This window comes from Drosophila albomicans, chromosome 2L, assembly GCF_009650485.2.
Source record: "Drosophila albomicans strain 15112-1751.03 chromosome 2L, ASM965048v2, whole genome shotgun sequence".
In the NCBI taxonomy this organism is placed as follows: Eukaryota; Metazoa; Arthropoda; class Insecta; order Diptera; family Drosophilidae; genus Drosophila; species Drosophila albomicans.
In genome coordinates, this window is record NC_047628.2 from 716,015 (window position 1) to 860,193 (window position 144,179).

A 144,179-nucleotide genomic window follows, 5' to 3' on the forward strand; every position below is an offset into this window, starting at 1 on the left:
GCGCTTGACGCTGTGTCCTTTCCATGATGGATAGGTACGTCCTTTTTTCCGTGGCCTGCCACCACACTATAACACCATAGGTGAGGATAGGGCGAACAACTGAGAATTATATCCACCGCATTAGATTAGGAGAGAGGCCCCAAGTGCAACTAAGCATCTTTTTCGCCATGTATAAGGCTCCGGTGGCTTTCTTCACCCTTTCTAACACGTTAAGCTTCCATGACAGTTTGCTGTCCAGGACCACACCTAGGTATTTTACTGCTAGGCTCGGCTTTAGTATGGTGCAGCCTATTTTTGGGGGGGACCACGCAGGTACCTTGTACCTCTTCGTGAAGAGGATAAGGTCCGTTTTGTCCGTGTTAATGCTGAGCCCGGCTGATTCGGCCCATGCTTTAACTTCCCGCAAAGTAAGTTCCATTACGGAACTAAGGGTGGTTGGGCATTTTCCAGTTATCAAAATGCTTATGTCGTCAGCATAGGCAATTAACTTGGGGGCCCGTCTAGTAAATTTTAGAAGTAGGCTATTTACGACCAAATTCCAAAGGAGAGGCGAGAGAACCCCACCCTTGGGTGTGCCACCTCGCACTACCTTTGTAATGGCCGCATCGCCCCACGTAGCCACCACCCGCCTGTCGCAAAGAAGGCGGTTGACCCACCTGTTGATCGCTGGTGCCGTGTTAACTGAGGTAAGGCCCTTCATAATAGCGTCAGTGGTGACGTTATTGAAGGCGCCAGACATGTCAAGAAATGCACCCAAGGCATATTCTTTATAATGGTCTGCTTTTTCAATGGAGGCTACTAGAGCATGGAGAGCTGTCTCAATGGACTTGCCCTCTGTGTACGCATGCTGATTTGGGGACAACAGATGCATTGAGTTGCTTCTGATGTGCAAATCAAGTAGCTTTTCCAATGTTTTTAGCAGGAAAGAGGTTAGGCTGATAGGCCGGAAGTCATTTGGGACCACATGACTGCATTTGCCCGCCTTGGGCAGGAAAATGACTTTCGAGGTCCTCCAAAGAGTGGGGATATGACCCCATTGACCGGGCGACCTGACCTTCGCAAAGGAGTCGATAGCCCAAATTATTTTATTAACTGTAATTAGACCGGCAGGTGGTCTCATAACTTGGAGACTAGGAAGGAGCTGCCAGTCACAGTTCTCCATACCAATACATCCCGGGATGTGTTGAGAGCAGTGCTTCAAGAGTTTCAGCACTGCTCTCCGTCCACACTCCATCTCCCGACTTGAGCAGACTAGGACTGGAAGCCTGCTTGGACAGCAGCTTCCTCAGTCCGGAGGTGTCTTTGATGTTGTCCAGATCAGAGCAAAAGGTTCTCCATGAAGACCTTTTGGATGATCGAATCATCCTCTTGTAAGACTTTAGGAGAGACCTGTACTCGTCCCAGACATATTCGTTGTCCGCCTTCTTAGCAAGTTGAAACATGCTAGTAAGCTCCCCACGAAGCGAAGAGAGATCTGAGTTCCACCAGGGTGGCTTCGATCTTCTCGTCGGTCTTGAGAGCCTACATGATTGGCGAAATGCGGAAAGTAGTCCTGCTGAGAGGACATTGACATTTGTTTCTAGGTCCTGTACCGAGTTGATGTTACCCGACGGACCCAGAGACTTGGAAACAAGGCTAGAGAATTTCGCCCTGTTGGTATTGCGGGGATTTCTGAACGCCTGAGCCGCAGGTACCCTGTTAAATGGAATGGTAAATTGAATGTACTTATGATCCGAGAAGGAGGGTCTATCCAGGACCCTCCACTCTTCTACATTGGTACACTCAGTCGCAATAGTTAAGTCCAGCACATTACAAGAGGTGGGACCTACATAGGTAGATACCTCACCTCTGTTGGCTAGTCTAAGCTTATAGTTAAGGATAAAATCAAGAACTGACTCACCCCTGTCGTTAATGTCGGGACTTCCCCAAACGCTATGGTGGGCGTTGGCGTCCGTTCCGATGATAAGATGTTTTTTGGAGGAGCAGACCATGTCCACCAGCCTCCGTAGCTCGTCAGGTGGAGCCGGCATGTCGTGGGCCATGTAGCAGGATGCCAGCAGCAAACATCCATCACGGCTCTCCAGCACCTCTCCAATTAGGTACTAGATGAGCTTTTAGCCCCTTTTTTACAAGGATGGCAGTTCTCGATCTACTTACCAATGTCGGGACGTACAGATCAAATTTTTTAGCGACTTTAGCCCAGCAACCGTGTTGCCTGACGCTATCCACGGTTCTTGGACCAAAGCCGCGTAGGCGGACACTTCCTCCATGGCAAGGAGTAGCTCCGACGAAGCCGTTTTAGACTTATGGAGGTTGAGTTGCAGCACACTCATTAGAGGTTAGCAAACTCGCGGGGGGCCCGTCTTCATGGACAGTTCCTCCCCCACCTCCTCCGTCTCATCAGTCAAGCTGAGGTGTTGGGTGGCGTCGGTCACGCTCTCAAGACCGAGATCTGCCTCAACCTCCCCTGACCTCAGCGTGTGTGTGTCCTTGTCGTTCGGATGACGTTTCTTGAGGCGAAGGTACACGCTCCCTAAGCCCCACGCCTTCTTCCCATTGCGTTTGTATAGCAGATCCTCGGCCTCCTTATTGATCTGAATGATCACGTGCTGCCCATCACTGGGTAAAGGTTCATCAACCTTCAGCACGGACCAATCACTCGTCGGTATGGCCGGGTTCTGCTTTTTGAGCAGCTGAAGCGCCCGCTCGCCCTGCACCACTATGGGGAAAAGGACTTTCGCCTTCGGCATGGACGGAATGTTATTCCTGTCCACCACGTCCAGCTTGGCCCCCTCCCACAGTCCGTCCAGTTTGGGTACGGTCGCTTGCTGCCACTGCAATGTTGGGTCGTCCTTGCATGTCAGGATCTTGACACCATTCAAGAGGAAGACGTCCAGCCAGTGCCTTCGAATGTAGGCATTGGACTGTCTGGGACATTCTCCATCCTGACAAACAGTGCGTCGACCAGCTTACTTTATTTACATTACTGAGACATAAGTGGCTAATTTTATTCTTGGGAGCCCCCATAGCGTTTTCAGTCTGTCCGCCAGACACCTCGTACCATGGATTCTGCTACTTATCTCCAGACAGATGCCCGAAAGATAAGGAACAGAGTCCTCAGCTAGGATCTGCAGTACCTGAAACATCGACGTATATTAGAGATCTGCTACCCGTTGACAATGAGGTAATATAGATCCTACCCAGCCAGCACCCTCGGGGAGGGTTCAGCAGAGGATTTTTGCCAGCCAAAAAGGAATATATACATAAAATAAAAAGAAAAAAAAATTCACGCTTTAAGTTGGAACTTTGATTTACTAGAGCAAATTACGGTATGGAGATTGTTCTAATTCCCACACAGAATAGGGAAGGGATTATGGCAAGCATAGTTAGTAGTTCTATGTGGAATGAAAAGAGGAAGAAAATTCATAGTGAAGAATCTATTCCTCCATTAATTAGTCTGCGAGTAAAACCAATATGGTAAAAGCAATAAACAAAAGCTATGGAAAATGACGGTATATCCCATGGTACACTTATACTTGAACCCCAACGGAAAAGCAAATTTACACCAGCTTATGCCGTCTGCTCTTACTTTTCTAATTAAAATAATGATAAAATTCTGTCCTACAAAACTATTAAAGATTATTTGCAACTCTCGATTTAAGATGTAATCAGCTGCTTACGACTATTCATCTGCAGGGCCAAATCTATTAGGTTAGTTACAAGCGATGTACATAGGCATGTTTTTTGATGAAGTTGAGGAATCATCATTTCATTTACATGTTTGTGTAAGTAGAAAATGTCAATCTATTATAAATAAAATAAATATTTCTTTACTTATTTTTTTTTTTAAATTTTAATTGCCTTCAATAAATTTATTTTAAAACACATGTGATCCGAATTAGGATACAAAAAGCAGCATCACTGTATAACTAAATCAACGTCAAAACACTAAAGGGGTTTGCCGTCTCACTAATGATTTAACTAGTGATTACAAAATGCTAATTTAATAATATACTCCACAAAATATATTATTTTTTGGACACAGTTTAATCACAAATTGATCACTTATATAAATCAATGACATTTTTTTTATAAAAGTGAATTTTCACTGCTGCTTTTAGCATAAGCAAAATAGTCAGAGTTTTTGAAAACACCGTAAAAATTGGTCTGTAGCACCTCTGTATATAAATATTTTTGTAATTTATGTATTTGTTAATTGATGTTGTTTGTTTTATAAAGCAAATACAAAAAATAATTTGGTTAATCGATTATTACACTCGCTTCCCATAGTGTAGAAGGGTATTATAACTTTGGGCTGGTAGGAAATGCATGTAACAGGAGAAGGATGCATCTCCGACCCTGTAAAGTATATATATTCTATATAACAACAGTCGAGACGACCTAGCCATGTCCGTATGAAACACTGGATCTCAGAGACTATATATAGAGCAATAATTTTTTTTCGAAAGCATATGTTATGTTTGCACGCAGTCAAGTATGTTTCAAATTTTTGCCACGCCCACTTCCGCCCCCGCATATCAACAAAATCGAATAACAAGCATAATTTTAAAGCCAGAGCTGCGAGTTTTGGTAAATACAATAATAACAATAACAATAGAAGTTATGATTCCTGAAAATTTGGTTGCGATCAGATAAAAATTGCGGAAGTTATTAAAGAAATACTTTTGTATGGGCAAAAACACCTACTACCTAAGAAAGCTACAGACGAGTGTGCTCGATTGTGAGATACATCCTACCCATTTTGAATAAAACCAAAATATTGCGCCAATATTCTCAAAATATATAAAAATAATTTGTTTGATAAGGACCCTCCAAAAGAGGAAGCATGTTAAAGCAAACTGTCTTATACTATAAATGCCACCAAATCCATTTAAAATTTAATATGAATAGAAACATATGATCTTACTTTATAACATTTTTAAGTTTCTATAAAGTTTAACCTGTTACTTAATTATATGAAGCAACTTTTTTAATTTCATACCAACTTTTAATTTTGAAAATACGAATGTTAGGCATTTATTTAAGGCATATGCATAATAACTTTTGGTTAATTTTGAACAAATGTATGAAATTTTAATAAAAACAGACCAAATTTGAACATTAAAAAAAATTTGTTGCTGCTAATTTTAAATTTTGAGAACGTAACCCCTTATTTTGTACTGAATCCATCCACGAGGATTTCTAGGAACGTAACCCCCGTGTTAAGAACGTAACCCCCGAGGGCCAAGTGTACTTTGATATGGTGCTACATACATACAACATATACTATAGAGTGTCAAATATACCAAATTGTCAGCCAAAGGATATAAGACCCCAAGTAAGAACGCTTCTTGGCCCTTACAAAAGTATTTCTTTTATAACTTCGAAAATTTTTATCTGATCGAAAACAAATTATCAGGAATGACAATTACTCTAATTATTATTGTATATACCAAAATTTGCAGATCTAGCACTAAAATTACGCTTGTTATTAGATTTTTGTTGATTTTCAGGGGCAGCAGTGGTCGTGACAAAAATTTGAAACAAACTTGATATAAAATTATACCTCTATCGCTTATAGTCTCTGAGATCTATGTATTCATACGGACCGACAGACAGACGTACATGGCTACATCGTCTCGGCTGTTAACGTTGATCAATAATGTCAATATATAATAGGGTCGGAGATGTCACCTCTACCTGTAACATGCATTTCCTGCCGGCACAAAGTTATAATACTCTTTTACTTTATGGGTAGCAGGTATAAACATCTCCTATGTATGCTGAATTTATTTTGCAATCACATTCATCATATATTGGATACAGATAGGCTGTCTGGATCAAAAGATGGATCGTTTTTCGTTGGCATTAGTCTAGCGTCTGTCTTACAATCAATCGGTCGGGTCATCAATTGGGTTTACTAACAGGCGCATAGTATAGATTTTGTTAAAATTTATGGCCAGTGTTTGGAAACTAATAATTGGATGGTTTCGAGTGCGATGGTCTGAATCTATTTTGCACGTGCTTTTATTTACGAAGTAGTAGATGTGTCACTTACCGAGATCAAGGAATTCAAAACTCTTTGCTCTTTTACAGACTACAGTCGAGGCATACATCGCAGTTCAGTCCGCGCAATATTTATCTATGGTTGAGTATAAAGGATAACTCATACACTACTTTATAAAACCAGTGTAGCACAAATATCTGATCTTGAGTTTTCAAAACTCCCTTATCGGCAAAATGCGAAAGGCAAGGTAGTATGGGTGGTTGCCTGTTCTTTAAAAAGTGCAAAAACCCTTTCACCATTTTTTTATGACTACCGAACTTAGTTTTGTATCCAAAGAGCTACCTAATTAAATTAAGAGTATATTGCACCTTATCTTTTTCCTCACCACGATTTAAATTTAAGGATATTTATTTTTTTTTTTGATTCACTTATGATTCAAGATTCATAAAAAAATTTTGTTACTCACACATTCGTTAGAATTATTACTGATTACTAATTACCAATTTATTTTTAAATTGTAAAATCTCTTTTATTTTTATGTTTACCTAATTTTAAAAAAAATTGGTATATTAAAAGTAACTACAAAAGCTACATTCAAATGTGCTGTGAGATACCAGTTACCGAATTAATTTGCCGAAATATACTAAAATATACTGATGGCGACGCTTTCGCGTGGCAAAAATCTAAAACAAATTTAATCTACCTGCAAATATAACAAATGCTATCGAAAAAAATTATATAATTTTCTCTTATAGACTCCGAAATCTAGGTGTTCATACGGACAGATGGACACGGCTTGGCTGTTGACGCTGATAAAGAATATACATATATACTTTATATAAACGGAAAATTTAAATCTATTTTAAATAAAATAAATTTTTCTTAGCTCATTTTTAATAAATTTCGAACTTTACTTTACTTTACTTTATAAGGTTGAGATGTCTCCTTCTGTCTGTTACATTTCCTGGAGGCACAATGTTATATTATAACTTTACCCTTCAACTCTGTGGGTTGAGGGTATACAAATTTAAATGATTCAGCAATAAGTTACTTTAGGCACTTTTTGACTACCGCCATTCTTATCATAAGTGCGGACTGTCTCTATCCATGCGTAGATCAGTTTTCCACAAGCGCTTTAGTTATGTGAATGGAAAATGTATAGTTAAAGTTGAAAGATTAAATAGCCATTCATTCAAAAGGTTGAAATAATATCTGAAAAACAAAATAGGAAATACAGTGAGACATATTCAAATGTTTGACAATTCACAGATTTTTTTCAAAAGAAGTTCCGTAATAAAATTCAAAATCCAAATTAAGTCAATTAGTGAATTACTCACATTCATTTAAAATTAATCTTCTTTCTTCTTCAGTTTGTTTACTTTTCCACATCTCAACTGTTATTCAAATGATTAAAATTTGCAAAGTAAGCTTCGGCCTTGGCGATTGTAAATCAATGGTTGTAAAAGTAACTTGGCTTCTCAAATATTTTCTCCGTCTGTTAGCAAAAAAGTTTTTTGTTTTAGTTCGCTCGCGGTCTATTATAAAATCAAAAGGGCTTATAGCCGGCCTCTGAGCTGGGTCAAATATGATGTTTATAAAGGTTTAGAACGGTTCCTCGTCATTAGGTATCAGGTATCATTGCCACGCGTATAGATTCGCGGTGATACAGTTTAATAATCGTGATGGCAGTGACCTATCTCGATTTATCAGAACAGAGCCTCCAACAACAACTATGCGTAAACAATTTCCGATGCAGTGGAACTCACAGCTTAAGTTGAAGGATTCCACAGACGGCAAGGGCTCCACGAAGGCAACGACAATATACTTTGCAGATGTGAAGATAGGGCAAGCTGGTCTATTGTGCCACTTGAACAAAGCGGCCTTATCTAACTCCAATCAAATATCAAGCAGCTCAAATATCTCGAATCTAATTTCGGAAGATCAAAAAATTCGGCATTTTATCCCAGCGAAACATAAAAGGAAAATGGTTACACCAGAAGAGTGGATGAATCAGTTGGTGTCTTCCTATCTTATCCCCTCTGAGTTGTTAGCACACTTGGACAAACCAGTGCTTTGGACAGGCTCAAGAGACGTCCTAAGCTAGATACGTTAGGGTGCTCGAAATTTTCAGCAATTCGTGAAACTCTGAATTGGCTAGATCATAGTAAGCAGTTGGAGATGGTCCCATGCAAAGTGTGACCGATGACGGTACAAAATGAACACGAATGCTTGATCAGTGGGATATAAATGACTGGCAGATGCGCACCATGGTAATATGCAGCACTTTGAAAAGCATGCAAAATGCTTATTCCATATAAACTGAAGGTTCCCAGTCTCCAAAAGATTCAGCGAAGTTTAGAGCTTAAGGAATAGTAAACTACTAAAGCGAGATGGGCTACTAAAAATAGGTAATAGATAATCAAGGTAATCGTAATAGTAGCAGTTGAAATGAATTGAAAGCGTCCGACAATTTTTCAAAGAGCTACTTGTTATTTTCGCTAATCTGGACGGTATTTTCAATACACGCCCACTCACGTATATATGTACCTACCATTAAGGTCAGAACTCTCGGACACCCTCACACCAAACCATTTTATGTTGAGCCCCTCTAGTGAAATATGGGATGTAGACTACGAAATATGAAGGCGTACCAGGCCTGTCTGTTGTGGTGGCGCAGATAGTTCCAAATTTCCCTTTCCCGAAATTGACTAAAAACAATCGCATTTATATGTATATTTGAACTTTCGGGTTATTACAAAGAAACGCACAGAGTTGGGGTTGTTGGGGGTGACCGCTTGTGAACAAAGGTAAATCTACACTGGACGACGACATTTTGCAGAGAGAAGTTGAGCGCACTGGATCTTGAATGCTTTCTCACGCGTGAGCGCATTGCGGGTGAGCGAAAAGCATCGAGTGCTTTTTGATCGGCGGAACGGAGAGTATGCCACTCACCTACAATGCGCTCGCACCAACACTGTCAAAGAATTCTGCAATAAATAGCTGGGAGATTATTTACCATCGTATGATACCATACTATATCAATCTAACCATCATCTGATTTGATTGCCGTGAATGACATTATATCTATTGAAGATTAGAGCAGCAAACAAATCAGTTCGGCCAACGAAATCGAGGATAAGGTTCTCCGATCAAGCGATTCCAAGCACCGCTCATCGCTCTGTTGCAGTTACAACAAATTTATTTTCAATTTTTATGTTAACTCAACTCGAGGCAATTAATTTTTGGAAAACTAATACGGATTTGCAGATTTTACATTCGTAAATTAAAACAAGTAAGAACGCTAAAGTCATTTAAATGTACAAAAGAATAGAAATATGTATATATATATAATACTTATGGCATCACGTTATGATCGAACGACAAAATATAAACAAGAAAGCTACAGTCGAGCGTGCTCGAGTGGGAGATACCCGTAACTTTAAAAAAAATTCATCAGATCGCCACCAAATTTTCAATAATCATCATTTTTCGATTGGCGGAGCGGAAGTAAGCGGGAAAAAATTGAAAACAAACGTGATCTACGTGCCAAAGCAACAAGTACTGTTGGAAAATATATATTTCTAACTCTTATAGTCAACCGGACAAACAAACAGACGATTATCGCTATTGGCGCTAATTAAGTATACACACATGTAAAGCTCGGGTAACAGAAGCTGTTACCAACATAACTGTTACAGTGCCACATGAGCCCTGCAGTGAGTGCTACGGTATCATTTATCGTTTTATCGATATCATACGCTATGTGGCCACACACTCTAAAAAAGGAGCCAAGAAGGGAAAGCATGCGAAAGCAAGATCTATTTTAACAAGTGTACCTTAATTATAATTTCATCGTATTTCAATATTAAAATAAATATCCATACCAAAATACAAGCCTACACAAAGCCATCCCTTCACAGTTCAGAAGTGGGATCTGATAAGTTGTATGGATTTGAAAGCGTGAAAATTGAGGATGATGAAATAGGAAAGACAAAATTGAGACAGAGAAAACCAGCAAGAATAGTCGGCGTTGAAAGTTTGCAGTGAAATGTGTTCTCAAGGTCTGTGTGACAAAGAAAACTGCAAAAAACGGATTAGTTCCATTTCTTCGTGGCAGACGGATTCAAAGTCCTGGTTACACCAAGAGACGGTGGAGTCTTAAAGAACATACTAGAAGTACATGCGTGTGTGTATGTGCGAAATACAAGACATTGTGAAATACATAGCAGCAGTGTGCGTGTGTGTATGTGCGAAATACAAGACATCGTGAAATACATAGCAGCAGTGTGCGTGTGTGTATTTGCGAAATACAAGACATTGTGAAATACGTAGCAGCAGTGTACGTGTGTGAGTGTGTGCAGAATTATTAAAACGCAATAAGAGAACTAAACAGAAAAGACAAAATATGCAAAAAATAACTTATCTTAAGGTGGATTAGTTGAAATTCCTTCTTCGCGGTGTGGATTTGCCAACATCAGGAACGCGTGCTGAATTAATCCAGAGACTGATCGAGCATGAGGGTTCGACAAAGATTGAGATGCCGCAAGCAGCTAGTCTTGCCAGTCAACAAGAAGATGCAATTGCGTCACAGGCAACAGCTATTTCGAAACTAAAAGGCGAAATGAGACAGCTAATGGAGATGATTTCCCAGTTTATGAGCGTTCAAAGACAAAATACATCGACAGTTCCCAGCCAGCAACCGCTAGCAATTAATATTCAAATTCAAACATTGTATGCAGTCAAGGTCAGCAAGTAATTAACACAGCGAGGCAAGCGTCAGTGAAAGAAATAGCGAATACCTTGCCAGAGTTCGACCCCAGTGACAAAAACGCCACTGCCAAACAATTCATTGATCGGGTAAACAAAGTAGTTGATGCCTACAATTGGGATCAGAAATTTTTGCTGCTCGCCATCTACACTCGCCTCAAGGGTCCTGCCAAGATGTGGCTCGACTCATCACCAGTGGTGCATACCCGATGGAGTAACTTTGCCGAAGCTTTAAACGACGAGTTTGGTATCGAACCAGACGAAGCAGAGATCCACTTCACTATGGCCAATGCAACGAGAAAGTCGAACGAAACTGTTAAAGAATATTGTTTTCGTATGTCAGTCCTTGGTGTTCGGTATAAGCTTAGTGAAGCAGCTGTCATCAGGTACGTCAGAGCCGGTCTACAGCATCGAGAGTTGCAAAATAGCATAGCAGCGATTCAGTTTTATAGTATGAAGCAGCTACGGGATGCAACTGAAAACTTCTCATGAACCGAAGCCGTTTTAGCGAGAATAAGAGGAATATGCCACCAAAAGATTACAGCGACAATAAAAAAGGCGAGGTCAATGCTAAGTCAGCAAAGCAGAAGGAAGCTTTGAAATGCTATAATTGCGGAGAGTCGGGACACTTTGCCAATTCTTGTCCAAAGCCACCAACAAAAACAAGATGTTCCAAGTGCAATAAGTTTCATGCACGGAATGAGAATTGTCAGTCTGCAACTGTAATGCGCGTGGGCACCTTGCAACTAAACATGCCCTTCCTAAAGAATATTGTTGTCAGCTCGCACTGTTACGTCGCGTTCATTGATTCCGGAAGTGAGGCTAGTATTGTGCGCAGGTCAGTAGTCAAAGAAATTAAAGGCGTTCACAGCAAGTGTGCTATGCAAATCAGAGGCATTTGTGGAGGTACATGTATGTTAACCGAAGCTATGCAGCTGAAAATAGTCATCGATGGAAAAAGTGTTTCCGCCAAAGTTTACATTGTCGAAGATGAGATATCCCAAAAGATTTTCTGTTGGGCCAAGACGTCATCGTAAGTGCTAACCTGTCATTCGATTTTGAGAAGATCCAGTCTAGTGTCAACCGAGCAGTACCATGCGATAATTTTCCAGACTTCTTGGTAATTTCGAGAAACAAGAAGAGAAGGACAAAATGCATGCGTTGTTGGAAAAATATTCTACAGTTTTCTCAGTTGGATTGCATGGTATTGGCAAAACAAATGTCGTGCAGGCAGACATCATCGAAAGTGGCAAAATAGTTTCGCAAGCCCCATACAGAGTGCCAGAACCGAAAAAAGAAATAGTAAGTCAAATGGATCACGTAGATGCACTGAGCCGTACTCCGTTTGAAGAGGCGCATGATATGGACACAGCCAGCCTAAAGATAGCAAAGACTCTTTTGGACGAGACCGATTGGCTATTTGTCACACAACTACAAGACGATAAAATAAAAAGCATTGTCACCGAGATGAAAAACGACAAGAAATCTGAGAACGACGACTATGTGATCGAACAAGACAGGCTGTTTCGCAAGCAACGTTATAAAGGACCGTTTATAGTCACCAAAGTGCTGCCCAAGGATAGATATCTAGTGGAAGATCCCCCATGCACAGCGAAAGCAGAGACACTTCAAATCGGTCTACTCTTCAGACAAAATGAAACATTGGTGTCAGCTGCCTCCGGATGAATCAGACGAAGAAGAAGACAATGGCGAGATCACAGCAATCGACTCTTGCGAGGACGCTGCGATTTGTCAGGAGAGGCCGACTGTAAAGCTCGGGTAACAGAAGCTGTTACCAACATAACTGTTACAGTGCCACATGAGCCCTGCAGTGAGTGCTACTGTATCATTTATTGTTTTATCGATATCATACGCTATGTGGCCACACACTCTAAAAAAGGAGCGAAGAAGGGAAAGCACGCGAAAGTAAGATCTATTTTAACAAGTGTACCTTAATTATAATTTCATCGTATTTCAATATTAAAATAAATATCCATACCAAAATACAAGCCTACACAAAGCCATCCCTTCACACACATATATACAATATGGGGAGATGACTCCTTCTGCCTGTTACTTACATTGGTTGAATGCGCACAGTTAACATATAATATTATTAAAATATACTTAGAATTATTTCAATAGTATATACATATTTCTTTGTAATTTTAAAATCGAATCGAACATTAATACTATTCCTATCTTTCTACTAACTAACTACGTAGCATATTTGATAAGTTGTGACATATATTTTATATTTACCACAGTTCTCATTATTTATATATATTTTATAACTCAAGAGTATTATCTCATTGAACGACAAACATGATCATATTAACAGGATTTCGTAGATTATAAGAGATGCATTGATCAAATCATCGATAATCGTCTACATTTTCTTATTTATCATCATCTGTATTTTTGCTACTCACTCGATTTCCTAACAAAGTTACCATCAACTTAAAGAAAATAATCTCAAACTTGTATGAAGCATATCCAACTCAAACATGTCGCAAGCGATGTTGTACGGCAATGAGTAGTATTTTATTCATCGTTGCCAACTAGCAACATTGTTGACGCAACATCAATGGATACCTCTGTCGTTGTTGACTCGTGCAGCGATGTCGCACGGAACGAACAGTTTTCAAGTGATTTTCAATGCGCGCGTGTGGTTTATGCGGTCGGTAAAAATGAGAATGTAGGTTTGTTTTGTGAGTGTCTGGGCATCAGTATATGACGTGCATAGATACATATGTTTGAAGCTGCAATGTGATATTTAATAATAGGCAAATAAAACTTTAAAGAACTATTTTTCAAGTTAGGGCACATTTTTAAGGTGAGCGCGTTGTTAGTGAAACAATGAAATGAAATAAAAGGTCATTATTATCTTCAGAAGGAGTCAGTTAAAATATATGAGTAAATTAAATAGTTTTTTAGTTTTTAATAAACAGGAAGATAAATATTTTATTAAGTGAAAAAAGTTGTTTTGAATATTTTCATAAAACTAGAATTTTATTTAAATTTTATACAAACTACGACTAAGCTACCCAATCTCAATATTATATCAAAGAACTGCTTATCCTTATTTCAAATACTTTATATCATATCAGTTTAACTCAAATGTATTGAAACACTTTAAGCATATATGTATTGTCGATGTTGATATAAAAACTAAAGTAGAATACCATATAAGTGCAAAGATGTCTATTGGAATAATCTTAGCAAAATAGAATACTAAGACAAATAGCATATTTAATAATAATAATAATAATAATAGTCGCCTATCACTTCGATCAGGCTTTCCAATGATCGCGACATTTTAAACTTTGGCGACAATGAGCTGTTTTTTTTTTTACTTTTTCTATGAGAAAATAATCCTTACGGAAACGATTAAGCAAGTTTTATTAAGAAGGGAGCCACGATACAAGAGCAGAACAAAATTTAACGCTTTAAAAGTTTTGTGCGGTTTGCTTATTTCTTACGACTTTCACGGCAAAAAAAAAATTCGGGCGAAATTTGTACAACGTGTGGAAATGCGGCAATAGCACAGCATAGCGACTACAACAAAAACAATAATGCAAGTTTACGAGTAATTCGATTTTAGTGTTTAACAATCAGTGCGAGAATCGCTAAGATGCAACAAAAACAACGAAAATAATCAGAAACAACACAAAGCCCAAAAAGTTGCAGAATCGTGTTCTTTCCGCAAAAAGTACATATATGTATGTACATATGCTTATGTACATATATACATCTACACGTACTATATACGCGTACTTCCGCCGACGGCGGCACACTCGGCAGAGTTAGTGTTGTTTTTGTTGATACGCCGTCTGTGACTTCTACTGAGATTTGAGAGTGGGACAGACTTTTGGACTAAATACAGAGCGCTTAGCGTGTTTCTGTTTCAACTCGTTACCGTTGTGAGTTTGTCGTCCTTTGAAAATTTTAACATACACAGAGACACATTAAATAACCGGCTCATCTGATTAAATTATAATTACTTTTAAATTAAGAAACCAATACCGCGTAAAGATCCTTTCAATTGCATTAATTACATAATTGCTTAAGTCAAATAAAATTATGCACACCCATCTTTCAAAAAAATAAATAATAGAATAATTTGCAATGTGCCGGAAGTGGGCGTGGCAAAAATTTAAAACAAAGTTAATCTGCGTGCAAAAATAACAAAAGTTGCAAATAAAATTATATCTATCTCTGATATCTAAGTGTTGATACGGATAGACAGACATGGCTATACCATATCACCTCAGTTGTTTACGCAGGTCAAGAATATGTTTACTTCATTGGAGATGCCTCCTTCTGCCTGTTACATACTTTTCCCTATGGTCAGTATAAGAAGTTAGTGGCACAAATTATTTGGGAGTACTTTTATGCACCAGGCAGAAGAAATCTCCGTACCCATTTGATAAAAAATTGTATTTAATAGCTTTCAATGTTAACAAATTTAGTTTTAGCCTAAGTAATTCTGGTATTTTTGGAAAAACTATTCTTTGCAAATGAAAAGTAAGAGAAACCCATTTTGAATAACAGTGCGGTATTATTCTTAAAATATACTAAAATAATATACCACAAAAATACTACAAGAATGTGTAAAATTGTATATTTGTATATTGAATGAAGTACAAGTTATACTATATAGTGCCATATATGTATACCAGATTGTCAGCCAAATCATATAAAACCCTTGGTAAGTAGGCGTTTTTGCCCATACAAAAGTTTTTCTTTAATAACTTCGAACATTATCTGATCGCAACCAAATTTTCAGGAATCACATTACTTTTATTCAAAGTGGGTAGCCGGTATATCACAGGCGAACACACTCGACTGTAACTTTCTTAATTGTTTAATAAGTATCAAAAATTGACCCAAACATTAAAATTAAGCTTGCTATTAATTCTTTTTGTTTTGTGACGACGGAAGTAGAAAGTAACACGTGCTGTCCAAAAAAAAATTATAATCCTGTCTCAATAGTCGAATGACAAAGCAATCGCATAGACGTATTAGAGTAGTTCATCTGCAATTGCAAACGCAAAAGCAAATCGCAACTAAACTATGTGTGTTTTGCGAGAGCAAACGAGTGCGCGATAGTTGAGTTAGCAAACCATCACTAATTCTGACTATCACATAGACGCACTCACATATAGTGCTGTCACTTTAGCAATAAGGTTATTTCAAGCAACTTTTTAAATAAATTTATACCTTTTTATATGCTATCATAATTTTTTAATTTATTATTATTATTTTTTTTTTTTTTGTTTTATTGGCAGTTTTGGAATTTTATTTTAGTTTTATTTAGCATACTCATATTAGTAAAACATTTTTGCTTTTGAGCTAATTCCGATTAATAATAGATGATTAAAATATCGGTATAGATATTTAACTCCGTTATGGAAATTTTCTTTAAATTTATTATGATATGAGTCTGTCAATTTCCTATCGTTATATTGACTTTGGCCTAGTTTAAGAATGGCATAAAGACCAAAGTTGCACCACCTCATTATGATAGCATTATTTCGAAAAGAAAATAAAAGAATTAAATTCCAACTCCGCGAAAGGTAATATAGTGATTTTGATCATGATACATACAATCTAAAGATTGCATTGATTAAACTCTTTTTACAATCTCCACATAATGTTTAGCAACTTTTTATTTTAAATCTTGCTGTTTTTGCTTAGCAGAATCTGGTAGCACTGCTCACATATTAAAGTAAATGCCGAAGCGACAAGAAATGGGAGTGAGTCCGAGACATCTGTTTGTACATACATTCATTTATACACATTATATAGGTATAGTTTTATCTAATGAAGATAATAATTCGGGAAACTTCAGGCCTTTGATTGATTGTCCATTAAGTTATCCAACTACTACAACGAGACTGTTGTTTGTTTCAAATTTTTCCACACGCCCACTTCCGCCCCCGTAAAAATCGAATAGCAAGCGTAATTTTAAATCTACAGTCGGATTTTGATATATACAATAATTGTGATTCCTGAAAATTTGGATGCGATCAGATAAAAATTGTCAAAGTTATTAAAGAAATACTTTTGTGTGGGCAAAAACGCCTACTTGGGGTCTTATATACTTTGGCTGATAATCTGGTAAATTTGGCACTCTGTAAAATATCTTGAATGAAGTATCATATCAATATACCAAATATACTATTTTGCATATTTCTTAAAATTATTTTTGTGGTATATTATTTTGGTATATTTTGAGAATAATATCGCAATATTTTGCTTTTACTCAAAATGGGAAACGGGTATCTCACAGTTGAGCACACTCAACTTTAGCTTTCTTACTTATTTTTAAATTTTTTGGCATTTTTTAACTGATTTATCGAGAGTATTTGCGCAACCATTTGTCTGTACTCGTGAAGATCGCGATAAGAACTGCTTCTGGTGTTTTGTGGAATTTGCATTCTTCATAGAAAATGAACATCTAATCATCTTACATACATATGTATGTATAATAAAACCATGACATTCAATTTAAGTTCGGAAGACGTTGATGTGCTTGATATTTAATCTGACTTGTCGTTAACTCAGATTTTGATAGTTTCCGTTTCTATCTCAGTGGATCCGACATTGTGTCTAGATAATTATTTCAATACGTTTTGAGAATTAGATTGAGCATAATAATATGTAATGTAAGTAAAGTACATATGGGCAATTCTCTAGAAAGTGCAACCGGCGCCAAAAAATTCAAACTCTATAAAAGCATGTTTTCTTCACATTTGTTTATAGGGAAAATATTACATTTAACTAATATAAACGATTTTTCCATTTACTCATAACACATTTTGAAAAATTTCAATACAAAGTCGAAGATGAGCAAAAGTTCTGTTTTGAACATTTCTACTGCAAGTTTTGTTTTGATTCATTTCCTTAAAGGGAGTCAGTATGCATTGATACCCTTAATTTAATATCTTGTTTAATATCCAAGGAATATACAAAATATATAAAAGAAATAATGCAGTAGCTAATAACGGTAAATTTCTTTTCAGCTAATCAGCTTCTATTTTTGTCGCGTGCGACAGTGAAAACAGCATTTGTTATGAGTGCATCTAAAGTTTTTGTCCATTGAGCATGCAAAACTGTGTCCAAACACATATTTTGCTACCAAATATAATAAAATAAAATTTGGATGAATATAAGCACAACTTCATTTTTAAGAATTTTTGAAAGTTTGTCGCGTGCGACATGGCAAAAAAAATTTTTTTTTTTTTTCGTTAAATTATTTTTTTTTTTAGTGTAGATGATGCATACTCTTTTTATGTGCAAAAAATAATATAAATTTCATGTCATAAGCGCCAATTGAGACTTTGTCATTAAAAACAATGATAGAATGAATGTGCACATTTGGTTTATACCCGGTAAACCAAATGAATTTGTTTTGCTGAAATGGCCAACAAACGAAATCTACTAGAACAGCATATTCATAAAAAAAAATTTTTTGACATTAATGATGTAATTTAAGATAGTTAATTATGTTTCTTATGTACATGTTATGAATATATTTCGTTTTGTTTACCTTTATTAAAGTTATTTTTTAAAGTATGAAATTTCAGTTGAAAATAAAAATATATATTGAATATATTAAAAAACTATGAAAATGCTTCATATGCTCTTTAAATGAACTTAAAAAGTACAAAAAACAGCATAAAAAGTATGATGGAAAAAATGTCGCGTGCGACATGTCGCGTGCGACAGTGATTAAAATTTAATTTAAAAAAAGACAACTTAATATTTTTAAGTCAAACCAAATACACTATTTAGATAAATATATGCATAATACATTAAAATTAATTGCATTAAAATCTTTCATCACGTTTCGCTGAAATAAGTGCTTGAACTGGTTTTTGAAAAAGTAACTTCTGTTTTTGTCGCGTGCGAATACGCAACATTTTTGCAATTTTCTTGAAAACGAACAATTGCCCAAAATCCATCTTAGCACCAATTATAGTGCTAACCCAGAGCTATAAGTTTCAATTTTTACAAAATTAAAATAATGTCTTGGCACATGTTTTTTTTCAGTTTGAATGCGTACAAATGTCGCATTCGACATCAGAGAATTGCCCATATGTGGCTTAGACATAAGGCATATTTGAGTGTTTAACAATCAATACATAAATTTGATGTGAAGTTAGTGACAGCCGTAGCAAATCCACCCCCAGTTTTCCTTTTCATGACTATGACATAGGGTAGTTTTACCCTTCCCGTTTATTACGTATGCAAACATTTTTGATTAACATGCAGCATCATCTGCGCTGTGCTGAAAGATACCCTCAAACATTTTAATTGTTCATAATTTATGAACTTGAAGATAATAACGGCGCATCATAAAAATCCCCGCAACATAAACAAAAAAAATGTTTCATTATGCTTCCGCTCGCCATCTACAAAAGCAAGCAATCTGCGCATGGGCTTGTGCTCTCCTCTGCTAATGTAACTGTCGTAACCCTGCTCGGTTCATTTAGAAGAGTGCAGACCTTCCATTGCTTATTAAACAGACACACACATATGAAGTAGCCTAAAAATTATGTAGATGTGCATTGGGGAGAGTCTAGTGTGCCACCCTCTTACTAATTAAATTCAATTGTAACAAAGCATCAACAGGAAAATAATAATTACAAATAAAAAAATAATAATTAAATATACATAAATGGTCCATAACGGTAAAATAAATAATACTATGATAACAACAAATATAATATTCAGAACAAATATAATCTAGAATGCTTGAAAATTTCAAAATAAAAAGATCTACTAAATAAATAATAAATTATCTTGTTTACACTCGCCACTTGAATAGATCCCTTATTTTTCTCACAATAATATAATTATAATTATGCCAAAACTTAAAGCCTTTCTTATTATAAGTGTGTTCGCTCATTACCAAAAAATAAGGTAATTCCTTGCTTTCTCTTGATTTTACGATTATTTCAGCAATAGATAGACCAGAAACCTGTTAAGCCTATTTCTGCTTCAAATAATGTCGTTTCACGACGTTTTAATTTCATGTTTAACATAAATAAAATAATAAAAAAATAGTAATACATTTAAAATATACCATAGAGTGAAAATTATACCTGACTGAATTCTACTCTAGCTTTAAAATTAAGCTTGTTATTTGAGTTTTGTCAATTCGCTGGGGCGGAAGTGGGCGTGGTAATAAATTAAAAAACTTGATCTGCGTGCAAACATAACAAGTGCTATGTAAAAGTATAGCTCTTATAGTCTCTGAGATCTAAGTGTTCATACAGATGAACGGACAGATGGACATGGCTAGATCGTCTCGGCTGTCGACACTAATTAAGAATATATATACTTTATAGGGTCGGAGATAACTCTTTCTGCCTGTTACTTACATTTACTGCCGGCACAATGTTATAATATAGGATGGTAGCGGGTATAAAAAATCGCACGCGCAGACTTTAATAAAAACAAAATACAATAAACACATATGATATCAATCAAACAAATTGCATGTTGCAAATAATAGTTCCGTATCAAATCTTTGACTACATCACAGTGAGTGAATACTTGCATAAAAACAATGTGCATTCCGTTTTAGAATTATGATTATGATTTGCAATCCATTTACATTTTGGGACCATTATTTTTATTTTATCGCCAGAGCGCTTTATGATCGCAATGTTATTAATGTGTTTAATGTTGTTGCGGCTGCATCACAGAAATTTCCGTTAAGGTTCAATCCTCCGCATCATTTCATAAACGACTGTGTGTAGGAGATGGACTTCTAATGGAGCCATTGATCATGCGATGGAAATCAGCTGATTATTCCAATTGCTAATTTTGGCGCCTTTAAATATTTTTAAATTGCTGAGCAATTCTTAAAAAAAACCCCAAAGTTGAAAAATGAAAGGAAGGAGACAGAGGCATAAAAAAAGCTTAAAGAAAATCACCAAGACGATGAATTTGACCACTTTGTATACGAATATGATCGCTGTAGAGCGAGTTGCTTATTATGGTGTAAAAGGGAGTTTCGTTACTTTAAAATCTTAAAACAGTTCACGTGATGAAGTTTTGGTGTAAACACTTGCACCATTGAAGCAAATGCAATTGGTCTAAATAGAGTATTAGCAGTGAATTAATATTAACATACACAATGTGCCAATCGTGTAAGCACTTGCGAGTAAACAGTAAATTCAAATCAACATGTGTTATTTATACCTACTTCTACCAAGAGCTTTCCTGATAGAGAATGCTTCAAATATTATTGGTCCAGGCACGACTTGGAATGCGAATTGAGCAAGTTAGGGACACAAATCCAATAATTAAAGTCATTCGCGAGAAATTATGAAGAGCAAATAGCAAAATAAGTGCGATGCACTTAGAAGAAGTGCATAGAAGTAATGCAAAAAAGAAAAATACGAAAAAAAGCAGTTATGCTTGTTAAAAGCATTGGAAACTGGTGCTATAGTAGCGGCGCTACAACCCACATGTGCTCATGATCAACAGATATTTACGAAGTTGGAAGAACACAGTGCACTGATTGAATTCGGCGACACAATTCCAAACCTGATAAATAATTTTATATCTGTAAGCCTAGCACTCGCCAACAATTCCATCGTAAATTTCGGACCAAAAATCCAAAAGTTGTGCATTCTTGTGAGGCCTGTATATGATGGAGTGCGAGCTTACCAGATGTTACGCTGCACTTGGTACAAGTGAAAATCGAGCACTGAATTTGTGAATGTATAGTAATTAATCAGATACAAATTGTCGAAGTTATTAGAGAAATACTTTTGTATGGATGGGCAAAAACGCAAATATACCATTTGATATATTTTTTTAGTATTTTTGTGATTTTTTTTAGTATGTTTTGAGAATATTACTGCAATATTTTGGTTTTATTGAAAATGAGTAGCGGGTATCTCACAGTCGAGCACACTCGACTGTAGCTTTCTTACTTGTTTTATATTGCACCGTCAAGTCAATGGAGGCCTTCAAATATAAAAATATGAATATAGCAATCAGGAGAGCACTAAATCAAATGCAAATGAAAACAAGAATGCGATTGAACCAAAGATTCTGTGGACCGACAAGTCTGAAGCAATGGTTACAGACGCGTTAACTTTTTCTACATAGTACTCTATCAGTGGTATACATGCTGCGCATTGATGTGATGCTATAGAGAAGGAGCGCAAGTCTTGTAAGCTTGCAAAATTGCCTTCAGCCATACAGAAGGTCGCTATTCGTTGACAATTGATGTTCGCAGCAACATCGTGTTAACTATGATGAGACGTTTTGATCAATATACAGACCTTAGAGTATAGTTTTGAATCTGTTTTTGCATCAAATGGCAAATGGCTGTACAGCGTATCCATCAGATAGTTTAGTTGAAATGGACAAGACATTTAGACAAGAATGAAAGAAATCACGTTGTCTCATATACAGTACATTAAGGATCTGTTATAGAAGTACGATATGAAAAACAGTAGTAGGGTTGTTGATAATATATCAAAATATCAATATATCGATGTTTTTTTATAAAAATAAATATTTATATCATGATATTTTTTCCCCTGATATATCGAATATCGCGATTTTTTTTTTTATATATTTTTGATATTTCCTAATTGGTCGCGGCAAAAAGTTTTTTTTCGGAAGTTAAAAATCATTCTGCAACCTGCAACATTTGCAGGAAAATTGTCAAAACGAACGGCAACTCGTCGAACTTGCTGTCTCACCTTAAAAACAGGCATCGGGACGCATATCTAAAGTGTACAAAGGTAATTAAATCATAAAAAGTGACATGTGTGTATTTCGCTGAAATTGTGCCAAGGGTTCACAATGTTCTAATGTTTTTCTGGGGAATTCCGTGTAAGAGATTTAATAGGCGAAATAAAATAATGATTATATATGTTTTTATGCAGATGAATATGTAGATATACACAAAAAAAATAATTATGTATTTATTATACATATATATAATTTGGAGTTAAATTTTGGTTAATGAAAAAAAAAAATATATATATAAAAATTAAATATCAAAAATACTTGATATATCGATATTTTTGGGTGATAAATATTTTTATCAATTTGATATATTTTTGAAAAACGATATATCACTGATACGATATTTTTAAAATATCATGCAACCCTAAACAGTAGAGGCTGCGACGCAGTTATATGCAAGTCATCTGGTGGCATGTAATTGTGACCAATATCAGCACTTCAATTTAAAAGCATATCAATATACAATTGGAGATCTTATGTGTCTATCTCTTACAATCAGCCCGGATATTTTACCTTACTGATGCTGCTGCAACTAACCTTCCTCTCACACACTCAGTTCAGTCGCAGATTGAATACGGAACGATGAGCAGGCGCAAGCGCATGGCGTTGCATTTATGTATGTATCTACCATACATGCTCGCCTATATTGGCATGTGAAGTCTTGCAACATGCAGTTGCCTCGCAGTCAAGCAGCTAGCGCACGTCAATTTGTTTTGCCGAGACGAAAGTCTCGAAAATAATGACGACAACAATTGCTCGTGTCTTAGATGTTTGCAGTTAAATTGTGGCTGTATAAGGACTGCGTTAGTTCTGCTAATAGTTTGCAATAGTTTGTGTTCGATACCCGTTCGAGAATACATATGTCCGTATTTTTTTTTAATGCGATTTACATTTTTTCATTCCCCTTCTATCTTACTGACAGAAGTAATAACTAATTGCGCATTAATTTTTATCTTTTACATTTAAATATTAAAATGAAGTCGTGATTCTTTTTTGCAAATAAATACTATTTAAAAACTCTTTTTAAATAAAGTTTGAACTTTAAAATTTTTTTTTACATTTTTCAGATAACAATAAAATTGTATAAATTTAATTTTTATTTTGTCTAATTTTATAAAATGCTATTGTTATCTGAAAAATGTAAAAAAAAAACTGTTAAAAAAACAAAGGTAGCGGGTATAATAATATTTTACTGTCAGTAATTGCAAATATATTAGTATTATTTTATTATATTGAAGTTAACAGGGAAATCGGCATATTGTTGCCATGACCTTGTGGGAAAAGCAAATGCAATAATTATGTTTTCACGTAACGCGAAGGTTAAAAAAAAATTAAACGATTTTATTTTTAAATAACTTGTAGACGAACTTTATTGGTATTGCAAGTTTAGCAGGCTACGCGTCTTGTCTGAGGAAAGTGTCTTTAAAAACTGACTTTACAATATGTTGAGTTTGAACAAAAAATTTCTTATTGCGAGCTAACATACATATGTATGTGTAATGTGTTTTAATCCTGAGTCGTCAAATTGCACCAGAAAATTTTAAGTGGCGTGAAGTGGATCTTTTTGTTTGACGTTAGTCGCCGCCGCGATGATTTTATGTTTAGAATATGATCTTTATTTGAATGCAACAGAACCTTTTTGTTTGTTACGATTGGTCGCTGTCGTGCCAAGTTGATGTTTTGAATATAATATAATCTTTATGTGAATGCAATAGGATAATTTGGAAATAGGGGAATAATTACGATTAATTATATATGTGAAAGTCATAATTCATTCATTTACGCACAACGAACTGAGGGAGTTGAGGCACACTTCTACATAACATACATTGTATGTCATACGCCATGATAATTTCAAGAGTCAAACGCAGAATCTCAAGGCATCACCGATTTCCTTATGGATACGAAAATGATCAGACACATAAACTGTGGTGGTGGTGCTTACCTTACTGATATTGTGCTGGTGGAGGTAAAATTACGTTTTAGTATTTATACCCGCTACCCATAGGGTAGAAGGGTCTTATAACTTTGTGCCGGCAGGAAATGTATTTAACAGATAGAACGAGGCATCCCGACCCTATAAAGTGTATATATTCTTGAACAGCATCAACAGCCGATCTAACCATGTCCGTCTGTCCGTATGAAACACTGGATATCAGAGACTATAAGAGATAGAGCTATAATTTTTGTTGTATAACATTTGTTATATTTGTACGCAGATCAAGATTGTTTCAAATATTTACCACGCCCACTTCCGCCCCCTTAAATCAAAAAAATCTAATAACAAGCGTAATTTTAAAGCTAGAGTTGCGAATAGTATATAGTAGTAGTTATGATTCCTGAAAATTTGGTTGCGATCAGATAAAAATTGTCGAAGTTATTGAAGAAATACTTTTGTATGGGCAAAAACGCCTTACTAGGGCTCTTAGTTGCTTTGACCGACAATCCGGTACATTGTGCCGTCTATGGTATATTTTGAATGGTGTACTATATCGATATACCAAACATTCCATTTGGTATATTTTTAGTTTTTTTTTTTAGTATTTTCGGGATATTTTGAAAATAATACCGCAATATTTTGCCTTTATTAAAAATGGGTAGCGGGTATCTCACAGTCGAGCACACTCGACTGTAACTTTCTTACTTGTTTTATCTTCTTTTCGTATATTCCTCCAGCTTTGTTTTCTATAATTAAAAGTAAGAATTTTGATCGTGATCTGCTAACCGTGGTTATTTTAATATTGGATTGCGTCCCTCGCTAATTAATGTTTTTATATGTGTTTCGTGTGTATCATTGTCCCAGATTAATGATACACCAAATTGTCTGGGAAGACCACCTGATCTGTTTTTTGCTATTGACCCATCGAGAACGTCTCCATTTTCCTCTTCTGAAGATACCCATCTAAGGTTTCGGAGTCTAATAATTGTTGTTTTTGGTTTTACTTTAGTGTTGAAATATGTATAGTATATATCAGATGAAGATTTGTATTTTGCCTTAAACTCCCATGCAGTTCTTGTTCCACTTAGATTTGCTAAACCTTAATGGTTTACTAAGGAATTATTAAATTTTACAAAATCTTTAGTCAACGATGTACAAAAATTTGAATGTATATGGCTCACCTATTGGTTTTTTCACTTTTTTTGCCCAATTGGTCTTACTCAAAGAGTAGATCTGCAATATCTCCGAATACAGTATATATACATATTAACACTTGATCAATGTGAAGAGCACAGATGATAAACCCATCTCCGTTTGACTGACAGCCTGTTCGTATAAAAAGTATGAGACTATTAAAAATACAGCTATAAATTAATTTTCGACAGCACTTGTTTTTTTATACCCACTATCCATAGAATAGAAGGGTATTATAACTTTGTGCCGGCAGGAAATATATGTAACAGGTAGAAGAAGGCATCTCTGACCCTATATTCTTGATAAGCGTCAACAGCCGAGACACTCTAGCCATGTCCGTTTGTCCGTATGAAAGACTGGATCTCAGAGACTATAAGGGATAGAGCTATAATTTTTTCGACAGCATTCGTTATGTTTGCACGCAGATTAAGATTGTTTCAAATTTTGGCAAGCCCACTCCCGCCCCTGCAAATCAAAATAAATCGAATAACAAGCCATTTTGAAGGTAGAGCAGAATTTTGGTATATACACTAACAACTATAGTAATTGTCATTCGTGAAAATTTGGTTGCGATCAGATAAAAATTGTGGAAGTTTTTAAAAACGCCTGCTAGCTATGCTTTCGTTTGTATGTATTCGTCGATGTATCTGCATGTATCTACAACCAACAGTCCAAGCAGTTAACGAAATAAATAATTAATAGGAGCCCCAAGTAACGTTTATTTTGATTTTTTATACTCTAAGTCCCTTGGTCCTTACGAAGAAATCCTGCAGTACACCACCTTTGGAACTCAGTGAACCCAGTAACCAATTTAGTAATGACAAGGTAGTGACATTTTCGGTGATTCATTTTGAAGAAGATAGTGAGCTTCGCTCTAATAGACCAATCAATGAATTTGGTTTCCATAAAAATATGTACTGAAATATTAATTTCATCATTTCCTTTTGAAATAATCATTTCACAATTTTCAAACACAACTTTATACTTTTAACATTGTCTCACTTATTTTTAAGAATTGTAATACTTGTCAATATCTATCACTAATTTAAGTCGCTAAGCACTCGCAGCAGCATTCGGAAAAAATACCAAAAATGCTTATTGTATAAGGGGAATTACTCATAAAAATAATTCTAAAATACTTTTGTTTAAATTTTAAAAATACTACAGTATTCTAACAGTTTCTTAAACTGTATTTGTGGTAGGCGGTCCTAGTAATTGTCGCTGGATGGGACGGTCGTTACGACGAAGGCGGGAACGGCTGCATACTAATGTTAGTGCTCTAGCGAGGTGATTTGGATGGTTCGACAGCTTGATGTAGTAGTTTTCCATGTGTTGTGCTATTTCATCTCGGACGGGAAGTATATTCAAGTCTCGCTGAATGTTTTCACTCCGAACGTACCACGGTGCCCCGGTGATAGTTCTCAGGATCTTTGCTTGGGCTCTCTGCACGATTTCTACGTTGCTGTTGCTGGCGCTCCCCCACAACTGAGAGCCATAAGTCCAGATTGGTTTCAAAACGGAGTTGTAGCGTAGGACCTGGTAATCCAGACTAAGGGGTGAGCGGGAGTTTATAAGCCAATGCAGACTGTTTGCCTTCAGCCTTAGGTGAGTTCGTTTAGCTTCAATGTGCGTGCGCCAGGTTAGCCGTCTGTCGAGATGTACGCCAAGATACGTTACTTCATCTGATCGAGGAAGCACGGTGGAAGTGTAAGGTTGGGGCAATTTCGTCTATTTAAGGTAAAAGTTACGTGTTTACATTTTAGCTCATTTACTTTTATACGCCAGTCTGAGAGCCATTTCTCTACAGCGTCCAGATGGGTCGCAAGTTGCGCTGAAGCTTGTTGTGGAGATTTAGATCGGCTAAGAATCGCGGTGTCGTCGGCAAACGTAGACATAGTCAGTTGTCTACTCGTAGGGATATCAGAAGTGTAGAGTAGGTATAAAGTCGGCCCGAGAACGCTGCCTTGAGGAACACCAGCTTCGATATAATGTTCAGCTGACATGTCGGTATTGCATCTCACTACAAATATCCTGTTGTAAAGATATGACTTCAAGAGTTTATGTGTGCTATTAGGGAGCATTATTTTGATTTTGTGCATTAGGCCGTCAAACCACACTCTGTCGAATGCTTGAGAGACGTCCAAAAATACCGCAATGCAGTACTCCCTATTCTCGAATGCTGTTCGAATTTCTGATGTTATGCGGTTTACCTGTTCGATAGTTCCATGTTTTTCGCGAAAACCGAATTGATGTGCTGGGATAATATTGTGTCTTCTTAAGTATTGTATGATACGAGTTAGAAGGCATTTCTCAAAGTTTTTGATAGACACGAAAGTAGGCTTATTGGTCTGTATGAGGAGGTGATCGTGTGGTCTTTTCCTGGCTTTGGTATCATTATGATGATTGACTTTTTCCACCTATTCGGGAAGCAGCCGATTCTTGTCATCGCGTTGAAGAGTTGGCATATAGTACCAACAGCACAGTGGGAGTTCAATAAGCATTTTTGGAGTTATTAGATCGCAGCCCGGAGATTTTCGTGGTTGTAGCTGCTCTTTTATAATTTTTATGACTTCACATACTCGGAATACAATTGGTTCGGCAATAGGAAAGCCCACTTTTGTTTGCAAACGTATATTAGGCAGGTTTGTTACTGGACTGACGATAGATCCGGGAGAGAAAAGGCGCTAATCAGATTACGTGGGATGTTTTTTGTAACTGCGAAGTCAATCAAGTCTGGCAATTTTCTTGGATCACTAGGCCTGTGAGTAGGTGAACCAGGGGAAACGCAGTCAAGTTTGTTGCTAGGTTTTACAATTGCTTGATAGAGCTGTCTTCCTTTCGGGGACACGAGGCGAGATCCCCGATGCGTGTGCTTGGCGTTATAGTCTCCTGCTGCTATAAAGTAGTTGCCCAGCGAGTTGAAATAGTCAATAAATTGGGCTTCGGATATCGTAAAGCGAGGAGGACAGTATACCGCGGCTAGTGTTATATTGTGACAATCCAACTGTAGAATGATAGATGTGGCTTGCAGATAGCTAGTTGCAAACGCATTGTGGAAATGGTGTTTAATGCGGTTTTTAATCAGTATTCCAGTGCCTCCATAGGCCTTTCCATCAGGATGATTTGTACTGTAGAACAAATACCCTCGGATTTGCAATTGTATTTGTTGGTAAGGTGGGTTTCTGCACGTAGCATTACGTCGATTTCATTGTCATTCATGAGTTGTGCTAACTCAATTTTGTGCCGTGGAACGCCGTTGGCATTCCACAGTGCAATGCGTAGGGGAGCCATTGATTATTTTGATAGTGTGTTTTGGAGCATCTGAATCAAAATATTTTGATTTGTCATCAGACTTTGCATGGTTGTTCGCATAAAAGCAATGAATTCTCCATGCTTTGTTGCAGTCTGAGTATCATCGTTTCCATTTTATATTCTTTGTGCTCTACGGGTTGGTAAGGGACTGTAGGTGGTGATTGGTCATTGCAAGCAGGGCTCGCCTGATTCGATTTTATAACGCTTGCAAAGCTTACGTTTTTAGTTACGTTGGAACTACCGAGTGAAGACCAGGCTGTTGACGAAAAGAAAACTTCAGGCGTGAGTTTGAAGGGTACTAATGGTGATCGCGTTGTTAAGACTTTATGGTTGATCTGACTTTTTAACTCCTTGTATACTGGACAGCCTCTGTAGTTTGCGGTGTGGTTACCTCCGCAGTTACTACATTTTTTAGTGGTTGGGTCCTTTTGTGCTTTACATTCAGCAGATGTATGCAGTCCTCCGCAAGCTACGCATACAGAGCGGAGTGTGCAGTAAGATTTAGTGTATCCGTATTCTTGGCAATTTGCGCACTGGACCGGGCCATTACGTTTGTGCGGCTTTTCGACTGTAATTCTGCGGTGCAGTAGGAACTGGAGTTTATAGATGGGATGCACTTCGTTTTTCTTGAGGGCCTTGGAGTCAGGGACGAGTTCCACTTTCTATTGCGGATATTTATAACGGTTTTTACGTTGAAACCTTTGTCTTTTAGTGCCTGTTCTACTTCAGTATTGTTAACATCTGGTTCGATGCCTTTTATGATCACTTGTAGTCCTTTTCTACTTTTCAGCTGATAAGTATAGTAGCTCTTTTTCTTGGCGTTTATGAACTCCGTCAATTTTCTGAAGTTTTCTTCGCTTTTTACTTGGACCTTTGTTTCATGAATGTCTCCTTTAGTCAAGGGGATTGCGTGGAAGCTATCTTTACCAACAAGATCGATTATTGTGTTCACAAGGTTGTTAGAATTTTTCTCTCGGATATATAGCGGAGGCGGCTTCGTTTTCCTCTTGTCCACATCCGTGACTGTAGAAGGCATTTCGTTGGAGATGTCAGCTAAAATTTCAAATCTATCTGATGTATTAGGGCTCTGCGCAGTTCCTTGATTGGAGGAAGCCCGATTGATTTTTGTGGCGTTACCCATTTTCGAACCCTAAGGACTTTGTTTTCGTTTAATGTTTACGTAGCGATCCATGCCAGTCTGTATGGTCGAACCTTGCTTTTTACTTGGTGCGTTTGCCAGCGCACTGGCTACAGTTGCTAACTCAGCTGACACAGCAGGTAGAACGATCGACAGTATCGGGCATACAGACGAAACTGATGTTGATGTTGTTGTTGTTGTCATTGCATTTACAGTTGCTACTGACGTCACTGTGCTAGTAACCGTGGCGAGACATGTGTACAGTTGGGGCGAGGCAGAGCAATCACATTCATCGCTTACCTCGCATTGCGCTGTCGGTAACGTAGACGGAGAGAGAGAGCGCGCCCTTTCGTTGAGAGTAGGCTCGAGTTCGTTTTTCGGTGTTGGGTTTAACGCTCGCGGTTGATCGGCAGAAGCTTTTGCTTTTGTTGCTTCGCCTGTATCTGTCGAAACGAAAGTGAAGTATGCATTGCTAATAGAGCGCCGACGCTCGTCTAGCTGATGTTGGCGCTGCGACCGAAGTTCGCTTTGGTTCATCACCTTATTTTTTTTATGTTGATTTTTTTTGTGTTATTATTAGTTACAAAAGTGCACTAGTTTTAAACACAAAATAAAAGTAAGTTGCGACTTTTCATCGCACTAAGCGTCTTTTCGCCGATTGATTTGATTGATATGGGGGTTTTTTGTTTTTTTTTTATTTTTCTTTTTACTTGGTTGTCTTCCGGAGCACAAAGTGAATTAAATACACGTCTGCACTCGTTGACGTTCAACACCTATAAGAGTCATGGCATGAAAGAATTAAAAGTGTGCATAGAGTTGTTATATAATATGTTTTTCATAACTTGTAAGATTTTTATCTGGTTGCAACCAAAGTTGCCACCTACTACTCAAATCTGTAAATATGTTCAATAACTGTAGATAATAAATAATGTACATATATGTGTATATAAATTTTTTAAGTACATACATACTCCTAAATAATGTTATTGGCTAACTTAAGTAATAATGCTCAATGCCTTGTTAGGTTACCATTACATTTAACTGTCCATCTTTCCATTACTATTTATAAGGTGTTAGCCATAATGTGAAAGTTGATTAACCCAACAATATTCATTTCTTTTATTACAGCAGCCAGAAATGATTACTAGAAAATTCAGATAAAAATGATAAGGCAAATTTATTGGACGGCTACAAAAAGTCGGGCAACTTTGCTCGTGGTAAGTTCCATGATTAATAATTTTATACCCGCTACCCATATGGTAGAAGGGTGTTAAAACTTTGTGCCTACTGGAAATGTATGTAAGATGCAGAAGGAGACTGATCCGACTCCATAAAATGTATATGTTTTTTATCTACGTCATCAGCCAAGAAGATATAATTAAGTAAGATAGAGCTATAATTTTTTTCGAAAGCATCTGATATGTTTGCAAGCATATCAAGTTTGTTTCAAATTTTTGTCACGCCCACTTCACCCCGCAAATCAACAAAAATCGAATAACAAGCGTAATAATAAAGCGCGAATTTTGGGATATACATTAAGAACTATAGTCTTTGTGACTCCTGAAAATTTGGTTGCGACCAGATAAAAATTGTCGAAGTTATTAAAGAAATAATGTTGTATGGCGACAAACGGCTGCTGCAGCGTGCCTCATTTGGTTGACCAACTAAACCAATTAAATAGTCTTATCAGTTCTTGGAAATTTGGTTGTGAAAAGATTCTTATAAGATATTCGAAAAGCAATTTTAATAAATGGTATTAATTATTAGCCGCTTTAATGCAACAATAACGCGTTTTTGCACACATAGATACATGTGTATGTATTTACATATGTATGCATGTGAATGCACGTGTACGTACATATATACATATATTTGCATTTGTCCGTAATGTTAAAAAATATATTAACTATTTTTTGAGGTATAAGTCAAAACGAAAATAACGCAATGTTCAGTGCAAATATTTAATTTTAAAGATATTTCGATTTTGGGCATTGCGAGGGGATATTAAGATAAGTACGTGTCTACGTGTGAACATAATGACATTTCAACTTTGTGTTGGTGCAGAGTATTAGCTTTTTATTCTGTAATGCTGCTGAAAGCATCGAAAGATCGTGCAACGATAAATCGATTCTGTAGGTATATTTATACCCGCTACCCATAGGGTAGAAGGGTATTATAACTTTTTGCCGGCAGGAAACGTATGTAACAGGTAGAAGAAGGCATCTCTGACCCTATATTCTTGATAAGCGTCAACAGCCGAGACGATCTTGCCATGTCCGTCTGTCCGTATGAAAAACTGGATCTCAGAGACTATAAGAGATAGAGCCATCATTTTTTCGACCGCAAATCAAAAAAATCGAATAACAAGCGTAATTTTAAAGCTAGAACGGTGGTGTATACACGAAATTTGGTGTATAAAATAATAACTGTAGTATTTATGATTTCTGAAAATTTGATTGCGATTAGATAAAAATTAATAAAAATTAAATAAAGGAAGCGATCATATAAAAATTGTGGAAGTTATTAAAGAAATACTTTTGTATGGGCAAAAACGACTACTTACTAGGGGTCTGAGTTGCTTTGGCCGACAATCTGGTATATTGTGCCGTTTATGGTATATTTTTAATGTGGTACTATATTGATATAACAAATATATAGTATTTTCGGTATATTTTGAACATAATACCGGAATATTTTACTTTTATTCAAAGAGGGTAGCGAGTATCTCACACTCGAGCACACTCGACTGTAGCTTTCTTACTTTTTATAATTTCTTTTTAATTCTTGAATTTTTAAGAATTTGTCGATGACGAATTGAAAAAGCTATGTGAAATTTAAAATGAATTTGGCATTTCAATAACACTGAAATCCCTCTAAACCCTGAGCCAAAGACTTTAATTACCCCTTGAGCAAAAACAGGAATTTTTAGTTCGACTCTAAATGACTCTAGTTGTCAACCTAGAAAAAAGTGAAGCATCAAATTTTTACAAATGTTATATCATATAAAATCAAATTACCAATAATTTTGCTGGGGCAAGCCAAAGAAACATCAGACAAGACCAAAAAAGTTGGGTTGAATCCTTATTAGCCTCATGCTGCTGTTTATTTGTTGCCTTTAGTTTAGCTTTTGAAAAAGATTTTGGCTGAAAGATTTCTGACGGGTTGCCTTCTAGTGGCAGCACGTGCTGCTTTGTGATAGCGGATATTCCCTTCAACTCTTATTTTTAGAGCCAATGAAGCATTGCAATCCAAGGACCAGTTATAATTCGGAACCAAGTTGTCAGTGTTAAGTTTGGCTTTAGTAAATGAAAGCTGGAATGCAAAAAGGTTTAGGTAATGTGGCCTATGATCTTTTTACCTCACATTTACAGAGGCTGTTTGTTAGTTCCTGGTGAGTATGATTTATCTGGATGAATTCTAGCTTCTCAGTTGTATGTAATGCAACAGGCAGAAAGAGCAATCCCCATGATCAGCGTCAACAGACGAGACAATATGAGACGATTGAGAATTTGATTGTTATCGGATGTAAATTGTAAAAGTTATTTAAGAAATATTTTACCGAAATATAATACCGCACTTTTGCCTTTATTCAAAATGGATAGCGGATATCTGTTTTTTTGTAATAGTTTTTGCGAACGTCATTTCAATGCGGATAAATAAATGTTATCGATTAGCAGATATCTAAACAATACCTAACAGGCATATTAGCTCAGAATCTGCTATCATTTAAATTAAGTAATAATATAATATAATATATATAATCGCGTCATCCGTCAGAGAATTACCCATATGTATATTAGTGTAGTTTGGACACTTTATTGCCAATACCTAAATATAAATGTTAGTTTTTTTTTGTCTCGTGCTGTGTTGCGGTGTTTGAAGACATTATATAAATATGAGTTTGCTATTCAAAAACAATAAACAGAAGCATTATTATTTATAGTTTGCAAGTTATGCAAGTAGCCGCGGGCACACCAGAATATATCCACAGACACAGTCGGCACTCTCATGGAGAGTTCTGTATAAGATTGTGCCAGTCTAATAATAATAATGTATATCAATGCAAATGTTGAATAATATTTGGATAAATTATAGAAATTTCTTTGTTTTTTTTTTTAAGAAATTCCAAATTATAGTCTAAAAAGAAAATATTTAAAAATCTGCATATAATATTTAAGTAGATGTGTAGTACGCACTCCCACACATTAGGATAAAGCTCAACTGTTGACAGAAAATTGCACGTCTGTTTCTCGCCGAACTGCCGAACATACTAGTAGCTCGTGAGAGTTAGTCTAATAGTTAGCCGCATACTGAGCGTGATAACCTAATTCATAACTTTTTTCTCCGAAGTGTATTAAAGTATCTTATGGTTGCATTATATACCTAATTGATTACGCGTTTATAACTTTTAAAAATTTATCAGAAACCGTATTATCATTTAGTGGGAGCAATTAGTTTGGCATTTTTATACCCGCTATAACTTTGTGACGACAGGAAATGTATGTAACAGGTAGAAGGAAGCATCTCCGATCCTATAAAGAATATATATATTCTTCATCAGCATCAACAGCCGAGACGATCTAGCCATGTCCGTCTGTCTGTCTGTCTGTGTGTCTGTCCGTCCGTGCGAATGAAACACTGGATCTCAGAGACTATAAGATATATACATAGCTCTACTTCTTTTTTGACAGCATTTGTTATGTTTCCACGCGGATCAAGTTTGTTTCAAATTTTTTCCACGCCCACTTCCGACCCCTCAAATAAAAAAAATCGAGTAACAAGCGTAATTTTAAAGCTAGATAAAATTTGTGTAAGTTATTAAAGATATACTTTCGTATGGGCAAAAATGCCTACTTACTAGGGGTCCTAGTTGCTTTGGCATATGTGGTATATGTGTGGTACTATATCGATATAACAAATATACATTTTGGTATATTTTTAGTATTTTTGTTATAATTTGAAAATAATACCGCAATATTTTGCTTTTATTCAAAATGGGTAGCGGGTATCTCACAATTTGGATGCACTTATGTATGTCATTGATATACCAGTTACTAGAGTTAGTCCGGGAACAACCGTATGTATGTACTATATATAATATATACTCGTAACAGCCTGGAATTCACATTAATATAAGTAGACAAATTCATGGATATGTAAGCTATATATAAAAGTATATAGAGGTAATCGAAACTTGGTTGGCAAAGAAACGCCCTTAATTACTCTTGTCCATTTGTGGTAATTAATTTTAATGTTGAGCAACGACAACGACAGCAACTCCATTAACCACGGAGAACGATGTCAATGTACATTTCGTTTCACTTGAGGTGAAGTGGGGGAATGGTTAACAAAAAACCCAAAAATGGCAGTCACAGCGACAAATTGATTTTAAAAAGGACGGCCAGCCGAATATTCAATGTTCTAACAGCTTAATTCGGTAACTATTCCTGCTTTGATTAATTTCGTAGGTAAGTCAAAGTACCTGACCGACTTATATTTTCGTAATTAAGGTAACTTTCAATTTCATCCTTAGTTTTTTTATTTTTTTTTTTGGTAAATAACAAATTTTCTATTCGCAAATGTAACATTGTTTTTGTGAGTTATAGTTATAAGAGATACGTAAATCGTATATTAATATATTTTCTTCTGTTGTCAATTTGCCGAAGTGTGCAGTGCTCTTCATATAGTAAATTGTTGACTTGCGTGTTCAAGAGTTTGTTGGGAGTGACATGAAAGCCTTTTGTACAAAATGAGGCAGTATCGAAGGAAAAATTGTTTTATTTAGTTCCGAGCCCACTCTTTCCACTTGAAATTTCCCAAATGCCTTTGTGAATACTTCACTTGTGTTGGATGCCGGTTTGCTTCGCCCACTTTTCGAGTGGATTTATTGTAATGCATAGTAAATATGTTTTGCTATTAGTACTGTTGTCGAATTGTTTGTAGTCAGTCTCAGGCAGGCCTCCGCCCTTCTATTCCCATCTAACTTTGCAACCATATTTTTACGTGTGCCTCTATTTTTCCTGCTTTCTAGAATATAGTCAGTTTGGCCCTCAGATTGAGTGACTGTCTCCCTTTTTGTCAGTTTGTATGTATGCTGCAGATATTTGTTTGCTTGCTTGGCTACGTTCTAGGTTGCTTGGTTGTTGAGGGCGTGTTAATGACTAAGGCGTACGAGTGGACGTCAAGTATTGCGGTGAGTACTCTGCTATCAACTGAAATGGATAAAATTAAGAATCACTAAATATAGTGCTGTTTATCGATATGATTAATACGCAGAGAAAATTGGTTCAGTACAATTAGTCTACTAAGCTAACCTAATATGAAGTGGTAATCAAATATTAGGAACCCAATTTAGAACTGCGAAGATACAAAATCAGAAATTGTTTCTGCCCAGACTCAATCCGGACTTGATAAACCCTATATGGCGGATTCCAGAAAAAAGGTTCATGCTCAAGTATAGGACAAACTGTGCGATACTACTAAACTAATTGAAATCTATCCGAAAGATATCATAAAAACAAGTAAAAAAGCTACATTCGACTGTACTCGAGTGTGAGATACCCGCTACCCATTTTAAATAAAAGCAAAATATTGCGGTAATAATCTCAAAATATTATATTAAAAAGAAATATGCATATATTCTCGATCGGGATTTGAACTCGAGCACCACCGACAGGGTGGTTAAAAAAAAAAAAGTTTGTTTTCCGAGCGGGCTCGAACCCGAGCACCACAACATGCTCGGCTTGCACTATACCACCAGAGCTATCGCATTGCTTATGAACCTTTTATGCATACAGATACTAATATAGACGAGCATGTATATATGTACGTATACGCATACATACAATACATACATAGAAGGTGTTTTTGCCCATACAAAACTATTTCTTTAATAACTTAAACAATTGCTTTTGTCTAAAATTCTATCTCTATTTCTTATAGTCTCTGAAATATAGATGCTTATACCGACTGGGTGGACAGACAGAAAGACGGACATGATTATACCGTCTCGGCTGTTAGCTCTGATCAATAATATATACTTCACGCTGGAGTCACAAAGTTAACATGCCCTTCTACCCTACGAGTAGCGAGTATAAAAACTTAAATAAACCTGGTTGAAAGAAAATGAAGAAAATGTAAATGCAAAAAGTTGACGGGTTAGATTGAATGTGAAGCCATAAGAGTTAGACAAGTGATAAGAGTGAATACGAGCTGCAAACCGAAAACAGTTTACTACAGCTAAGCCCTTGGCCACTTACAGCAGTTAAATGGCATTAGACTGCGACTGGGTGTTAAAAAAATGTGGAAAATAGTAGAGTTAGCCAAGTAAGGGGAAAACATAAACTCATAGACGGAGAAAAAGAGGCACAATGGAAGACTGAGTGAGAAGAAAAAAAGAGTAGTCTAAATTCTATTTATGTAGCGCTACTTACGTCATTATATCCCACTTTCATTTTTAGATAGTAGACAAGGGATGCTGGGTACGTCGGACATTTGAGCTATGAATGTATGGTGCACGTGTGTTAAGTGCGACCAACGAAAATTAATGACAAAGTAATGTCAGTCAAATGGATAGACAGGACCAGACAGTTAGAAAGACAGCTAGGTAAACAAGGTATACGAGTAGATGTATGGACAAAAGCGAATCATCAATTCATGTCCCGACCACCCCAAAACTCAAGCTGAAACCTAAACCCAAGCCCCAACTTCTATTCAAGTTAAACAAGCAACATCCATCCATCCCTTGTCAAGTTAGAACCGGCTCTGAATCGTTGCTTGTCTAATGTTCGTACTTATGCATGTTGTTGCCATAGCGACTTCTTGTCAAAGTTTAGCGCAGCTTTCAATTGTTATTGTTTTACCTTTGTTTCCGTGTGCCGTTGTCCCTCAAAACCATCATATTCCCTCTTTCCCATTGGCAGCAAGTTGGTCGACCATTGCGCATACGGAAAATTTTGCTCATTGATGTTTTATGCCTCCTGTCGCTTTGAATAAATAACTGACGTAACGCAACTGACACATTATCCGACTGCACTCAGACTCGCACTTCAGCCGACATTCTACACATTCAGATATATTGTACATATGTACATACATACATACTCATAAAATCGCATAGGCAGGAGTCCTGACCTACAAGAAGTATGTACATATGGTGATACAGTTAAAATACCAATAAACCGTGAACGAACTTCGCTTACCTTTCGGTTCCCCCGACACGAAACACAGCATCGTTGCAACTCCAGAGGGGCATTTTTGCACAAATTGTCTCAACCTAACAAGCGCTTGCCGCCTATACTAAATAAACTTTGAATGTGTGTGTTTTTCGGTAACAGTATAGTCAAACGAGATATTAATGGCTCAAATTAAGAATAACGTAAATATTCTAATTTCAAAAGAAAGTATGGTGCCACTTTGAAATTACATATGTGAAAAATAAATTAGTTGAACATACTTATTTGTTTTAAATACAGGAAATAAATTTTAAAAAATTTCAACTATTAAAGTACTATTTACCTTCCCAGCCGAGTTTATGGACCATTTATGTTTTCGCTCGGCTGTTCACATTAACGAACTACCTACTGTGACTTCTTGACATTACGACATCCACAATGATGAAGTCAGGAAAACATATATGTATGTACATATGTATGAACATATATAAGCGCAGACTCACTTAATACCTACTGCGACTTCGTGGCAAGACAACGATGAGGACGTCAACAATAATGGAGTCTGGAATACTCAAAGCATACAAATACACACAAGCACACAAGCACATAAAACTCCCCTCAACTCGTATGTATTTATGTACATACATACATACATACATACATATGTATGCATAAGAATGCTTGAATTGCCATGCTTAGGCTTGTGGCTGGGGTAGAAATGAGTTATTGAAACTGCTTGAACTCATAACTAAATAATTACCAGATTCACATAACTATGTTTGTAAAAAGTCTTCTATAAGGTTTTTCCTTTCAACCTTTCACCCACTAATACCAAAAGCAGTTTCGTTAATAAATACAGATACATGTATATATTTATATAAAAAAAAAGTCGTGTTAGATACTCTATAACTCAAGAACGGCTTTATCGATATGGCTGAAAACTGGTGAGGAGGTAGCTTAGAGCCAGGAATACGACATAGGATACCTACCAAAATCGTCTTACGTAGATATATTATTAAAACAGGGCTGCTCAAAATCGTCTTAGAGAGCAACAAATTTATCAAGTGCTGATTTGAATCAAGCAATGATTACAGCTTGTATCCTAGCGTTTGCATTGGGCAAATTAACCTTTTTGCAAGTATTGTGGTGCATTCAAGTTTTCCGGAGAAACGCCAGGATTTTGCTGCCTTAAGTTTTAGTTTTTAATTTTTTCATTTATTTGTGAAATTTTAACTCATAATTTTAAATCATAATGCCATCTCTTTTCAACGCCCCTACGAACAGACCTTACTCAGCAGCAGAGTATGTCTCTTTCCCTAAGCCGCTGTGCGTTAAAAGAACCGTTAGCGACATCGTGTCGCCACTCAAAAATGTACATGCATGCACAATGGACAAACATTTTACGACATACATATGTATATATATATATATATATATATATTCTTGATCAGCGTCAATAACCGGTGCGATTTACCCATGACTATCCGTCGGTCTGTCTATCTGATAGATAGAGCTATCCATTTCCGCCCCAAAAATCGATCAGCTAAAAAAAACCAGCGTAAATTTAAAGCTAGATTTCTGGTACTTGTAATCACGGTTGCCACTTTTGGTACAAATGTACCAAAACTGGTACATTTTTTATGCGTTGATACATTGGATCACTTTTTTTCATTTTGGTACATTTTCAATATGCCTGGTCTAGAATTTAAATTTTTCACAAAATTTTATGTTCACACATATTATTTTAACAAATGGCTCTGTTCCACCAGACACAAATTTTGTATCAGTTAGAAATTGAACCATTGATTGATTTGCGACATATTGTGTCAATTGAGAAAATATGTATGCGCCAATCTAAGGTCTATCACTACGTAAACAGTTTTATAATACTATATTGTGAATCACAATATGTGAAATACAAAAAATCTTTCGTGAAAAAATTTGTGGTACATTTTTGCTAAATTTGGTAAATTTTTTCAAAATTTTGGTACAACAAATTTTTTTTCGGAATGGCAACCGTGCTTGTAATAATAACTATAATTATGATGCCTGAAAATTTAGTTGTGATTAGATAAAAAGTGTATGCGTTGTTTCCGTAGATGTTTCTATAAACAATAAATAAATGAAATACAAGAAAGCTACAGTCGAGTGTACTCGACTGTGAGATACCCGCTACCCATTTTGAATAAAAGCAATATATTTTGCGGTATTATTATCAAAATATACCAAATATACTACAAAATACTTAAAAATATACCAAGTGGTATGTGTGGTATATCGATATAGTACCGCATTCAAAATATACCATAGACGGCTCAATATACCAGATTGTCAGCCAAAGCAACTAGACCCCTAGTAAGTAGGCGTTTTTGCCCATACAAAAGTATTTCTTTAATAACTTCGACAATTTTTATTTGATCAGGAATCATAACTACTATAGTTATTATTATATATACCAAAATTCGCAACTCTAGCTTTAAAATTACGCTTGTTATTCGATTTTTTTTATTTGCGGGGGCGGAAGTGGGCGTTGCAAAAATTTGAAATAAACTTGATCTGCGTGCAAACATAACAAATGCTGTCGAAAAAAAATTATAGCTCTATCTCTTATAGTCTCTGAGATCTAGGTGTTCATACGGACAGACACACAGACGGACATGGCTAGATCGTGTCGGCTGATGACGCTGATCAAGAATATATATACTTTATAGGGTCGGAGATGCCTCCTTCTACCTGTTACATACATTTCCTGTCGGCACAAAGTTACTATAAACAAGTAAGAAAGTTACAGTCGAGTGTGCTCGACTGTGAGATACCCGCTACCCATTTTTAAAAAGGGGAAAATATTGCGGTATTATTTTCAAAATATACCGAAAATACTAAAAAAAATACTACAAATATACCAAATGGTATGTTTGGTATATCGATACACCACACCATTCAAAATATACCATAGATGGCACAATGTACCAGATTGTCGGCCAAAGCAACTAAGAGCCCTAGTAAGTAGGCGTTTTTGCCCATACAAAAGAATTTCTTTAATAACTTCCATAACTTTTATCTGATCGCAACCAAATTCTCAGGAATCATAACTACTATACTAATTATAGTATATACCAAAATTCGCAAATCTAGCTTTAAATTTACGCGTGTTATTCGATTTTTTTGATTTGCGGGGGCGGAAGTGGGCGTGGCAAAAATTTGAAACAAACTTGATCTGCGTGCAAACATAACAAATGCTGTCGAAAAAAAATTATAGCTCTATCTCTTATAGTCTCTGAGATCTAGGTGTTCATACGGACGGACGGACAGACACACAGACGGACAGACACACAGACGGACAGACGGACATGGCTATATCGTCTCGGCTGTTGACGCTGATCAAGAATATATATACTTTATAGGGTCGAAGATGCCTCCTTCTACCTGTTACATACATTTCCTGCCGGCACAAAGTTATAATACCCTTCTACCCTATGGGTAGCGGGTATAAATACCCTTCTACCCTATGGGTAGCGGGTATAAAAATTAGCGTGCCGTAAAAATTGTAGTACCAACTATAAAATATTTAAATTGAATTCTCTCCAAAAGGTTGATTCAATTTTATAATAATAAGTCATTAATTTTTCTTTTTGCATTGGTCAGCTTAAAATAGGTATGACAAGTTATTATTAAAGGTTTTAATAATGCTTCTGGAGTACAATATTATTCCAATAAAGATTTAGTTATGTAATATTCAATGCATCATTGGTAAATTTCTTGCTTACACTTCTGATTGTATTTCTATTTGCAGATAAGTATTTGTGTGCTGATTGCACGTAACACGTCTGGAAAGAATCTGAATGCAAGTCAAGCTTTTGACGACACATGGAACACGGCATCCGATTTAGAAAATGAACTAGAAGTAAAAGATTAAATTTGGTGTAAGTTTTTATAAAAAAACTCAAGCGCAATATGCTCTCAATTTTAGCAACAAAAACGAGCTAACGGCAACAACGCGCCTGTATTGAGTTCAGGGTTAGCGTCCAGTGGAGGATATGGCCAATGGTCATCCTGGTCAGATTGGTCGACATGCTCTCGCACCTGTGATGGTGGTATTATGCAGCAAATACGTCGGTGCAGCACCACAGGTAACTGTCGCGGCGAGAGTGCTCGATATCGCATCTGTAATATGCAACCATGTCCGGAGCAGCAGGACTTCCGGGCAAATCAGTGTGCCGCTTACAATGATGTACCCTATGACGGAACCCTCTACAAGTGGACCCCACACTATGATTATGTTGAGCCCTGCGCCCTTACGTGCAGGTGAGCTTCCTTATCCAACGATTTTTTTAGTTCAATTCAACAATGAAAAGCTACCCATAGTGAAGAAGGGTTTTATATCTTTGTACCTACAGGAATTTTATTCAACAGACAAACGGAAGCATATCTATTCCATATCGTAAAATGTTCTTGATCAGCACCAACAGCCAAAACGATATAGCCATCTCCTTCTGCTCTGTCCGTAAGAGTATCTCAGATACTATAACCGAGTTAACAATTATTTAGCGGTACTTGTTATCGTTGTAGGCAGTTCAAGTTTTTTTTTTAGATTTAATAGTCGAACATGTAATTATTTAAATAGACGTATTAAAAAAATCAAAATCCAACGAAGCTGTTTGTTGGATTGACTCACTTGCTCAAATCTAAACTGAACAAAAAAGAAAACTATAGTCGAGTGTGCTTAACTAACCATTTTTAATAAAACCATTTTCTAACAAGTAAGAAAGTCTAGCACACTCGACTGTGAGATACCCGCTACCAATTTTTAATAAAAGTAAAATATTCCGGAATTATTTTCAAAATATACCGAAAATACTACAAAAATACTAAATATTTACCAAACGATATATTTGTTATATCGATATAGTACCACATTCAAAATATATCATAGACGGCACAATATATCAGATTGTCGGCCAAAGTAACTCAGACCCCTAGTAACTAAGCGTTTTTGCCCATACAAAAGTATTTCTTTAATAACTTCCACATTTTTTTATCGGATCGCAATCAAAATTCTTTTATTATTGTATACACCCGCAACTGTAGCTTTAAAATTACGCTTGTTATTCGATTTTTTTTGATTTGCGGGGTCGGAATTGGGCGTGGCAAAAATTTGAAACAAACTTGATCTGCGTGCAAACAACAAATGCTGTCGAAAAAAATTACAGCTCTATCTTTTATAGTCTCTGAGATCTAGGTGCTCATACGGACAGACGGACAAACAGACAGACGGACATGGCTAGATCGTCTCGACTATTGATGCTAATCAAGAATATATATACTTTATAGGGTCGGAGGTGCCTCCTTTTACCTGTTACATACATTTCCTGCCGGCAAAAAGTTATAATAATAATACATTAAAAATCTACCATAGAGTACAGAGTATATCAAATTGTCAGCCAAATCAACTAATACACGATTAAAGTAGTCATTTTCATTTTTAAATACCATCGATCATTTTTATCCGATCGCAGAAATTTCAGAAATTATTAATACTGTAGTTATTATTGTGTGTTCAAAAAATTGGCTCTAGCTCTAAAATTGCGCTTGCTATTTGATTATGTTTACTCAAAATAATCAATAGCAAGAAGCATGACATATTCAAAACTCCCAATTGGAATTGCCTTGGATTCTTCATTTTTATCCGACTCCCGCTTAAAATAGTGTTGGGTTGCTCATGAGTGAGTGAACAAAAAAGAGTTGTTCACTCAACTGAGCGAGCGAACATGTTCCTTTTTGTTATTTTTTGTTCACTTGCTCATTTGTGTTCACTTGCTCATTTTTGATCACTTGCTCATTTTTGTTCACTTGTTCACTTGCTCCCTTGCTCATTTGTGCTTAGTTACTCTTCTTCGCGCATTTTGTTCCCATTCAGTAAGTATAGAATAAGTACAGAAGGATTTCATTTAACTATTTTTAAATGCCCAATGAAGGAAGCAAAAGTAATGCGACAAATTAAAATGCAGAGATATCGGTTAGTTTGAAAATTAAATATGTAATATAATCTATTTTTGAAAAGTCGTTGAGATTCAGTGCTTATTGGCTTGGTAATGCACTGAACAACCAGTGAGCAACTGAACATCTGAGCAATGAGCAACTGAGCAAGTGAGCAATATGAGTGAGTTGGCTCTTTTGAAAAAAAAGAACAAGTGAACATGTTCACCTAAAAGAGCAGTATTTACACACCACTAGCTTAAAATCTATATCCCTTCCTGGGAACCTCTATTAGAAGTGATGATGAATTCGCCAGCAACGATGACAACGCCAGACAAATCAGTTTTTACTAAGCTCTTTCAGCTCATTGCTAATTATTGATGTACTAACGGCAGAACCACCAAGTCATCCAGTGGTACCAAGAACGAGCTTGCTGACACGCGGGCGCACAGAATTAATTTTTAAAACAGCATGCATTAATTGAATCCGACAAATAATTAATTAGACGATGGACAACCAATAAAATAAACTAATACCTCTTATTTTATATTAGGGCTCCAATTAAAACTACGAAGAGCAATATTCAGAAATATGCACTGACTGAATTGTGTATGATACTGAGACGAGCCAGTGAGATATATAGACGTAGGGATCGATGAATTCCTTTGAACAGCGCTATATGAATCCAAGCATGTTTATCACAGAATACCTAGACATTCACGTACTCTCTTTGCTTTAAAGGAGTATCATATAGTACATAATTATTTACATGGGTGAACCCCTAAGTAGAGTCATAAGCATTTATTATAATTTAAATTTAACAAATTTACTATGCACCAAGATACAAAGCAATTAAAATCACTTAGTAACCGGTAAGAAAATCATTGAACTTACATACTTACTTAGTAAAAAGCCATGCCACAGGATTCCGAGTGATTAGTCTACAGATAATCCTTTGTTGTTCTAATGATTGACATATTTAGAATTAATTAATATGAATTAAATTTAATCCAAAGGAAAATTAAAACATTTTATTCAGCACTCTTAAACTCCATTGGCTAATCTACGCTCTCTCAATCTCGACTACAAGGTCCTTCTATTAATTGTGGGGATTTGCAATAATGCCAGTCAAAAATCTTGAAAATCTTTCCCCGGGGCTTCGTCGTATATTCAAAATGAATACATACAGAGAGACCTGAATCTATCAAAGATGTATTAGCGGAACGAAAGGAAAAATATTATATGTACCTTTCCAACTATCTCGCACGAGAACTCACTAGGATGCACAACCATTTTCGACTTCGTGTCAACGACAGCAATCAAGAGCAGTATATGAAAATTCTTAATTAATGTTAAAAAAAAGATTTTCACTTTTTGTTTGTTAGCCACAGACAAAGAGAAGATCCAGTCAATAAAAAAAGAGTAAAAAAAAAGATTTTAGAAGTTGCTTTTTGTGGGTGTCTTCCAAAGAATATATAGACAATTTTCGCTTCGTGTTCGTCTTTCGTCCAAAACGCAAATGGAAATGTTAAAGTTCACATTCATATACCGAATCATATTTCAAATAATGTTTGAAACTCTTGAATGTAATCTTTTTTTCACAGAGGTCATCCCGCTCATCTCACAGAAGACATCTCACCAGAGTCAGCTAGCGCCAATGGAGAGGAATCACTGCATTACGACGAGCAGAGTGTCATTGTGCAATTATCGGCACGTGTTCAGGATGGAACACGATGTCGCTCCGGAAGCTTGGATATGTGCATACAAGGCAAATGTCAGGTAATGTTTGCCTATATTTTTTTTGTGTCAATGCGTATTTTTGGAAAAAAAATGTGTATGTTTGTGTAGTATCTAAAGAAAATGCTTTCCCGAAATTTTATTTATGGATTGAATGTTTTGGAATTAAAGCTAATGTTCTAAAAGGACTGACGTTGTTTCAAAATCATAAGCTAACATTCGATTAATATACCTAGCAAATCTATTAGAAAATCTCTTTGTATGAACACAAACATGAAAATAATGTTCCCCATAACTTATTACTCAATTTTAAAAAATTCAGAGTCTTAAAATAATTAAATTAATTAATTAATTAATTGTTAATGTTAAGCGAATATAAAAAAGTATGCAATAATTTAAGTTTTAAATAGGGGTTAAATTCTTTAAGATGTTATCTTGTATTGTTCAGGGTAGTTTGAATTTATGCAAAAGCTAAAAGAATAAAAGTATTTATTATTTTCAACGTTTATAGATTTTTTTAAATTCTGGAATATTTAAAACCACGTTTTGGATTGTTTTTATCGTTTTGAAATCTTTTTGTTTTTCGATACTCTTACATTTCTCCATATCTTATAAACTTTTACTTTACAAATGCGAAAAAATTGCTCTATGGGTAGCGGGTACAAAAACCAACTTAGCACAAGCTTCGGAAACATTGCTTACGTCTGCAAAAGGAGCGTCGTCTTTCTTTGCAATAGCTGCATGGCAATGTATACTTTCGTCTCGATAAAAGAGAAATACTGAAATGCGATCAAAAATTAATAAATTGAAAACACGTTCCTCCTACCACATTCATAGTCATTAATACAGAGAAGTCAAAAGCGAGTGTGATTAAAACTTCACCAACAAGTGAAATAGTACCGACCTTTCGGCGTTGTTCATCAAATGATTACTTTTGATTACTAGTGGGGGGAGAGGGTCAAAAATCGCAGAAAACGTAATATATGGACAGTCCCTTAGAAATTAAATCAAAGGTATCTAAGTTTCTAGTCGAAGACCGTTAGCACCCAGTACTGTATAATTATTTATTAAAAAAGGTTATTTATAATTAAAATTTACACTAACGGATTTCTAAAGCTCTGACTGCCAAAGTCTCCGGCTGTATAATTTTATTTTGTATTTGATCCAAGATTAAATATTATAAAATCACAATAAATAAGTGAAGTAAATCTTTAAAGGATTTCGCTTTAATTAAATTTATAATTATTTAAAAATTATGATATATTGAATTAAAAAAAAATAACATTCAACCATTGGGTAGTGAGTATATATCATTCAAGCACTCTTAACTGCAACTTTCTTGTTCATTTTCTTTAAAAAATCTATATGTATAAAAGCAAGTAACATAATAGTGCAGTTTAAGAACTTTCCTTCCGAGATTAAAAATTCCAGAAGATAGAATATATTCTACTGTTTAGGTTGTGCGTTAACAGATTCTACAGTGAATGACTCATTCACATCAAGCAGGACAAACTATAATAATGTCAAGATTTTTTTCTTCACTTGAAGAAACATTTGCAAAATTAAATCTGAACCGAAACAACAAAAAGTTTAAAATCACCCACAGAAAAATGGTCACTTATTAGTTATAAGTATGCGGTATGCCAAAGTGAAAACTTCACACAGGTCCTCAGATCGAAGTATCATAACAATACGGCAACATACATACATTAATGTCAAGGCTTAAGAGAAAGCAAAGACAAAAACAAAGAGCAAATCGAAGAATTGTTAAATGGCATTGGGAGTGTTTTTCTCCCCATTCCAGCTCTTAAGTATTTTGGACAATACTTTTCTAGGCTTGTATTCGGTTCAATTTGTTACGAGGGTGTGCTTGTATTGAGTATTGGTCTTGCTCCTTATCTTACACCGCCTCCAACCTTTGCCACTACGCAGAACTGCTGTTTCAACTGGCTGCCTTTGTAAAGCCTCTACATAGTCACCCCAATTTGTTGTAATAAACGCCAATATGTCATGCGGTTTTATTTGGGGCGACGGCCCCACAGGAGTTTGGTTTTTGTATACACATACATACATATATCCATGCATATGTTTACACATTCATACATACTAGTATGATATAAATGCATACATATAAACATAAATTGAGTGTGTGTATACCTCAAACATATGAATGTATAAATAATTTTTGTATTGTATATAGTATGTATCTACAATACATACGAGGGTAGGCTGATAATCAGTCGGCCTTACAAAGAAAATACGTTTTTTTTTTTTTAATTTTGCTTTTTTATTTCTCAACATAATCTCCTTTTCGACGTATGCACTTGGACCACCGATCCTCCAGTTTCCCAATATCTTCCATAAAATAGAATTTGTCCAGGTCCTCAAAATAGGCGTTTGTTTCACAGATTACCTGTTAATTTGACTGAAATTTCTTACCCCAAGCCATTTTTTTAAGTTTGGAAATAAATAATAGTCACAGGGTGCTAAATCTGGAGAATAGGGTGGATGGGGTAGAATTTCGTAGTGCAATTCACACAATTTCGACATAGCGAGAACGCTCTTGTGAGCGGGAGCATTGTCCTGGTGAAACAAAACTTTTTTCTTCGCCATGTGCGGCCTTTTTTTCTTCAGCTCCTAATCAAATCGTCCCAAGAGATTAGAATAGTATTCTCCCAATTGTTCTGCCTTTTTCCAGATAATCCAGTTGAAATCCATTGCTTTGACTGTTCCTTACTCTCTGGTGTATGGTGATGAATCCAGGTTTTGACAACAGTCACAAAACAACGAAAAAACTCGTTTTTGTTTGCGTTAAGCAATGTCAAACTCTCCTTCGCAATGTGCAAGCGGTTGCGTTTATTTTCCATTGTGAGCAATCGCGGCACCCATCTTGACGAAAGCTTACTCATGTGTAAAAATTCGTGTAAAATGTTTCCAACGCGTTTCCCGAGAAATGTTTAGAGCATTTGCAATCTCGCAGCTTGATTCGGCGATCATCCAATATCATTCCATGGACTTTATCCACGATTTCTGGTGTTGTCACCTCTCTGGGACGACCCGGGCGATCATCGTCAAAAATGCTTGTCCGCCCGCGTTTAAATTCAGCAGTCCAATATTTTATTGTTGAAAACGATGGAGCTGAATCCTTATAAACTTTGTCTAACTCCTTTTTAATATCGTCGTTGGATTTCTCTTTTAAAAAAAGAAATCTTATGACAGCACGATATTCGATTTTATTCATGTTGACGACAATGCAAAAGTAAATGCGCTAAAAGTCCCGCCAAAATTACCAGTGTTGATAAAACCGCTTGAAACTTTCACAGTAATCAGCTGATAGAAAACACTAATCGAATAAAATATTTACGAATTAAAAAAAAATGTTTTTCTTTGTTAAGCCGACTTTTTATCTGCCTACCCTCGTACATCAAATAGCAAGATTACCAGGCAGAAGGAGACATCTCCAACCCCACAAAGTACATATATTATCTGTACAACATTATCAACCAAGACGATGTCCTTATGTCTGCTGGTGCGTCCACCCGTATGAATACCTGGATCTCAGAGAAAAAAAGAGAAAAAATATAAGTTTCTTCCACCTTGTTGTTTTTGAGTGCAGATCAGATGTTTACCACGCCCACGTCAGAAACCACCCGCAAAAAAACCCAAATGCAATATTATTTCTGAAAAATTTCTTGAAATAAAATAACAATTTGAGTAGCTACCCTGCAGTACTGAGTGCTAGTTCGTTGCTGGTGAAATAAGCACCTACCAGGAGCCAGTCACTACTTACAAAGTGGCGTCTAGCCATGCGTTTTTTAATTTCCGTTTTTGTATGAAATGTCCGCAAATAGGGTCAATCGCCACCGCCTCGATTACCCACGAACTAGTGAAATAGTGCAACATATTAGGGTCTTTAAAGAAACTACTTACATTAGACCCCATGAAACGGCCGGTAAAATAAGTGCTTACATGGGACCCCATGGAACGGCCGGTAAAATAAGTGCTTACATGGGACCCCATTGAAGGGTTGGTAAAATAAGTGCTTACATCGGACCCCATGGAGGGGTCGGCCATTATAAATTAAAAAAATTTACAATTACAATTACAGTTTTTATTTAATTTTAATTTTTCTTTATTTCAATAAGTCGGATACTTTTATTACTTTAAGACAAATTGAGTTTTAAAATATCGTTTTTTTTTTTTTTTGGAGCTGCAAGGCCTTTCTCAACTGGTCCTCAGTTATTGAATCTGGAAATAAAGGATAAAAAATCTTAATAGATTAAAGTGGATAATGATTTTTAAATAATTATCTTTTAAAATACTCACCGATCATAACACCAAAGAAATTGTCTTCTTTTTTGGGCCGCATTCCCCTGTCATTAATTCCATAACGTAGATTTTCTGTCATAATTTCCAATTTCAATTCTTTAGGCACATTGTAGTTTTCCACTGTAAAACTATACATTATTCTAACTGCTTGTCGTACTTTTATTATCTGTTTATTTAATATTTTACACATTAAACATATAATACATACATTTACATATAATATTTTGAGTAACTTACCTAAGAATCGTGGATCCGCTTTGCACTTTTCAACTCAAATGCTTGCAATAATTTCATCAGCTAGGAAACACAGCAGCGTTTGAGTAAAAGAGTAGCACAAAATAAAACAAAGACGCGTAAACAAACAGCGATGTAAAGCGTAATCGAAATTTTGTCTTTAATCTTGTGTATGCCCTTTCCACAAAATAACAAAAACAAAATCGATGCTTGCCGTTATTTTGTACTTATGCTTTAAAACGCATACATTTATTAACTAGGTAGTTCGACGTTCGATTACTATAGGGTCACTTTAGTAAGTACCCATGTAGTGATCGGCGAGGTAAGCACTTACCCATGGGCAATCGACACCTCCAGTTCTGCAGGGTATATATAATAATATTGTTTTTGTTTGGTTTTAAATAACATATTTATTTTTATTGTTGTCCCGATTCACAATGAAAAATAAAACACGACTGCATACGCCGACGTTCGATTGCGATTGGGTTAGTCGTACAAAATCGGACCTATGTGAATCTTTCTACATTTCTTTGCTTTTGAAATTCAATTAACCAAAGGAGCACAAATGATGTAAACCATATTTTTATTGAAAAGCAAATAAACTTTATAACAAAAAATAAAATTAAATTCCGCCTTTTATCATATTACGCCTACTTTTATTTAGTTGCTTAAAATGCCTTTGAATATATATTTCAATTTTCAGACCGATACCTTACTTCGTTAAAAAGTTACAGACGCATTGCTCCTACTTTCTTATATGAGGCTCAGTACATGGCTAGTTTGGCTCATTTTGTTGAATTAAAAAAAAAATTATAAGTTAAATAAATTTAAAAAAAAAATTATAAAATTTGTTGTAAAAAAATGAATCAGAATTGACTCCAACATAATTGGAAAATGCGTTTTTTTTTTTTTAAATACATTAAAATGCCTTAAATACATCGAAATACCTTATGTACCTCATAGTGCAATCTTTAAGCTTCACGGCACGGACTAGGAATTCATTTTAGACACATGGTTTCATGGTGAAATTTTCTTAGAATTCTTCGTAGATTCCGATTATGGTGGACGATTTTTGCGAAAAAAAATTGACCCGCCCTAATATGTATACATCAATAACTCCAGTATCTACGCTTCTTTGAAATTTGGTTTCGATGTCAGATAATTTGTATTTATTAGTATTTATTCTAGAGTTATTTAAGAAATACTATTATACGGCTTAAATCGCTTACTGCAATCGGGTCTTAGCTGCTTTGGATGACGCTGGTATATTTATATTTATACTGGTATCTATGATATAGTATACACAAAAGTACTGAAAATTCTTTACACTGGGAGACCGGTAATTGGGTGTAATAAAACTGTTAATAAAACTGTTAAAAACTGTTAAATACCTCAAGATAACCAGAATGCCGAAAGTTAATATTTGGTTGAAATTAATTTGGCTTCGATTTCTGTTAGCCCATAATGCTAATAGTTAAGTTACCCTTATTTATGAACCAATTTGATTTGTTCTTCTACTTACTTTATTTTTATTTTACTATTTTCTTTCAGCGTGTCGGCTGTGATTTAAAAATAGGTTCTACTAAAAAAATTGATGGTTGTGGCGTGTGTGGGGGTGATGGCAACTCCTGTTCGCAACCGCTATATTACTGGGAATTGGCACCGATGACACAATGTTCTGTCACCTGCGGCGGCGGTAAGTCTTTCAGTCTTTTCAGTTCTTAGGGTTCACATTTCTTATGTATGTATGCATGCATTTATGTATAGTAGCTACAATCTCTCATCGTCAGTCCAAGTCGCTAGTCGTATGATGTAAATAAACAAGTGGAATATGTCATGAACATTACCTCAGGCATTGGCGTGCCTGGAAGCCATTTGTATTATTTTGCCTTATTCACAAAATACTGTTAAATTTATAAGTTTCCAGTGTTCCTTTCCTCACCATAACATACACACACATACAAATGTGACTCCGATATGTAGAGAGGGTGGCAGCTATTGTCGTGCTCATTTACTTTCATTGAATTGGAATTTGTTTCGATTGAATGTTTGCATGGTAATCGAGTGGCAGTTGCTTTCCCTTCGCATGCGGCATTACAACCCAAACTTTTTTTCCATTAGTACCAAATTGTTGTTGAAATGTATGCTGAAATGTTCACAATTTTCGTATAGTATGAATGAATGAATGATTAATGAACTCTGTGATAGAATATATAAGTATGTAGTACATACTATGTACATACATACATATGTATACACATATTTCTCGATTAACCAACCTTAAACATCAAGCTTAAGTTGTAATTTTAAATACCTAAGACTTAGACTTGGATATACTCTGACAATGCACGAACATTTAATAAAGGGTAATAACACCTCTCTTTGCTAACTCTGTCAGAACAATTCACCAAAAACTCTCAAACATTTACTATTAGACTACACATCTTTAATTTTCTTACGTGGAGATCAATCCCCACTCTCTTTCCTGTTCCAATCATTCTACATATTTAATTTCTTTAAAGAAACACATATAAGAATAAAAATATAATTGCAATTATAACTTGTATATATTATATATATAGCTCTTAATTATTATTCAGAAACCTTTTATAAATAATTAGATCATACTCTTTCCTAGCCAAAGGCCAAAGCAGCCAGCACTATTAAATTTACGTTAGAAATAATAATAATAATAATAATAATAATAATAATAATAATAATAATAATAATAATAATAATAATAATAATAATAATAATAATAATAATAATAATAATAATAATAATAATAATAATAATAATAATAATAATAATAATAATAATAATAATAATAATAATAATAATAATAATAATAATAATAATAATAATAATAATTACTTAATTCGCAGCACTAGTTTTGCATGAAAACAAAGTTTTTAATTTTACCACGCTTATATCCGACCTTGAAATTAAAAAAAAAATCGAATATCAAGCTCAATTTTGAAGGTATAGCTGACTTTTTATACACACAATAATAACTGCGATCAGATAACAATTTTAGGTGTTGATGAAATAATTTTATATGACAAAAAATAGCTATTAATTTGATTAATTTCAATTGTTATACCACACTATTTGTCTTTATCTACTTTATGTTTAATTTATTTAAAGAAATATATATATTTTGTAGCTCTTCTAGAAAAAATATTACTAAGCAATAATTATTATGTTATTGAAAATCATATAACAACTTTGTAAATCATGAAGCCATTTAGTTAACCAGCAGTGTATGTCAAAACTGTAATTACTCAACCGAAGCGTCAATTGATAACAATCGTGAATAGGAACTAAACTTTCAACTCACATACATTTTTAATGAATGCTGTGCCAGCTCGTTCAGTCATTAGGCCGTCAAAAATTCAAGCAAAAATTATCGGTTTTGTAGCTCAATAAATGTCAACTTCTACTGGGAGGACACAATTCAGCTCAACCATTTGCGGGTTCAATGTGTATTGGGCATTGGAATTGAAGGCATTGTGGCTTGGAGCTTGTTAATTCCCGACAATACAATTTACGTCAGCTTGTTTACTTAGCTATTATCCCGACTGTCTGCTGCAAATGGTAAAATCAATTTATGCGTAAATTTTAATTGCAATATCGTTTAGCTACCTCAAGGTAGGTGTTACCACGTGACCATTTCTAGGGAAACAATATTTCCCGTAATTTCATATCCTCCTGAGCCCTCAATATGTCTTTAATTACATTTCAGAGGTGGGTAACAAGTCGCCTAAATGACAAGTTCTCACTCTGTGTCCTACAATGGGCGTCATGCTGAGTGCCCATGCAGCCTAATATTCAAACTTGATTCTGACTAACTACTCTAATTTAATGCACTTGTAAAAAATAATATATACATACATAGTTCTTCAAGCGAAAAAGCTACAGTCGAGTGTGCTCGATTGGGAGATTCCCGCTACTCATTTTGAATAAAAGAAAAATAATGCAGTATTATTCTCAGAAAATACTAAAATATATAATATTTTAATAGTTGTAAAATCTAACTATTGTCAAAAATATTTGCAATAGGCACACATTGAAAATAATTCATGCTAATAGTACCAAGTCTACTACTACCTTAACCTTTGTTAACTTTGTTAACTAATACTACTTAACTTTATAAGATACGATAAGACGATCAAAAATATATCTGCGTTATGCTAAAGTCTTATATTATATCGTCTCACGTGTCATGTCTCTGTCAGGGACTCCCTGACAGTCTTAAGCGACTAAGTGGCATTAAAGTTGCACAGCACAGGTTCAACCCCAAGCAGAGCACGAACCTGAGCTCAAACTGGTTAAAAGCCTTTCTGACTTTTATTGATTTTCAAATGCAGCAAATAGTCGGTTGTCTGCTGGAAAGTCATTTTGAATTTGAGTATATATTGAAAACAAGAAAAATAAATGCAGTCGAGAGTTTTTGCTCTAAGATACCCATTAATACCCGTCAATACAAACAATTGGATTTGTGTGACTAGTTATGTTTCTTAAATGACTTCCAAATTTTGTATTTAATTGAAACCATCAAAATCATAGCTTTAAAATTGCTCTTGATGTGCTGACGTAAGTAGATACACTTGAGGGGGTATATGATATTAAATACATTTCTTCTTGGCACATATTCATAGAAATATGATAATTATATAAATTAAAGCTCAGATTTTTTGTACAGGATATATTTTAGTTGAATACTCTCGACTGTTATACTTGTGTTATTTTTTACCAGCTTTGCAATAATTTTATTTTTTCTCTTCTCGTTTTTGAACGCTATAGGTTACAAAATGTCTCGCCCTATATGCAGGAACCGTCTCACTGGCGCTGATGTCGATGAGACGCTCTGCAGCGTTGCTAATCGCCTCGAGCCATCAGTGGTACCATGTAATACACACAGCTGTCCGCCGCGGTAAGTAGAGTCCTCGGGTGACAGATCCCCAAGCTCTCCCTCTTCTATTCCAAAGACCTAATGCTTCGTGTTTAATGTTCGCTTACTCCACCTGGCCAGCTATCAATTTAAACGGCGACGGTTATCGTGCTCACGTTTTGATTGCCTACCCCGTCTCTGTTATCGTTCCATAGACGTTGAGGCTGAGCATGTAATTGCGCTTGGCTCTAGGGTTTTACTCGTGTCTGTCTCTTCGTCCCTTAGTCACTATTCCCCACCACGTTCCAATTCTGCCTCCGCTTATTTATCGGCTTGTGACATTTTCCAATTGTACCATATCAACGCAAGTTGAACTAAGCCAAACCAAATATTTTGAGCAAATTTCTCAAATATCTTACACCCAATGCTTGGAGCGGTAATCGCTTTATTTTTTGTGGTATTAAACCGACGCCGACGCTTACGAAAAAGTAATTATTTAAATTTACTCTCTTAATTCACTATTAGAAGTTATCTTTTAGTTTGTGGGCAATTGTATTATTAATTTATCATTATACCTGTCGCTTATATGATAGAAAGATAGTTAACTATGTGTCGTCAGAAAATGATAATATGGATGGTATATCAATATTCCAAATTAACATTTCGGTATGTCTCATTAGTCTTATTATTTTTTTTTGTATTTATTTTATTATCTTATAGTCGATTACACTGTAGTCCCCTTCCCTAGTTTCTCAGCTTAACATTTTTGGTTGGCTTTCTATAGTTGGCGGTAAAAAATAAGTTAATAAAAATAACTATTCCGTTGTTTTATCTCAGACAATTAATTTGAAGTCATTAAATTTTCTTTCACTCTACTCGAAGTTTTCATTTTCGTATTTAAATAATTTTTAAAACGCTAACAAGTGAAAGCTTCAGAAAGGTTGACAAGAGGGTTTTGCTAGCCAGGATTATTTATTAGCTCGTTCTTTTTTTATTTAGTTATATCAAGTCGATCCTTATAGCAAATTGACGTTAAATAGAATCATAGATTTTTCTCAAAAGACATTAAATTTACGCTAAAACATTGAAAAGGAAATCGTGACAATCCACCCGTGAAAATACTCTCTTAAATAATTGGATTTTGGTTCGCCATTGCAAAGAGACAACCTAACTCCAAAAGTACCCAAAAATGCTTTTTATAAAGAATATGTCCGCTCTATAACCCCTTGGCATTAAGAGCCATGTACGAAGGCATGTCGAGCATTCCTTTTCAGCAGAATATTAGGGACGAGCAACTAAGCAGAATCTTGTTTTCGAATTAACTTAGTCGATATGCTGGTATTTACATTTTATAGTATATTAACAAGTAGTCTAACCACTTATTTTCGCCCTCCGCAGTTGGATAACTGACGATTGGAGTACCTGCAGTCGTCTTTGTGGACACGGTTACCGAGAACGGATGGTTGTCTGCGCTGAGGCGACCAACGGCATCAAGACGAGGGTAAGTGTTTTGAGACTGCTATGGTAGTCAAAAGGTGTACGAAAGTGGCTATTATCATCAGGTTGCCACCTAAATTTGAACGTTCTTCATTTTCCATTTAAAGCGGCAACTGAGTTACACTTGTGTTATTATCATGTTTTTTGCTAACACTTTTTCTGTTTTTTTTTTTGTTTTTCTCTACCTTGACGTGGCTATGACTTTGCGTTTTATGGTAACAGGTTGCAGATATTATGTGTCGAACTCTGAAGCCACCAACACAAGAGACGTGCATTATAGAGGAGTGTCCGCATTGGGAGGTGGAGGACTGGACTGGAGTAAGTACTACCAACAATAACTAATAATAGCGTAAAAATAATGCGATGGATCCAAGGTAGGAGAAATATGACAGAGAGGTATGGTGATTGAAGGTTGAAATGACCAAGACTTAGACGTTGACGAAGCAATACAGAGAACAAAATATTTTTATACCCGCTACCCATAGGGTAGAAGGGTATTATAACTTTGTGCCGACAGGAAATGTATGTAAGGAGACCTCTCCGACCCTATAAAGTATATATATTCTTGATCAGCGTCAAGAGCCGAGACGATCTAGCCATGCCCCTCTGTCCGTCTGTGTGTCCGTCTGTCCGTGTGAAACACTGGATCTCAGAGACTATAAGAGATAGAGCTATATTTTTTTTCGACAGCATTTGTTATGTTTGCACACAGATCAAGTTTGTTTCAAATTTTTGCCACGCCCACTTCCGCCCCTGCAAATCAAAAAAATCGAATAACAAGCGTAATTTTAAAGCTAAAGTTTCCGGTATATACAATAACAACTTTAGTGGTTATGATTCCTGAGAATTTGGTTGCGATCAGATAATAATTGTGGAAGTTATTAAAGAAATACTTTTGTATGGGCAAAAACGCCTACTTACTAGGGGTCTGAGTTGCTTTAGCCGACAATCTGGTATATTGTGCCGTCTATGGTATATTTTGAATGGTGTACTATATCGATATATCAAACATACCATTTGGTATATTTTTAGTATTTTTAAGTATTTTTTGTATTTTAGGTACATTTGGAAAATAATACCGCAATATTTTGTCTTGATTAAAAATGGGTAGCGGGTATCTCACAGTCGAGCACACTCGACTGTAACTTTCTTACTTGTTTTCGTATGTTTTTGTTTTTCAGCGAATTTATAAAGTTAAATTAGAAAAAAAAATTAAGTTATGTATTTTATGTTGGAACATTAATTTATGTAGAACAAACTGTTGGATTTAAAGGAAAAATCTGGTTCTTCAACCAGTGTTCAGGCGCATATAGCTCAATATCTATCGTCTCCTTCTTTTTTTGCTCTTTCATTACCTAGTGTTCCGTTTCATGTGGACAAGGTATTCAGATGCGTGGTGTGGAATGTAAATCCACAGATGGTAGCCTAAGTGCCAAATGCGACCCCTTGACCAAGCCAGGCGGCATGCAGCAGTGCTCAATTGGTATACGTTGCGCTAGAGGAAGTAGTGGTAACGACAATGGAGCAGGCGGACTTAATAATGGCGGTGGTACCATCATTGTTGGCAGCAGCCGCTCTTTGAACGAGGTGAGTGGCTAGTAAGAGAGTGCTAATAAAGTTTATTCTAAAGCGATTCTTTTACTCGCGTGATACATAGCATTCGGACCGTCATAACGATGGATCTGATCTCTATGACGATGATGATAAAGATGAAGATGACGATGATGACGTTGAAGACACTGATTCTGGACAAGCCACCGACACTGATGATGACGAGGGCTTATCCTATTCCGATCAGTCAATACATTATGCACATCTCACCCAAAGTAGAATGCATCATGAGATCGCAGAGGAGCCGCTCACCATGCGACTAATGAGCTCTACCAATAACTATAACAATGCTAAAGTCGCGGCGAATGAAGAAACAGATGTTCCATCATTAGACCCAACGTAAGTATGCCAAGTCATATTAAAATAATATGTAAAGAAAACGATAATTTGAATTTATTGGAATTCGATTAGATAAGTCAAGTATTGTATTTAAGCAAAATATGAGCAGAACACAGTTCCAAAAATAACTATTTGATTCACAAATGACCAACCACTCGAATTTCTCTTTAGGGTGCCATATAGTATACAATTTTTCCAACATTTTGAGTTTAATGTGAGTTTAATATAAAAAATCAATGCTTTCGTAAATATCTAGTAAAATAAGTAACCTTCTAGGGAGAAAGAAAAACCCTTTAATGGTTAGAAACATATTTCTCGCATTTTTTATAAAATTATATAATATAAAGATAAAAAAAAATTTAAGAAGCCACAGTCGAGTTTGCTCGGCTGTAAACAAAAAGTTAGAGGATAAACAAAAAGTTAGAGCATTAACCTAAAATCCTGCGTCTAATTAAATTTAATACCCCTTTTAGTTTTGCCAGTATACTGATTGAAAGTTGTAGGTTGAAATAAACTGTGATTATATTGGAGCAAATCTTTGGGCTCTATGGAATTGGCTTGGTTGGTGCTTGGTGGTTTAGATTTTTGTGTGACACTTATGCTACATTTGAAGACAGTTTACTATTTATTAATTATACACTTCATTTGTACTGCATTGACTTTAGAAAGTATGTTGGCAGTCGCTTTTAAATTAGTCAAGTAGTTGGTGCACATTTTCAAAACTACCTCATTTATAAATATGTAGGTAATATTTTGTGGTTTAGACAAATATTTTTTCGGTGATTAAGAAATATGTATATTACCTAGGGTTATATCAAATTAAAGATATAATCAAATCATTGGCGCTTTAATATCCGAGGTACATTTCATATTGAAAACAAGTAAGAAAGCTACAGTCGAGTGTGTTCGACTGTGAAATACCCGCTACCCATTTTGAATAAACGCAAAATATTGCGGTATTATTTTCAAAATATACCGAAAATAATACAAAATACTAAAAATATATTTCAGTATTAAATTTTATTGATTTGCGGGGACGGAAGTGGTCGTAGCACAAACTTGAAACAAACATGAAAGTAAGAAAGCTACAGTCGAGTGTATTCGACTGTGAGATACCCGCTACCCATTTTGAATAAAAGAAATATATTTTGCGGTATTTTTCTCAAAATATACCAAATATACTACAAAAATACTCAAAAAATACCACATGGTATATTTGGTATATCGATATAGTACCGCATTTATAATATACCATAGACGGCACAATATACCAGATTGTCAGCCAAAGCAACTAAGACTTCTAGTAAGTAGCCGTTTTGGCCTTTACAAAACTATTTCTTTAATAACATCCACAATTTTTATCTGATCGCAACCAAATTTTCAGGAATCATAACAACTATAGATATTATTATATATACCAAAATTCACAACTCTAGCTTTAAAATTACGCTTGTTATTAGATTTTTTTGATTTGTGGGGGCGGAAGTGGGCGTGGCAAAAATTTGAAACAAACTTGATCTGCGTGCAAACATAACAAATGCTGTCGAAAAAAAATTATAGCTCTATCTCTTATAGTCTCTGAGATCCAGTGTTTCATACGGACAGACACACAGACGGACAGACGGACATGGCTATATCGTCTCGATTCTCAAGAATATATGTACTTTATAGGGTCGGAGATGCCTCGTTCTATCTGTTACATACATTTCTTACCGGCACAAAGTTGTAATATAATTATAGCTATATCTCTTATAGTCTCTGAGATCTAGGTGTTCATACGGACAGACGGGCATACGGACATAGCTATATCGTCTCGGTTGTTGATCAAGAATATATTTTATAGGGTCGGAGATGCCTCCTTCTACCTGTTACATACATTTCCTGCCGGCACAAAGTTATAATACCCTTCTACCCTATGGGTAGCGGGTATAATGAGCAGCAAAATGCGGGATAAATTGAAAACTAGCGGTTAGCGAAAATTATAGCTATTTTCAAAACAAAACTGAACGGAACTTTAGTTTTTTAAAAACATCTGGTGCCTTCTTGTATTTTTATGTTTTACGAACCCTCACTTTAATAACTTGCAGTATTTTTGCATTGCAATGGTAAAAACATCGATATGCCAAAATATCTCTAAATTTTTATCGATTTTTATTAGTTCATGTTATCATGACCATTTGGGTATTCCACAATTTCCAAAACGATCGTGTGTGACAATTAAAATGCCCAAGATTTATAAACAAAAACCGCGTTGGTTGCAAGACCCCGTGTTACAGGATTGGTGAACTCTAGATGCAGTCGATGATCAAAAATGCTTTTGAAAATATTACAAATCCAGCATTAATGCGAAACTTTGTGATTTGCACGCACATGCCAGGACAAACATCCAAAACAAGTCTTCGTCATCTGTGTTCACAGACGAAAACAATAACGTTTGTTCCGTCTGTTTCTGCAAAAACCTGCCAGCAAGAGGCGGCATTGTCTTTATGTATACATATATGTATGTATATATCTTTATAAGTATATTGCGACGCATTCATTGGTCAGCCCCATTGACCATTTGAGATTGTTGTGCGAGAACAATTTTCAGGATGGCGATGCTATACAGAACAAAGTGCACCAGAGGGCATGATTGACGAAATTCTACTCAAAAATACTTAATAAATAAATCAAAATAAAATTATTGTTCTACTAACGTAGCTTTATATTTTGGCTATCATCCTAAATTTCTGGCGGTTTCTAGTTTTTTTCATATGTTATTTTAGCTTTTTATGACCAGAAGAGTTGGCAAAACTGATAGGCAGTCATCTAGCTAGGATATAATCTTTCTAATCAATATTGTATACATACATACATATGTACATACGCATGTATTTGTATACATTACATACTTGGCAGACACACTTGGCCGTCTCTCGCTCGACGCCATCAAGTCCAGACTTCTTGACGCCGAAAATTCTTGGACCCTGTATTCCAACTATAACGACCACAAGGATATCCGCTGACAACGCGCCAGATATGTATGTATGTATAAAACAAACAACATAAAGTAACAAAGCTACAATGAAGTCTGCTCGACTATAATATACCCGCTTTCGAGAATTAAATTCTCTGTTGAGATATGTAAATCTTTGTAGTATATGTAAACTATCATATTCGAATAACATTAAATTATATCGTTTAACAAACACACTAACATAAGAATTTCACTACTCAGTGGGATAGCAATATTGAAAGGTACCAAATCTAAAACAAACTTTCAAAACTTTATTATTTGCCACATGAGCTACTGAAGTCGGTTTTACTCGGAAAATCAAAGATTATCATAATCCAAGTAGTTTCTTGTGAAAGTACATACATATGTACATACATACAGAACTATTTCATATATGTTGGCGCCAATTTAATGCGCATGCTGTGGTGCAGATGGTTCTCTGACTATAAGCAGCAAAAATTTGACTACAAATCAATAAATGAGGACACGTTGACACATAGGGGGATGTTGCCTAGAATTGACCCGTATATCATTCGCAATGAGTGTGAGATTTGTCTGTGATAATCTGTGATATGTGACAGGATTTCACTATTAATGCGTCAAGTTAAGCGGAGTTAGAAAAGCTGCAGTAGCCAGGGTTTGACTTTGAGGGTTCAAAGGTTCAAGTTTATAAAAAAAAAAAAATGGCAATGTTGTCGGGACTATATCATAATTAGAATTCTAAATAAACTTAGGCATTTTTTGCATCGATTAAATATCATATAACTTAATACTTCATAAAGTACTTATTACTTTGTTTAAACTGGGAACTTCCCAGTGGGAAGTAGAGGATGGGCGCCTAATATCGATGGTTGGACGCTATCGAGCCACAATCGATAGCAGTAGACATATTCAATAGTGGCCCAACCACAATCGATGGTGCTGGCGTCCCACATTGTTCCGTGTAAAATCGTCAGTTATTACGAAAAGACGAAAATATATGCATATCTTTTTTATAGGTCCGCATTACTTAGAGCATCAGGTACAGACAAGTTGGACTGCGATTGCACTAGCATAGACTTTGAAAAGGATTCTGTACCAGATAGATTGCATGCCTGCATGCGAAATGCCTTGACTGCGGCAAAGAATACAAGACAAACGGCAATACGTCGGGCGATATTGTTGACGACAATCGAAGGCTCCAACGATACTATTGATGTCGCAAATTTGACTATCGTCAAATGTCAACGGCGCATACTATCGATAGTTCTCCACTTCTACTGGGAAGCATCATTAAAAAATTCCGATTCACTAATGATGCGTACACGATTATAAAAATGTGGCCATATTTCGCTTAATATATTGGTATATTATTATTCCAATTATACTCTATTTAGACCAAGTGCATATGCATATATGTAAATGTTTACACCAAAACTGCATTACGCGAACAGCTTCTTAGAATCGATAAAGTAAATCTACTTAGACAGGAAGAAGAATATTAAAGGCAATTGAAGGAAATCAATCGCAAAATAGCAAGTTAATATATATTATATTATGCGACTCTGAGGGCATTAAAAAATTATAAGTATACATAAGTTTTTTTTATTATTTATCAATTAACTCTACTTATTTCCGATTTACATCATAATAAGCAACTCGCTCTCCAATTATCATATTTCTATACAATGTGGTCAAATTAGTCGTCTTGGTGGTTTTCTTAAAACATTTTTTAGATTTTAATGGAAATTTCTATGATGCAGCTCAGTCTTAGCAGCGTATTACAAATTTTGCAGCCATAAAATTATTTCAAAATGCTTTGCAATTAAAAAGAAAAGCAAATTGACAGAGGCATAAAAAAATTTTTAAATAAAATCGCAAAATGAAATCTATTCAACGACGAGCAATTTAAAAAAAAAATTTAATATAATTTATGAATAATATAATTTATATAAACTTATATTTTTTGAATACCCTCAGAGTAGCATAATTTATGAAATTACTCATTTTTGGTTGATATGTTTATATTGTCTTTGATATTCTTCTTCCTGCAGTTTACTTTTGATTACTTTTCCAAACTTAAGCAGCTATTCGAATGATGCGACTTTGATTGACTTGCATCATTGAATCAGATGGCCTTGGTCTAAATAGGCTACTATTAGATACTTGCCGCCAATTACTAAAAAATAGTCTAATAATGTGATTCTATCATATTTATAGATGTTATAACCGTCACTCACAAATTATGCGTTAACGCATGAGTGATCCCTTTGCATAAGCGCTGTTCGCAGATGCGCGAAACCGTTTCTTAAAAATAGGCAATTTATTATTTCGCACTCATATCGGCAAAGCATTTGTCGCTAACAGAATTAGAAGATGCGTTCGAAACCGTTTTATCAGGGTTGACAATTTTATTCTGTACAAGAATTCAGGCGTTCGCCATTCTCAGTCAGCTGCTTAATGCGGCCGTCACAATGGTCCTTAAAATACCACATATCATTCTTTCAACTACCGATTACAAAATACCACAAAACTATTAATCGAAATGCAAACCCATTTACATCGTTTCACGATGATCCACCGTTACCAGCAAGTGGGTAAGCGGACGAGAGTTGATCATGTTCTCCGTTTCTATCAAAAGGCTCTGCAGTACGTGCACTTGAGGTGCCATATCCTTTAACGTACATATATCGCAGAACTCTGTTGACGCACTGCACCATACGTACCCGTACGCCTCCTTCAGATGGTTTGGATGGACAATTGAATCCCACGGGAAGTCACTTCGTCTTGAATCTTGTCTTGGTCGAAAACTTCATCGCATTTCTTGGCCTCTCGGTTGGCCCAATGAAATTCTCTCCCTTGTCCAACTGGTCCTCGACGACATATAAAATTTCGCACTGCAATTATACAGGCATCCGTCGACAGGTCGTATAATATCTCCAGATGAATCGCTCTTGATGTTCAGGGATGTAAACAAGGCATCTCTTCTCCTTCCGGTAATGATGTATCATCATCTCCGCTAATATGTGCCAATAGAAAAGTATAATCGGCCTTCTTGAGCTGTAAGGCATGCATAGGGCTGCATCCACTCTGCCATATGCTCGCAAGATCTCGTATTCATCCAAATACGGTGCCCATTCTCATTTGTCGCAACAGGGACCGATTCCTTGTTGTATCCATCACCGTCACGCCATTGAAATCTTTGTGCACATCTATCCTGTGCTTGCTTAACGATTTGGTGAAACATCTTGATATCGCCGCAGATGCCCTTAGCCGGATTGTAGTGTTGTGGACCCTTGTCTAGCACCGAATTTAGCGACACATCGTCAACTTTCGCAAGAGCAGTCCCTAACTTATTTGGATTCATCACACTAAAGTGTGGCAAATACCATAGCTTGTTTTCGTTGACTAAATGTATATCGTTCTGCTCCAAGCGCCGAGCGTATCCTTTATTAAAGTAATCATTCATAATTTGCATATTTTATTTTTCTTGCAATATTCACCAGTCTCTTTAACGCCATATCGTAGCTCCGTGGCATTACGATGTCATTGCGCTTCCATAAGAGTCCTGCCTGTATCTCACCGAGGACTCTTCGAGACTCTTTTGCGTTCTGGTGTCGGTGCTGGCTGCAACTTCCGATTTCTTCTCTTTAAAATTCTCCATCCTCAGCTACTGTGTCATCCTGACGCACAGAAAGATGGCATGACATCGGTGAAGACCCTCCTCTGCAATCCTTTGTTGGACCATAGACCAGTCACCCCAGCTTGGTGGCCGATGCAGAGGGCCTGTTTGCAGCGAGTTGTCTACTCTCTATTGACCATCCTAAATGATCCAGTCCAATCAAAATCTTCGGCACTGCATTATCGAATATCTTAATTGGAAGACGCTCATTAGGATCAACTCCTTGCAAGTCTATTCGATGAAAGGTCTGCATCGGTATACTTAGATTCCGCACTGCATGTACGTTCTGAAAATCGTAAAGCTGGTGTTTTCCTGCTCCGCTGATTTGAAGATCGACTAAAGTTGCGGGTTCTCTGGCAGATCTACCTCCAAACCAATTTATATATAGCTGCCGTCTCCAGTTAGGTTTAGTTTTCTCCTTAATTCGTCGACGATCATCGAAACGGATGAACCTTCGTCGAAGACTGCATACGTATTTACCATTCAATAGCCTGACTGGCAGTACACGAAAGAGCAATCGTTGCCGATTTAGGTCGACGCAGCTATTCCACTCCATGGACCCTTGTACACCTCTCGGCGGTGTCTTTGGTGCCGATTTTCTACTTTGGCTCTCACTTCTCACTTCTGTTTTCGTTTACTGGTTGCGGGGTTCTCCTGGAGGAATTCCACGTTTCGTGCAGCAATCTGTGATGTCGTTCTTGACATCCATCCACCTGATTCTTGTTGTCTGCACGGCAACTCGTGATCATGTGGCCATCCCTCAGGTACGAGAAACAAAGACAATGTTCACGTACAAGACGCCATCGAGTCGATGAAGAGGCCTTCTTGAATTCCCATCGCATATTGAGCATTGCTTGCTCCAACGTTGCTCCTGTCGGAACGTATTTACATAAAGCAGCCGACGTTTCGTGTCCTTTATCTCGACGTCAGTTATTGTGCACACAAAATTTGCAAATTCAGTGAGCCATCAGTGCTGGCATGCCTTGCTCACTCACTTGACAGTGTCACGCGCGTCACATTTTACGGCCTTTAGCAGACGCAAGTTGTTATTCAGTTTTGTGCAACCATACGCCGCTGTGGTTTCCGTAAACGCGTAAATAAATATTGGCAAACCTTCTGGTTTGCCTTCAAACTCGGGCAGATCTGGCAGTTTACGAACACGTGATACTGCAGATCCGAGAAGCATATTTTGTGGTGTCGGTGCAGAAATCTCTCTTGTGCTGACATTGATTCGCACTCGTAAATGGCGGCAGAGTTCCACTTAAGTGCGTCGACGCTGATCCGCCATTGTTGATTGGCATGGTAACTGTTGATCGCGTTTCAATAACACTTAACGGTACGTTTCCATTCAACAACAGATTACTTAACTGCATTTGAGTCTGCGCCATTTTGAGCTGCTTTTCCAGATTAGCTATCTTCGTTATCCCTTTCGGGACTACTGGGACAATACATCCCAGCAATTTTCAAACTTCCGTATTTTCATCCATTTTAAAGCTATCGCTTATGTGAACTATCAGAAACACAGCTTTAAGTGTATATATTACAATGTCAACACAAAAATAACGGTAAGCATCGACATGTATATGCAATATTGACGATGAGTTTCAAGACTTCGGTAAAATTTCGTCAGTTCGTTCGTAAAATTTGACAAAAACGCATGTGTAAGCTTCAAAATGCACACTGCGGTTTTTCTGTCAGAAAAATAGTAAAAATAATTTAAAATATATTTTGGAAGCGCGAAGCACTAATAAATTGTAAGTTATACATGATTTTATAAAAATGGAACTTATAATCCCACTATGTTTTTGGATGGGATATATAACCCCAATCAACATTTCAGATGTCGAAAAGAGAACTAAATTTAGAGGACGTGCGCATTGTGCACGAAGAATTGAACTCAGGTGACGATTTTAAAGATTCTGGAAGTGAACTGAGGTTTGTGGTAAAATTACCCCTCACGATAATAAAGAAAATCACGAAGAATCGCAAGGAGTAATGGTCCACTGGGTAAACGTCACGTCTGAAAGCCGTCCAGACTTCAAGCATTTTCAATTTCAATCTGAACGTAAAACAAAACTGCACTGAGTTTCAACTGTTTAGCAAGCTCTAATGTACGAATTAGAGATTAACTGCTATGAATCGTCGATTGGATTCAAGCCGAGGGCTCACGGATGCTAATAAAATTTTTGATTTTCTTGGAGTAACATTACGATAAGGTGCCATCACTAAAAGACTATTGGAATGAATCAAGATGCATGTAACAGCTAGAAGGAGGCATCTCCGACCCTATAAAGTATATATATTCTTGATCAGCGTCAACAGCCGAGACGATCTAGCCATGTCCGTCTGTCTGTCTGTCCGTTTGTTCGTATGAACACCTGCGAATTTTGGTGCATACAATAATTACTATAGTCTTTGTGATTTGTGAAAATTTGGTTGCGATCAGATAAAAATTGTCGAAGTTATTAAAAAAATACTTTTGTATGGGAAAAACGCCTACTTACTAAGTGTTTTCACTCAATAGTATATACTGGGTGCAGTACCTTATCAATATACCAAATATACATTTTCGTATATTTTTTGGTATTTTTATACCATATATATTTTGCTTTTATTCAAAATGGGTAGCAGGTATTTCTCAGAGCACATACCTACTACGTACTTGTTTATTTATATTTTCATTCTTTGATAGAAGCCGAGATTTTTATTCTGATTGATTTTTACATGAGGCGAGCGTAGCATTCGATTTTGTGCAGGGATCGAAATTCGGCCACGACGGGCGATTTATTTTTATTACATAGTGTTCGTCTCGCTGATCTAAGAACAATGCTTTAAGCTCGTTATATCAATATTATTTTTTTTTACATCGATACAGCTTTTGTGTCAATAAGTACAAAATGCTGAAACCTGTCTATTATCCTATGTAACCACTAAACTATTTATCAAGGTATTTAGCACTTTTAATGTATTATTTATTAAGTGAAATTCTTAATACGATCCGTTCTCTTTAGACAATCCATTCGGGCCAATTATTTTTCTCGACAAGTCTAATCAAAGACTGTCCACTTCCTTTGTTTGCTTTTTCGCCATCATTTGCTCCTTTAAAAAAATGTTAACCCATCCGTATCGCTCCTATGCAATAATACCGAAATATTTGCCAAGAAACAACCCCAAGTGAAGATTCGACGTTTCATGCAGTTACTTATGCTCAATTTAACGAAAGGTTCAAATTTATAAAAAACAAATATCAAGCGTTTATGGTCTTACCATACATTGTGGTTAATTAAATTTTATCAAGATTTGCATATAGATTTGTACGAAGTAAAATTACAATTTTCTACCAATTACAGTAGAATCCGGTTATAACAACTCCGCTTATAGTGTCCGTCTGGTTCTTGTGACGAAATCTCGTTGACTTGGTTGGTCCCCATACAAACTTACATATGTGAAAGGACCTCCGCTAAGTACGTTTCCGCTTTTGGCGACAAAACAGCTTATACCGACTAAATTTTTACAATTTAACCGGATATTGCGAAAAAAAAATACAGCGAAATAATACCAACAAAATTAGGCATGTTACGACGCTGTATTTGTAATTTTGCAAATTTATTGGCATTCTTGAATATTAATGGTTTTTATAACATAAGTAACGGGTTGGGCTCTATGGAACCTAAAATGTTCTAAAAATTCTGTGTCAGCTAAATGCTCGGATTGAAACAATTACAATGATTACAATGTTGTGAGCAGACTACTGCCTATATGGACCAATTAATTTTACCATTTGATTTGTACTGCTTAGAAAATATGTTTGTAATCCCGCTTGAATTAGTCAAGTGGTTTGTGCAAAATTTTCAAAACTACCTCATTTCTAAAAAGATAAATCTGTTTATATTGATTTTATCAGATATGTTTTATAGCATAGGCCATTTGAATTACATTAAAAGTTATATTTTGTGTTTCAATTATACTAATATTGTTCCGCTAATTAAGAAATATATCAACTAGGGGTATATCAAATTAAATATGTAGTCAAATCATTGGCGTTTTAATACCCGATGTACATTTCATAATGAAAACGAGTAAGAAAGCTACAATCGAGTGTGTTCGACTGTGAAATACCCGCTACCCATTTTGAATAAACGCAAAATATTGCGGTATTATTTTCAAAATATACCGAAAATAATACAAAGTACTAAAAATATATTTTATTATTCAATTTTATTGATTTGCGGGGACGGAAGTAGGCGTAGCAAAAATGTGAAACAAATGTTTTTGAAAAAAAATTATAGCTATATCTCTTATAGTCTCTGATATCATACGGACATACGGACATAGCTCGGCTGTTGATGCTGATCAAGAATATATGGACTTTATAGGGTCGGAGATGCCTCCTTCTACCTGTTACATACATTTCCTGCCGGCACAAAGTTATAATACCCTTCAAAATGAGTAGTCGCCGTCTTACATACATACATACATAGTATATATAATATTACATACTCATGTATTTGCATACCTACATACATACTTGGCAGACACACTTGGCGCCATCAAGTCCAGACTTCTTGACGCCGAAAATTCTTGGACCCTGTATTCAAACTATGTATGTATGTATAACGACCACAAGGATATCCGCTGACCACGTGCCAGATATATCATAAGTAACAAAGCTACAATGAAGTGTGCTGGAGTATAAGATACGCGCTTTCGAGAATTAAATTCGCCGTTTAGATAAATATTTGTAGTATACAAACTATCATATTGGAATTACATTAAATTATATAATTGTGGTCTGCCTGAGAATTTCACTTACATATGTAATATCACTTCCTTTTTATACCTGGTACTCATAGAGTAAAAGGGTATGTATGTAACAGACAAAGGGAGGCATCGCCATCCCTATAAAGTATACATATATATTATTGATCACCGTCAGCAGCCGAGAGTATGTACATATGTATATGCCATGTCCGTCCGTATGAACACCTTACATATGTATATCTTGGTGACCAGTGTTGCCAGTTTAGCTTATTATAAGCTACATAGTTCTAGCATATTTAAAAATGAAAAAGCTTCTAATATTTGTTTTTAGCTCATAGCTTGAAATATAGCTTATTTTAAAATTAATCTGGCATATTCTAGTTTTTGCGACATAAACGGTTTGTTTCGTAAGATAAATATGCATTATGGCATGAAAATATCGGAGTTTGTTCTTTTTTTGCCGATGGTTATGTGCATTTCATATGATCGAGAATTTATTTCTAATTGATAGTTTCATCGAAGACGAATAAGTTGGCTAAAGTGCTACCATTAATCGCATGTAGTTGATAAATTAAATAACGCGTTTGTTAAAATGTCAAAAGTGATATAAATATACATATGTACATATGTATAAAAAATTTTTCGCGTCATCGAAGAAGCCCACGTTAGCAATGGGCAGTAATAAGATATTTAATTTGATTTTTGTTCAAACATACAAAAAACTATTATAAATCCATTGGTTATTTTTCTTCTGGAAACTGTCGCAATGGAAATTTAAAGACATAATCATAAATATAGCCATCAATAATTTTTACCACCCACATAAAAACATAATAAGATTTCATGATTTTTCTCATTTGGGTGTAGCTTATTTTTTATAGTTAGAGATATAAATTTTGTTATCAGCGGTGTCATTTCCGCTTTTTTCCCGTAAGATTTGGATTTTTTTGAAGTGTGATTGCGGGCCAAATTTAAGCAGCTTTTTTCTTTTTTCCGGCAAATCGATAATAATCGAATAACAAGCGTAAAAAAATAGAAATGCGGCGAAAAGACGCTTAGTGCGATGAAAAGTCGCAACTTACTTTTATTTTGTGTTTAAAACTAGTGCACTTTTGTAACTAATAATAATACAAAAAAATCAACATAAAAAAAATAAGGTGATGAACCAAAGCGAACTTGGGTCGCAGCGCCAACATCAGCTAGACGAGCGTCGGCGCTCTCTTAGCAATGCATACTTCACTTTCGTGTCGACAGATACAGGCGAAGCAACAAAAAACAAAGCTTCTGCCGATCAACCGCGAGCGTTAACCCCAACACCGAAAAACAAACTCAAACCTACTCTCAACGAAAGGGCGCACTCTCTCTCTCCGTCTGCGTTACCGACAGCGCAAAGCGAGGTAAGCGATAAATGTGTTTCCCCCTTCCTTGCTTTGCCTCACCCCAACTGCACACATGTCTGGCCACGGTTACTAGCACAGTGACGTCAGTAGCAACTGTAAATCCAATGACCAGCCAGCGCACTGGCTGCACTGACAAACGCACCAAGTAAAAAGCAAGGTTTGACCATATAGACTGGCATGCATCGCTACGTACACATTAAAAGAAAACAAAGTCCACAAGGTTCGAAAATGGGTAACGTCGCAAAAATCAATCGGGCTTCCTCCAATCAAGGAACTGTGCAGAGCCCTAATACAGCAAATAGATTTGAAACTTTGGCTGACATCTCCAAACGAAGTGCCTTCTACAGTTATGGATGCGGATAAAAAGAAAGCGAAGCCGCCTCCGCTATACATCCGAGAGAAAAATTCTAACAACCTTATGAACACAATAAACGATCTTATTGGTAAAGATAGCTTCCATGTAATCCCCTTGACTAAAGGAGACATTCATGAAACAAAGGTCCAAGAGAAAACCGAAGAAAACTTCAGAAAATTGACGGAGCTCCTAAACGCCAAGAAAAAAAGCTACTATACTTATCAGCTAAAAAGTAGCAAAGGACAACAAGTGGTCATAAAAGGCATCGAACCAGATGTTGACACTACTGAAGTAGAACAGGCACTAAAAGACAAAGGTTTCAACGTAAAAACCGTTATAAATATCCGCAATAGAAAGTGGAACTCGTCCCTGACTCCAAGGCCCTCAAGAAAAACGAAGTGCATCCCATCTATAAACTCCAGTTCCTACTGCACCGCAGAATTACAGTCGAAAAGCCGCACAAACGTAATGGCCCGGTCCAGTGCGCAAATTGCCAAGAATACGGATACACTAAATCTTACTGCACACTCCGCTCTGTATGCGTAGCTTGCGGAGGACTGCATACATCTGCTGAATGTAAAGCACAAAAGGACCCAACCACTAAAAAATGTAGTAACTGCGGAGGTAACCACACCGCAAACTACAGAGGCTGTCCAGTATACAAGGAGTTAACAACGCGATCACCATTAGTACCCTTCAAACTCACGCCTGAAGTTTTCTTTTCGTCAACAGCCTGGTCTTCACTCGGTAGTTCCAACGTAACTAAAAACGTAAGCTTTGCAAGCGCTATAAAATCGAATCAGGCGAGCCCTGCTTGCAATGACCAATCACCACCTACAGTCCCTTACCAACCAGTAGAGCACAAAGAATATAAAATGGAAACGATGATACTCAGACTGCAACAAAGCATGGAGGAATTCATTGCTTTTATGCGAACAACCATGCAAAGTCTGATGACAAATCAAAATATTTTGATTCAGATGCTCCAAAACACACTATCAAAATAATCAATGGCTCCCCTACGCATTGCACTGTGGAATGCCAACGGCGTTCCACGGCACAAAATTGAGTTAGCACAACTCATGAATGACAATGAAATCGACGTAATGCTACTTGCAGAAACCCACCTTACCAACAAATACAATTTCCAAATCCGAGGGTATTTGTTCTACAGTACAAATCATCCTAATGGAAAGGCCTATGGAGGCACTGGAATACTGATTAAAAACCGCATTAAACACCACTTCCACAATGCATTTGCAACTAGCTATCTGCAAGCCACATCTATCATTCTACAGTTGGATTGTCACAATATAACACTAGCCGCGGTATACTGTTCTCCTCGCTTTACGATATCCGAAGCCCAATTTATTTACTACATCATCGTCACGACAGTAAAAAAACGACATTTCACAGGTCGCGAGGGTAGAGACGAGGGAGACAACACCTAGATTCCTCTGGTAGGCAATTTCAGTAAAGGAAACCCCACTGAAGTGTGTGTCGGCTCGGAATCTCTTTTCTTTATTAATTTTGTTTTCTATTGAAGCGATTTTTTGTGTATTACATTCTATTATATCTGGATCGTCTTGGCTGTTGACGCTGATCAGGAATATATATATTTTATGATGTCGGAGATGTCTCTTCAATTGCTGTATTCAAGTTACTAAAGTTGTTGTCAGTCAGTTTAAGATATCAGCAGAACGAGTTACTTAAAACCGGTTTGCCGTATGAAACACTGAATATCAGAGTCTTTAAGAGATACAGCTATAACTTTTTTCGACAGCATTTGTTGTTTGCACGCAGATCAAGTTTGTTTCAAATTGTTGCCACGCCCACTTCCGCCCACGCAAAACAAAAAAATCGATAACAAGCGTAATTTTAAAGCTACAGCTGCGGGTGTGTGCGGGTATGGTACAATAATCAAAAATTTTTGATTGCGATCAGATAAAAAATTGTGGAAGTTATTAAAGAAATACTTTTGTATGGGCAAAAACGCCTGCTTACTAGGGCTCTTAGTTGCTTTGGCCGACAATCTGGTCCATTGTGCCGTCTATGGTATATTTTCAATGGTGTACTATATCGATATACCAAGCATACGATTTGGTATATTTTCAGTATTTTCGGTATTTTTTTTTTTTTTTTTAATACCGCAATATTTTGCCTTTATTAAAAAGGGGTAGCGGGTAACTCACAGTCGAACACACTCGACTGTAACTTTCTTACTTGTTTTTTTTTTTTAGAAATCTTATTAATAATAGAAAAATCAACTAAATACAACTTCATCAGAAGTTGGAGGGATGTATAAAAAAATATATAATTTAAAAACTTATAAATTATAATGTAATAATATTTACACTAATCGAAAAATCACCACAATGACTTAGCTTGCGTGTATCCCGAAAAGTCATTAGAAAAATTTTAGAATCAAGAAATGTAAAGCTTTCACCAAGTGTCAGTAACAGCAATGTGATAGAAATTCAAAATTATTATTAAAACAGGGCACTTGAAATCTAGCCGGCCACCCAGATGGCACTACTAGAATCAAGTCCTGATGAGTTTTAGTTAGTCGTAAACCTTACTAGTTTTTTTTTTTTTTTTTGTTTTTTATATTTCGAATCTTCTCTTACGAGACTAAGAAAATGTGTTTAAATCTTTAAAATACTACAGTATTCTAACAGTTTCTTAAACTGTATTTATGGTAGGCGGTCCTAGTAATTGTCGCTGGATGGAATGTTGTAAAGATATGACTTCAAGAGTTTATGCGTGTTATTAGGGAGCATTTTTTTGATTTTGTGCATTAGGCCGTCAAACTATACTCTGTCGAATGCTTGAGAGACGTCCAAAAATACCGCAGTGCAGTACTCCCTATTCTCGAATGCTGTTCGAATTTCTATTGTTATGCGGTTCACCTGTTCGATAGTTCCATGTTTTTCGCGAAACCCGAATTGATGTGCTGGGTCAATGTGTCTTCTTAAGTATGATACGGGTTAGAAGGCATTTCTCAAAGAGTTTTGATAGACACGAAAAGTAGGCTTATTGGTCTGTATGAGGAGGTGATCGTGTGGTCTTTTCCTGGCTTTGGTATCATTATGATGATTAACTTTTTCCACCTCTTCGGGAAGCAGCCGATTCTTGTCATCGCGTTGAAGAGTTGGCATATAGTACCGACAGCACATAGTAGAAGTTCAATAAGCATTTTTGGAGTTATTAGATCGCAGACCGGAGATTTTCGTGGTTGTAGCTTCTTTTATAATTTTCTTCTTCTTCTTTTATAATTTTTATGACTTCACATACTCGAAATACAATTGGTTCGGCAATAGGAAAGTCCACTTCTGTTTACAAACGTATATTAGGCAGGTTTGTTACTGGATTTGGCTGGAAAACATTTTGAAGGTGGGTAGCGAATGTGTCGGCTCGGTTCTTGTCGCTTCGGGCCCAGCAACCTGCAGGGGTCCTTATTGGCGTAACCGTTACTGTTGGTGAGCTCAGTGTTGAGTGAGCTTTCCAAAGTGGGAATTTTGGGCTGGTAGGAGATAGTTGCTCTATATAGCGCTATTGGGATCTGTCTTCTTCTTGTCGTGAGTCGACGTGAAGCTTCTTTTAACTGTTGCTTTGCAGATGGCGATCGAGATAATTGCCATGTGCTTGGTGTTATATTTTGCCTACGTGGTGTTGCGATTCGATCCGCTGAAGCCAAAACTGTCTCGAGATTGTCTACGGTTCTGTTGATGTCATCTTCGTCGGTTAGCCGTGGTGTAAGTTCAATGTGTGAACTTATGTATTTTTTTATTTTGAGCCAGTTTGTGCTTTTAGAGGTTAACATGATGGGGTTGTCATTACTAACTGGCTGTTGGTTTAGGCCAAAGAGTACAGGCGAGTGGTCCGATGATAGATCCGGGAGAGAACAGACGCTAATTAGATTACGTGGGATGTTTTTGTAACTGCGAAGTCAGTTTATCGTCAAATCATGGCAAGGCAAAAAATAAGGAATAATTGACGAACTATATAAAAGAATCTTTTGTTGTTGCATGGTTGATTTTTTTTTTTTTTTTTTGTTACTCATTCCGTTTTTTTTCTGGTCAACAGGCATATACGATCTGTTAATTAACTAGGTAAAGCCTTGTTGTGATCTTCATCGAGTATCTGGTGGACTGTCGTCTATTGTACCCAGATTGTACATACAATGGATTGGTGGTGACATGTACGCATAGCTCTATAGTTGCGACAGAGGTTGAAAAGACGACTAATGGTCCACAGTGGCTATCCGCGGCGAGCCGAATTTCTGGGGATTTTATGTGTACATAAATTAAAGATACTGGTCACAACTGCACTACTTATTCTTCATACTTCATACCTGTGTTGGTTATTGAATTTAATAACTGGAATCATAAAGTGGTGGTCCTATAGTTGAGTATAGATCTTTTGTATATAATTATCAGTATAGATATATATATATATATATATATATATATATATATATATATATATATATATATATATATATATATATATATATATATATATACATATATATGACGCATGCGGACTCAGTGACAAGCAGAAATATGTCCAAGCGCGCGCCAAGATGACCCGTACAGCGGCACTATTTCTGGAGTCAACTGCAGTGTTCGAATATAATACATTGTGAACAAAGTTGATTAAAGAATTGACTATGTGTCATTAATAGGAAATTAGCTGAGCGTGTAAAACACAAAGACGAAAGTTTTCACGATTACCTGCTGCAAGTGAAATGTATTGCCGCGCGTGGAGTTATAGACATACAAACAGTGATAATACGAGATGAAAAAGCTTTGTTATCAGAGGCTGATGACTGAATTAGAGGTGGAGAACTATCGATGGCACTATCGACGCTATCGATGGTTTGGCGCTATCGCACCGCCATCGATTTCAGCCCTGCACTATCGATAGTTTTGCACTCGGCGTCTCACATCACAAAGAAAATATATAGCTGAAAGTGGACATCAAAAATATAGTGGAAAGCAAAAATATTGTTGAAAGTGGAAAGCAAAAATAAGTTATAGCATGGAGAAGTTCCTAACAATTGTGGAAAAAGGTAAGTGCAAGTGTATTTGTAAGTTTTATTTTAAGTATTCAAAACGTGTTTTTTCAATTAAAGCAAAACGACGCAGCTCAACTACTCCTAGCAGTGACGTCGAAGTAGCTTGTGAATGCAGCAGCGCTGACTCGGACGCAAGCGACACACAGCAAGAAGCCCTCAAACGCAAGAAAGGGATATCGAAGGTACTTTAAGCGATCTGACGATAAAAAACTGGCGAAGTGTCTGAATTGCGGAAAGGAATATAAGACGAGTGGCAACACGTCAAATCTAAGAGATCACCTAAAACGATTTCATCCAGGCATCGATGACGCTGTTGCCAAACCTGCAGAGTGCAATGACTCAAATTTACCTGCATCATCAAGCAGCAGCACAAGATCGAGCATGCACTCGATCTCTTCGCAGCCATTTCTTATGATACCAATTCTAGACGGAAGAGGGACATCGATCGTGTATTAGCCAAGATGATCGCAAAGGATGTTCAACCCTTCAATATAGTTGAATGGGATGGTTTTATCGAGTACTCCCAAATCCTTGACCCAAGGTACAAAATTCCCAGCAAAACCCATCTAAGAGATGTGCTGGTGAAGGGTATATTAGACGAGGCTGTTCTCACCCTAAAAACCAAATTAAGGGAAACAACTAGTGTTGCTGTGACATGCGATTGCTGGACATCAAGCGCAAATGATGCATTTTTAACTGTGACTTTCCATTTTATCGATGGCTTTCAGTTTCGAACAGCGTCACTCAGCACAGAAAAATTAAAAGATGCTACGAATCATTCGGCACCAAATATTGCTGAAACTTTGAAAGGTGTCTCAGAGCAATTCAATGTTTTGGACAAAACAGTGTACATTGCGACCGATAATGCAAGCTCAATGCTAAAAGCATGTGATATTTTAAAGATTCGTAACTTGCCATGTTTCGCACACAGCTTGAATCTTGTTGTGCAAGACGCTTTAAAAATGCATTCAATTTGTGCTTGGAAAACTTATTTGAAAAATGTAAGACCACTGTCAATTTTTTTAAAAGCTCTACTGCAAGCGCAAAATTTAAAAAAGCCCAAGAATCCGAAAACCCGCTTAGCTTGTTACAGGAAATGCCAACTAGGTGGAACAGCTTCTACTTTATGATAGAGCGCATAATAAAAACAAACAAAGCGATTTCAAAAGTGTTATTGGCCACAGCAAACGCACCTCTGCTATTTACTGCCAATGAAATAATTATATTAGAGGACATATGCAACCTATTGGCACTATTTCAAGATGTGACAGAGCAAATTTCCGGCGGCAAGTACATCACGATTTCTTTAATAATACCAATAGTTTGCGTATTATACCGCAAAGTTCACCAACTGACTATTGTTAAATACGACCGAAGGGAAAGCGCTGCAAGAATGTTTGTTGGATTCAATAACAAAAAGGCTTTTTAAATATGAAGAAAGAAGCATTATCAGAATTGGAACTATTTTGGATCCGAGGTTCAAAAAAATCGGATCCCGCAATGATTACAACGCTGAGCAAGCATCCGTTCTTTTAGAAAGTGTGCTTGTCATTACATCACATCAAATCTCGAAACCCATTGTGGAATTGGAACCTACAACTTCAAAAGAAAAAAAAATTGTTTGATTCTGTTGAAATAAAAACAAATGAAAAACCAACCACCAGCCGAAGTGATGCAATAATCGTAAAACGGCAATATCTAGAAAGAGGTGTAGCATCCCAGGATACAGATCCTCTGATCTGTATTCAAGTAAGCATACATATATATTAAGTGAAATTCAGTTTTTTGTTTATAATTTCAGATGAACGAAACGGATCTGAAACTTATAAAAACCGTAATGTTTAAATTTTTGTGCGTACCCGCCACATCAGTGGAGTCCGAGCGCATGTTTAGCAAGGCCGGACAAATAGTCTTCGATCGCCGAACTCGACTGAAGGAGGAAAACATTAACATGTTATTGTTTCTCAATAAGAACAAATGGCTCTACGAAGAAGCTAAATGAAAATGTTTAATAATTGAATGAAATGGTTTATTAATTTGTATAACACAAAGGCAACAAATGAAATGTATTTTTTATTTTTAAGAGTTAAGAATATAATAAAGTTTTGTTTAAATTGCATTTTATAGCTTTTTTTTACATTTAACAATTAATAAGCATCACACTACCGATAGCACTATCGATGGTTTGAGAAAAATAATCGCTCGCTATCGATGGCGCAGACTAGACAGAGTCGTTAAGTCGAAGCAGAACAGCCGTGCATGTACGCAGAAAGTCATCGTTGCTTCAGCCGTATAAAATTATCAATTATCTTAAACTTACTTTATATATTAAATTCTATTCTAATAAAACTAAGGCCGTTAGCCTTATATATATATATATATGTATATACTATAGATGACTGCATTAGGGTGCGTCATATTTAGTACAACAAAAATTGGGAAATTTAGAGCTTCTCTATTCTATCGGTCGATCATTACAATCGGCCGAATAGAATTCAATATGCTTATTTATTTATTTGGACCTTGACCTACTAACGGCAGTACCATCAAGTGGCCCAGCGATACTAAGCACGGGCTTGTTGACGCGTGGACAAAACAAAATATATTTTTTGAACAGCATGCATTAATCGATAACCGCAAACAAATACTAAAAGACGTTGGACAGCTAATGAAGTAAACTAGTAATACTATAGAAAAGTAAAAGATTATTATAATTCACTCACAGAATACGGAAGGGATTATGGCAAGCAAAGTTAGTAGTTATACGTGGAATGGAAAGAGGAAGAAAATTCCTAGTGATCCATGCAATCAAATGTGAATTTCCTCTTTAACGCCAATGATTAAAAAAATATTTTGATCATAAAATAAAGCTTTTAGGTTATTAAATTTAGCTTAGTTAGCTCTTCTAAAAATAAGCTTAGTTAGCTCTTCTAAAAAAAAGAATAATAATATAAGGTTTATTTGCGTTTCTTTCTTATTTTTCGAGTAGTTTTATCAAGGACACGGAATGGTCACCTTGTAGCGTAACGTGTGGCGAGGGAATTCGTCGACGTACATTTAAATGTAAAATCTATCTAGAATACTCCCGTACGGTGGCCACGGTAAATAACACCTTGTGCGAAGGGTCCAAACCCCACGATGAAGTCGAACGTTGCGTAGAGGATCCATGCATGCTGCCCTCACATGGGTATGACGATCAGTTTCCTCGTGACTCAATAAAGGTCGGAGTATCAGAGCCGGGGAAGACTTATGTGTGGCGTGAGCAAGGCTATACTTCATGCAGTGCCTCTTGTTTGGGCGGTGTAGAGGAATTGATCATTAACTGTGTGCGTGAGGACAACGGGCGGGTAGTTTCGCCATTCCTTTGCTCGCCAGAAACAAAACCGGAAGCTCGTGTTCGTACATGTAATGATCGTCCATGTCCCCCGCGCTGGAATTATTCAGATTATACGCCGTGCTCCAAAAGTTGTGGCATTGGTATTAAGACACGCGAAGTGCAATGCATTCATGAGGTAACCAGAGGCGGTGAGAACACTATGGTCGTGCCGAACAGTATGTGCCCACAGCCGCCACCAGCAGATCGTCAGTATTGTAATGTTCTTGATTGTCCAGTGCGCTGGGAGGTAGGTGAGTGGTCGAAGTGCTCGCACACATGCGGCTATGGCATCAAAGAACGTAAAGTAGAATGCAAACAAATTATGGCACAGGAGCATAAAATTGAACGAGCTGAATCCATGTGTCCTAGTGTCAAGCCGCCGGATAAAAAGCCGTGCAATGTCAAGACATGTCCCCCTGAAGATCCTAAGCCTGTTATACAAATTAGCAATTCGACACACATTCAGCACGATCCGAAAAAGACAAAGATTACTTTAAAAGTAGGTGGTGCTGGTGTCGTATTCTTTGGCACCCAAGTGAAGATCAAATGCCCAGTTAAACGCTACAATCGCACCAAAATCAAATGGAGTAAGGATCATAAGCCACTAACACGATCCCGTAAATTTAAAGTATCCAAAAAGGGAGCGTTACGGATACTGGACATCACCTTTCGCGATGCAGGTGTATATTCTTGTCACGCTGGTCTCAGTTCGGCTGAAATTCAAATTGAAGTTAAGGCAAAGCCCGGCCAACAAACTGAAGAACTTGAACGGTATGAAGCAGGTCAGATAAATCTTTAATATGAAATGAAAGTCATTTTAAATCGAACTTCAACTTACAGATCGACTAGTCCGTGAACAAAGTGGAACGGAAGCCCTAACTTCAGCAGACATGACATCCCCTCCTAATGGCGGTATAGATCAAGAAACACCAGGTGGCACTTATGGTACCTCTAATGGGTAAGAAATAAATTGTAGCACGAATCCAACATTGCTAGTCTATTATTAATTACTCTTTGTTGTCGTTGTTTAAAAAAATCTATAATATATTCATCTTTTGAAATCTTTAAAGAAACAGAGTAGTTTTAGTATCTCAAATTTTTTTTAATTACAATTATCAATATAAAATATTTAATTCATTTGAATCAAGATTATGTAGCCAGAGGGCGGTATTACAGCTTTCTTACTTTTTACAATACATATTATAATTTAAATTTTTAATTTCTTTCTATTAACAATAGCAGTCGAAAGAACTCAACAATTCATCACTAAAACTTTGTATATCTCACTGGTTCCTCCTATGCATCCTTTTGTATGAAATCTCCAGTATAGGGTCTATCAAAACAGGATTGAGTCAGTGCAAAAACAATTTTTGATTTTTGCCTTTTGTAGTTTAAATTAAAACCCTAATATTAGATTATCACCGAAGAATGCCTTTATTACTAAACCTTCATTCTCATATAGACCGTACAGCCATGCAGGCTATTGTTTTTACTAATGAAGTGTGAAATTGATTCTTCGGAGCTATTAGGTCTAATTAGTTTTTCTGTTTTGTTCAGGACCACTAGGAATTTTCTTACTTTTTTGATACCACGTCAAGCTATTACCTATAATTATAATAATCTGTATAATGTAATTTGCTTAAATAATTTTATTCCTTAGCTGAAAATGTTAATATTACAAGTCTGTTGTCATTTGTTGTCCAAATCCTTATCAATTGTGCGAGGTTTCCGATTAATGTTCAACAAGTAAGAAAGCTACAGTCGAGTGTACTCGACTGTGAGATACCCGCTACCCATTTTGAATAAAAGCAATATATTTTGCGGTATTATTCTCAAAATATACTGCAAAAATACTAAAAATACACCAAATGGTATATGTGGTATATCGATATAGTACCGCATTGTCAGCCAAAGCAACTCAGACCCTAGTAAGTAGGCGTTTTTGCCCATACAAAAGAATTTCTTTAATTACTTCCACAATTTTTTTTCTGATCGCAACCAAATTTTCAAGGATCATACCCACTATAGTTATTACTGTATATACCAAAATTCGTAACTCTAGCTTTAAAATTTCGCTTGTTATTCGATTTTTGATTTGCAGGGGCGGAAGTGGGCGTGGCAAAAATTTGAAACAAACTTGATCTGCGTGCAAACATAACAAATGCTGTCGAAAAAAAATTATAGCTCTATCTCTTATAGTCTCTGAGATCCAGTGTTTCATACGGACAGACGGACAGACACACAGACATACAGACACACAGACACACAGACACACAGACGGACAGACGGACATGGCTAGATCGTCTCGGCTGTTGACGCTGATCAAGAATATATATACTTTATAGGGTCGGAGATGCCTCCTTCTACCTGTTACATACATTTCCTGCCGGCACAAAGTTATAATACCCTTCTACCCTATGGGTAGCGGGTATAAACATTTTACATCTTAAAGAGATGTTTTAAAAATACACTACATATTTCGTTCTATATCTGTTAATTTCCTGAGGTGAAATTAAATTCAATTTTTTTACGACATTGTTAAAATGTATGGTACAATTATATACTATTTAATTCTTAAAACTGAAATTAGTTTCAACATTTATCAGTTTTTATTTATTATACAGTGTGACCAGCGGGATATTCTTAGATACACTACATAAATTCTGCTCAGCAGCGCTATGTATTTCGCAAATTTAACAAAAATTATTGTACCCGTTTTTACTAATACTGTATAATGCTACCGAAAACCATTAAAACTCCAATTTTAATGCCAATGATAGAGTATAATATCGGAAACTTGATGATTTTTATATTGTTAAAATTTTTTCCAAAATTGTGTATAAGGAAAGTATCGAAAAAGGTAGATAATTAGAGGATTATTGAAATGTTGTGATTAGATTATATGACATGATGTGATCCTCACCGAAAACATTCATTATTTTGGCAAGTGCTTCTTAATTGAACAGAATCAGCAAATGGCAGTGATCCCGTTTTTACGATATTTAACATACATACATTTTATGCGACATATTGACCAAGTGCATCTGAGAGTTTTTTAAAAAAGTATAAGCACTAACCATACAATACATAGATGCTTCACCCAGAACAATTTTTTGTATCATCAAAAACAGTATTATTGGGACCCCAGTCGGGCCGTGCGTTGCGATTCGAACACCGAGCCTCTTCGGCTCATTCGAAAATTCGAAGTTCTAACGCAGCGCGCAGCGTTGAGTTCAGTCGCAGATCAAATGCGGAGCGATGAGCACGGGCGCATTTCGTTGCGCTCTGCTTTCGTTTCTATGTATGCGTGTATGTATCTACATGCTCGCCTATATTAGTATGTGTATGCATATGAAGTTTTGCAACGTGCAGTTGCCTCACTGACAAGCAGCTAGCGCACGTCAATTTTGTTTAGCCGCGACGAAAGTCTCGAAGATGAAGGCAACAACAATTGCTCGCGTTCTATATGTTTGCAGTTAAATAGCACTTGCACCAGGACCGCGTTGGCTCTGCTGGTGGTTTGCAAGCCCAACATGTTGAGGGTCCGGGTTCAAATCCCGATCGAGAATATACGGATATTTTGTTTTTTTTTAATGCGATTTAACTTTTTTCATTCCCTTTCAAGTTTACTGATAGAAGTAAAATTTAATAACGCATTGATTTTTGATGATTTACAAATTCCTTTTTGCAAATACTTTTTAAAACTCTATTTAAAAAAGTTTTAACTTTAAAATTTTGTTTTTTACATTTTAAGATAACAATAACATTTCAGGAAATTAGAGAAAATATAAATAATACAATTTTTATTAAATATTGTTTTTATTTTTAATAAAAGTTTGTTCTGGGTGAAGCATCTATGTATTGTATGGTTATACATTTTATTTATTATTTCTACTTTTTCCGTTTCACATCATAATAAGCAACTCGCTGTGCAACCATCATATTTATATATTTCGTCAAATTGATCAACTTGGCGATTTTCTTTTTATTTTTTTCGACTTTCCTTTATTTTAAGGAATTGCAAAGCAATTTGAAATAATTTTAAGCCATAAAAATTTGCAGTTGGAAACATCAGATAAAATCGATCGATATCGCACTTTTCCCGATAAATATGCCAAAATATTAGCCAAAATACGGCCAAAGTACCTTTTCAGGTGATACGGCGGAAATTTTTATAATGCATTATTATTGAACAACACTGGAAAATATAATCATTCCTTTCATTATACCAAAAGCAGCTGTGGTTAATACGCTTTTATTATCAATTTCTGAAAAATAAAACCTTCCGCCGCAAATTTATTGAAAATTCCTTTAAAAGAGCAATTAACACCAAAAAGTAAAATTAAATGGACGAAACTAAAAAATGTGTAAAGATTCATCTTTTTGTAAAAATATTGATTTTTGTCATACTGCCGAATGTTTGAACAAAAAAGTTAAAAATTGCATTAGCCATGAGGGCAGTCGTTCGTCAATTAAAAATCGCACAATCAGCGTTTCGAGTAAAATACATTTAAAATTTTCGTTCGCACAATTTGTTTATTCTAGGATAATTAAACGATTTTTAAGCAAAAAAAAGTATAATAATTGAAAATTTTACAACGTAATGGGAAACCAAGAGTTTTCTTATCACAAAATGTGAAAATCTAATTATTGAACATTCTACTGCGGTGTTACCTCGTAATGGGAAACCAAGAGTTATCACAAAATTTCCATTAGAATCCCACCGTATTGTTTATTTCTTATTTATAAAGCACATACACTGCTGGTCTTAGGTTAGACGCACTCACTCTTATTTTAAATAAAATGCTATATTTATAATAATGCTTATTCTAATTGTCCAAAAAGCTTTTCTTATCAGAGTTCGAATCTTGTTCGAAAAATATTTGCTCACATTTGCGAAAAAATAACTGTACATTCGAAGATTTCAGAAAGTTCTATGGCAATCACACGTGTTTTCGGTTGTTCAATGAAATAGACGCACTTTAGATTTCTTTGTCTTGCGTAAAGAAGTGCAGTTTTTTGTATTGATAAAATATTAAAAATAAACAAATAAATTGTTTTAGAGCTATATTTAAAGTAAAAATGGAAAAAGCTGGTGAGCTTATTAGAACGTCAAAAAGTAGACTTTTTTCACTCGCAAGGACTGTCCAATCGAAACATTTCCAAAAAGATAAATCGCAGCTCCAGAACTGTTGATAGATATTTAAAAGATCCAGAGGAATATGGAAAAAACTTCAAAGGAAAAAAAAGAGCACTATCTGAATAAGCAGTACGCAAAATTGTTAGAATTGCATCAAATTCGACTAAGTCCGCACCTAAGATTAAGGAATTAGCCGGAGTAAAAGCAAGCCTTTCAACTGTTCAGCGTACAATCAGAAATGCAGAATACCTAAAGCGACTAAAAATCAAGAAAAAACCTCCTCTGAATGCAATACGCAAAGAAAAACGGCTTCAATTCGCGAAAGAATACATGACGTGGAATGTTCAAACAGATACTCGGCTTAATGATTGGCGTTCTGTTGTTTTGACTGATGAAAAACGTCTTAATTTAGATGGCCCGATGGCTTTCAATATTATTATCATGATTTGCGAAAAGATGAGCTATATTTAAGTCGCCACCACAGCCGAGAAGGTGGAGTAATGGTGTGGGGTGCTATCACGTTCTATGGAACAATTGACTTGATTTGTATCGATCAGAAGATGAACGGCGATCGCTTCAAAACATTGTTGGAATCCGTATTTCCAAAATTAAATAATCTTATTGGACCAATTCCTTGGATTATTCAACAGGACAATGCTCCTATTCATAACTCTCGAGTAGTAAAGTCGTTTATTTCGAGTCAAAACGTTAATATCATGACCTGGCCACCATAGTCTCCAGATCTTAACGTAATTGAAAATGTTTGGGGCTGGCTAACGCGGAAGGTATACGAAGGAGGAAAGCAATACGAAGATAAGGAAACATTAACTGCAGCTATTAAACGTGCTTGGAGCGAGATTTCGTTGAAATACATAGATTCGCTGTATTATTCTATGAAGGACCGGATATATGAAGTTATTACTAACAAAGGAGGCAGTACTCATTACTGAAATGTTTTTTTTTATTTCTAATAAATCAAATAATAACACTAACTACAAATTTAAGTTAAAAATAAGGTACTTTTTTTTTTTTAAAAAATATTATGTCTATTCTATTAACCAAGAAAAATGTGCCTTATTTTAAGTTGCTTCAAGAAAATGTTTGAAAACACAACTTATGTTATATTTTTATAATATTTTGAATATTATAATTAAAGTATTATTAAATAACCAAGGTTTTTGCATATTAACTTTTTTTCAACAATCAATAAAATAAAAAATATAAATCAAATTTGTGTGGAAAACTGAGTGCGTCTAACCCAAGACCAGCAGTGTATGTACATATGTATACATACATAAATTGCTTCCTAAAAGCGGAAGACTTTATAGCACTTATTCGTGGCACTCAACATTTCACGATAAACATAAATTATAGTTTTTTGTATATTAAATTATTATTGTATTTTTCAGATCTAATCAGCAGTCCACTCGCCGCAAACAGCAGAATCCGTTGGATAGATTGCAGAATGGACGTGAACGAAATCGACGTCCCAAAAATAATGGATTTCAACATGCGGACAGCAGCATTATGGAAGACGAGGTAAATTTTGGACAACAGCCTTCTTTGCTTTCTGTAATAATTCGATATGCAAGTGCATTTCATTAACTTTATTTATTTTAAACTTTTGCAATAAATTTATATGCAACAAAAAAATGTATATCAAACTATTTCATATTGTTGTTGCTTTAGTTTTTGGAAATTTTTATACCCGCTACCCATAAGGTAGAAGGGTATTATAACTTTGTACCGGCAGGAAATGTATGTAACAGGTTGAAGGAGGCATCTCCGACCCTATAAAGTATATATACAGGCATGCTCCGGTTTTCACTTTCGGTTTTCGTTTTCGTTTTGATAACGAAAAAATTGGTGCTCCCGTTTTCACTTTCACAAGATTTTTTCGAATTCAAAAACGAGAAAATTTGTCTTGTAGAAATGAAAAGTAAATGCCTTTTTCTATATTAAATCGGATCTTATTTGCAAAAGGAAAAAAAGTAGTTGACTCATTGGTTTATTTTCGTTCTTTTAAGACCGCCAGCAGATCAATTAGGCTTGTAATTATTTTTAAAACGACTAATTTCTGACCCCACCTCAAATTTTTATATCAAATTTTGCCGTCGGCAACAACAATTTTCGTTTTGGTGAGCGACCGATAAGTCCGACACCATGAGTTATCGCCTAAGCTGCCATACTTTTGATAGAATGAAAAAGCAAGTTAAAAATACTTGTATAATCAAACGGATGGCAATAAATTTGTTAAAGTTGGGTAAAATATGTTTTTTAAAAATTAATTAACACTTATGTGTTAAAATTTTATAAAAAAAATTGTTGGAATAACCGGAATGAAATCCATTAAAAAGGTGGCATCCCCATTTTTTGTGGGAAACAGCTGATTGCCGTTCAACTGATTTTTTTAAAGAAAGTATCAAATATTTCTTTGCAAAAAAGACAAAAGGCAAATATATTTTATTCAGGGGAAGCATAAATAAACAATGGAGGATAAAAATATCCTTATGTGAGTTCAATCCACGCACGAAATTTGACATACAAAAGACATTTTTTCGCGTTGTTTACTTTTAACCAAAACACAAGTCAGCTGTTTTAGCAGTAAAAAATGAAACGTTCCGATAGCAAAACGATGACCAAAAACGTGTGAAAACCGGAGCACCTAAAAACGAAAATCTCGGGTTTGGTCCCAAAACGAAAACGAAAACCGAAAGTGAAAACCGGAGCATGCCTGATATTCTTGATCAGCGTCAACAGCCGAGACGATCTAGCCAAGTCCGTCTGTCCGTCCGACATGACCATATCGACGCTGATCATACTTTATAGGGTCGGAGATGCATCCTTCTGCCTTCCTGGACGCACAGAGTTATAATACCTTTCTATGCTATGACCAAGGTCAGTAGATAACCGGTATAGAGTGTCTTCGTTTCAGTCGCACAGTATTTATGCATTGTTGGCAAAAACCAACAGTATCCTATGGGGTATCCGGGAAACGTCACCGAGATAGCCTGACATTAACAGAGGAGATGTTTCAGTGTTTCCATGACTCCGGTCTTTTTCCATTTTCTACACTGATCACTATTCATGACATCCAGCCATACTGCACGCGCAGCTCACAAACAGTGACCAATTAAAATACAGATCATTAGTTATAGTATATTCTTGAAAGCTGCATGACGTACTTGTCTACGTTGATGTTGATTGATCAGATGAGTGTCAGCTCAACTTTCATCGTAGCTTAAAGTGGTGCTTCAATTTCCTGCTTATAGATCTCACGGATATCATAACATTATGTACGTTACTGATATCAAGCCTTATACGCTCTTTGGGAAGGGTGTCTGCAATATCATTGTCTTCGATGCACTGGTGGATTGGGATCCAATAAGTACGAAAGGCTGCGGATGCGTTCAGCGACTCTATTGCTGTTCTGATCTCCAGGATCACCTTGGATTGGAGCACAACATAGCACATTGATCTTATGGCAGCTTGGCTGTCAGTAAAAATGTTAATTGCGTTGTGACTGGAGCATCTATGATGACATTTTTTTAAGGGTGCCTAAAATTCCAATAAGAGATGTCTTGGACAACAATCTCGATAAACTTGCTCTTTGTATACGCATATTAATTGGGAGACCATCAGATGCACTACCTTGTTCTAGATTTGCCTATGTTTCAAGAAGGAAAGACACTACACAGATTGAGCTGACACTCACAAAAATTACAATTTCTCAGTGCATTTTATTAATGGTGGTGTCATAATTGATAACTTCGAAAGAGCTGCCAGTCATCATTCTCTGTTTCGTAGCATCCCGGGAAATGAGTTTTAGCACTGCTTGCGATCTGTACTCCACTGCTCGTCCGTAGGACCGGAACCGTGCTTGTGCAGCAGCATACTAAGCCCGGAGGTGTCTTCTACGTCATTCAGACCTGAGCAGAAGGTTCGCCATAAAAACCTTTTGGATGAGTGAATTTTCTTATATGTAGGTCTTCAGCAGAAATTGTACTCATCTCGGACAACGGTCCGTCTTAGCAAGCCAGTACCACTTCCTAGGCCGCTTAAGTGCTCACCTGACCTAAATGACGATGGGGAAGATGACCTTAGCCGTCGGCATGGACGGAATATTATTTCTGTTCTCAACTTCTAGTTTTGATCTCTCCCATAGGCAGTCCAGTTTGCGGACGGTCGCCTTGAGCCAGAGCAATGTTGGGTCGTCCTTGCCTGTGAGGATTTTGACATCGTTCAGCTAGCCCTTCGAAAGTCTGGAGTTTTTTCCATCGTAACAAACAGTGCGTCGAGGGCCAACCCCACCTCTCTGTAGACATTTTGCCGTTAGAGTTTCTTCTGTTGATGAGACTAACGGCCAGATGCCGCAGTTTCTGCTGTCAGTTTCGTTTAGTGAGTGTCCGATTTCTATACGGTTTGAATGGGTCAGGTGTTTGATGCCTCTACGCCACCGAGACGCATCCGAATGTGGACAGCCGCATCTCCTTCAGGACCGCCATGCCCCTATGAGGAATCATAGAGATGCTGGCCGTGAGGCCAGAAGAACACGTTCCTCCATGCCATGCTTTCTTGATCTGAGTCAACAAGAACAACGGCAACTGACGGAGAGAGGAGCCTTCAGCTAAGATCGGCAGTAAGACGTCGGCACATGTTACCCATTAACATTGCGGTAGCGATGTCATAAGAGAAACAATTTGAATAGAATTTGCTAGCAGCTGTTACAGATTAATATAAAATTAAGCATTTAAATAATTTTTTGTAATATATCTGTACGATAAGGTAATAATGGAAGTTTCATAGTGAGCATACATAAAAATTTCGAACACAATGAATAATAACTTTTATAATAAAATAAAAAATAATAACTAAATACTAGACACAGGAATAGTGAGAATATTTTGGCATATTAGACAATTCGAAAATATTAAAATCACCAAGAGGCATCAACATTATATATAATACAAGTATTATTAGGGTTGGTTGCACCGGCAGCCTCTTGAGAGGCAGAGCATAGATCTCTAAAGGTCCGTAGCTGCACCTGTGGTGGATGCTGTCGCTTCAGAAGTCGGTTAGTATAGATGCATATTTGAAAAAAAGCAACAGCACCCTGAGAGGTTGCAGTGAAATGTTTAAAATGCAGTTAGATACGGTGTTGAGCTACTAAGCTTTTTTAGTAACTTTTATTCGCAAAAATATAATAAAACATGCGAATTCAAATTTAATGTTTATAGCTATGGTACATACTATATGTATATATTTGTAACCACTTATGTTTTGGCTGTGACTTGAATACTTTCAAGCTTCGCCACCGACACGATATATTTTCAAAATATACCGAAAATTCCACAAAAATGATAAAAAATATACCAAATGGTATATTTGGTATATCGATATTGTTCCACCACTAACCCTACATACCACTTGCAATGGCCTCCTCGTGGTGTTCCCTGGATACTGATCAAGTAAATTTACTTAATTGGTAACTAATTCGAGCGGCGACAAACTAAAATAATAATTGACGCGTGCCAATCACTTGTAGTTGCAACAACAACTCTTGCAAAGTGTATACACATGCACACGGGCAAGCTACACACGCATACAACCCACCCCAATTCTAGACAGTTTGGCATTTAGAATTAGATAATATTTCTAAAATAAATAATAATTGTTTTTCATCGGCTAAAAATAAAAAAAAGTATAATTTTGTATATATTTTCTGAAAAAATATTGTTTTTTTTTTATTTTTATACCCGCTACCCATAGGGTAGAAGGGTATTATAACTTTGTGCCGGCAGGAAATGTATGTAACAGGTAGAAGGAGGCACCTCCGACCCTATAAAGTATATATATTCTTGATCAGCGTCAACAGCCGAGACGATATAGCCATGTCCGTCTGTCCGTCTGTGTGTCTGTCCGTCCGTCCGTATGAAACACTGGATCTCAGAGACTATAAGAGATAGAGCTATAATTTTTTTTCGACAGCATTTGTTATGTTTGCACGCAGATCAAGTTTGTTTCAAATTTTTGCCACGAATAACAAGCGTAATTTTAAAGCTAGAGTTACGAATTTTGGTATATACAATAATTACTGTAGTAGTTATGATTCCTGAAAATTTGGTTGCGATCAGATAAAAATTGTGGAACTTATTAAATAAATACTTTTGTATGGGGAAAAACGCCCACTTACTAGGGGTCTTAGTTGCTTTGGCCAACAATCTGGCACATTGTGCCGTCTATGGTATATTTTGAATGGCGTACTATATCGATATACCAAACATACTATTCGGTATATTTTTAGTATTTTTAGTATTTTCGGTATATTTTGAAAATGATACCGCAATATTTTGCCTTTATTAAAAGTGGGTAGCGGGTATCTCACAGTCGAGCACACTCGACTGTAACTTTCTTACTTGTTATATTTTGTAATATTTTAGTTAGTAAAAAATTGAATCAAAAGTTTTAATAAAAAAAATAAAGAATTTATAAATGAATATTTAAATTTTTTAATTTGTAAAAAATGAAAATATAAATAAAAATGAAAATAAAATATAAATAAAAAAAGACGGGATTTGAACCCAAGCACTTTTCCACACCCGCCAACACATTACGAGTAAAGCCAACGCACTTTGATTTTCGCTGGCAGTAAATTGCCAGTATATAGGCACGAAGAGTCGAAGGCACGAACAGTCACTCGACTTCATCTTCGAGACTTTCGTCGCGGCAAAACAAAATTGACGTGCGCTAGCTGCTTGTCAGTGAGGCAACTGTACGTTGCAAAACTTCATATGCATACACATACTAATATAGGCGAGCATGTAGGTACATACACGCATACATAGAAACGAAAGCAGAGTGCAACGAAATACGCCCGTGCTCATCGCTCCGCATTCGATCTGCGACTGAACCCAACGCTGCGCGCCAGTGTTGCCAGAATCTCTGGAGCAAAAATTGCTGGATTTCAGAAAAAAAAAAAATGTTAAAATTATACAAATAATAGCCAACAAAATTGCTAAATATTTTAAATGACATTATTTATTAAGTTTGTACATTTTTAATTTATTTAAGAATAAAATCTTGAAATTAAAAATAAAAGAACAGGATTTCGTATTTTTATGATTTTGTTAACACTTAGGGGGCAAATATAACACTTGAAATGCAGGTAACTTTTCAAGTCAGTGAACTCAAGTAGCTCATATAATCGAACCACTTGTTTAAATACAAGCCCCGATTTCATTGCAAACTGTTAATCACAATTTTTGCAGTGTATGACAAAAGGAGCACATAATAAAAAGGATTTAAGTAAAATAGCTAAAATTGCCAAAAGAGAAATAAAAAGTTGCTAAATTTGTAGCTAATAGCATTTTTAAGTTTAAAAGTTGCAAATTAACTAAAGCAACTAAATTGCTAAACTGGCAGCACTGCTTCACAGTTTCACAATTTGTATTTAGCTAATGAGTGAACGAACTAAGTTCGCACATGAATTATAAACAGAATCGAACTAGTATAATGTAAATTTTATGAGTAAACCTCAAAATACATCCTATCGGTAAAAGAGCTATCGGAACTTTTTAAAAAGTGCCTTAAGTAGCCGAGGCTTTGAAAAAAATGGTAGATTTCTAGCTAATAGCATTTCACAAAATCTTATAGCTTTTGCAGTTTCAAAATAGCTAGATCTAGCAATAAATTAGCTAAAATGGCAACACTGCTGCGCGCTGCTTTAGAACTTCGAATTTTCGAATGAGCCGAAGAGGCTCGGTGTTCGAATCGCAGCGCACGGCTCGACTGGGGTTGCAACTTGCAATAATATTGTTTTTAATGATACCTTTTGGATGTATGACTTGACGCATCTATATATTGTATGGTTAGTGGTTCCACATTTAAAATATACCATAGACGGCACAATATACCAGATTGTCAGTCAAAGCAACTGAGACCCCTAGTAAGTAGGGGTTTTTGCCTATACAAAAGTATTTCTTTAATAACTTCCACAATTTTTAACTGATCGTAAGCAAATTTTCAGGAATCACCAAAATTCGCAGTTGTAGCTTTAAAATTACGATTGTTATTCGAATTTTTGGATTTGCAGGGGCGGAAGTGGGCGTGGCAAAAATTTGAAACAAATCTGATCTGCGTGCAAACATAATAAATGCTGTCGAAAAAATAGCTCTATCTATCTCGCTCTCTATATAATAGCTCTATCTCTTATAGTCTCTGAGATCCAGTGTTTCCTACGGACAGACAGACAGACGGACATGGCTAGACCGTCTCGGCTGTTGATGCTGATGAAGAATATATATATTATATAGGGTCGGAGATGCCTCCTTCTACCTGTTACATACATTTCCTGCCGGCACAAAGTTATAATACCCTTCTACCCTATGGGTAGCGGGTATAAAAAGCAATTAGCCGATCGCAATTTAAGCGATCGCTAACAGTGTCAGAGAGCATGCAGTGCTGCCGGCAGAGGCAGCGCTTCTGGCAGACGCTGTCACAGCATTGCATTAACATTAGCTGTCTGCTGTTCCCGACATACGGTGATGCAAAGAATTGAAGCCCAAGTCCCCCAATGGTCTCAGAATCTCATTGCCCTCGGTGCCCAGATTGTGGAGAATGTTCTTCATTAGTTGAATGAGTAATGAGTTTAACAGAGGAATGTGATTGTAGAATTTCTTCAACCATCCCCTACTCTGCGTAATCATATTCAGTAGTACCCACTTTAAAAAAAGCAATGCCAATCTATGAACCTTAGAGAGCAGACGGAAAACTAAACAATATCAGCTCAAATGAGTTGGAAAAAATATGAACCTGTACAGAAGCAGAAAGGTCATTCAAGACAATAAATCTCTTAGCCTCCTCTACTATTCTTGACATTAACAAACGAAAAAAATATTTCTACTTACAGGCTGTCCATATTGTAAGTAATTATGTTTTTCGTGATTTATGACTCCCACCCATACAATTTCATTTTTCCGAAACAATCGGTACAGAAATGTAAGAATAAAAGCTTGCAGTGTACAATTTACGTAGTCATTCTATAAAAATAATTACAAACTATAATCAATAAAAATAAAAATTTGACCCTTGCAATACGTTTTTTCGTAAAGTCATTTGAGATTCGCAATAGAGAGCTATTTAAGATTCACAACTGAACCTGATATCAAGTCTATTGCTGATTTAAAAAGCGAAATGAATTATTTCGTAAATCTATTCTAATTCTTAAAAAAAAATTTGTTTGTTCAAATAATTTTAATTTGATTTCCAGCTGTAATCAGCTGCCAGGGAATAACGATTACATTACTCTTCTGATGAATGATGTACAAAAGATTTAATAATGATCTACCATAATTGAATGTATGAGGATTTGTATATTTCAAATGATGACTTGCATTTACACACAATTTTTTCGCGGATCACGTTAGTTAGAACAATTATAATTAGTAAAAAAAAAAATACATTCCACGACGTTTACAATCATCAATGATGATACAAGTGCTTTAAACTAAAAAATTTTAGCAAGTAGAACCGCACATGCTAAAAATATTAAAATATTATTGACCTCAATAGATACAACTTACAGGAGAAAGAATTACCGACCTCATTTAGTGTATATATTGTACATATATATGATTTTAATCATGATATACTGCCACATGAGTCGCTCTGCATGAACTCTTTGGTTTAAGAGAATATAAGAGCTATCAAAATTATTCTTCTTGCCATGCCATGCCCCTTGCCCCTTTCGAAGTTAACGTATTAAATGTTCCGAAAAATTCGTATGAAATCTAGCATCCGTCTGACCGATTTAAATTCGAAAAAATTAACAGTTTGAAAATACTTCGCGCATATTAATTAATGTCTCTTTCATTTAATAAAATATAATTCTAATTTCATACTATAAACAAAGACAATTGTGATAATATATTTTAAATTTTTTTAATGGGGCAACATTTTTGGTTTACCTATATTTATAAATATTTCTAAGTTAAAATCTTCATGTACATGTATGATTGACAAGAAGTTTAAATAACGCGCACATCGAATTATACTAATTATAAATATTTACTTATTTGCGCTTTATGTAAATAGCATTCGCAACTAGTTCAAACTCAGGACAGAATCCCAGAGCCGGCGAGTGCTAGCAGCGGCAGCAGTCGCTCCAGAACTTTACTGGCCATACCTTATTTTCAGGCGTTACTAAGTAATCTCCAGGTGAGCTCTAACTTGCATTGGATTGATTTTTCGATTTAATTTCACTTAATCAGTTACCGATATAAGTTTCCTCATTATTGTTCGAATTTTTATGATTTCGATGCACAAATAGTATATATTTATATCCTCTTTTACTTCTTCATTAAAATCATTCGCTTTGCGTATCACTTTTGCTATATGTATACACACATACATATGTAAGTACACATTTTCTTTTGTGTAATTGATATTGTAACGTCTAGTTGACTATGCCAAAGTGCATGTGGGAGCTCTCCATTTAAGCCTGATAGGGAGTTACAATGTGGTTATAATTGTGAATGTGAGACGTGCTAATGGCCAATAATGTGACCATAAATTTGGAGCATGAGCATATTTGTCTTTGACCCAATTCAAACTATTTCTCATCGCTGCTTTAATTAATTATACCCGCTAACATAGGGTAGAAGGGTATTATACGTACCTTTGTACCCGCAGGAACTGTATGTAACAGGCATAAGGAGGCATCTCCAAACGTATAAATTATATATATTCTTGATCAGCCATGTCCGTCTGTCCGTATCAAACGCACTTATCAAAAAAATTAAAAAATGCTTATAAGAGAATAATACTGAGAGCACAAAGTCTAATTGTTTTAAATACCGACAATTCATAGATTTTCTTATTATTAAGTTTTACCGGAAATATTAAATTTGTATAACAATCAGGCATGCTCTGGTATGCACTTTTCGTTTTCGTTTTGAAAAGGAAAAAAATAGTTGTCTCATTGGTTTTTAGTCGTTCTTTTAAGACCGCCAACGACTAATTTCTAACCCCACCTCAAATTTGGAAATTTTCTGAGCGACCGATAAATCCGACACCATGTTGGAATGAAAAAGCAAGTTAAAAATACTTGTATAATGAAACGGATGGCATTAAATTTGTTGAAGTTGGGTAAAATATGTTTTTTAAAAATTAATTTATTTATTTAAGTGCTAGGTTTAGGTTTAGGTAGGATCGGCCGCCCCTGCTAGGGGCGAAGCATAGACCAGTAGTGGTTCGTAGCTAAACCGGTAGAGGGTGTCTTCGTCTCATAAGTCGCACAGTATGGATGCATTTTTGGCAAAAGCCAGCAGCATCTTAGGTGGTAACCGAGAAACATCACAAAGTTCGTTATAATTCGGCGAATCAAGGTATTTCGTCCGGAGCCGAGATAACGCTAGACATCTACAAAGAAGATGCTCAAGTATTTCCTTGACTCCGGACTCGTTGCATTTCCTGCACTGGTCACTGTTCGTGATGCCCATCTTTACAGCATGTACAGTCGACAGACAGTGGCCAGTTAAATTGTCGAGCATTAGTCTGCAGTCTTTTCTTGAAAGCAGCATAACGAATTTGGTTAAATTAGTATTAATTGAAGCACACATCAGCCTTGCAGTTTTGCACGAGTTGGTATTGCGCCAGCTCGCGTCCCACTGAAGTCTAGAGTGTACTTCAATTTCCCTACCTAGAGATCTCAGGGATATCGGCACATTGCACATGTTACCGACATCATGCCTTAATCCCTCTTTGACAAGAGTATCTACGATCTCGTTGCCCTGGTGGCTTGGGATCAAGTAAATACGTACGACCGCGGATGCGTTCAGCGACTCTACTGCTCTTCTGCTTTTCAGGACAGATTTGGACTTGACCACATCTGAGGACATTGATCTTATTGATGACTGGCTGTCAACAAAGATGTAAATATAGTTGTGATTGTTCTGTATACCCCGAGCCACTTCTGCAGCCTTACCTTGCCGAAGATTTCCGCCTGGAATATGCTGCAATGGTCAGGGAGTTTAAAGGAGTGTTTGGAAACCGGGTTGAGGCAGTATACGGCCGCGCCGACTCCGTCGTCCTTCTTCGACCCGTCGGTGAAGAGGTTGAGGGCTTAGAGAATGCACAACCCTTCCCTCCAGAAGCCTAGTTCCATGTATATCGTATTAATATGGTCAGTACAGGTAAGGGGAATAGTATAGTCCAAGTCTATTCTAGTCTCCCTACCAATGCTGTGGCCGTAGCCCGATAGACCCCGATTTTCTGTTGCAGCGATCCTAAAGGCCGATTTTGATGCTATGGATAAGGACCATAAGGGTACCTTATATCTTTTCATGAAGAGGATAAGGTCCGTTTTGTCCGCGTTAATGCTGAGCCCGGCTGATTCGGTCCATGCTTTAACTTCCCGTAAAGTAAGTTTCATTACAAAACTGAGGGTGGTTGGGCATTTCTAAGTTAACAAAATGCTTATATCATCGGCAATTAACTTGCGGGCCCGTCTAATAAATTTTTTAAGTAGGCTGTTCACAACCAGATTCCAAAGGAGAGGCGAGAGAACCCCACCCTGGGGAGTGCCACCTCGCACTTCCTTTGTAATGGCCGAGTCGCCCCACGTAGCCACCACCCGCCTGACATTACGAAGGCGGTTAACCCAGTTGTGAATCGCAGAAGTCGTGTTCACTGAGGTAAGGCCCTTCATAATAGCGTTAGTGGTGACGTTATTGAAGGCGCCTGAAATATCTAGAAAACACACAAGGCATATTCTTTAAAGTGGTCCTCTTCATGAGGTCCGACGCTATCTACGGTTCTTGGACCAAAGCCGCGTAGGCGGACTTTTCCTCTACAGCGAGGAGAAGCTCCGCCGACGCCGTTTTAGACTTATGGAGGTTGAGTTGCAGCACACTCATTAGAGGGTTACAAACTCGCGGGGGGGGCCTGCCTGCATAGACAGTTGCTCCCCCACCTCCTCTTTCTCGACAGTCAGGTTGAGGTGCAGGGTGGCGTCGGTCACGCTCTCAAGACGCTCCCTAAGCCTAAGCAACATTGGGTTGTCCTTGCATATTAGGATCTTGACACCATTCATCCAGCCCGTCCCTTCAAAAGTAGGCATTGGGGCATTGGGTCTGAAGCACTTTCCATCCTAACAAACAGTACGCCGACCAGCTTTCTATGGGTCAACCGTCACCGCTCTGCAGACATTTTTCCGTTAGGGTTCCCTTTGTTGATGAGAGCAAACCGCTAGGCGGCGGTTTCAGCAACCGTCGCTCTCTGTCGAGGCCTGTTGCCGTTACTGTCTCTGTGGTTTTTGTTGATGGAGCCAAATGCTCGCAGCCTCTTGCTCACTGAAGCCCCTTGCTTGGGACTCTCAGCAGACCGTTGCACTATGTTGAATTTGACCTGTTTTCGTGGCCAAAACTCATTTTTCGCAAGTATTCAAATTTCCGTTTTTTCAATGTTACAATGTTGAGATATTGTATACCTAAAATGTTAACTTAACAGTTTAGTTTTAAAATATCAGCTGTTAAAGTTAGCTGTTGCAAGCGGACACCACGTGCTGTGTTAAATGTTAAATTTGCGGTGAACTTTCAAATTAGCATATCTCCCACATAAAATCATTAAATAACAAAATTCAAAATTAATATTAATTCTTGAGGTTAGTACTATGTGTTGATACTGATAATGTGTTGCGTGTTTTGTTCGTATTTTTCTAACAATTTGTATATTTAGCAAGTGTTGTCCCCTTGTCACTTTTGGAAAGAAAGTTTAACTTTCCAAAAAATTTTAACAAAAAAGTTCAAATTGTATCAGTGAGTGTCCATATACATGTTGTCGATTTGCCAATTCTGAATTTATAATATGTAAGCTCATTATGTGTTTTTTGCGTTTTTTTGCGTAATTTGAATTATTAAGAAGCAACATTTTATTCAGCATTGCAGAACTGCTAGAAGTGTGGCGTCACTATTCGCAAAATGATAAACAAGACCGTGGTAAAGCCTTTGCGATTTTTTTTTCTTGAATAACTTCCATATTTATTATCCGATCTGGACCAAATTTGCAGGACGCATTTAAAATAGGACATTCATCATGGTCTCTAACTTCAAAATTGCTTTAGATATTCGTTTTTTTTCGATTTCTGTGTAATAACTAGCATACATGAAACCTGCATTCAAAAATCTTGTTAATTTCAAAAATTTTAATTTTGGCCACAGAAACCGGTCAAATTCAACATAGTGCGTTCGCTTGCCGTGGACTCCACCTTCGGGTTGGCAGAACCGGTCTGCACCTTATTGCATTTTGGCTGAGTTAGTTTTCTTGCATCCACGCATTGGCACAAGCAAGCCTCCTTGCCCTGGAAAGACAGGTTTGCTACGCCACTGAGCCTAGCGTGAATGAGGTGCAACCGTGGAGGTGCTGACGATAGGGCGAGATGACTGAAAAAGACGACGTTCCTCTTCCACCGTAGAAGTTGACGCAGCGCTCTCTTGGTCCGAGTCGGCTAAGACAACGGCATCAACCTCGAGTTGCTGATTGTGACAGTATTGTTACAACTGACTTGGCCTGCAGCCACCGCATCAGAGGTATGACCGCTGGCGACACGCAGAGAGGATCTCACCCCCCGTGCCCGCCGGTGGTAGCAGTCACGCCTTCCACCAACGTTTGGGCTGACATCTCAGCCTGGGTTAATTTTTTAAAATGCTTTTTTTTAAAATGACATTATAGCTAATTTTGTTCTTTGGAGCCCCCATAGCGTTTTCAGTCTGACCGCCAGACACCTCGTACCATGGATTCTGCTTCTTATCTACAGACAGATGCCGAAAGATAAGGAGCAGAGCCCTCAGCTAGGATCGGCAGTACCTGAAACGTCGGCGCATAGTAGAGATCTGCTACCCGATGACAATGAGGTAATACATATGCTACCCAGCCAGCACCCTCGGGGAGGGTTCAGTAGAGGATTATTGTCAGCCAATTGATTGAAGTGCTAAAATTGTATACAAAAAAGGTGTTGAAATCACCGGAATGAAATCGATTAATAAGGTGATCCCCATTTTTAGGTGCAAGCAACTGCCTGCCGTTCCACTGATTTTTTTAAAATAAGCTTCAAATCTTTCATTGCAAAAAAGACAAAATGGGAAACATAAATTATCTATGCAGGATAAAATTATCCTTATGTGAGTTCTATCGAGAGTCATTTCTTCACGTTGTTTACTTCTGACCAAAACAGCTGTTTCAGCAGTAAAAAATGAAACGTTTCAATAGCAAAATGATGACCAAAAACTTGTGAAACCCGGAGAAAGAAAATTAAGACATCAGTTCTGCTGTTTTTGTTCAGTTGTGGATCACTTTTCGAAGTGCATAACGAGCAATTTTATCTTGCCGAAATGAAAAGTAGACGCCTTTTTCTATATTAAATCAGATCTTATTTGCAAAAAGAAACAAATAGAAGGTCGCACTCGACAAGTTCCGTCAGATAATTACGCATATTACTTTCTATTCGAAAGATAAAAGGTGATTCGCTTGATTAAGCTATGGGGAAACGCTAAAGATTAAGTTTATACAGCAGGAGATAATAATTCATCAAGTCGAAAGCTGTAATATCCATTTTCATATTATAGTACACCCTATTTATTGCAAATATACCAGGTGTACTGGTATGAAATGAGCGGCTAGATAGAAATGTCGTTAGGGAACATTTGTTGTGAACGAGCCTTTATTAATTTTTTTTTTGATTGCTATGACATCTGTAAAACATATTTAGTATACATCAAGTCATTGAACAGACAACAACATAGTTTTTCATCGTGTTAAAAATATCGAATTTTGTGCCAGAAAGTGATGATTTGCGGAACGCAAAGAAAACCAGAAGAGTGTGGTGTACTACGAGCTCCTAAAACCTGGTGAAACCGTTAATACTGATCGCCACCGACAACAAGTGATTAATTTGAACCATGCATTGATCGAGAAACCACCAGAATGGGCCAAGGTAATTTTGCTCCATGACAATGCACCTGCCCACAAAGCAAAACTGGTTCAGGATACAATCAAAACACTTGGCTAGGAGCTGCTACCCCACCCGCTGTATTCACCAGAGTTGACTCCTTCCGACTACCATTTGTTTTCATCGAAGGGACACGCATTGGCTGAGCAGCAGTTTGATTCCTACGAGGAGGTCGAAAATTGGGTGTCTGGTTGGTTTGCTTTAAAAGACGAACAATTTTATTGGCGTGGTATCCACAAATTGCCAGAAAGTTGGTCAAAATGTGTAGAAAACAATTGCCAATACTTTGAATAAAATGTTTTTTACTTTCCCATTAATAATTAGTGTCTTATGTTCACAAAAAAACGCTCATTTCATACCGGTACACCTGATATTTATTTGATATAGAAAAAAGTATTTTTTGAAATTTACAAAAGTATTTTATTTAACATAGCAGGTGGTTTATGTTTACGAACTATCAAAACAGTAACATATTAAATTCTAAAATCGATATGTCGCTATACTATATATATTTACATTATATCATAGCACAAAAAATATTCGTTATTGCATCCAAAGGAAATAACACCTTACAGTTGCAACTTGCAACCATATTTTCCATACGGTCTCGGCTCGACAAATATGTATATGTTGGAGAGTGAGTAAAGCAGCATCTCGTGTCGGCACATTGCCACTGCGTAGTTGTAGGTGCGTTTCGGCACATTGGCACTGCGTAATTAAGAGTGTGCATGTTAGATTGCATCCTTTATTTGCGCTGTGATTGGTTGTCAGCATTTTGTCGCTTTGACAGGTAGAGTTATTGCAGGGCGACAGCGACGAGACGCTATCGCATAGTGTGGTTAGATGGCTATGGCGTAGGCTGTAAAAGGATCGAACAGGCAGTGTGCTCTAGAAATTGCCAGAGAAAGCATCGGAACTCGCTTCGCGATAATGAACGAACAGACTTCGGTAGAACAGACTCAGACATATATATATGTCGAATCATGATCGTTGTTGTTGTTGTTGTCTTCCATTATGGCGCATCGAGTTTCGGCCTTGTACACACTTCAAGTTCTGGTACGCAACTGCCTGCGTCTAATTCTCTACCTACCGTGCATACTACCGAACCACGATCGGCGACAGCGACACAACGCTGTCGCCTCGCTACAACGGTACTTCTTAAAAGCGACAACATCCAAGTAACGGTCGCCTGCCAACGGTTGCCTGGCAACCACACACTCACAGCCGCAAGAGGCTGATGCAATATTATTACTCTGGTGAAATACCCGAAAATGTGTATTCGCACCAGACATCGTCACGGGTGGCAATTTCGACACTCGACTCACACCCGTACTTTTTGAGTGCGAGTGCTACTCGTGCACTCGCAAACCGAGTGAGAGATACACACTCATTCAAAATCATGCGAGTGCTGCGAGTATGAGTCATTGTCATACTCGAGCCTTTCTTGCACTCGCCTATTCGGCACCCGATCATTTTAGGCACTCGGCTTGTACACACTTGTGTCTCGCGGGTGGTTGTTCTTCGTGCAACCGATCATTTTAGACACTCTTGACGAAATGCTCTGACACTCGCGAGTGTCTGAGCAAATACTCGGGTGTTTTTCCCCCACCCCTATTGATGCTTGTGTGTCGCGGCTCGCGGGTAGATTTTATGACTTTTGACTTCTTTGAATGATTTTGGGTGTTTTTTTACTTTGACAAATGATCAAATAAAATATCAGGTGGTTTTTCCTGAAATTTATTTTTTACATTCTTATTATAAGCATAAAAATAAAACAGATTAGTTGTATTTTTACTTGTTTTGTTCCTTATCAATATATAAAAATTCTTTAAAATTAAAATTTAATTTTTATTTATTATATAAGACATCAAATAAATACACTACACAAAGCCAAAAAATAGTTTTCGAATTTAAATTTTCAAGAAATAAAATGAGTGCAAGAACATCGCACCAGCAATAACAAGAACAATACAAAAAGCCGACGGCATTTCTTGCATCTCAATATACATACACACAAACGTACATATGTATGTACATACATACAATCGTGCCGGTCCACCCATAACCACCGGCACCGGCTTTACCGAGTGCATAGAATCACCGATCGCAAATTGCCGAGTATGCCTCGGCACTCGCACTCGCGAGTGTAAGGCTCGCGAGTGGCGATTATGCCTCGGCACTCGCACTCGCGAGTGTAAGGCTCGCGAGTGGCGAGTATGCCTCGGCACTCGCACTCGCGAGTGTAAGGCTCGCGATACACTTATTGCTCATGAGTATAAGGCTCGCGAGTGTGTGTATTTTTGGCCACTCGCACTCGCGAGTGTAAGGCTACCGAAAAGGCACATGAGTAACGGGTGCACCCGTTGAGTGTGTATACCCGTGCCGTTCTCTGATTCGCACACACACACACATACATTCGCAACCACGCAGTTTCAATGCGCCGACATATACATATATTTCAGGGGTCGGTTTTGCATCGTTCTGTTTATTACTTAAATTTCCTGTAAGCACAAAATGATAATACCGCAACCTCAGGGTAGAGTAAATATTTTTGAATTACGTAAATAGAAAAACAAGTAAGAAAGCTACAGTCGAGTTTACTCGACTATAAGATACCCGCAACCTATTTTGAATAAAAGCAATATATTTTTCGGTATTATTCTCAAAATATACCAAATATACTACAAAAATACTAAAAATATACCAAATTGTATATGTGGTATAGCGATATAGTACCGCATTCAAAATATACCCTCGACGGCACAATATACCAGATTGTCTGCCAAAGCAACTAAGACCCCTAGTAAGTAGGCGTTTTTGCCCATACAAAAGTATTTCTTTAATACCTTCCACAATTTTTATCTGATCGCAATTAAATTTTCAGGAATCATAAAATAGTTGTTATTGTATACACCAAAATTCGTACCTCTAGCTCCTGTTACATACATTTCCTGTCGGCACAAAGTTATAATAACCTTCTCCCCTATGGGTAGCGGGTATAATGACTGACGATCATTCCGATTATTGATAAAAATAGTTTAACATTTTATTCGCCACGTAACGCCATCGAATCATATAATAACTTTGTACCTCCAGGTATGTTAATGCAGGAGGAGGCATCTCCAACCCCATATATAGTCTTTATAATTTCTAAAAATTTTGTTCCGATCATATAAAAATTGTAGAAAAGTATTTAAGAAATTCTTTTGTATGGGAAAAACTCCTACTTACTACTGGACTTATTTGTTTGGTCTGATAATCTGGTATATTTTGCACTGTATGGTATATTTTGAATGATACTATATAAACATACAAAGAACAAAGCATTTAATATGTTTCAATATTTTTGTGGTACTTTGATTTGGTGTATTTTAGAAATAATACTGCTCTGGGTTGTCGAGCACACTCGATTGTAGATTTCTTACGTGTTATGGTTATACCTTCTTCTGCCTATTACGTACATTTTCTGCCGACCAAAGTTATGTTATCCTTCTACCCTATAAGTAGCAACTATACAAATTTGCCAAAATGAAAGCATATCCTATACAGACTCAATTTTTCAAGTTTAATTACTTAATTATTTTATTACCAGCAATATGAAACTAGGAGCAGGGTATCTTGACGGTCGACCAGTCTCATGTAGCGCTTTTTACTTGTTTTTGTTTATTAGTAGATGGTTAACTATGTATGTATATGTATATGTACATATGTATAAATGTACAGAACATAGTTGTCTATGGCAACGTTTTTCAAACTTTCCATGCGTGAAAATTTAATGACGTGCGTATTTAAATGGTTCCTTGCCGAGTCTAAAATAACCGGATCACTGGGCAAAAACGTTCACATTTTTCACTTATCAGCGTACTTAAGTTACAAATATTAATATCATACGTTAATAGGTTTTCATCACTAAATTTACCAAGAAATTTGTATACCTATTTATACCAAAACCAGTCACAACGTTTTGCGTGTGTATATTTTGTATGTTCGACAATGTTTTAAACATAATTGATAAAACATTAAATTAATAAAAAAAATTGGGAGCAGTAATTTAAGTTCTTTATTAAAATAAATATGGTTTTAAAGTAAAGTCAGTTCCGCTCTTCATTTTTGGTTCCATAAGAAAAACAGCTTCCTACCTTTTCTTTCGTATGCATCACGTGCATACTGTATTCCAATAAAAGTTTTCAATTTATTTTTTGAAATTGCTCATTTCCGCTCTCGAATACATTAAAAAAGACCGGGGCTTCGGTTTTCACATTCACATTTCGTTTTCATTTTAGAAACGAAAAAATTGGTGCTCCCATTTTGATACTCACAAGTTTGTCTTGCCGAAATGAAAAGTTAACGGAAAAAAATTGGTTGACTCATTGGTTTTAAATGTTAGTTTCAAATATATACATATTTGCGAAAAAGTGAAAAGGTAAGTATAATGATTTCAGGGGAAAGCATAAATCATCTATGCAGGATGAAATCATCTATATGTGAGCTTTATCCACTCAGGAAATTCAAAATGCGAAAGGCCAAAACAGAAGTCAGCTGTTTCAGCAGCAAAAAATTAAACGTTTCGATAGCAGAACGATGACTTATAAAAACCGGAGCAACTAAAAACGAAAATGTCGTTTTTGGTCCCAAAACATATTAAACACTTTACAAAGTTTCCAAAACCTTACAAATATCAATTATAGGTTGATTGATTTTTGCAAATAAAACAGTTCGACGTGTACTTCAACTAACGAGTAATAGGAAGGATATTTCGTTGTGTAACCAGTCAACGAGAGTGTCTTTGCAAAACATTCCATATTCAGATGTACTTTAAAAATTAAATTTCATACATTTTTATTTACATTTACTTCAAATTTGTATGCATGAGAGATTAAAAACAGCGCCCCATCATTGAAAATTTCTGAAACCTTCCGCTCATACAAAATACATATGTATTTATCAACAGGTCCATGTCGAAGATTTATGTATATATATCAGATTACATCAGAGTGTTAGTATTAGTAGTTTACAAATATATAAACCTTTTGATGAAATACAACAATTATAAAGCACATGACGCGGGATTCCCAAAAGTACACATACTTAAGAAAAAGTGGCTGACGAACGGACGCCGACCATGGCGACCGGTCATTACCCGAGATTCAATATTAAAGTTTTTTAGAAAAATGGATGCTAGCGAAAAGGAATTTCGAAGCAACTGTTAGCTATAATCTTAATAAGCCCTAATAATTATTACCTTTATGCTCTCTTCTCCTAACTTCCATTCAGTCATTAAACCATTTTATCAAGTGTAGAGCCACTTTTAGCTGATATTGTGTGTATTTTACTTATGATATACATATGTATGTATTTCAACGGTGATCGTGTTTCGAATTTCAGGAAAAGATCATTTTTCTAAATAATCATATAACAGCTTGATAAAGTCGCTGTCAAAAATTGTCTACTCAATAGAAAAAGTTCCAAAACAGAGATTGGTTTTTCCAAAAAGGGCGTAAAAGGCCAAGGGCAACAACATATTTACATATGGGTAATTCCATAACGGAATTTGTCCCGTGCGAGACTTTACATTGAAAATAACATAAACTGAAACAATTTTAAGAATAAGAAAAGTTTATTTTTATAGCTCTAGATAAGTACTTTAATTAGAGCTAAGAATGGTTTTGGAATTTTCTATTTTGTTTTCTGTTGTGATAATTGCAAAAATTAACCAATTCGTACGCAAAACCAAAAAATTAACGAATTTATATATTTTATCGTAAAACAGATGAAGTTCCTAAAATCAATCTTAGTTCTTAATATAGTGCTTATCTAAAGCTTTAAGAATAACATTCACTTATTTTTAAAATTGTTTCAGTTTATGTTATCTTCACTGCAGTGCACTGTAAAAAGTCTCGCACGGGACAAATTTCGCCATGGAATTACCCATATACAGGGGTGTTACAGAAAACACTCACTCGAATTTCACTTCAATTTCACTTGTAGATGCCTCAGACCCTTTTGACGCCGATTTTGATTTACAGTGATACTACCTTTTTTGAAAACGAATTTGGATCACAAGTGTTTAAACAAAAAAATGCATTGAAAATGTATTAATGGATTGACATTTTTTACTTATTTTCGAATTTATTGTGCAATTGGTAAAAAAAAAAAACATTTGCAGCATGTATTTTTTAGATAATGCGGCAAGAGAAAAATTGATAAAAGTTTGCAGTAAACAAAACAAGTAAAGTATTTTTTATGACATCGCACACCTCAACAAGATTCCGCAATGTCATGAAAAAGCACACCTACATATGTACATATGTATTTTATGTACATCGTATGTATGTACATCGCATTTTCTTCTGCCTCTGTCTAATTACTTTCATTTTTTCAAATTTGGTTTATTTTTTAAAGAATTGCATGGCAATTTAAAATTTTCAGATGGGATTATCAGCTGATTTTCATAGATATCGGACTTCTTTTTAACAAATATAGCAAAATAACATATGTTATATGCCAAAATACGATCACCTTTTTAGAATAATAGCCGCATGATCAATAATGCAGCTTCATTAGCCACGGCCTCTCTCACACCCAACCGCTTATGGAATTATGCAGCGAATTATGCTACTCAACTGTAATTTACATATATGATGAAGCCTAGTCTAAACAGCGAATAAACATTTGTTTAATAATTATTAAAATTTAATTTATTAAAAAAAAACATATGAAATTATATTCTTTGGTATTGAAGACAATATCCCAAGCACAGCATGCAATGTTTTTTGATTTCAAATTTCATATGCAGTCCTGCGACTACAGTTTTTTTTTCACGATAGAGGGCCTAGCTTCGTATGGTTAATGTACTCTACTCTGTACTCGCTTTTCGATTTCTCCAAAAACATAATATATAAAAATCAAAAATTCTTTACGTTGTATGTGAACCTTTAATGAAGGATTTATGTTAAATTTTAGTTTACCATAGCTGACCAAAGTTGACGACTTTAGCTTCTCTGAGAGAAATGAGGCCGTGAGGATATTTCATCAAAGAAAGCTAAAAAATAATGTGAAGATATCGATAATTTGTTACGTGTAAGAGTCTGGAATAACCGCGGTTCTTATTGTGTTTACAAAATAATTATAATTTGCTTTGGGTAGACTAGAAATAAGAGGATCGAATACCCGATACAACGGTAATATGAGCGAAAGTTATTATTGCAACAACAGCATATCATATTCTACAGTATTGTCGCTGTCAAATGACTCTTGGGAAATCATTTTTTTATGTTTGAGTCTGAATTCTAGCTTGTAATTTTGGCATTGCTGGTTGAAGAATAGGGCCCCAGGCAGCTTTAAATGAGTAATGCCCAGACTATAAAGACAATTCCTTTTGTTGGAAAGTTCAAAACAGCAAAAACCATATCCAACATCCAATAAATGGAATGCTACATATTAAGAAATGTACAACGTTGTGGATAAAACGAAATGGTATGAAGTCAAATACTAAATGTTCTTTTCTACTCACTGCCAAATTTGATAGTCATATTCTGCTTACCGAGGGCCACGTGCTCTTGTTGTGGTTCAATGGCTAATCGGATTTTGAAGTGGTGATTGAAAGACATGATACAATTGACGTGGGTAATTCAAGTAGATAGTACATGCATGAATGGCTTACTTACACATGTATATAAAATAACTAATGTGCATTATATACTTCACACAATTTGCAATTACATTTTATAAATACATATAAAAAATAAAAATTACCGAATTACTTGGCAACTTCTGTAATGATGAATGCTGTCATCATAACGTTTTTCAAAGCAAATTTTTAAGCTAAATATAACTTAACCATCTATATTCTTGCTCTAAATCTACAGCTATTGTGGCCGCTGCAGCCCTTTAGAAAGTCGCGCGGCCAGCAAATATGGCATGACGTACCTTTTGATTTGGAACGTTTGGAACAGGATGAAGCATTAAACGAAATGACTAAAGATTTGCAGACGGAGTCTAGTCGTATCATGCCCGTAAGAAAGTCGCCAATAAAAATAGCAGAGGCTTTTACCAATTTGAGACATGCAAAGAACGATCGATATATATACAAATGGCAGCTGGGGGAGTGGTCCAAGTGCTCACAGCAGTGTGGTGCCGCAGGCGGCGGATTGCAGGTGCGTATCAATATATATGTAGTTACATACATACATACACACATATGTATATACAGATATACATAAAGTTATCTGTCCCGACTGGTGATTTGCTTTCGAACTATAGCTTAAGGTAGCGCCTAGAAAGTTAATTCTTTCTCAATAAATTAAAATAAAAGTAAGATTGTTATTAGCAAATTTTTATTCAGTGTGTGTGGAAAAAGCGATTCTTAATCCATATAATAAATATTCGAAGGTACCGTTACAAAAAAGGGACAGCCTTTTTTAATAGTTTTTGTTTTTAAAATAATATATGCTTAAGATGGAACATGTTTCATAAGGTTTATTTTTTGGATACTTCACATGTCCCCTAATACTGAAAGTGGGAGGATATGTTTAGTCGTTTTTTTTAATGTAAAAACAACAATAGAACTACCTGCAATATTTTATGTTGCTTCTAAAAACGAAATAATTTAAACAATAGAAATCAAAGTAGAGAAAATGGAACCGTAATAAATGATTTAACTATTATATTTCGGCCTACCAAAGTTGGTAATCCCAGTCACTGATATTTGTCGAAAAATAAATTTGAAAATTCATCAACGCTTTAAGCTCAAAATTACATGAAATCGCATTATTTTGCGAGAATCCCAAATCAAATGATATATACACAAATATATTATGCTCTTCGGTACTATTAATTTCGTTAGTATCCGTCTTTTATATGGCCAAAGCTGACACTCAGATTTAATGTTGCCAGTCTGTCAAACCTTCTGAATTAATTAATGAGCGTGCCATAAGAAGCATTGTCAAAAAATTTAAGCTTTATCTTTTATCGTCTTTCAGACAGACAGACAGACGAATATGGCTATATCGTCTCGGTTCTTGACACTGTTAAGAAAATATATTCTTAATGGAGTCAAAAGTGCCTCTGTCTGCCTGTTACGTGCATAAAGTCCTGCTGACATAAAGTTACAATACCCTTCTACCCTATGGGGGGTATAAAAACACCAAAAGTAAAAGAACTAACATCGTGTTCATTTCATCTCCACAGCGCCGCTCGCTGAGCTGCCAGCGTACGGAAACAAAGGCATCGACATGGAGGACAACTGGAAAGACACCAACGACATCGATGTCAAATGGCAACAGTGTATATGTCGTTGAAAATGCACAGTGCACAGCCCAAGGGCTGGATTTGCCCAACACGTTCCAGAGCTGTGGCGACGAGCCCTGTCCTTACTGGACCAAAGGAGATTGGACGCTCTGCCAGCATTCGCTTTGCCATGAACGCAATATTGCCGTACAGCGGCGTGAAATAAGCTGTCAGTATGAAAACGGCAGTTTGGGTACTGCCTGCCATGAGTATCAGAAACCACCAGCGCGTCAAGAATGCCACAATGAGCGCTGCAAGGGTGTTTGGCATGTGGAGCCGTGGTCTGAGGTTCGTGGCGCCTTCCCTTCTCTTCTATATTCATTATGTCCCGACTCAACATAAAGCAAATATTTTATTAATGACAAATACCATTTCATTCTATTTCGAATTTGTTTTATAGTGCAATGCGCCATGTGGTCGTCAGGGAATAAAATTTCGCATTCTGCAGTGCGTCTGGTATGGCACTCATAGACCCGCGGGTAACATCTGCAAGCATCACCCTCGGCCAGTGGTAATGAAAGTGTGCAAAAGTCGGTCTTGTCAAGCCAAAAGTAAGTCCAGCAAAAAAAATTTAAATAATGTAAGCCGAAAATTAAATACCGCTGAAAGAGTACTCTTACTTATCGGGGTGACATTTGTTTTCACTTATTCTACATTTAATATACTACAAAATAGCATAAAAGAATTAAAAGTTAGAATAGCAAAAAAATGAAAAAAAACTCGCATGTACTCACTTATGCACCTTTGGCACTTCAACTTTCTTATCAACAAAAAAAATTATATACTTTTAAATTTACAATAACATTAATATGTTGTCCACTAGCCCTTATTTTTTAATGACCTTTTCGACTCGTTTTGGTTACTATCAACCAAATTTTTTAAAATTTTTGCAAAGATTCTCCGGATCGTCGCCAGCAATATTGACTGGAATCTATTGAATTTGGATTCGACTGACCAAATTACTTGTTTCCAGACTTCTATTGCTATGTTTTTATTTTTTAAATAGTTTTATTTTTTGATTGGATAATTTATAGGTGATTTAATTCAGTCTGATAATGTAATTCTGTAAAGATTTTGTAATATCGGTGGTTGTTTGTATTTTCTATTCAAGACAAGGGTATTTCCTTGCTCAGACGAAGCCCATGTGTTTTTGTCAATAACGGATCTTCAAACATATTTTTTATTTATGTAATGACATTGATATTAAATATTAAAAGACCATTCACAAATAATAGTAAAGGTAGGAGTTTTAATTTTGTTTCGAATTAGAAATGCAAGTTTCGAATGTGGTGCTATTTCGTCAATTTTTCTGCTAAAAAATTAAAAAAAACAAAATGACTAATCATGTCTCATCACAAAACAACAAAAACAAAATTTTATCAAAGGCTGTATTTGATATTTTGATATAGTACTAAATTCAAACCGAAAGGCAAGTGATTCTACTTTCCGAGTGCCTAATATGATCGGGTGCCGACAGCCTAATGCAACGGTGTGATAAGCACAAACACTTACATTATCGACATCATTTTGTGATCGTATCACAGATCGTATTTATTGCAAATACACTTAGCCCTCACTTAACAGGAACTCTTTTAGCACGAACTCGGTCTTACACCGTTACAAATTTGCCGCCAACTCCCTTTTAACACGCTAAAAACCTCGTTCTTACACGATTGCAAAATCCTATTTTTGATAAAGAGCCACTAAAAAATTAAACATGTTGAAACAAACTGTCTTAAAGTGTAAATATTTCAAATTTAATATGAATAGAAACATATGATCTCCTTACTTTTTAACATTTTTAAGTTTCTATAAAGTTTAACCTGTTACGAAGCAACTTTTTTAATTTAATACCAACTTTTAATTTTGAAAATATGAATGTTGGGCATTTATTAAAGGCATATGCATAATAACTTTTGGTTAATTTTGAACAAATGTATGAAACAATTTGAACAATAAAAAAATTTGTTTGCTGCCAATTTAGAATTTTGCGAACGTAACCCCTTATTTTGTGCGGAATCCATGTTTCGCTTAACAAGAAGATTTCTAGGAACGTAACCCCCGTGTTAAGCAAGGGCCAAGTGTATTCTTAAATAAAAAATACTCAGATTTTAAATTTATTGAATATTAATTTAAATAAACATATTAATATCAAGGTTTTTATTTTTACTATTACTATCAATTCTATTTTTTTTGTCACATTGAAAATATTGTAAAATTACATCGACCGCAATTTTTTTTCGTTTTTGTATTGCGGTTTATTGTGATAAGAGGAGCTTGCCAACGAACAACATCAACATCCATCAGCACAGTTAAAGTTCGGTAATCCTATATGTGTAACGCCGAATGGGTTCCTATTTTTATGAAGATAATATCCCAACCATATTTATTTATTTTTAATTTCAGATTCCATAGACACTCCTTTTTGAAATTTTTCCCTCGCGTAAAAATAAGTCCCCACGCGTTATTTTAAATATCTAAAACTATTCATATTTTATATTTGGCGTTGTTACCGATAATTAGAGCGAAAAAATTAATTGTTTCTTTTTTTGTTTGTAGAACAGATGATTTTGTGTTCACATAAATTCCATTTTGGAAGTATCGATCCCTCTTTAGTATGATATACTGTATGGACTTTTTTCATATTATGATCGGTAAAAACAAGGGATATAAAAAACGGACGTTAAAAATTTTTGCATGCAACAAAATTCCAAAGCGCATCGATACTCGATATGATATAATACTGGAATGTGGATGCCAAATCAACTGTTCCACTGACGACAAATAGACAACCTATAATTTCGCACTTAACACAAACATAAAGATGGATAATTTAAAAAAGATCGCGTGCTGGGCATTTTCTCTTGTAAAAAAATAGCATTAATTAATATTGTGGAATGGCAAGACAGTCAATTTTTTGTTTTTTACTATTTCCGTGCTAAATTTAGGGTCATAAAGGTAGCCAAAAACGGTTAGTTTAAAATTTGTGGCTGTTGTGAAATATATTGCATTTCTGCATATCAACAATTTTGCTTATCTGGGAACAGCGCTATTAAATTATGCTGAGCACAGCATGTTCTACAACTAGACCGATTGTATCAACCTTTATGGTACAATTTACATCAACTGCGAAATTTGCGTTCTTGTATTAAGAAGCATTTCAATAACCGAAAACCATGAACAAATATTTTTGTTGTGCCTTTAAAATTCCAAATATGATAATAACAGACAATGATGTCATCGGTATTAAGTAATAAAGAACAAAATTATTTTAATAATTATGTTGCTAAACAACGACAACTTCATTGTAAATGAGAGCAGATTTTATTTCCACACACATTATTTTTATCGCAAATGACATATGCACATACTCGTATGTATTTTATTGGTTTTTTCTGTTTTGCTGGGAGTTTAACAACCAACAACTGAAATATTGATTCAAAAAATATAAAAATCAGTCTTCAAATCGTGATGCTGACAATCGCACTTTAATATGTTCCGTTTACTGCGTGTTAATTATTTCGCCAATTGAAATATTATGTACCGCTTAAATTTAATCATTTAACTTAATACCTATTTCTATACTCAGGTTGTCTGGATACCTCACGATATTGCCACAATGCTTTGGCCATGGGTCTGTGTAGACTGCATCGTTATAAGGAAAAGTGCTGTGGTTCCTGTCAGTTCAATCAGCAGAAGCATCTATAGATCCTCAGCCAGACCAAACTAAAAACGACAAAACATTTATTAAGCAACTACGTAAACAACATGGCACTAATCTGAATTTAGATTTAATAAATTGATTACATAAGTTCTGAAATGCATTTGCAAAGAATGTAACTTAGTTAAATTTATAAAATATAAGACAAGTTTAATTAAAACTAACGATATTGTTGAGGATAGTGTTGACAAAACATCGATACTAGATGCTATTGATAACTCGGAATCTATGTAGTAATGACTATCTATAATTTCGATAGCGTTAGCGGTCGAATATATTTTTCTGCATTTTTCTCTGTTTAGACTGCCTGCCTGAATTGCTCAAAACTTCTGAAGTGTAGAACAAAGTGTACAAAAGCGTACAAGAGAGCGACAATTTATGAAGAGCACATTATCAATTATGGCAATGATTGACGATCACTAGCAATAAGCTGATTATTAAATTTACAAATTTTACTCGCTTTGAAATTATTTGTAAATTCTTGCAATTAGTTCAAATAATGCAAATAAAAAATATGAGAAAATAGTAATCAGATAGACCTTTTTGGAATCTATGTATGTAATTGTTTCAGAACGAGTTGCTTGATATAATGCAAACTCGAAAAAAATAGTCAATAGATAATACAAAATAAAAAATTATGTAATTTTTGAATGCGCCTAATAAAAAATATTTCATTTTATGTTTTTTTTGTTTGTACTACTATCTTTATTTGAATTTTTTAGTTTGTTTATTTTTGCATCCCTAAACACCTGTTCAAATAAATAGGGTAACTATTTTGTTAGCATTTCTAATAATATGACATGATGGTAGCTGAGAAAGTCGATGGCTAGCTACATTTTCAAACATCGATGGTACTATTGATAGTTTTGTCAACACTAGTTAAGGATAGATATTATATCAATTTAAATCATATTATAATATTATTCCCACGTGTCGACTTAAAAAGCCCTGTAATCGAGCACTTTTTAAGTGGACGTCCCTTGTGAGCACACAAACTTTTTAAAACGGTCCAAAGGTGAAAAGTGAAAGACGAAATATAACGCTTGGCTTTTTTACATCAATCCATTTTCAACCAACTTGTATACGTATGAATCAGATTATATGTATTTTTCAGGACTTCTTGATAAAAATTTAATGTAATCTGATACCAAAATGCTGTGGTTATTATCGTATTAAGACATTGTGGAGTTTGTAAAAGCCAAACTTTTCCATCACTCAAAAAGTGCTCGTCAGAATTAGACTTAAGCAAGCTAATTTTACAGATGCTTATATATAGATTATTCATATATACGGGGTGTCACGGAAATAACTGGAGATTTAAATTTGATTCAATTTTAGAGAGTAAAATTGCCTCTTATCCACAAAAAAAAAAAAAAATGTTTTAAAATGTATATATTCTCATATCTAGAATTGTTTTTCAGAATGTTAGCAATATGTATATGTACATTAAATTAAGAAAACTACAGCATTTGGGAATAGGACGATTGCCTATGAATGTTATTGTTCTTAGTCGAAATTTTGATTAGTAATAAAATACATAAAAAACATAAAGTATTTAAATTTGGCTTTCAAGCCTTCAGCATTCTCTTACTTTAGATATTAACACAATTTAAACCTTGTAAATATTGCAACCTTATGCTGCAGTACCATTCTTAAATTCACAATGAACTGGCCTCTTAGAACTGCAAAATATTAATGTATATTATTATTTTGTATGTTTAATTATGACAGCTGCATCTTTTGATGCCGATATTATCATTAGTGGTATTACAACTTTATTTTGAATGCAACTGCTGATCGAATTAAGAAACCCCGCATTTATTATGAGAGAATTAAGTTTTGAGGATTAAAGTCTCCAAATATTTTAAAATTGAATGAAAAATTATGAAAAACAAGATTTGTGTGGCACCCCTTATATATACATACATACAGATAAATGCGATAAAATGATGTACGTCGATAAGCGACTAGTTGTCGTCTAAGTAACAATGTCGTAAGATACACCGAATTTAAACTTATATAAAGCAAGTAAGAAATCTATAATCGAGTGCGCTAGACTGTTAGATACCCGCTATCCATTTTCAATAAAAGCAAAATATTGCGAAAGCGGTATTATCTTTGAAATATACCAAATTAAACCAAAATAAAACAAAAAAAATTGAAATATATCAAAAGTGGTCTATGTGGTCTAATGGCCTACCTATACATTAACAAAATACTATGTAATAGTGATCAAAATCTGTCAGATTGATCGTCGCAACGACTTAATGGTGGAATGAAAAATCGAAACACCCGTTAAGACTATGTACTCAGATTACTTCTTGGCATGTTGCCTACATTTTCAATGTCATCTTTTGTTCTGTGGGTACAATGCACAATGTCATCTTTCACGGGCATACGTAAAACAAATATGTATAATTTAATAATTTTCAATACTTTGCAAAATAACTTATATCAGTTTATTATTATTACTTTTTGGTTCTAGCAATTAAGAAATGTTACTCTTAATTGAATCTACAAACTCCTAAAAATTAAGCGAATATTTGAAAGTTCAAAATGGACGAAATGGTATATTCTTTCAATGTCCGTGGGTGGAATTTGACGTACAAAATTTAATGTAAAAATAATTGTTTAAAAAATTAAAACGCAGATATACTTTATGATGTCGAAGATTCATTCTTTGGCATGTTGCCTACATTTTCTTGTGGATAATTTTAAAAAACCTCTTTGTTCTGTGGGTAGCGGGTATAAAAATAATCTAAAGTAAATAAATAAGCTTAATAGTCAAACGATTGTATGGATATATGATTATTTAAACATGTGTGGTATGAACGTATGAAGGAGAATCTAGTCATTCACTGTGCGTTTCTGCCGGTTCCTAATTAGGGGAACACAAATTATTTGCAAAAACGTCCGTTTTGGCAGTCCTAGCACGTCATAAACAAGCACAAAATAGCTGTCGATACTTTCGATATTCGAGAGCACATCAGCATTTCTTTTAAACTAAATTTATCATATCCATAGATAAGATGGGAATGGATGAAATGATACCTCAGCTTAAATTTCCTTTAAACGGATGTGACCATTATTTCCATTATTTTGCAGTGTCAAATTTATGATGGACTATTAACTTTTGTAGGTCTGTTAAAATTAATAGCACTAGACAAAACTACAAATTATTTTATCTTATAATAGACCTTTTTTTAAAAGAACTAATCTAATCGAAAGCAAACTTATTTACATACATTTGGTTTTAGTGTAATACTTTGGGTTTTGTAACTAAATAATTATTCAAAATATTATGATCTCAAGCTTTTATATAATTATAAAAACTACAGCACTAATTAGTAAAATACGAAAAGTTAATTCAACAATTAACATATGTAAATATTTAAGAGAAATTAATAACAGTTAAGATAAGAACATCATAATAAAAGGCAATTGTGAAAAGAATAATAAAAACCTCAATTCTGTTTGTATTTCGCAAACTTGAATATTTCAATACCTTGAATGAAAATTAAAGCCTACTTCATATGGTTTTAAAATTCTAAAGTCCAAATTAATGTACATAACCGCTTTAGTTAAACATTGTTGATATATAATATACATATATGAATATGAATAATTGTAATTAGTTTATATTTTGTATGAGCAACTTATTTTATAAACATATATTTAAAAATTGAAAAGCAGACATAAAATGTAAACCGTTAGCTGCTAAATATAAGTAATATAAGTAATAATATTGATAAAGTATGAAATGTTAAAAACGATTATGTTTTGAGGGCTATAAAAAATGTTACAACATACTTTACACGACTATAAACGGTAATTCAGTAATAATATTTCCATTTGTGTTTTATTTGAATGCAATTCATTCGTTCTGTGCGGTTCGTTTGGAATATTGAAATCTTGACACAAACAACTAATCAAATTTATGAAAACATGATTACTTGGCTTTCATGTATTTTATAAAGAGTACAAAACTCAGTGACGCTAAGTTATCTATTCAGTCGTGCCGGCCTTCATGCCCAGTGTTAAAATAATACACAAATATAGACTTAACAAAACGCAAGCTTGTATTACAGATTATTATACTAAACATACGTATATTTATATCAAATACGAATAAAAAAATCGAAATCACCACTGCAAGATGTTTACAAAATAAATACAAAGGCAAAATGAGAAATATTGTAAGAAAATAGAAATTAAATAAATATTATTGATTAAATATAAATAAATAATTCAAGCAATTTATAAATGACTTTGTATTGGTCGAAAAAAAAAACAAAATAAAACAAATGCTGTTAGTTGTAAGATTTTAATTAATGTTTTCATAGTTTAGACGTGGAGAAATAGAAGGTAAGTCAAAAGTCTTTTCGATTCTAAAGTATAATTGCATCAATATTTTTATAACTAAGGGGCTGTCCATATATTACCCCAATTGTGTTTCGTGTCATGCCAAGACCGAGACTGCAAGAATTTTCTGTAGATCGTTAGATGAATCGTCTTGTAGAATGCTTCTTGCATTGAGTCTGGTGTACGCGCCCTCTTAGCGCATCGCGAAATTTCCCTAACGCCTACTTTTCTCGAACATGTGCAATTTTGTGTATCATTTGTCATTTGTTTTGTGAGTGCTGTACAAGAAAGTTGATTTTTTCCTACGCGTCTTTTATAAAACAATCAGAGGTAAGTTTATACTTTTTAACTCTATTTCTAATATTCTAATCTTATGTAAATAAAGAATACTATTTGCATTTATATTTACGAATAAAACACAAAAGTCTACTTTTGTTTACCAGGGGTGAGGGGGTCAAAAATCGCAGAAAACGTGATTACCCGATTGTGTTTTATTCGTTGACAATATACAAGTTTTCTTCCAGTCCCGTCTTGTGTAGAACAAGATGCGAAAAGTAAAACTCATTTCAGTTTGCCGTATATGCGGAACTGATTTACTATTGTATTAGTCGAGTATAAATTCAGGCAGAGGAATTTAAATTTCCATCGGCTGCGCTGGCAGAATTTGCACTCATGTTTCTTGTAGAAAATGTGCGGTCCCGCTCTTGCCGAAAATCTGTGCTTAGATTCTAGTGTGTAGTTCGGAATATGCAAAATAAAAATACGCTCAAAAATATATGCAGTAAATAAAATGTTTATTGTACTTCAAATTAAATGTATTTAAACTATAACAATGAGTACTTAAAATTATATATTATCTAAACAGTTTACTTATAACTAACGAATTATATTTATATTCTATTTATTATGTTCTAATTTTTCTAATTGCCTTGCCTTGGCATTGGCCTTATAATTTCTATTTTTAAATTTAAAAAACGCCTCTCGCACAGCTTTTTTGTGGTCCTCAAAGGTATAGTTCTCAGTCTTCAGAGCTTCAAACATAGCATTGTTCAAATGGCGGTACTTATTGAATGCCTTCATCCTTGCAGTGCCGGCGTAGTTCATGCCCATCAGCACATCCTTGTGGAAGATCCGCTCCAAGCTTTTTAGTATGCCATCTGGGCAGAGCATCCTCCTGAACATCGCCACATACTTTAATGGAGATTCCTCAATTTTTGTATTGAGTACGGCGATGTCCGTAAATGATGTCCGTGAAAATAAACTGAGATGTAAAAAATATAAATGCAAATAGTATTCTTTATTTACATAAGAATATTAGAAATAGAGTTAAAAAGTATAAACTTACCTCTGATTGTTTTATAAAAGACGCGTAGGAAAAAATCAACCTTCTTGTACAACACTCACAAAACAAATGACAAATGATACACAAAATTGCACATGTTCGAGAAAAGTAGGCGATAGGGAAATTTGCGCTAAGAGGGCGCGTACACCAGACTCAATGCAAGAAGCATTCTACAAGACGAGTCATCTAACGATCTACAGAAAATTCTTGCAGTCTCGGTCTTGGCATGACACGAAACACAATTGGGTACGTAATATATGGACAGCCTCTAATGTGTATTAGTGATCTACATACACGCTGTATGATTATGATTTCCGTTGATTAATTAACCGTTAGATCTTGACTAGTTACATCTAGTGTATAGCAGACTCACAAACTCTCGGCAGAGTCAACGCAGACCTTGTGCAGGCTTCATTTAACTGCAAATATCTAAGACACAATTGTGTCTAAGATAGCTTAAGCTATTGTTTTCGTCTTCTTCTTCGAGACTTTCGTCGCGGCAAAACAAAATTGACGTGCGTTAGCTGGTTGTCTGCGAGGCAACTGCACATTGAAAAATTTCATATGCATAAACATGCAAATATAGGCGAGCATGTAGATACTGTAACGTGCAACGATAAACAACGCTAGGGTGAACGGACGATCTGTGGGTGCGGGGCACGCTATAGCATCCGGCTCTAGCTCGTCGGTTTTGGGGTGGTGGTCTTGCTTCCACAAATCGATCCTCTTTTTTCGCTGCGCCCTTTTATTAAAAAGAGTAGAATTTAGCGTGCTGCGACATAATGTTTGTTTCTACAGAGCGAGACTCTTATCACCGGTGTTACAATCACAAGCATCAGAGCCTGGCTCTGGTGATCCCTTTTGGGCCCTACGACTGTGGAGCCTAACGGCATGACTCGGTCAAACAAAAGAGAAATTATTTCATATTTAAATTGATTTAATTAAGAAAAATAATATAAAAAGAAATAAAACATAAAAATAGAAGACAGAAAAATATAATTATGATTATAAGTAATACGTATACTTGAGGGTTATACAATGGTTATATTCTAAATCTATTTATTTTTAAGTTGTTCGAGCATTTGTTTTTTTTTAAATTGTTTCAATTTTAAATTATTATAATTTGTTTTTTTTCCGATTTCTTTAAATTTTATTTTTCAATCAATAACTTTTCATTTTTAATTACCTTATTCTTTGAGCAACTTTTTTAAAAGTTATTTTCATTTAACTTTTTTTTTCAAGTTAACTTGGCTGCATGAAAGCGTATGTGCGTAATGTGCAAGGGCGATACATTTTTATATCGGTGTACACTATTAATTTTCTTTATCGAAACTTAATCCCAGAATTCCTGCGGAGGTGGTCGATCTCCATCGTAATGCTGGAGCGGGCTAAACGGCGAGGTGATTTGTACAAAAAAAACAAATTTGTCACATTAAGCACATCCGCAAATTTATAAATTAAAGACTATTAACTTTTCCGAAAACAAATCATAAATTAATTTCTAAAAATTTTTAATTCATATTCATTTCACGTTGCATATTTTTAAATCTCATTCTAATATAATATATATATAATATATATTTAATTTATAAACAAATATAAATTTCTTTTAAACAATTTATGTGATAAACTTCTTTTTTAACATTCGCAAACTATTTTTTTTCTTTTTGCTTGTTTCACTATTGTTTTAATATTTTATAATTTCATTTTTGCATGGCACTTTTACTAATTGTTTTATTTATGTTATTTCATTTTTTGTTAACTTAACAGTGCTGCGTTTACTTAATGTTTGCGATCGTATGAGTAACTTTCTTTTTTCAAGTTAGCGCTTCGCATTTCATTTAATTTATTTAATCTAAATTCTTATATTTTGTTGCAATTTTTTCTTAATTTGTTTGCATACAAAAGCGTTACTCTTTCAACTTTATTTCTCTTAACTAGGTTTAACTTTAACTTTAATTTCCATTTCTTTCGTTTCCATTTCTGTATTTCATTTTTAACTTTGTTTTATAATTATACCCGCTACCCATAGGGTAGAAGGGTATTATAACTTTGTGCAGACAGGAAATGTATGTAACAGGTAGAAGATTAAAGTCTCCAAATATTTTAAAATTGAATGAAAAATTATGAAAAACAAGATTTGTGTGGCACCCCTTATATATACATACATACAGATAAATGCGATAAAATGATGTACGTCGATAAGCGATTAGTTGTCGTCTACGTAAAAATGTCGTAAGATACACCGAATTTAAACTTATATAAAGCAAGTAAGAAATCTATAATCGAGTGCGCTAGACTGTTAGATACCCGCTATCCATTTTCAATAAAAGCAAAATATTGCGAAAGCGGTATTATCTTTGAAATATACCAAATTAAACCACAATAAAACAAAAAATATTGAAATATATCAAAAGTGGTCTATGTGGTCTAATGGCCTACCTATACATTAACAAAATACTATGTAATAGTGATCAAAATCTGTCAGATTGATCGTCGCAACGACTTATTGGTGGAATGAAAAATCGAAACACCCGTTTAGACTATGTACTTATGTACAATGTCATCTTTCAAGGGCATACGTAAAACAAATATGTATAATTTAATAATTTTCAATACTTTGCAAAATAACTTATATCAGTTTATTATTATTACTTTTTGGTTCTAGCAATTAAGAAATGTTACTCTTAATTGAATCTACAAACTCCTAAAAATTAAGCGAATATTTGAAAGTTCAAAATGGACGAAATGGTATATTCTTTCAATGTCCGTGGGTGGAATTTGACGTACAAAATTTAATGTAAAAATAATTGTTTAAAAAATTAAAACGCAGATATACTTTATGATGTCGAAGATTCATTCTTTGGCATGTTGCCTACATTTTCTTGTGGATAATTTTATAATACCTCTTTGTTCTGTGGGTAGCGGGTATAAAAATAATCTAAAGTAAATAAATAAGCTTAATAGTCAAACGATTGTATGGATATATGATTATTTAAACATGTGTGGTATGAACGTATGAAGGAGAATCTAGTCATTCACTGTGCGTTTCTGCCGGTTCCTAATTAGGGGAACACAAATTATTTGCAAAAACGTCCGTTTTGGCAGTCCTAGCACGTCATAAACAAGCACAAAATAGCTGTCGATACTTTCGATATTCGAGAGCACATCAGCATTTCTTTTAAACTAAATTTATCATATCCATAGATAAGATGGGAATGGATGAAATGATACCTCAGCTTAAATTTCCTTTAAACGGATGTGACCATTATTTCCATTATTTTGCAGTGTCAAATTTATGATGGACTATTAACTTTTGTAGGTCTGTTAAAATTAATAGCACTAGACAAAACTACAAATTATTTTATCTTATAATAGACCTTTTTTTAAAATAACTAATCTAATCGAAAGCAAACTTATTTACATACATTTGGTTTTAGTGTAATACTTTGGGTTTTGTAACTAAATAATTATTCAAAATGTTATGATCTCAAGCTTTTATATAATTATAAAAACTACAGCACTAATTAGTAAAATACGAAAAGTTAATTCAACAATTAACATATGTAAATATTTAAGAGAAATTAATAACAGTTAAGATAAGAACATCATAATAAAAGGCAATTGTGAAAAGAATAATAAAAACCTCAATTCTGTTTGTATTTCGCAAACTTGAATATTTCAATACCTTGAATGAAAATTAAAGCCTATTTCATATGGTTTTAAAATTCTAAAGTCCAAATTAATGTACATAACCGCTTTAGTTAAACATTGTTGATATATAATATACATATATGAATATGAATAATTGTAATTAGTTTATATTTTGTATGAGCAACTTATTTTATAAACATATATTTAAAAATTGAAAAGCAGACATAAAATGTAAACCGTTAGCTGCTAAATATAAGTAATATAAGTAATAATATTGATAAAGTATGAAATGTTAAAAACGATTATGTTTTGAGGGCTATAAAAAATGTTACAACATACTTTACACGACTATAAACGGTAATTCAGTAATAATATTTCCATTTGTGTTTTATTTGAATGCAATTCATTCGTTCTGTGCGGTTCGTTTGGAATATTGAAATCTTGACACAAACAACTAATCAAATTTATGAAAACATGATTACTTGGCTTTCATGTATTTTATAAAGAGTACAAAACTCAGTGACGCTAAGTTATCTATTCAGTCGTGCCGGCCTTCATGCCCAGTGTTAAAATAATACACAAATATAGACTTAACAAAACGCAAGCTTGTATTACAGATTATTATACTAAACATACGTATATTTATATCAAATACGAATAAAAAAATCGAAAAAAATTCTTTATTTACATAAGATTAGAATATTAGAAATAAAGTTAAAAAGTATAAACTTACCTCTGATTGTTTTATAAAAGACGCGTAGGAAAAAATCAACTTTCTTGTACAACACTCACAAAACAAATGACAAATGATACACAAAATTGCACATGTTCGAGAAAAGTAGGCGATAGGGAAATTTGCGCTAAGAGGGCGCGTACACCAGACTCAATGCAAGAAGCATTCTACAAGACGAGTCATCTAACGATCTACAGAAAATTCTTGCAGTCTCGGTCTTGGCATGACACGAAACACAATTGGGTACGTAATATATGGACAGCCTCTAATGTGTATTAGTGATCTACATACACGCTGTATGATTATGATTTCCGTTGATTAATTAACCGTTAGATCTTGACTAGTTACATCTAGTGTATAGCAGACTCACAAACTCTCGGCAGAGCCAACGCAGACCTTGTGCAGGCTTCATTTAACTGCAAATATCTAAGACACAATTGTGTCTAAGATAGCTTAAGCTATTGTTTTCGTCTTCTTCTTCGAGACTTTCGTCGCGGCAAAACAAAATTGACGTGCGTTAGCTGGTTGTCTGCGAGGCAACTGCACATTGAAAAACTTCATATGCATAAACATGCAAATATAGGCGAGCATGTAGATACTGTAACGTGCAACGATAAACAACGCTAGGGTGAACGGACGATCTGTGGGTGCGGGGCACGCTATAGCATCCGGCTCTAGCTCGTCGGTTTTGGGGGTGGTGGTCTTGCTTCCACAAATCGATCCTCTTTTTTCGCTGCGCCCTTTTATTAAAAAGAGTAGAATTTAGCGTGCTGCGACATAATGTTTGTTTCTACAGAGCGAGACTCTTATCACCGGTGTTACAATCACAAGCATCAGAGCCTGGCTCTGGTGATCCCTTTTGGGCCCTACGACTGTGGAGCCTAACGGCATGACTCGGTCAAACAAAAGAGAAATTATTTCATATTTAAATTGATTTAATTAAGAAAAATAATATAAAAAGAAATAAAACATAAAAATAGAAGACAGAAAAATTAATTATGATTATAAGTAATACGTATACTTGAGGGTTATACAATGGTTATATTCTAAATCTATTTATTTTTAAGTTGTTCGAGCATTTGTTTTTTTTTAAATTGTTTCAATTTTAAATTATTATAATTTGTTTTTTTCCCGATTTCTTTAAATTTTATTTTTCAATCAAAAACTTTTCATTTTTAATTACCTTATTCTTTGAGCAACTTTTTTAAAAGTTATTTTCATTTAACTTTTTTTTCAAGTTAACTTGGCTGCATGAAAGCGTATGTGCGTAATGTGCAAGGGCGATACATTTTTATATCGGTGTACACTATTAATTTTCTTTATCGAAACTTAATCCCAGAATTCCTGCGGAGGTGGTCGATCTCCATCGTAATGCTGGAGCGGGCTAAACGGCGAGGTGATTTGTACAAAAAAAACAAATTTGTCACATTAAGCACATCCGCAAATTTATAAATTAAAGACTATTAACTTTTCCGAAAACAAATCATAAATTAATTTCTACAAATTTTTAATTCATATTCATTTCACGTTGCATATTTTTAAATCTCATTCTAATTTAATATAATAATAATATAATATATATTTAATTTATAAACAAATATAAATTTCTTTTAAACAATTTATGTGATAAACTTCTTTTTTAACATTCGCAAACTATTTTTTTTCTTTTTGCTTGTTTCACTATTGTTTTAATATTTTATAATTTCATTTTTGCATGGCACTTTTACTAATTGTTTTATTTATGTTATTTCATTTTTTGTTAACTTAACAGTGCTGCGTTTACTTAATGTTTGCGATCGTATGAGTAACTTTCTTTTTTCAAGTTAGCGCTTCGCATTTCATTTAATTTATTTAATCTAAATTCTTATATTTTGTTGCAATTTTTTCTTAATTTGTTTGCATACAAAAGCGTTACTCTTTCAACTTTATTTCTCTTAACTAGGTTTAACTTTAACTTTAATTTCCATTTCTGTATTTCATTTTTAACTTTGTTTTATAATTATACCCGCTACCCATAGGGTAGAAGGGTATTATAACTTTGTGCAGACAGGAAATGTATGTAACAGGTAGAAGGAGGCATCTCCGACCCTATAAAGTATATATATTCTTGATCAGCGTCAACAGCTGAGACGATATAGCCATGTCCGTCTGTGTGTCTGTCCGTCTGTCCGTATGAACACCTAGATCTCAGAGACTATAAGAGATAGAGCTATAATTTGTTTTCGACAGCATTTGTTATGTTTGCACGCAGATCAAGTTTGTTTCAAATTTTTGCCACGCCCACTTCCGCCCCCGCAAATCAAAAAAATCGAATAACAAGCGTAAATTTAAAGCTAGAGCTGGTATATACTATATTTGGTATATACTATAATTACTATAGTAGTTATGATTCCTGAAAATTTGGTTGCGATCAGATAAAAATTGTGGAAGTTATTAAAGAAATACTTTTGTATGGGCAAAAACGCCTACTTACTAGGGCTCTTAGTTGCTTTGGCCGACAATCTGGTACATTGTGCCGTCTATGGTATATTTTGAATGGTGTGCTGTATCAATATACCAAACATAGCATTTGGTATATTTTTAGTATTTTCGGTATATTTTGAAAATAATACCGCAATATTTTGCCCTTACTAAAAATGGGTAGCGGGTATCTCACAGTCGAGCACACTCGACTTTAACTTTCTTACTTGTTTTTAAATTTTCTTTGTGTGGGAGAGCCCTACACTTTTTATCTCGGTTGTTTCGTTATTTCAATAGATATTGTATAATTTGATTTAAATCATTTTTTGCCTATCACTTTCAAATCAAAAAAAAAAAATATATATTCAGGAGGTGCCTACCCACTGAACGCTGACAGGAATCCTTTGCGATCCTACGGAGAGACTGCCATGCTGCTGATCGTTAGAGTTGGCGCCTAGGGCGCTCCGTTGAATGTGGACTATATCGATATACTAAATATATCATTTGGTATATCTTTAGTATTTTTGTAGTATGTTTGGTATATTTTGAGAATAATACCGCAATATACATATGTATTATATGGTTAGTGGTATTATACATGTATGTATTATATGGTTAGTGATAGGATTATTGGCAACCCAAGCCATGACAACCACTGAGCGGCAAGCTGTGTCCGTTGTAAAAAATTTGAAAGAAGCCTTCTGCTCAGCGGTTGTTCTCATAACTTGGGGTACAAATAATTCTGATTTGAGTGAAACCCCAATTTATGCTGTTTGTATTCTTGGGTCAGAGATAATACAAAGATAATCCAAGTCTTGAAGCAAAACGTATTATTTTCAACAGTGTTTTTAAGACTCTAGAAACTCAAGGTTCTGTACATCAAGTTTTGCGCTACACAAATTTTCGTTCTTTTATGTCAAGTATGCAAGTATTGCTTTAATCACTGAAAGTTATTTTGTTACAAAAGGCTAAGGGCTCTTTTTTTGCAAAATCAACGCGCTTCTCTTTATGGACGGTTGATATGAGAGTCTTCTTCCGCGTAGCAGAGCTATGCAAGTCGTCCTTTTTCAAAAATTTTCGGACTTTGTTATCATGTAAATCCTTCTTGTAGTTCTCCTTTATGTACTGGCTAATTTTTGCGGCCGTTGACCTAGGATTACGCCTCACCGACTTCAAAACCTCCCGACCTCTCGATCGGTCAGCTTTGGAGGCCTATCAGAGCGTGTCTTTGACTGAACTTTTTTTGAGGTTTTAAATCATTGAATGCGTTTTAAAAACATGTTCGACAATTTTCTCCAGAGTTTTCCCCTCACGATGTTGCTTGACGATCAGTTCACTCACATCAGGAGCAATCTTGGATAATTTGGAATTTGCAATAAGGCGTTGTTTTGGTTTTTGTACAGACATTTATTTGTTCAACTTGTTAATCCTAAAATAAATTCTAATTTTAAAACAAAATACTTTTATATTTAAAATAATATTTAATTGAGCATAGAAAGGCGAAACGACAAAGAGTGTGTGGATTAACCCTTAGAAAATTCAAGGGAATTAAAGTTGCTCGTTATAAAAAAGAATTAGATTTGTTTTACAATTAAATTTTTAGCTATTCAATAATAATAAGCTCGCAGAGACTACCTTCTGTTACGAGGGTGGGCTGATAAATCGTCGACATAACAAAGAAAAAAATTTTTTAAAAATTCGTAAATATTTTATTCGATTAGTGTTTTCTATTAGCTGATTACTGTGAAAGTTTCATGCGGTTTTATCAACACTGGTAATTTTGGCGGGACTTTTAGCGCATTCACTTGTGCATTGTCGTCAACATGAATAAAATCGAATATCGTGAAATCCAACGACGATATTAAAAATGAGTTAGACAAAGTTTATAAGGATTCAGCTCCATCGTTTTCAACAATAAAATATTGGACTGCTTAATTTAAACGCGGACGGACAAGCATTTTTGACGATGATCGCCCGGGTCGTCCTAGAGAGGTGACAACACCAGAAATTGTGGATAAAGTCCATGGAATGATATTGGATGATCGCCGAATCAAGCTGCGAGATTGCAAATGCTCTAAACATTTCTCGGGAACACGTTGGAAACATTTTACACGAATTTTTACACATGAGAAAGCTTTCGTCAAGATGGGTGCCGCGATTGCTGTTCGCTTCTTGATGGTGAAGCCCATGTGCGGACAAATTTTTTTGTGAATTATTAAATTATTACAAATATAATTAAACAAATAAATATACATAAATAATAAAGAACAGAACGGAATTAATTTTTGCCTGCTACTACTATAAAAAAAGAGCAAACCTATCACCCTAATTAATTGTTAATCGAATTCTGTCGCTTTTAATATACATTTTTTATTTACAGAACAATTTAATTAATCTATGCAATTTAAACGATAACACACATAGATACGGAAATTACACGTTCATTTTTGACAGCGACAGTATGCAGTCAAATTTAATGCATATACATATGTATATGTACATATGTACATATATAGAAAATATTACTTGTCTTCACTATACACATGTTCTGTTTTTTACAAAACTATTTAGCATCTTGGTAATCAGTTTGTGCCTAACCGATGACAGCAATGATGTCTCACCACTTCTATCCATACAAATGTATGTACACATGTTCATATGTACGCTCTAATTATTTCGAAAATAATTAAAATACCCACCACTATACTCAATCTGATTGACAGTCTTACGTCACTTAAAGCAAAAAATTACATGTGAATGCGAATGGACGTGCATACATATGTACATATACACACACATGCATATATCTTTCAGACATTGTTTTTATAGTAGTCATGTCTACCGTCTAATTGACGTTAACTGGGAAGCTACAATTTTCGACGCTTGGCGCTTGGTGGGCGTACAAAAGGAAATGGTCGATTATTGTGCTATTTAGAAAACCGACTGAACGAATATTGGATGGGAATTGACATCCTCTATTTTGGGCTGTAGCTTTCCGTCCACGAATATACACTGGTTCTCTTACATTAGACGCAGACTTACTTGCTATAAAATTAGTTAAAGTTGAATTTAACAAAATTAAAATTATTCATATCACAACACGGCTACCATATTCGCATGGTCTTAACGTAATTGAAAATGTTTGGGGCTGGGAAAGCAATACGAAGATTAGGAAACATAAGCTAAACTTTAAATAAACTTGGAGGGAGTTCTCCTTGAACATACATATATACATACATATGTAAATTGCTGACAGGAAATGTATGTAACAGGCCGTTTGTATGAACATCTATGTAGACCTCAGAGACTATAAGAGATAAAGATATAATTTTTTCCCATAACACTTATAATGTTATGTCGAGCACACTCGGTTATAGTTTTCTCTTTTTTTAATAATGGCAATTATTTAATAGACAAACGTGTGTCTATAATTTTTTTACGATTTCTGTGCCAACTTTAGGATCATAAAGGTTTCCAAAAAAACGGGCACTCTATAATGTGGTGAAATTTTTGTTCATCTAGAAACAGCGCTTTAAGAAAATGTTTGAAAATCAAATTTTTGCTCAATTTGAATAATCATTTGAATATTATTTTAAAATTTAAATTAAATTTAAATTATTATTAAGTATATTTGCATATCAGCTTCATTTCAATTCTTATTAAATAAAATAAATATTAGGCAAATTTTAACGCAATTAAGCGTACTTCTAACCTAAGACCAGCAGTATACAGTGTCCAACTAAATTATTGCCACAGAATGCATATTTAATTTATGACCCATTTTCTGCTACTTACATAGTTGTACCCAAAACAAGTGAGAAAGTTACAGTCGAGTGTGCTCGACAGTGAGATACCCGGTACCCATTTTGAATAAAAGGAAAATATTGCGTGATTTTAAAATATACCGAACAATTTAAAATACTATAAATATACCAAATGGTATATTTGTTATATCGATATAGTACCACATTCAAAATATACCATAGACGACACAATATACCATATTGTCAGCTAAAGCAACTGAGACCCCTAATAAGTAGGCGTTTTTTCCCTTCCACAATTTTTATCTGATCGCAATCAAATTTTCAGGACTCGTAAATACTATAGTTATTATTGTATACACCACGCAGCTGTAGCTTGAAAATTACGCTTGTTATTAGATTTTTTTGATTTGTGGGGCGGAAGTGGGCGTGGCAAAAATTTCAAACAAACTTGATCTGCGTACAAACATAACAAATGCTGTCGAAAAAAATTATAGCTCTATCTCTTATAGTCTCAGATCCAGTGTTTCATACGAACAGACACACAGACGGACATGGCTAGATCGTCTCGGCTATTAATCCAGATCAAGAATATATATACTTTATAGGGTCGGAGAAGCCTCCTTCTTTCTGTTACATACATTTCCTGTCTGCACAAAGTTATAATACCCTTCTAGCCTATGGGTAGCGGGTATAAAAATGTAACTATCAAGTCCCTTTTTTAAATAGAATGATAAAAAGTTAGTTATAAAAAAAAAATGCCAGTGCCCATTATCTCACCAATTTATATGCCAAAAATATGCTAAATAAAGAAGTGATTGAATTTCTGTTAGAGCTTCATGGATTATGCCGAAATGTTGGCGCATCTTGGCTTTAGCACTGTTCCCAGATGATTTGCTAAAATCATATGTATTTCGCAAATTCCACAAATTTTAGGGTGGCTATACTTAGCATCCCTTATATAATCACACTTGACACGGAAATGCTTAATGCAAAATTAAAATTCTATAAACATATTCTGTTCGCTGTAAATAGGGCCATTTGTGTAGTTAGTTTCATAAAACCTTTATCCTATCAAGTCAACACCATTTTTAATTTTGCTGTTCGTGCTTAGTCGACTTTTATTTAAGTAATTCTTCTCTTACTCACTATATAGTAGAACCAAGCCAAGTGTTGTTTTTATACAGAGGCTAATTAATGGTGATATTGATTCTACGGAGCTATTAAACTAAATATGTTTTGCTATTCCGGTCAGGACCACTAGGAATCTTCTTCCTTTTTGCATTCCACGTGGAACTAACAGCTATGCTTGTAATAATCCCTTTCGTATTCTGTCTGGGAATAACAGTAATATTTATAACGTAATTTGTTTTAGTAAGTCTATACCTTAAAACGATAATATTATTTATCCATCTATCTAGTATTTAGTTATATATTCATGTATACATATATATATATATATATATATATATATATAGCAACATTTCTATTTTTCTACAAGTTACCAGTATGAAGTATATATATTTTTGATCCGTATGAACACCTAGAGACTATTAGAGATAGAGATATACTTTTTTTCGACAGCACTTTTTATGCTTGCACACAGTTTCTAAGTTTTGCCACACCCACTTCCGGACCGCACATAGATCAAAATCGAATAACAAGCGTAATTTTGAATATAGAATATGAATATAGATAAATATAGTTTTTACGATTCTTGAAACTTTGGTTCCGGTTTGGTTCTATGGTTAGCGGGTATAAAAAACGCAGAAAAGCAATATTTTATTTTTTGTGGTTGGGGGGCAACAACAAAACAATTTAAAGGTGATTTTAAAAATTTAATGAGAATGAGTGAGTTAAAGCGATAATTTTGCAATATATTTCTGTGCTTAGAAAATGTCAATTGGATAATGGGCTACTGCAGGCACGAACTTTTTTGACAGCGTTAGTGAGTACCAATAAACATACTCTTTCATATTTGGCAAAGATATTCAATATAAATTAAATATGTACAAGCATGCTTCGGTACAAGATCCTGACATGCAAGGACGACCCAACGTTGCTTTGGTTGAAGGCGACCATTCCCAAACTGGACGGCATGTGGGAGGGGGCCAAGCTGGACGTAGTGGATACGAAGAACATTCCGTCCGGCTAAGGTCCTGTTCCCTATAGTTGTGCAGGGCGAGCGAGCGCTTCAACTGCTTAGGAAGTAGAACCCGGCCATTCCGACGAGTGATTGGTCCGTGCTGAAGGTTGATGAACCTTCACCCAGTGGTGGGCAGCACGGTATCATTCAGATCAATAAGGAGGCCGAGGATTTGCTTTATAAGCGAAACGGCAAGATGGCGTGGGGCTTAGGGAGCGTGTACCTTCGCCTCAAAAAACGCCATCCCAACGACCAAGTCAGGGGAGTTTGAGGCGGATCTCGGTCTTGAGAGCGTCTTGAGAGAGTCTTGACCGACGCCACCCTACACCTCACACAGTGGGTGATTTAGTCTCGCTAGCGGCATTTAATTAATAACTTCTAAACTAAAATAGGTGTCTTCAGTCGTTTTTTTTTCACTGATCAGAGAAAAATCATAGAATTTTTTAAGTTACATTTTTTTTTTTTTAATTATTTTTATTTTGAATTAGAAAAAATTTTTTTAATTTAAAATTTTGTTGTACTTTTATTTTATTTGAACTTCAATTAAAATATTTCTTATATAAACTTTATCTAAAAAATGATGGGATGATGGGAAAAATGGGATGACTTCTGAGTGTCTTACTAAAAAAAGATCCCTTTTTGGTACTAACACTGTGCCTAAAAAGTACCATAGTTTGAAGGCTAGCAGGTAATAGCAGTTGATATTACACATTTTGAACGCCACTGATTCACAATTTCGGCTAATAAAAGAGTTAGACTGAATCCAATTGAATCAGGTAAGTTCTACTCCACGAAAGACAGGTGTGCGCTAATCCGGGCTTAGACTAGCCAACAGAGGTGAGGAATCTACCTATGTAGGTCCTACTTCTCGTAACGTGCTGGACTAAAGCATTGCGACTGAGTGCACTAATGTAGAGGAGTGGAAAGTCCTGGATAGACCCTCCTTCTCTGATCATAAGTATATTCAGTTTACCATTCCTTTAAACAGGGTACCTGCGGCTCAGCCGATCAGAAATCCCCGTAATACGAACTGGGTGAAATTCTCTAGCCTTGTTTCCAAGTCTCTTGGTCCGCCGTGCACCATCAACTCGGTACAGCACCTAGAAACAACTGTCAATGTCCTCAACTTGCTAAGAAGGCAGACAACGAATATGTCTGGGACGAGTACAGGTCTCTCATGAAGTCCTACAAGAAGATGATCCGATCTTCTAAAAGGTTTTCATGGAGAACCTTTTGCTCAGACCTGGACAATATTAAAGATACCTCCAGACTGAGGAAGCTGCTGTCCAAGCAGGATACCAGTCCTAGTCTGCTCAAGTCGGGCGATGGAGTGTGGACGGAGAGCAGTGCTGGTACTCTTGAAACATTGCTCTCAACTCATTTCCCGGGATGTATTGGAATAGAGAATAGTGACTGGCAGCTCTTTCCTAGTCTCCCGTTATGAGACCCCCTGCCGGTCTAATTACAAACAATAAAATAATTTGGGCTATCGACTCCTTTGCGAAGGTCAGGTCACTCGGTCTCGATGGACTTTCCCCAGCAATGCTGCAAGCCAGCAAGCGTACGATTGTTCCTTGGCTATCTGGAATCTATTCGGCGTGCCTCGCATGGGGTCATATCCCCACACTTTGGAGAACCTCGAAAGTCATTTTTCTGCCCAAGGCGGGCAAATGCAGTCATGTGGTCCCAAATGACTTCCGGCCTATCAGCCTAACCTCTTTTTCTGCTAAAAACATTGGAAAAGCTACTTGATTTGCACATCAGAAGCAACTCAATCCATCTGTTGTCCCCAAATCAGCATGCGTATACAAAGGGCAAATCCGTTGAGACAGCTCTCCATGCTCTAGTAGCCTCCATTAAAAAAGCAGACCATTATAAAGAATATGCCTTGCGTGCATTTCTTGACATTTCAGGCGCCTTCAACAACGTTACTACTGACGCTATTATGAAGGGCCTTACCTCAGTTAACACGGCACTAGTAATCCACAGGTGGGTCAACCGCCTTCTTTGTGACAGGCGGGTGGTGGCTACGTGGGACGATGCGGCCATTACAAAAGTAGTGCTAGGTGGCACTCCCCAGGGTGGGGTTCTCTCGCCTCTCCTTTGGAATTTGGTCGTAAATAGCCTACTTCTAAAATTTACTAGACGGGCCCCCAAGTTAATTGCCTATGCCGACGACATAAGCATTTTGATAACTGGGAAATGCCCAACCACCCTTAGTTCCGTAATGGAACTTACTTTGCGGGAAGTTAAAGCATGGGCCGAATCAGCCGGGCTCAGCATTAACGCGGACAAAACGGACCTTATCCTCTTCACGAAGAGGTATAAGGTACCTGCGTCGTCGCCCCCAAAAATAGGCTGCACTATGCTAAATCCGAACCAAACAGTAAAATACCTAGGTGTGGTACTGGACAGCAAACTGTCATGGAAGCTCAACGTGTTAGAATGGGGGAAGAAGTCCACCGGAGCCCTGTACATGGCCCTGTACATGCACTTGCAGGCCACAAAAAAAAAGGACGTACCTATCCATCATGGAAAGGGCAGCGTTAAGCGCTACTGTGTATCAGAGGCGCTATCAGGTCTACGCCTACTAAAGCCCTCGAGGTAATAGCTGGTGTCGAACCGTTGAACCTATACGCGCAATCCATAGCCGCAATCTGGGGCTACTAGGCTATGGTCACAGCGCCATTGGTAGGGAGACTAGTTCAGACTTGAACTATGTATACTATCCCCCTTACCAGTACCAACCACATTAACACAATATATATGGAACCGGACTGCTGGCGGGAAGGGTTATGCATTCCCGAAGCCCTCAACCTCTTCACCGACGGGTCGAAGATGGACGAAGAAGTCGGTGCGGCCGTATACTGCCCAGATCCGGTATCCAAACTCTCCATTGCCATTGGCTGCAGAAGTGGCACGGGGTTTACATCACAATTTCAATTCGATTAATATCTTTGTTGACAGCCAGGCTGCAAAAAGATCAATGAATTCCATGTACAATGTTCTGATATCCCTGCGAACTCTAGGCCGAGAAATTGAAGTGCGCTCAAGATTTCAGTCGGACGCGAGCTGGCGCAATACCAACTCGTGTAAAACTGCAGAAAACTACAAATGTTGTTTAGTTTTTAGAGAGCACTCTTAAGAGCGGTTAGAACCTCGCCTAACATTGATTTTACTAAAAAATCCGTAAGCTTTGCAAAAAATCGGGTGTAGAAAACGCTGCACCTCTTAATAGTTTTAAAATATATGCTTTCATACATACCGGGATATCTATCGACTTCGAAACTTGAATAAATGTTTTGTAATATGTACCTAAGTATGGTAGAATTTTTGTGATTCATGCGGAGAACTATGCAAGACCTCATGAGAAATCAAAATTTAATGAAAGAGCTGTTTAAAATAATGAAGCGCGCTTCGTACGGAACTATGGAATATCACAAGCTTAAGTTAGCTCCATTCATAATCCTACAAAAAATAAAATTTTCATATTCAAGACGCTTTCTACAAAATACATTTTCCAGATGGTATCTTATGGGGTCACCGAAATACTAGGAAATCGCATTTGGCCGTCCGTTCATAGCAATTTTCCTTTTCACATCTTCAAGTTGCACCTATAAATTTACAAATAGGTAATCGGCCGTATTCTGTACTCGATTTTCTATATCCAAATCTCGATTTGTGGAATATTTTAACTTACTAGGAATTGTAATTCTCAAGACGTGGCTCATTAAGAATCAAATCTCATGCTCTCAATTCTTTGAAGGCCTTCAAGCGGGTTAAATACCTTTATAATACTTTACTTCAAATTAATAAATTTAAACATGGGGTAATCGGCCAATGCAGAATTATAGATATTTTATATTTGTGGATTCAACAAACGCATAAGGTTAAGAAGAAAATTCTGTAAAATATTTATAAACTGATCGTTAATTGTGTTTCATCTTATGAGCGACGACCAGTTGTCGAATAGTATTTATTTGAAACAAATAGTAAACTTAATAGAAGTTGGATTACGGTACAACACAAACAAACATGAACTGTCGGGCATGCTCCGGTTTTCACTTTCGGTTTTCGTTTTGAAAACGAAAGCGAAAAAATTGGTGCTCCCGTTTTCACTTTCACAAGATTTTTTCGAATTCCAAAACGAGAAAATTTGTCTTGTAAAAATGAAAAGTAAATGCCTTTTTCTATATTAAATCGGATCTTATTTGCAAAAGGAAAAAAAGTAGTTGACTCATTGGTTTATTTTCGTTCTTTTAAGACCGCCAGCAGATCAATTAGGCTTGTAATTATTTTTAAAACGACTTATTTCTGACCCCACCTCAAATTTGGATATCAAATTTTGCCGTCGGCAACAACAATTTTCGTTTTGGTGAGCGACCGATAAGTCCGACACCATGAGTTATGGCCTAAGCTGCCATACTTTTGATAGAATGAAAAAACAAGTTAAAAATACTTGTATAATCAAACGGATGGCGATAAATTTGTTGAAGTTGGGTAAAATATGTTTTTTAAAAATTAATTAATTTAATTTATTTAGTTATGTGCTAAAAGTGTATAAAAAAATTGTTGAAAACACCGGAATGAAATCCATTGAAAAGGTGGCATCTTCTTTATTTGTGGGAAACAGCTGATTGCCGTTCAACTGATTTTTAAAAATGTGAGTAAAAAAAGTTTATTTTTATAAAAAACAAAAATACTAATATGTTGTTTGCAGGGGAAAACACAAATCAACATTTCAGTATGAAGTTATTCTTAATTTTATGCAGGCTAACGAAAATCTGGCGCGTGGATTTGCCAAAGGCGATCGTGTGGCTGCAGAAGCTAAATGGAGCGAGCTTGCCGGTGCATTGAACGCAATTGGGCCTCCAATTAAAGATGCTGCGGGATGGAAAAAGGTATGAGTATCCCCAGAATTATGACAAACTAATATATTATAATATTACATTCCAGGTTTGGTGCGATTGGAAGGCCAATATTCGCAAGAAAATTGCCCATAATAAGGCAGAGGTCAGGGCTACAGGCGGGGGTCCTTACTGCCAGCAACCGCTACAGCCATGGAGGAGGACGTGGCAAAGCTCTGCGGGCTTTTTGAGATGGTCGAGGGAGTTGGTGCTGTGGAGCACCAACCACCATGATAGAAGAAGAGGTGGCTAAGGAAAAAGCTGAGGAGATAGCCACAGAGGAGGAAGAACCGAGGCGAAAGCGTCGCCGCACAGCTGCAGAATTTGATTTGCAGAGTCTGTGCGTAGCTCAATTAGATGAAATGAAATCAATTAATTTAACAATGTCTGAGCATTTCCAAAAAATTAAAAGTCTTCAACAAGAAGGCTTAAATTTAAAAAAGGAGCATTTCCAAAAAATGGAAACTCTTCAACAAGAAGAGTTAAATTTTAAAAAGGAGCTACTTTCAAAGTTTGAACAAATTTAAAAAAAAATGAATAAATACATTTTAATAACTGCAATGAATAATTTGTTTATTTATTTTGTTATATTGGCAGAGATAGAGCAATTTCGTCGCGTACAGATGGTCCGTCATCATTTCCTTCAATGTCGTTATCATTTATAGCCTGTTCAATATCTTCCAATTGAAAGTCGTCACTTATTGACAAATTCCGGCTGATAATTTAAGCATCGTTGTAAACAACGGAAACGGCTATTAAGAACACCAATTGTTCGCTCTATTATGTTTCTGGCTGCAGCATGTCTTAAATTAAAGCGATGCTGATGCGTCCCCATCTCTCCTTAATACTCTCCTGTGCGTAGCCAGAATCTGCCAAAACAAAATATTCATTTATTGTTCTCGACAAATATTCCCTGGCGCTTGAATGATTCCAAATGAAAGAATCATGACAGGATCCGGGGTGCGTCGCATCAATAGCAATAATCTCCATATTATAGTTGCAAACCTGTAGGTAAAAGTAAAATCGTAACGTAACTATAACCAATTTAGATATTCTACTTACAACCATGGATGGCTTTCATTCGTACAGAGTAAAGTTTCTGATTGCGGTCAACTTGGTGGCCGCCAGTGCGATCTCTGTCTACGAATGATTGCAAGTTGACACACAGCCTCCTCGTGGCACCTCCTGGGTAGCTATCTTAGCATCCGCTAGATAGCGAGCTAATGTGTGCAGCGAGTCATCCGGACGGTAAATGGTTGAGCGCAGGGTTTGGAACCCGCCTCAGAAGGAAAACCAAAGCGAAAGCCTCGGATAGGATCCCCCCTTATGTTGACGACCACCGCAAAATGAAAAAGGACTACGATTTAAGGATATGCACCTGGAATGTGCGAACCCTTAATTGGGAAGGTGCCTCCATCTAACTGGCGGATGCCCTCGAAAAATTAAAGGCTGACATTACCGCCATCCAGGAAATGAGATGGACAGGACAAGGTTGCTCCAGGCGAGCAAACTGCGATATTTACTACAGCTGCCATGCGGAGAGGCGCGAATTTGGATGCGGATTTGTAGTAAGCCGGAGACTTTGCCACCACGTCTCCAATTTCACCCCAGTGAGTGAACGGCTGGCTACAATCCGTGTCAAATCTAGATTTTTCAATCTTAGCATAATTTGCGCGCACGCCCCGACGGAGAAGAAGGACGATGCTGCTAAGGATGCATTCTATGCGAGACTCGAGGACACATACGACCGCTTCCCAAACCACGACGTGAAGATCATCCTCGGGGACTTCAACGCAAAGGTTGGGCGCGAACGCATCTTTGACCACACCGTCGGTCAATTCAGCCTCCATGAGACCACCTCGAACAACGGTTTCAGGCTGATTGACTTCGCCGCGGCGCGAAACATGGTAGTGAGTAGCACCAGATCTCGGCACTTCGACATCCACAAGTCCACATGGCTGTCCCCTGATCAAAAAACGCGCAACCAGATTGATCATGTTGTGATAGACGGAAGGCATGCCTCAAGCGTGATGGACGTGCGTACGTTTCGTGGAGTCAACATAGACTCGGACCACTATCTTGTCGCAGCCAAGATACGCATGCGGCTATGCCGTGCGAAAAACGTACGCCCCATCACGCAACGAAAGCTTGACGTCAATAGGCTGCGATCACAACGGACAGCAACAGCCTACTCCACTCACCTCTCGGAACTGCTCCACCAACATACCCCTCTTCCTGTTGACGCCGGTGGACTCTGGCCGCACATATCCCACTCCATGCGAGCTGCCGCTGAAGCAGCCATTGGGTTCAAGCGCCCACCCACACGGAACCAATGGTATGATGAGGAGTGTCGCGTCGCAGCTGCGGCAAAAACGCCGCATACAGAAGAACGCTGCAGTCTGGCGCAACGCGAGCTACGTGTGAACGTTACAGGGAGAAAAGGAATGAAGAGAGGCGGCTTTTTAGACGGAAATAACGGGAGAAAGAAAAGCGAGAGTGCGAGGAACTCGAGGTGTTGCAGGACAGAAATGATGCTCCAAAATTTTACCAACAAGTGAACCGTCTAACACAAGGTTTCAAGACCGGAGCATCTAACTGTCGAGATTAAAATGGAAATCTGGTTACAGATGCGCAGTGCACACTGAGGTTATGGAGGGCGCATTTCTCCGAGCTACTAGCAGGCGATGACGGCACCAATCCCGCCATTGGAGGAAGCAGCCCGATACCACCAATCGACGACAATGTGGATATACTACTACCTAGCCATGACGAGGTCCGAGTTGCTATTATGTGACTCAAAAACAACAAAGCAGCCGGTGCTGATGGACTGCCTGCAGAGTTGTTTAAGGCCGGCGGCGAAGAGTTGATAAGGTGCATGCATCAGCTCTTCTGTAAAATATGGCTAGAGGAAAGCATGCCCAACGATTGGAATCTCAGCGTCCTTTGTCCTGTGCTGAAGAAAGGCGACCCGACGATATGCGCCAACTACCGGGGAATCAGCCTGATTTCCATCTCATATAAGGTCCTATCGAGCGTAATATGTGAACGACTGAAGCCGTATACCGTTCGAGGTTTCAGACAAGGCGACCCCCTGTCGTGCAACCACTTCAACTTCGTGATGGAAGGGGTCTTGCGGAAAGCCGGTGTACATCGAGCTGGCACTATTTTTTATAAAAGTGTCCAGCTCCTTGCTTACGCTGATGATATTGACATCATTGGCCGCAGCAAGCGTAATGTCACTGCTGCATTTTCCGCTATCGATAAAGAGTCAGCAAAAGTGGGTTTGGAGCAGTGTTGCCATATTAGCTATTTTATTGCTAGATCTAGCTATTTTGAAACTGCAAAAGCTATAAGATTTTGAGAAATGCTATTAGCTAGAATTCTAGCATTTTTTTTTTAGATTCGGCTACTTTTGGCACTTTTTAAATAATACCGATAGCGCTTCTATCGATAGGATGTATTTTGTGGTTCACTCAAAAAACTTGCATTATCGATCCTTTTTATAGCTCATGTGCGATATCGATAGGATGTATTTTGAGGTTCACTCAAAAAATTTGCATTATCGATTCCGTTTATAGTTCATGTGCGAACTTAGTTCGTTCACTCATGAGCTAGATACAAATTGTGAAATTTTTAAACGGTGATGAATCTGTTAAGCGAAATACTGGTGGAAATATTTAAAAGACAAGTTAGATAATGTCGAAAGTTATCTATAAACAATATTTTCACGACGCGTGGTTGCAGAATGAAGAGTTTAAGGATTGGATACGCTAAGATGTGACAGATACAACGAAGGCGCGAAGCTGCATGACATCAAGTCGTATTTAGCCAAGTGCAACTTGTTAAAACTAAAGTGAGGAATGGAAGGCATTTGAAAACTCTAAATGCTATTTTAGACATAAGGTAGGCTACATTAATAACTACAATTCTAAGATTTACACTAATAAAATGAATGTTCATTTACAGATATGGACTCAAAAGAAGTGGAATGTGTTGTTATAACTACACATTGCCAACAAAATATTTAAAAATGATATCTGAATCAGATAAATATAAAGATTCGGTTGAGGACACCATCGATATAGACCGAATTTCTGTTTTATTTTAATAAAAACCATTTAAAAGTAACACACAAAAATTAGCAATTTTTTTAGCAGTTTCATATTTTTTTTGAGCTATTTCTAGCATATTTTTTCTATCAATTTAGCTATTTCAGCTCATGAAATTCTGGCAACACTGGTTTGGAGTTAAGGAGGGCAAGACGAAGTATATGCTGTCGACAAGCAGGGAGGCGCGGCGTCTAGACTCCCAGGTGGTAGCAGACAACTATACGTTCGAAGTGGTCAAGGATTTCACGTACCTTGGCACTGCCATTAACACCAAAAATGACGTCAGCCTGGAGATCAAGCGAATAATCACACTTGCCAAAGGTGCTACTTTGGCCTGAGTAGGCAAATGTGCAATAGAGACCTCTCTCGCCGAACAAAATTAGCACTCTACAAGACACTCATCCTACCCGTGCTCTTATATGGCGCAGAAGCATGGGTAGTGTCAATGACAGATGCAGCAGCGCTTGGAGTGTTCGAGATGAAAATTCTTCGCAAGATCTTCGGTCCCGTTCGGATTGGGGACGACTTTCGCATTCGGAGGAACCACGAGCTGTACGAGTTGTACGACGATGTGGACGTGGTCCGGCGCATCACGATACAACGTCTGCGCTGGCTCGGCCACGTTGTGCGTATGGATGAAGAATCTCCAGCTCAGAAGGTATTCGAAGCGAGAGTCGACTATGGGCGACGACGAAGGGGACGACCAAATCTTCGATGGAAGGACCAAGTAGAGCAGGACCTCAATCTGCTGGGTATTTCTAATTGGAGGAGGCGCGCGAAGAGCAGAGGCGCCTGGAGGGAGACGCTGAGGTCGGCCAAAACCCGAAATGGGTTGTATTGCCACCTAATAATAATAATAACTTACAACCATGGCGTTCATGCTGTAATAGCCCTTTCTGTTAAAAAAACAGAGGCATTATTTACAGGTTTCACTATTTTTACATGAGTTCCATCCACGCAGGCGACTATTCTTGGTAGATGATGTTTGCTAAAGAAGTATTCGCTAGATTTCCGCATTTGCTGGCTAGACATCTGAAGGCAAATTGTGTCCTGACAAAGAAGCCTGTCCAGCAACGGAATAAATATGTGGAGAATTTTACCAAATGTGCTTCGTCCTATATTTATATGGTGGTCCTTGGTGATTGAGAACTAATAACATCCAGTAGCAAGATATCGCAATACAGAAGCCAATTGCATAGAGTGAGACGGTGTGGTTACTTTTAAATGTGGCTTGACTGTCTCCAATATGTTTTTAATAGTGTCTATCAATCCTAAATAATTGGACAAATCTGCAATAAACATAAATTTTGAATGTTGTAAATGTGACTTACCGGTCGTCAGACATATTAAAAACATATGTATTACATCTTAATTGCTTAGATTTTCTTAAGTCAAATAACTTTTGCTTTCTTTTGGCTTCGAAAGATGCAATTGAAAATAAAAAAGGCATTTTTTCGCGTTGTTTGCTGCTGACCAAACCTCAAATCAGCTGTTTCGGCAGCAAGAAATGATGAGAAATGAAACGTTTCGATAGCAAAACGATAACTAAAAACTTGTGAAAGCCGGAGCACCTAAAAACGAAAATCTCGGTTTCGGTACCAAAACGAAAACGAAAACCGAGAGTGAAAACCGGAGCATGCCTGTGTGATCTGATTTCGGCATAATTCACGCCTCAGTGAACGCCCACTATCAGCAGAAAATGAGCGACCGTCAGGAGTTCAAAAGGCAGTTAAACGAACGATCACCCAAAATTGGTGTCACACATATAGCCGCTCTGGAAATAAAACTTTATGAGGACGCGAAAGTGGTGCCAGGGCTGGCTTGTAATGAATTATTATAAGTTGTTCAATGCCTACAACCACTTTAGACCTTTTCATGGCAGCTTTATACCTTGCGACACTAGTACTACGATGAGGTGGAAAAAATTGACACTCCTTATAAGTAAATACATGTGTGAAAAGTTTAGGACTGATGCCCTTAGGTTATTCTT

The 144,179-nt window shown here is 36.1% G+C and overlaps 1 protein-coding gene and 1 long non-coding RNA gene across 7 annotated transcripts; one reads left to right on the forward strand and one right to left on the reverse strand.

Annotated features, from left to right (window-relative positions):
* The first annotated feature begins 13,444 nt into the window (after window positions 1-13,444).
* Window positions 13,445-114,711, forward strand: LOC117565513 (protein madd-4). 5 transcript variants are annotated; one of them, XM_034244645.2, is made up of 19 exons: window positions 13,445-13,610; window positions 31,273-31,361; window positions 42,112-42,222; window positions 42,289-42,623; window positions 45,899-46,073; window positions 52,146-52,290; window positions 55,401-55,530; window positions 56,887-56,989; window positions 57,208-57,303; window positions 58,345-58,572; window positions 58,643-58,935; window positions 80,177-81,345; window positions 81,404-81,521; window positions 87,113-87,242; window positions 95,796-95,918; window positions 109,575-109,862; window positions 110,896-111,282; window positions 111,395-111,545; window positions 114,584-114,711. In XM_034244645.2, exons 2-19 carry the CDS (start codon window positions 31,308-31,310, stop codon window positions 114,700-114,702), a joined length of 4,155 nt encoding a protein of 1,384 aa, XP_034100536.2. In that variant the 5' UTR covers window positions 13,445-13,610; window positions 31,273-31,307; the 3' UTR covers window positions 114,703-114,711. The 5 variants fall into 5 exon arrangements, 4 of the variants coding, with proteins under 4 accessions (XP_034100536.2, XP_034100535.2, XP_034100539.2 ...); XM_034244644.2 differs by lacking the exon at window positions 13,445-13,610 and adding an exon at window positions 14,189-14,697; XM_034244648.2 differs by lacking the exons at window positions 13,445-13,610; window positions 95,796-95,918 and adding an exon at window positions 14,341-14,697.
* Window positions 50,184-51,226, reverse strand: LOC127565036 (uncharacterized). 2 transcript variants are annotated; one of them, XR_007954433.1, is made up of 4 exons: window positions 50,929-51,226; window positions 50,598-50,657; window positions 50,358-50,480; window positions 50,184-50,279 (listed from the first exon to the last, which is right to left on the reverse strand). It is a non-coding gene; the product is annotated as an uncharacterized LOC127565036 (long non-coding RNA). The 2 variants fall into 2 exon arrangements; XR_007954432.1 differs by having other exon boundaries at window positions 50,358-50,526.
* Window positions 114,712-144,179: the final 29,468 nt, after the last annotated feature.

Coding starts and splice junctions, on each gene's coding strand:
- LOC117565513 (XM_034244645.2), top strand. CDS start 31,308: ATGATAAGGCAAATTTATTGGACGGCTACAAAAAGTCGGGCAACTTTG. Junction 31,362..42,111: donor GTCGGGCAACTTTGCTCGTG/GTAAGTTCCATG, acceptor TTCTATTTGCAG/ATAAGTATTTGTGTGCTGAT. Junction 55,531..56,886: donor ACACACAGCTGTCCGCCGCG/GTAAGTAGAGTC, acceptor CGCCCTCCGCAG/TTGGATAACTGACGATTGGA.